Source organism: Erigeron canadensis, chromosome 3 (genome assembly GCF_010389155.1).
Source record: "Erigeron canadensis isolate Cc75 chromosome 3, C_canadensis_v1, whole genome shotgun sequence".
NCBI lineage: Eukaryota > Viridiplantae > Streptophyta > Magnoliopsida > Asterales > Asteraceae > Erigeron > Erigeron canadensis.
The window spans coordinates 43366018-43487311 of NC_057763.1; the positions used below are offsets into that span (position 1 = coordinate 43366018).

Sequence of the window (121294 nt, forward strand, 5' to 3'; positions counted from 1 at the left end):
GAACTTTTTTGTTTTTTTCTTTATGTAACTACCCAAAATCTCTAACAGACCGTCTTCCCCACTACTACCGCCGCATTACGCGGGTACCATGCTCGTATAACTCAAATCATCTTATATATTCCAAACTCAAATTTTTCTGAGTTTTCATAAAATATCCACAAAAATGCAACATCGCAAGGAAGATCTTGCATTTCAGAGCAAAATTACAAGTAGACCTTACGAGTCGTAAACACTCCTCGCGAATTGGGAAAAATCACAACACTATAAGGTGTCCTTGCACTTATGGACAAAATCGCAAACACTCCTTGCGAATCGGAAGGACTACTTGCGATTTACCCAAGAAATGCAAGACATTTCTTAAAATAGCTACACTACTCTTTTTATATTAATTACTTTTGCATTAATAACCAAATCACCATCGCCACTACCACTGCCTGAACCACTCGTCGCCATGTGTCATACCGTCGCATCGCACGAGCATTGTCTAGTTATAACAATAGTGTATGTGTATTTTGTTTTTATGTTTGAATGACTATAAATAATGAAAAATGGAGGATGAGATGATGATGAAATTGTGATAAGAAGTAGGTGATTTTTGGGTGTGTTTTGAAAAGAGAAAGTTGATAAGACATTCAAAACAAGATGATGACAACGTTAGGGTGAGAGGGAATATCTTATCAATCATTCCCCGCCCTTTTATACTCTTCTTCAACATTTCTTTAACTATACAAAATACTTCATAATCCTTGCTCGTTATTTTCCTACACAAATAAAAACATAAAAAGAAAAACTAGAAGTGAAAAGAGAGAGAAAGGGGGGGGGGGAGTGGTAAAAAATCCGGTACCCACCCTCCCCCTTGAAATGGTGTTCACATAAGTATCAGACGGTTTACTCGTTTGATTCATAGAATACATTATCCATTTTTATAGAGAACAACCTAAATAGTTTGGTTGATTAAAGGTAGGTGTAATAATTGATAAATTTATCACAATTATGCGTGATATATTTATACAATTTGTTACGAAATTTGTATATTATAGTAGATTTATTGTTTTATGGGTGTATTTATCATTTCTTTGATTAAGCATTTAAGTGATCCAAACAATAACTTTGGGAATACAATGAACGGTCACGTGATGAGCACGGGGCTTAGTTAGGTATGTGCTAATAATGAATGGTGCAGACTCCAGAAATATACGAAAATGCGATTCCCACGTGGCATGTACGGTCAAATGCCGGTGCCAACAGAAGGACACGTTGATCCGTAAATTGTTTATTTTGACCTTCTATTGGAAACCTTTGACTGCTGCTATCGTTGACGTATTCTACATACTACTAAAGTCAAACATGTGAATAACAAATGTATTTCATTGCCAAACGAATTACTGCTTTCTATATAACCAGTTTCAATTTCCTATATTTGTTTAAAATTGTTTGCTTATATTTGTTCTATCAGAATGTTTGTTCGTGCAAAATTATTGTTATTTGATGGCTTTGACGTACATAATATAACGTATTTAAAGTAATTAATGCGGGCCATTTAAAGTAGGTTAGATTTTTATCTTATCCTTGTTACTAATTATATGTTATACGTGATAAGAATAATAATAATAATGTTATACGTAATCATTATTATAAAAATGAAGAAAGCAGCTTTCAGGAGCTAATTACGGCATAACCTCGTCAACAACTAGAATTATACAGACATATATATAATAAAAGGAATCATGATCTATAATTGTACCTTTGATATTGTCAACGTGTTAATTGGCTTTAAAAAAAAGTTTATTAATTGATTTAGAATTTGATTAAAGATAATTATACTCGTATTTGTTGAGGGAAGTAAATAATGAACCCCTGGTGATGTATAATTTGTGGCTAACAAACATGTTAAGAATCATTCTCGATTAATTCAAAAGATTGAACTTTTGATTTCTACAATATATCGTCACTCAATATATCTTTTATAACTATTGGTCTCAATATTTCAACGGTGTACATAAGGAAAATTGGAATGTAGACGACCTTACCTTTAGCAAAGTATAAATACTGTTTGCAGGACCTATCTAAACGATAGAAAAGATACACAGTCTTACATGGAGTAAAAATTGAATCTTTGTCTTCTCCAAAAACCAAAAACAAAAGTGTTAATCATTTGATCTAATTATGCCACTTTACATTTCTATGTATAAAATATTATATCATAATTGTTCATGAATTCAAGATTCATTTATATGGTCTTCCCGAATGATCTACAGCAATTATAGTATTAGATATTTGTGATCTATATGGCAGTGTGCTAGTGTGGTAACATAATTTGAAAGTCTTATAAGAATGAACAACCTCACTTGATAAATATTATAAAAAATGGTCAGGAAATTTTTTTAAGAAATCGTCACACTAGGTATTTTAAAATCAAAATTCAAAAACTTAACTTTTGTAGATGGCCTGGCTGGTAAACATAGATTTACTGACCATTAAATAGATACTTACCGAACTCAACTATATATTTGAGTTGGATAATTTGTACATCATATGGGGAAAATTTAAATTTATTTTAAATATCATGTGTGATAAAACATACATAAATGCTAATGATCATTACATGATAATGAATTGGTTTCAAATATTTATTTTACTACCATTGTACATTTGAAGCACCTATAATCCTATATTAATAAATGGTTATAATTTATTTCAAAGACTATTTGATAATAAGAAAAATGACACAATAACAAAGCAAAGGAGGATTTGCTCAAAGCAGGAGCCTTTTCATTGCTCATTAGCGTGTGTGCTTAATATTTGTCAAATTTTGGGCCTCTATCATATATACTTGGGCCCTGGTCAGATAAGAGAGAAGCAAAATGTTAGCATTAGGAACTTGAGCACACGTCAAGTCGCTAGCTTGGAGTACTAAAAGGACAAAATTGTCAAGTTTGTACGAACTCAATTTGATAAACTTTGTCAACTTTCTACTAAACAATGTTTAAATTGCAATAGTCTCGCCAAATCATGTTGAATCAAATCGAGCTTTAATATGTCGAGTTAGGTCAAGTGGTGCTCAAAATTATCGAGTCCCTCAATACTGAATATAATTTACTCCATCACTGTATTTATAATCGAGACAAATTAACTAAATTTAGAAAGTACCCGTTCAAGCTTAAAAAAGAAGGCCTCTGTCGAGTAATAGAGTTTCAGGCTTCAAGTTTGATATCGAGTCAAGTGTGAGCTGTCATATTGATTTTATTCAAAAGAATTACCCTATTTATTCTATTACATTATTTATAATCGAGTCAAGTTAACCAAATTTAGAAACCCGGGTTCAGGCTTGAAAAAGAAGGCCTCTGTCGAGTAATAGAGTTTCAGGCTTCGAGTTTGATATTGAGTCGAGTGTGGACTGTTATATTGACTTTATTCAAAATAATTACTCTACTAATTCAATTCCTTTATTTCTAAGCTTGGCAACATACATTTATCCATGTGTATCATTTCTAATAGGTGGATCTTATACACTAGTTATTGACTTATTGATATATACCAAGTAAAAGATTTAAATAAATAAAATGTTATTATTACATTTCAACCTATAAAACAAATTAAACGTAGTTAAAGTTATATTTGATAAGGCTAGCTTAAAGAGGAAGAAAAATTATTTCTAGGCAGTCTAGCAATATAGTCCCAAAATGGGCGACACCAATAAAAGGTATGTATGTGATCTAAATGTCTAATATTTATATTAATTTGTTTATGCATAATCCAAACTGGACCGCAAAAATTAGGATTCAACTTCCATCCATTTGCTTGTGAGAAAGACAGTCTTGGCATCTTTTATGGTCCAATCTTGGAAAATTCAACTTTCAATGTAATAATAATATATATATTGAATAACAAAAAAACTACAATCGTAAAGTTAAATCAAAAAGCATCTTTTTTATTTTTATTTTTTTTTCTTTTACAAATGTACAATTTTTTTGGCTTAAAATAATGGACCAGTTTCTTTCCGGAGCTAAAATGAAATTAAAGTTCTATTATTAATGCTATATACATTTATTTTTTTAAAAATAAATTGATACTAATAATTATAACTATCTGTGTTTTGAATATTTAAGTTCAAACTTTCAAGCGAAAATACATATAAGACGGTCGATCTGAATTTGTCCAAAATACACTCACACGCTTACGATTTTGTAACTTGTCAATAATAAACTAATTCGATGCGCGCATGTTTATAATTATAACATGTCAAAACACAAATAGTGTTGAAATTTCACTCATTTCTTAATCTTGATTTCGATTTCACATGTCAACAATAAATCTATCAAATAAATCACATCTAGCAATTTTTCTAAACAATTTTAATCCATTGCACAAATGCCATGTTACAACCTATATGATTACCAAAATAGAAAAATGTAGAAAAATGAGTGTGTGATTGATGTGTGATCTACCTTTGTTAAATACGAGTATAAAACTTTATTACATACTAATATTTTAATATTTATTGTATTAATAAATAAATGAATGACCTTCATGTTTTTTATGAAAAAAATTAGCATGAGTTTTTATACCTAACCTAGGTACATGACACCTATATATTATCATCTCTCTTACCAAAGTGAAAAGTAAGTGTGTGTATGATTGTCATGTATCTTTTGTTAAGGTTATTTTAAAATTAATTGTATAATAAATAAGTGATTGACCCTCTATGTTTTTTATAAAATGAAAATTAAGATGTAAGAGATTGTATACCTAAACTAGGTACATAACAAATATATATTCTCATTCCTTTTATCAAAAAGAAAAAATGAATGTATGGTTGTCATGTTCCAGTACTGTATAAAACTCTCTCAAATATTCTCATCTTTTAATAAAAAGAAAAAACATATGTTTTAAAAATGGAAACCAAGAGTAAATAAAGTCATGGAGATCTAATAACAATTATCTTTGTCAAACATTTCTTTTAGATAGTGGGGTTAGCAACTCTCTCATTCAAATCTTGCCTTTTTCTCCAATAAAACATATATATATTGTCAAAGCATAAATAAAGACTCCTCACCCATATATAATTTGTCAAACTTTCCTAGCTTGTTCTCTTTGTTTGTCTCTATTTCTACTTGAAATTTATTTAATTAGCCATGTCTGAAGGCCAAAGAGATGTATACTACCATGATCCATTTCATGATGATCAAAGAACAAGTGATACACTTTTTTCATTCTTTGGCCCGAATTCCACAATTAGAGATGAGTCGTCTTCAATTATATCACAGCCTACTACTACTACTGCTAATCATCAAAGATTCCAAGACTACATGGGTTTAACTCACTTCTTCAATAATAATGGATCTAGTAATATCGATTACGACACTACACCAGCTGCCGTAACCACAAATAATTTTGGTTATTCACCTTCTGCTTGTTCAGCACAACAAGTTTTTATTGGACTTGATGATCATCAAGATGACCAAATCAAGCCGGTTATGGACCCAGCCGGACTCTTGGTTGGCGTTACTCAGGAGAGCTCTCCTGTTAAGCCAAACTCTCCTAATAATTCCCTCCTTTCGTCGTCTACGGAGGCTGCTGACGATGAAGATGAACTCAAAGAAGCCGTTGGTAAGAAGCCGCAGGAACCGAAAGGCGTATTGGAAGATGGAGGAGTAGATAGCTCTAAGAAAGTGTAAGTTCCTTTAATTAATTAATTAGTAATCTGATTGATTGTCTTAGGGTTAATTAGTTATCGGTTATTCTAATTACTTGCAATAACCAAATGAATAGGAATAAGCAGCAGAAGAAGAAAGAAGAAAAAAAGCAAAGGGAACCGCGGTTCGCGTTTATGACAAAGAGTGATATTGATCATCTTGAAGATGGATACCGATGGAGGAAATATGGACAGAAAGCCGTCAAGAATAGCCCCTATCCCAGGTACATACATACATATACGTATATATATACACAATCACACATCACAATTAAATACGTACGTGTATTAACTAATACTTTACATAGAGTGTGTACGAATAAATATAGTATATGTTTATATTGCTTTGATCACAAAAGTCTACTTAATTAGTTTCTTGGATTCTGAATATTATTCATATAATTTGGTATTAAATTAATTTGACGTACTGGTAAATCTTGAATACATATATATATATATGTATAATTTAAAATCATGAAAACCCTATATTCTCTGCAACTACTAACTTTGTATTCTATCTGCAAAGTCATTATTGGTTTAAGTTTGTTTCACATTCTTGATCAGCTGCGTATTTTATACAACTAACACATATTAATTAATGTGTCAAGTATTTTTTTTTTATATAATTTTATCTTAGATATATATATATAGTGTATCTATTAATCAATTAATAACTACTATTAATCAAAGTAGTTTAATTAATTAAATTTTGATATGAAATACGTACAGAAGTTACTACCGATGCACAACTCAAAAGTGCACGGTGAAGAAGCGGGTGGAAAGATCGTATCAAGATCCGTCGACGGTAATCACCACATATGAAGGACAGCATAACCATCACTTGCCTGCAACACTGAGAGGAAATGTTGGTGGCGGAATGTTGTATCCGCCATCATCTGCTATGACAATGATGGTGGCGGCACAAGGTGCCATGATGTCGGGTGTAGTTGCAGCAGCCGGTTCATCCAGCAGCTTCCAGCTCCCTCTGCATCGTGAGTTTCTAGCTCATCATCATAATGCTGGTTTCTACAATAATAATAATAATAATAATAATAATTCGGGAGGCGGAGCTGCTACTAGTGATCAACCGACCATGTACTACCAGCAGCAAACGCCATCATCCGTAGTAGTTCAGCATCAAATGCATTCAGCAGCAGCTGATTATGGCCTTTTACAAGATATGGTCCCATCCATGACGACTTTTTTTAAACAAGAACCCTAAATTATTATTACACTAGCTAGCTCCGTACGTACTACTCATCCCGACCCCTACCTACCTCGATCAGCTCTCCCGCAAAACCTCTGACCTTTTGTTGACTTACTTTCACCATGCATCTATTTTATATATATTTCTTGATATCCATTTGGTAGGGTGGTGTTGTTGTTTTTGCGCGCAGTATGTATATATACAGCCATGAATCTGATGAGCATGCATATATAGAGATCGAAACATGCATGATATATATATAGCTACTTTTAATTATGTAATTACACTTTCTAGAGGATATATTTTATATCCCTCTATAATTATTTCTTGGTTGATTATATTTTAATTTTTATATAGCACATTTAATCTTGCTGTAGACGTACCTATTAATTTGATTATGCTAACAAGTCCTGTCCTTATAGCTAAATAGTTTTCCCATTGTGTAAACGTATAGTACATAAATCATAGTGTCTATTCTTACATATATATATTCGATCTGCTTTTAGTTATGTTTCCACAAAAGTAGATATCCCTGGATTACACACACATATATATATATTCTCTCCCAATCAATTATCGCATCATATTTGACCTATATATATATATATATATATTTCTATAATGAAATATGAAAAAACGTACGATCCAACTAATATTAATTTTGCTTATGGGTAAACATGCATGCTTAATAATTGATTTTGCCACTGCCAAATTAGTTTTGGTATATACGGATGTTTTTATCAAAATCAAATATGCATCATTAAGTCATGTTTTAAGTGCATTAACTGCAAGAAGTATTTATGAGCAAATGATTGGTTTTGGTGTAAGAAACGTATGTAAAAAAATTAGTAATAACTCGTACATAATGTCTACAAGCACTCTAATTAATTTATTTGTTTGACAAAATAGTTGTTTAGAAAATTAAACTATAATGTTTGACACCGGCCTTATACATGTCATTCATCTGATTTTTTATGTTGCCATGAGTTTATTATGAAGCATAGTTTTAATAAATATATGTCATTCAAGTTTATCGATCATAAATTATATAAACATATACGTACGTACGAGATGACAAAACTGGATTTCAATCAAATTGTAGCTCCCTTTAATTCGAAAAGATAACATATATAAAGCCTCAGTAGTTTTGTGTAGTAAATAGAAATAAGTTGCCAACAACAGAAAGGTAACATATATTCCCAGGTTTACAAAATGTATATACAACTACAAGCTTTTATTGAAGATTCATCAACAGTGAAAATTTATTACCTTTTTATCAACTTTCATTACTAGCATATTTAGTTTATAGGATTTACGGTATAGAATTTTTATCTACTATTTCATTTACACTTTCTATCTGTCACAAAATGGGCGTCAGGACTATTCATCGGATGTAAAAAAATAATCATTAAAACTTTAAAAATATGTCATATTAGTCATTTATGTTACAAAAATGATGTTGTTTTGGTAATAAAACAAGAACCTTGGTAATAAAACAAGAACCTAATAGTAACATAATAATTTTAAACTTTTAATGGTCTAGATGAGACACTTAAAAAAATACGTTAATTAATTAGTTGGTGTATAAGATCCAAAAAGGCTTTCGATAACTTAAAAAAGGACAAATTAACCAAAAAGTACACAAGGTCGGAGAGAATGGTTATTGAATAAGTGATCTTCCCCAAATTGTCACATAATCTTTACCTAATAAAAACTTTTGAACTCAAAACTCCCAAATTCTTCCCAAACTTCATCGATCAATTTGGTGGCGACGGTGTTATTAATTTGGTGAACTTTGCCAATTTCTCCACCCAATAGAATAAAAGATTCACTAAATCCATATAACCGATCGAATTGAGGGTTGTACGTGGTGGTGTTACGAAGTACCCCGATTCGATGCCGACCGATACCACCCCCTCCACGACTTTTTAGTCATTTATCTGGATAAATGCAAAAATGTTTCTTAGACTAGCTTTTTTAATTGGCCACAATAATTTGACCTTTTACAATATATTAGCTAATGTCATTGAACGGCGTTTAGCATGTAATGTACGATTTTCATATTTTGAACTAGTTAGAATGAAACACAACCTATATATATATCTTTTAAATGCATTGTCGGTTCCATCTTAATTTTCCAAATGTCTTTATCTTGGTTTGTTTCAATCAGAGCTAGTTTCTATCTATTACATCCATATATACACACATCAACCATTACTACTAACAGATCTACTAAAGATTAGCCAATCGGTCTTATGCTTTTAGAGTTTTGGCAACCTTATCCTTAAAACTAGCTATAGCCTATAACAAACCCAAACAACTCCGTTAGTTTGTTATTAGTTCGTCAAGTAACGAAGAAACTCAACTCGACGAGTGGTTGTAACAGAACTTTAGTTATAGCTACATGTAACCAAAAAAACCGTTGATTTCTGTTTGAAGGTTGGGAAATGCCTAGCTTGTCAATTTATCTAGGAAATTACTAGGGGGGCTCATGTAGCCCATTCTTCTTTTTAAATCTATTTTGGATTAGAGCCAGGATTATATTTGAAGTGGCCCATTTGAAGCCAATGTACGAAAAATGATTAATTTTTTATTGCCCCACCTATAGCTACTTTAGTTTAGGATGGTCCTAGCTAATGGGGAAGTTATAGATACTTTTCCTATAACATCTTCATTTATATTATTGAGTTGTATAAAATTTTGGTGTATTTACTTTGAACTTTAATTAGGAACCGAGATATTTGAATTTGAATAATATATATTCTACTATAAGTAATATTTTCTACTTTAGAATATGCAATGGAAAAAATTAAATATAGAACTTCATAATTGTGCTAGCTTTACTTCCTGTATAGTAGTGTTAGATTTTTTTTCATGTGAGATGATCAAATGTGAAGTGAACCCAATAACCCGTCATGGTATTGTATAGATCTGTGATGACTACCAATCCACATATGAAGGCAGCTTGACCTACATGTGAAGTTAAAGTACGTAAGGTCGATCCTTATGATGCCCAAATCATGGTATTAAATGAAAGCATTTCATTCGTATCAAAACCCTTATGGGGAGGTCATGATGGGGATCCACCTGGTTCCAGGCAGAATGTCCTCTATTATTTTATTTACCTACCATTTGTGACGGATAAAAAGAGAAGACATAAAAACATTTTTAAAAATAATATTGGAAAAGAAGTGTTATGTGTACAAAGTATACAAACAGAAACTATATATATACATCGTTATCGATAGTCTAATCAATTAATATACTGTTTTATTGGTTGAATATATGTTTAAGTGTTTATAAACGGAAGGTAGCATTCCGGTAAAGAACGTCAGTCCTTTGAGATCATTTTGTGACACATTTGACGGCTTTGGCATAGGTTATCCCAGCAGAATCGCAAGATGCCATTTTATGAGAATAATAAGTGAAACTCCGAGTACATAAAAGTCCATAATAATATTTGCTACGAGACAAGTGAAACTCTGAAAAAGCAATAATATTACTAAGAGCATAACATGAATACGAGAACAAAAATAAGAACAGGCAACTTGAACATCCTATTCCAAGAAAGCCTTAATGTGAAAATAAAGATTTTAAATATTGACATCATTTTCATATCGTAATCGGAAGGTCCTGATCAAACTTTTCTAGTTGTTGTAGTTTTTATATCAAAGATTATATAATGTGAATATATACAAAATAGGTACAACGCAATAAAACTTTCATAAAACTTAATAAGCCGTTTTGTACAAAGGTTATACAGAAAAGAAAACGAGCAATGTCCTTTAAGATCCATTCCATTTTATTAAATGACTACCTAAATGGTAAAAACAGAAGAAAAAAGAAGATAACTACAAAAATAGGAAAACAAGTACTAATGATTTAGAATTTCAAGAGCTTAACCATGAATCTAGATCACACATGTTTTACATGTTTCAGTTTGGAACAGGGATGGGTTGACATTCTCAAAAGGTTAATTACAAAACTACAACAAATGGCTTTCATATCACGACGATCTTTTGGCAGAGCTAGAGAAACAGTGGTTCGTTATCCTTGTAAATTGGTAATGAAGATGTATACTTTAATTCTTTTTTTTTTTTAACTTGATCTATGTATGTATGTATGCTTCATGTATATCCCAGTCCAATAGGATGTATCATCTAAGAATCTTTGATGTATCTACAACTTCATCATGCCTGCAAACCCATATTAACAACAAAAACCTCATGTAATAAACCAATAATAGCTAACTTAACTTCAACAAATATTTCTATAAACGAGAGAACTTGGGAATCTAGAAGACGATTTTTACAAAACGACCTCATTCAAATGAGTATCTTTAGAAGGGGGAAAAAGAAATTTAATGAATTGGTAAAATAGATGAACATGCAATTTCATATTTGTCATTTCACCTTCATATCAAGTACATAATTTTTTAAAAAATTAAGCAACATAAAGTCATACATTCTTGATCAAATTAACAAAAATAAAATAAATTTGAAGAGCAAAAAAGAGCTTACCGGTCACTGAGGAATCTGAACAACAATGAAAGCAATTAAGTACAAACACATGGAGATTGCTGCTCCAGCAAGGAAATTATAAAGAAGTTGTCGGTCATTTTTAGTGGGTATAAAAACCGACTTGAGGGTGTTTGTTAGTTCAAAGAGCCGGCAAGATATCTGCACAAGGGGAAAACATAACAGATGTGAAAAACTAGATTTGTTATATCATTTCATTTAATAAAAGGCTCAAAGATATTCTCCTCACCAAAACATAAGCTGCGGTAGTAAGCATGAAATTCAGCATAGGATAATTTGGGATAAAAGACAGAAGCCACTTTGGCTGACCATTGGGAATATCTGATCTGCACCATTAACATTGGTTAGATCTGGTCATAGCAATTTTCTGCATTTCACTCTAGTTGCTCAGAGAACTTACTTAGAGGTGACTAATGGGGTTGAAAGAAGTTATTCTGGATATGGGTGGAAACAGGTCAGGTGGAACCACTAGCATTATCTTTTGCCAATTTTTCCGATTCTTACAATGAGTTAATGTGTTGAATATGATTGCACAAACTATGTTACTATATAAAAAAATTTATATAAAAAGAATTATAGAGGCTGCAAGCTTTAAAAAGACAATCTAACCATTTGACCCGCTCTGGACATTGGACCAGTTTCCCTTTAGCTAGACCTTTTAAGTTTTAACTGACCTATTTGACCCGTTCTTGATAAGCCACAGTCCAAATAGACCCATTATTTAGTAAATGGGATGAAATTGCCACCTCTACTTTCTCAGCCAAAATAGCCTAGCAGATGAAGTAATAGAGAAAACCAGATATGAAACTGAGAAAAGATTCATAACTCACCTTAACCAGATATGAAACTGGGAAATGTATGTCTCCAAGGTGATCTTACCAAGCCACCTATTAGATACAAATATATAGACGTTTGTGGTAACAGAGCAGATAGGCAATAAGAAAAAACCTGTATATTTATATCATGAATTAAAATGGTGTTTGGTGAGAAAAGCTTACGCAAAGAGGGTTAGCGAGAAATTCCGAAGATGTTGAGTGAAGTTCCGCAAGCAAATATACACACTGAAAGCAAAAGAACCATGTGTTTTAACATGCAGCATGATACACTAATGAAACACAAAAGAATATCAAAAGAAATCCATTACACACGTTATAGGTATCCACGATGTATAAGGATGATATTTGTTGTAAGTAACCTTGTCCAACTTGTATATATATTCATACCACAGATATCCAGCCTGAAAAGAAGTGTATATTAGCCCACATGACCATATATAAATTAGAAAAACTGTTGATAACATTAAACAGAAAATTGGTACAAACCAACACAGATACTGAAACAACAGTGGCTTTAACAGAACGTCTCCTCTTACTATCAGACTCCTCAAGTTTTTCCATCCACTTTTCAACCTGTAAAATGTAAAGCAATTTTCTCTCAGATATAGTATATTATTAGCACACAGATATTGAGAGAGCCATCGGACTTTCAAAAGCTTACATTGGGATGAAGATATGCATATATCATCCCAATTACCCATATATAACGATCAAGCCCAGATCTGAAATGCCACTCATGCAATCGGGGGAGATCAGGTTTGGCAGGATCTGTGTAACCTATGAAAGCAAGAAACCAATTTAATGACCTCGTACTTAAACAGTGATTATATTTAAATAGAAGCTTACAAAAACTTGTCAATGATGATGATTTAGATATAGCACTAATTAGAAGAAATATCCTACAATAACACTTGAGGAGACAAAGTGGGTATGTTTGGTAACTGATCAAAGCAAATAATCTTTAATGTGTTAGAGTTGATACAGAACAATTTCTGGTCTATAATTTTAAAACTTTTCATCAAAAAATAGTGTTGATTGGCAAATGTGATTGAAAAATGAAAAAAACTATATTATGGGTTAAAAATACACTTTGGTTGGCTTTCAACCCATTCAATATGGGACAAAATTACCACCTCTAGTCCTGCCTACAGGAATTTCATACGCACATGCACTCGGTCGTGGACTACACTAACCTAATAAGAACGTCAAAGGACTCCAAATGACTTCAAAAACTCCGGGAATTTCCCAAACCAAGATGACCACGAGGAAGCATGCAACAATTTTTGTTATCATCACTGATCTTATCTCATTATACTTGCTGCCTATCGCAAGTGCTCCATATACCATAAGGGTAAATAGCGTGTGCATGGGACAAATGTAGTAGAGCATATAATCATTGTCAAGAACAATACAACAAAAGGCAACAAAAAAGTTTAGCCTCCACATCATCTGCATTTAAAACAAAATAAAATAAAATTAGGTGCATGGCTAACACAAATCAACATTATAAGTAAACAATGTAGAATAGAGTTAGAAAGTTTCCACACAAGCCAACAGATGGTTCTAACTTAGTATTTGACTGTTTCTAGCAGTATTGCTATATTGTATTCTCTCTTTCTTGTCTTTCAAATAGACAAATGACCTTTTAATTTAGAGAGAGAAAAAGGAACCACTCTGACAGATACATGTAGATTGCTCATGACCCAAACCCAACAAACTGGCTAGATTTTTGAGAATTTAAGGTCCATGTAACCAACAATTAACCAATAACCACGATAAAAAAAAAATACATAAATTGAGCAATATTACTTCATATAAATGTTAACCTGAGCAAAGCGTGCAATACTGAAATCTTTACGGATGTAGTAGTACGAGAAATTTCCAAAGCCAGTCATCCAGACATACGCAGCAATAAACACACGAATAGCATTATATATCTCCGTAGCAGCAAAGTAGTGATACATCAAAAAGAGAACCTGTCAAATTCATAAAATGATAAGCAGTTTCCAGATATGAACTCAGACTTGCAAAGCAAAGTATGGAAATTGATTCTGCTATCCACAAATATGAATTCAGAGTATAGATAATGAGAAATCTCTAACCTGCATCCATCCTTTCCACTCTTCTGTTTGATGTCGATTGAGGTAGAGTATCGATTTTCCAGAGAAGGCTGACTTGTCACTATGTTTCTTTAGAGAAGTCATTGCTGAAACAATGATAAGAAGAGCATACAGGAACAGGAAAAGATCGCGATTGTAGCTCTGCTCAAGAAAAATAACTCAGCTATTAAACTTTTTTAAAAACACCATTGATTTCAACAAAGTGTTTATACAGCTACGAACACGCTTTTTGATAGTTTTTATGTCAAGAGATCATTAAATACCAGACCATGCATTCAACTTAGTTAACTCACAACATGTTGAAAAATACAACCTCAGTCTTATAGGGGAAAAAGGAAGGAGAACCTTGGTAGATTCTGCAATTAAACTGGTGCGGTCACATATGTAGAAATAGAACAATATTCCTCCAAATTCTGACCTGCATCAGGTTGTGAAATCAGTATATAATTTCCACATAAGCTAAATCGTTGAAAAGAAGCATCGATATTTATATATATCACCAGCAAAGCCCTACAACTTACATTGCCCTCAGGGTTGCCCGATTCTCAAGCAAAAAAGAATCTTCCATTGTCACAAATCTACAATCAAGGAGGCCAACAATGTAAGGAGTACTAGAACAACCAAATACAGAACAAGAAAAAGAAAAAGAAATCCATCAACTTGATTGATTACCTAATTAAGTTCGCTTTAATGGACGCAGTAGGCTGCTTCAATGATGCTGATTTTGTAAGGCCCCCTTCCAGTAAAAGAGCTCGGTCATCTTCCTCCTTTGTTTTGGTTTCCAATTCAACCAAATTGTTGTCTGAGTGACTGTTTCCAGAAATAAACATGTAAGTGCATTTATAAAGATCCTAGAAAACTCAGCAAGTCTGATTCGTTACTAACTGAATGATGTATACCTTTCCAAGTTTGGAAAAAATAACGAATAACATAAAAGCTAGAGTCTAGCTTCAATTTATTGGATAGATGGATACAACAACAGCAACAATACCAAATCTTGCCATGCAGGGAGGGAGAGGTGGTATCTAGATGAATATAGTTAGATAAAGGCTTGGAACCAAAACAAACTATACTATGATCCTTAAATGTAAGGGAATTAAATTTCCAATCACTCGCATTTGAGAATAGATATCAAGTACTGTACTTTGCATAAAGAATAGATGGAACTTTAAAAAGGTGTATATATATATATAGGCACAAGTGTAGGGAAATGTTTTAAACTTGTCCAGGATGTGCTAGTATTTGTATCAAATTTTCATAGTTTGGCATTGTATGTATCTGGTTACCACTTCATCAGTGTAACAATTACTTTCTTTTGCTTTATGGCAGTCGTATAAGTTGGCACATCGTTGAAACCATTGTTACGTCAAGATTTTACAATTTATAAGATGTAAGACACAGAATTGAAAGTTTAATACATCTGACAAAGGTTTTGAAAGTAGCAACACTTTACATAAACAAATCAAAACAAGCCGAGTTGAATACATTTCCACACACTTGTTCCAAAAGTATACTCAAAACAAAGAGTAAACTATGGCTACTATTCTACTAACAATGTTAAATAGAAAAAGCTCACAGTTTAGATGCGGATGACGATTTTTGGTATTCCAGCCACTCGGAGTATATCCAAGCAACAAAAATAGGAATGATTCCAAGCAAAAACGACACCTGCGATACAACGCGATATCGATAATTAAGATAAAATGACTTAATAACACAAAACTGTATATAATAACATTGAATCAATGCAGTTTGTACAATGTGAAGTAATTATCATTACAATGCTAATAAATAAATAAATACAACAGAACATGAATCATGAGTTATATTGAACTGAATGAATACATATATGTAGATATAGATATAGATTAATATTATAGTACAGATGTATAAATATAGATAGATAGATAGATATGGTTATGAAGTAGTAGTGTGGTTAAGTTAGTTAACCTGGCCAGGTGTTAAAGGTCCAGAAACCGCCATTTTTTGGATTCGTGGCAAAGGAATTCAAACTGAAATTGAAATTGAAATTTAAAGGAGATGAAAATGAAGAAGATTCATAACAGATTCAAGAACATATTGATGGATCAACCTATAGATACAGAGTATTATAAGTATAGGAATGTGTGTGAGAGAGAGAGTGAGAGTGGAAGTATATATTATTATTTGAAGAGGAATGGGGTAGTAAGAGAAGGAGAAGATGAAACCCTGACTCACTAACCAACGAGAAGGAGAGATCTGAAGCAACAATTTTTTATTTTTTTTTTATATTGAATTAAATTGTTGATGTCTTGATGATGATGATGATGTGATTGGAATTTATTATTATTATTTTTTCATTTTATTTTTTAATTGAAGTTGGTTGGTTTATTGCTTCACGAAATGAATAGGCACCAACACCATTGGAAGACGTGTCCCCGTCGGTGTACGGTTTGCCAATCCATAATTTTCTTTTTATGTTTTATATAGGAAAAAATGAGTATAGATTTGTTATGTACTTAATTTGAGTGAAAAATCTCTCACATAATAATATTTTAATATTTTAAATAAATAATTGGCCCCTCATAATTTTTATGGTTAAAAAAAAATATGTGAGGGGTTTTTCACCCAAATAATATACTAATTTAATTTTTTGTTTGTCTTTTTTTTTTAATCATTTTAAGATTGAGGGTATGTTTGGCCAGAAGCTTTTAAGAGTTTTTAGGAACTTCAAGCTTCAAGTTTTTAAGAAAAAACTCCAATTTAATGAAAAGTCTCATTTGGTTAGAAGAGCTACAAGCTTTTAGAGAGAAAAAAATCTACTTCTTGAAACACTACTATTGTTAGCGTTTAGCAAAGGCTGCAACTTTTGGGTAGTAGAATTACTTTCATATCCTCTAATATTTATTATAGAGTATAAAAGTGTTAGGCATAAGAGTAGTCATTGACTACGGAAATGTGAAGAGAAGGATATTGTGACACGAAATCATGTCACCGTATTCACTATATATACTATATACTTAAGGTAATAACTTTCTTTTATTTTAGATATTATACAGAGTATAAAATGTTATATAAAATGTAATGTATTGTGAAATATTTATATGATATAATTCTATAAAATAATAAGGATATAATATTACTAATTACTATTGCCTGCAACTTAGAATATATATATATAGTATTATTTATTATTATATATTTTTACCAATGTCTATTTTAGTCATTTTATAACTTTGTTAAAAGCTTTAGCTACTTATCCAAACATTAAAATATGTGTGAAAAGCTTTAGCTACCAGCTTCTAGTTACAACTACTAGCTACCAGCCACCAGCTTTCAGCTAGAAGTTAGTTTTACCAAACATATCCTGAATAAAAAACAAAATTCCCAAAAGATAATATTGAGAAAAACCCTTAATCTTTAAGACAAATTTGATTTTTCTATGAAGCTCACACACAAAAAAATACACCAAATATTCCCAAATGTGTAGGTCTGGTTTTGATTTCAAAGGGAAGATGATTTTAAAGATATTACATAGTTAAATTTTCAAATCTTAGAACTTTGTGGACAAAACTAATAGTTAGGTAGTTATCATGTGGTGTTTTTGTATATAACTAGATTCCTTTACAAGTATAAATATGTAACGACTACTTTAAACAAAAGCTTATAGGTGATACTTTGCTATCTTATTTGTTGGGGTCTAGTTTTAGTTCGTTGGTACATCCACCACAGGTATTAATTAAAATGTTGTCCTCAACGAACTCAATTGTTTTGCAATTAATTAATATTAAGTGATACTCGTATATGTTTTTGCTTTCTGATTTGTTTGGGGTTTATTTAAAACTGAATTTGTATTGAAGTCACATTTCTCATTTTAGCATGCATGCTTGAAATGGACAAAAAAAAAAAAAAATTATCACAGTTGGCAAACCCCTTAATTTTTCATATTTAGTCTCCAAAATCATTTACTTATATTTATTCAAAGTTTATTTTAAACTTCAAAATATGTTAAATTATACTCATTTGGTTAGTTCGAATTAGAACTTTGAAGACTCGCATTTAAAATACAACTTTTGATTACCAATGTCGCACAAAGATTAAAGAAATAAGATGCATTATTAATCATACATATCTATAATTCTATATGTATTTTTACTACTCGTAGATGTTTTTAAGTTTCAATACTTAATCATTTATCTAGATGTAACAGTTGTTTTGCACGTGTTTCCAAACATTTAGCTTCCATTAGGATAAAAAGCCTTGTTTAAGTCTCATACTTGTCTCAACATGTATATATCAAGTCAACATCTTAGAATTCTTGTACTTTATCCAGCTAAATGACCCAATAATTATTCCAGAAGTATCCCCGTTTCATTTCATATTTTCACAGTAAGTAAACCTCTACAAAACAGGCTTTCCGCGAATCTTGTTAATGCTGTTTAACTACCAAAAATTGGTTAGTTGGATATAAATTAAACGTGTCCCTCCAAACCGTTAGTCCTCTTCCAGTCCCATACAACTTTGTATGGCACGGCTGCAGAATCTTTGTCAGCTGGAAGCTCAGAACGACGCCTGAAAACTGCAATCTGTGAAGCAAACCCAGGTTCTACGCCGTCAACACCACCAACACCACTAAATTCAACATCATAGTTGTGTTTTTCAGAAAGCTCAGATGCCCAGATTCTGAACTGCTCCCGGGTCCACTCAAATTTGTGGTCAAAGTTGCGGAATTTGCAAGGTTTTGTTGGGTTTTTGTCATCCATGTCGTCCTCTGGGGTTTGAGGAGCTGATTTTTGAAGTATTACATTGTACTCGTAGTTTGGGGTGGATATGATAAGAAGTTTTGGACAAAAGGAGCTCAGCACAACGTTGCCAAATAAGGTTGCTTGGTCTTCTGACATGTGTTCAATCACCTAACATGAAGTCCAAGTCAAATGGTCAATGAAACAGTTGACCAGTTACCAACTGCCTAAAAAATTATGACTACTAATAGACAAAAAGTTAAATGTCATTCACTTACCTCTAAACATGTTCCAATATCACATCCGTATACCCGAGAATCAAAGGTTGTGATTGAACCATCTAACAACTGAGCATATTCGATACCGCTACATGGCGTTTGAGTATTACAACTGGTACTTAGCTTGGAATGTAGGGTCTGACATATAAAATAGAATATCAAACTATGCAGTATCGAAGAAAATTTGGATGTATGTTTTATCACAACACAAGTCTTATCTCAGAGATGGCAATTTCAGCCCATTTACTTACGAAAGGGTCCATTTTATTATCCGTAACAAAAAAATAATAAAATAATAACTAAAAGGAAAATGGGTCAAGCGGGTTGAGAGTTTCCAAAGTGTATTTCTAAAGCTTAGAGCCTGCTAAACCTATTTATTTTGATAAGTTATATTGTTGTTGCAACAATATAGTTTTTGGAATCATACTTGAAAGATCAATAATTTTTTAAAAACTGGACGACTAACTAATTCTGGATCCGTTACCCACCCAACCTATTTTGGAACCTCTAATAATTTACCTTTGCTGCACGAGCAAGGGCTTTAGTTGATATGTCAACACCAATAATTCTTTCCAGTGATGTTGGATAATCCAGTAATGAGTCCAACAAGCTTCCAGACCCACAACCAAAGTCAACCTGCCACAAAACAAAGATAGTATGGGACCACAAGTTGAATTTCACATAATCAAGATATACATTTGAATTTCTGAACATACCAGGAAAGTTGCTGAAGATTCCTTAATGTGTCCCACCGCATAGTTAACACGCTGCTTAGATAAAGAAGGGCTAAATTGAGCCTTTTCCATTCTGTCTTCCATGGGTTCCGTAACCCGCAACAAAGTTGTGGTGTATTCCAGGCCGCATCCACCTATTATTCATATATTATAAACCGAATAACAATATAAGACGAAAAAAACAATAAAAAGTAGCGATAGACTTCCAAATGATCCAAGTGTACTAGAGGGCACAAATTCAACCTATTTATGGAAATGAGATGACATAAGCCATATTTCATTGGTAAATGATGATGGATCAAAACGAGTAAGATAATTAAGTTAGCTTAAAGAAACTAATCAAATAGTTAAAAATTGCCTTTTCACCAAAACAGGCTCTTACATTGTTTTTATCGAGCAAAAATCACTAAAATCACAATTTCGTAAGCAAAATTGAAGGATTAATAAAAATCAAAATAAAAATGGACAAGAAAATGTTGACAAGTCATTGCAACTCATTACAGCCAGTTTGACCCATTAGACAATGTGTCAAACCTACCCATTACATCACATGTAATAGCATACTTGTAAGAAAAAAGCGAAAAAGGGAACAGGTTGAAAGCCATTCTAAGTGTATTCAAAATTCACATTTAAGAAAAAACCTCTTGGCGGTTTATTTCAAGAAATCATATTGCCAATGTAAGAAGTTAGTCCTTCAATTAAATTTAACACGTGATATATTGATAGAGCTTAAGAAAAGAGAAAAGTGTTTGTGGGTCATCCTCGCCCGACCCATTTTAATTTTACATGCCCGATTTGGCACCTCTAGCCTCATATACCAAGTATAAACTAATAATCAAGATCACCTGCGGAGAGTAAAGAAAGACTCCGTGAAAGATCAGCACTGGCTGCAAAAATCAACTCCCGAGGAGGCATCTCCACTCTAAAATGAGCAGATTGACCCACACCCGTCTGTGCCACAACTGCTTCAAGATCTGGAATAACAGCCTCACTCCCAAACTCAAACTCAAATTCTTCATTTTTCTCTAGAAGTTCTTTATCACCTTCAGTCACTAAAAACACACTGTAGCATACACATACTAGACACCCATTTGATGGAAAAATGTCAGAGTCTGGACCTTGTATGTTGTAAGAACATACGTTATCACTAAATGCTTGTACTTTTTTACTGTTAGCCTCAAAACCCGACCATGACTTGTGAACTAGCGAAAAAAAATGCAATTCCTTTGAGATATGTTCAGGATAGAAGTCAAGATCCAGACCATTTCCGTTGGTCAAATCCTCTCGTTGCATACTGAGTTTCTTTAAGTAATCACCTAGCCATGAGATCACCTTTGATGATGCATTTTGGACAGCATCACTTTGCTTCTTAAACAAATCTCGGGGGTAACAATGTAATATTAAATCTTGACCCTTTGAGAGTAATTTCACTTCACACCTATAAATTTCTTCAGGTCCCTCTATGTCTTTGGCAGGGACCAGGGAAAAAACAGGTTCAGGTAATTGATGCTGACGGGCAAATGTACAGAGGATATCCCTTGGAAGCAAGCCCCTCCAATTACTTCGAGCCCCAAATCTTGCAGGTAATTCAGCTACAAGTACTGCCTCCCGTGACAGCTTGTATATACCAGTAGGTACCTTGTTCATAAGTAACCTAATAAAACAATAACCGTTGAAAGAGAACTAACTTTTAGATTTGATGTAATGAGAGTAGAGGTGGCAAGATGGGCGAGTCATGCAGGTTGGATAACAGGTAAAACAGATTCAGGCCGAATGAGTAATTTTGCTACAAGTCAAAACGAGTTAGGTCGTCTCGGGCTAACCCAAAACCTTGTTCATATTCAAAACTTTTGTAAGAAAATTAATTTGTCTAATAAAAATACATAACTTTTTATACAATAATAATCTCTTTTTTTAAAAAAAAATTGCTTTTATGCACTAAAATACACAATAAACACATTTTCTTCAGAGCTACCTTTTGAATTTCACGAGTTTAGCCCATTAGAGATCAAACATACCCCGCATTGATGCATAAGTAGATAGGTCAAAACTGCCATCTATAAGTAAAAGAATGAGGAATAAAAACCTATAATATGTGCTGGAAGTTACATCTTCGTGGAAAAGATCACAAGATTTCCACGTGTAGCCTATGGTAGCCAAAATAGCATCTCCATATATGATCTGACCAGATAAATAACTGGCCCTTGCATTCATAAATGCTCCATCTTCGAGATCTTTTTTGGGAGCATGAAAATACAACCTTGTTTCAGAAGATGCTTTTCCAACAGATCTGAATAAGAAAAGGAAACACATGATGAAAGGAAGTAATTAGAGCCAATATATTGGTAAACACTAACGAGCTCTGAAGTACAAAAATAGTTTGCTTTTGAGAGGTAGAGGCCTCTTACCAAGATGATCACTTAAAATATCTACAATCTCTATGGAATGAAGTATGACCTACGTTATCTACTAAACTACTACATATATAGTTAATTAACTAAGATGATCATATAGTTGTTACATTTTAAAACTCTCAGCATCACTCACCACTTCCATAAGTAGTTCATATTTGAATGCTAACTACTAACTACTAACTCGTTCAAAAAAAAAAGTAGTTAATTGTTGAATTAAGGTGTACCTGAAGATAATTTTGTTCAACAAACTGCCAGAATGGTGAAATGAAACTAGGCATTTAGAAAAGTGACTGTATTGCCCTTAGAAAAAGTGACTATTGAATATATCACAGTACCAAACTTTTATTGACAGCGGTGATAGGTTTGCATAGTGTAAAGATTACACTCCATACACTTGGATGAACCAATTAGGCGTCCACTTACTAACCCGCATATGTGATTAAGATAACGACACCCAACTCTGAGTTATAAGGTATCTAGCTCACGGAATCATTAACATCTAAAAAATGTATACTAAAATGAAATACATATAACTAGAGATAGCAAGATGGGGAGGTTGGGTAATGGGCTAAGTAGTCAAGGACATAAATTCGGTGTTTCGGTCACGGACTGGCATACGAAATATCGTTTTTTTCGGTGGTATTTCGGTGATTCTAATATTATATATATATATACTTATATATATACATAAATAAGAGTAAAAGATAAAACCTGGAAGTGCTGAAACAGAATTCACTGAAATTTCGGAAATTTCGGTCAAATTTCGGAAATTTCGGTGGTATTTCGGTCAAAACCACCGAAATTTTCGGTAACGATATCAAAACCGAAATTCAATACCGAAATTATGTCCCACTACCGAAAACCGGTATACCACCGAAATTTCACCGAAATTGATAACATAGGTAATGGGTCGGAACACGTTGGGTTGACACACACTTTTTTGTCAACTCATATCACTATTTCGATAACCAGATAATGCATTGAATATAATAGTAGAACAATACTATTTATAATAATATTCCAAATCTTAGAACAAAATGATTGAAGGAGTTGTCTACGTTATAGATACACTCAGAGGCTACATGCAACCCATTTCACTAGTTCCTTTTTTATCTGATTAGTTTCATCTGACCCATTTAAAATTATTAAATGGGTCAAAATTGTACCTCTAGCTGAGATGAAAGCCATATAATATTTATGTGTTGTACACTTGTACCATACCTGGAAAGCATAACCATAGAAGCATCTGCAGCTCCAAGACCTCGGGCAATGACATCCATGTAATACTTATTTGAAGAAACATCCAGAGTTGAAGGCTTAACATTCTCCTCCACCAGATACGGAACTTGTATAACCTTAATATAAGTTTCTTGCTGGCATGAAGCCTCTACAGATTGTATAACTTCAGGGGGGTATGGGCTTATTCTTCTTAATGAGAAATTCTCTTTCGAAGTAAACACAGTTTCAGATAATCTTGTGGCAGCATCCATAACCATTGACATCACCTCCAACGGTTTTGACTCGATTTCAGGTTTTATGCTCTTACATAGATTAGATAGCTTAGAATCAAAGAAGCACATTACAGTAATGGGTACAAGACCATTGAGGTGACCCTCTCTCTGCAAAGCTGCTCGGAAGTGACCACTCAGTGGATGACATGTGGAATAGAACTGTTGAAAGAATCGAGAATTAAAAAGCACAGAAACAAATTATCCTGAAAAGTATAATGCATTGACATATAACTTAAAGATACAAATACATCAATAACATGCATAATGATTAAAGGAGCCAAGATGAGCGGGTCGACAAGTTGGGTAACTGAATAAAACCGTGTTCCAGGTTTGTATGCATTAAAAATAGACATTGGCCAACTTTCAACTCCTTCCATTTAAGTTAACCTTTTTTATTTGACTTATTTAAGAGAAAACACAAGCAAAATTGAACCAGTTATAAGTCAATGAGTCAAAATTGGCACCATTAATAATGATGTTTCATTATGCTTTCATAAGATAAAAGTAACCTACATCATTTGAGAATAGATAGGAAAGCCGAGAAATCAATTGATCTGCTGGATCTTCAACAGGAGGGTCAGTTAACTGCAAAAAAGAAGATATAGAGTTATATCAATCATCATATATTTTTCTATCTTGTCTTGAATCAGAGAAATGTGTTGCTTCAAACAGAATATCCCAGTAAACTTCCAATCAGTAAACACTTATATATGGAGTAAAATGGAACACAGATAGTATTCACTAAAGAAGCATACTTATAACAATCCTGAAACACAAAGAAATACTGTATGAAGTTTTAGTAGTAGAGAGTGGAATGACCAATGAAAAATGTAACCTTAGCCAAGCTGTGCAAATGAGCCCATTTAAACAACGTGATGGTCAAATACAAAACATATACGAATTCATGTGGTGTACTTGTATGAGTAGTTGATAACATACGGTACCATATCATGTGATTATGTGAATGAGGGAAGCTGATTATATTTGACAAATTGATAGGAACAAAAAGGGAAACAAACCTTCTCTAGGGCCTTTTCTGCAGCAGATTGCATTGCTTCCTTCTTTCTCTTGCAGATATCCGACACAACACTAAATTCAGGGAGTTCCAAGCAGCAACGGTATAGGCAAGGACCTTTCTGTGGAATAGCCAGTCCGGGGCATCCATTTGATGCAAACTCTTGAATTTCCTCCACATTATAACGCGCCTTATCTCCAAATCTCTTGTGTATAATTGCCTTAGGATTGACAACTTCCTTATTTGACGAACCTCCTGTCACCATTGTATGATTCTCTAATAGAAATTACCTCTTTGCAACGAATTTTGACAAGATGGATAAACAGCTGCATATATAACACATATGTATTAGACTTATATCAAAAGCTGTACTCTTACATTAGCAACTTAATTATAAATACACCCCTGCTTGGAGCTTTGAATTTTAAAAACTTCACTAAATTACTTCATTAAAACCCCTCACTGAGAAAACAACAGAGAGGGATCCCTGTTCAGCCTATCGGAGAAATTCGAAACCTTTGGCTATTATATATGCGGCCTAAACGGTATTCCCGTCGCCGTTTCCTAGACTTCTTCACTAACCATACCCATTTTCTGAATCACATAAAAAAGAATGTTACTGACTACTGTTAAAACTACATAAAATTTTCAAGAAACATAAAAAGATACAAACTTTACAACAACCATATACCGAAACCACATAAGATCAAATGGGTAGTAAAGCAACACAACATTGAGATAATATATTCACTTAAGAAAGCAAATGCATGGGTTTTTTTATTTTACAAATACAAAGTCAGTAAGAAAAAATGGCATAAAAATTCAAGAAATTGGAATCTTAAGCACATAGTAAAATAAAAACAAAAGTAATAAATGACAAATTCAGTGATCAAATTTATTTTACTATTATATAAAGAAATATAAAGGTACAAACTTTACCTATAACATTTGCAATGCAAACAAAAGGGGATAACAATGAAAAACAACTTAGGGTTTTGTAGGTTTTGTGAAAGATTATGAGAATTTGATGCTTTTTAAGAAGTGGGGTTTGGTTGGAATTCAAGAAAGAAAAGTATTTGTAGGGGTTTTAGAGAGGTACACGGAAAAAAGCATAGCAAGTACCTTTTTAACTTCTTTTGAAGTTTGTTTTGACTTATACAGTACACCACCAAGTTTTTGGAGTAACTTCGAACTTACAATGTAGAAAGTTAAAGAAGAAGCGACAAACACATAAGGCGTTGGATGTACGCACCTAAAATACCATATTGATACTCAAAATTTTTTGGAAGAACTATTTTGTAATAGGAGTTATATGTGACTGTGACGGCGGTGCCGACAGATGGTGGCGGTAACAGGTGATGGGAGTGGCAATGGTGCTGAATTTAAAATTAATTGATGTTAAAGAAAATAGTGTAGCGGCAATGATAGTGGTTGTGACGGCGGTGGCGACAGACAGTAGCGTGAATTTAAAATTAATTGATAGTTAAAAAAAAATAGTGTAGATATATTAAGATTTGAGGAATTTATGTTATAAATTATTTTATTAAGGGTATTATAGGTATATTAGGTGAAGATGTTTAAATTAATGAATAAATAAAAAGGGTGTTTTCGGTAGTTCAATTCCTTGATTGAGATTATTAAAAAGTGAAATGCTTTTTACAAGGTACTAGTCCTAATACCAATACGATGTACGATAGTTATATAACTTGTATTATAAAGAAATTTGAATATATCTCATACATGATTTGTGATTTCGTGAGTGTTAAATAAATTATAGTTAAAATAAACCAATGATCGAAGCTAAATTATAATAAACAATAATGATAAATATGGTATATTTTTACAATCACGTCAAAATCGAATCTTGTAAGCATAGTGGATGACGGCAAATACCTTTGTGATTTCGGATCTTAAATTCAAAATACTGAAGTCTTCATGTTAATAACTTAGTATAAGTAATATAAGTAATAGGAGTTGAAGAGTTTGGGGAAAAATAAATATAGACAATTTTATTAATAAGAAAACGATGAATCAAATGAGGTTATAATGTGTTTTGTATTTATAAGTGAGGAGTTATAGTTTAATTATACGTCTAATAAGGAATTTGAATCAATATACAATTAAAAAAGATAATTTAATTGAATAAATAAATTAAAATGACATGTGTCGATCAATGATTACGCCACGTGTCGTTTCAAGAACATCTCGATCATGTTTTAGTTTGTTGGTAGATTATAGATATAAATATAGATATAGATACAAATATAGATATTGATTATATATTATAGATGAATATACTGGTTTATAATTTTTTGATGAATACATTGTCATCTAGAATAATTCATCGGTTGATTTCACTGATTGTCGACATTGTATGATGGTTGCCTGGTCGGTGTTGAAAACGTTAATAGTAATATAATTAAGTGTTAATAGCTAACTTATAAAGTAGTAATTAGCTTATTTTTTAACAGTTAATCGGTATTCGACATCAGGGAACACTTCACCGTATAATGGTGAAATCCTGCACGTACTCTAGACTACGAGATGTAGACCATAAGCCGTTACAGGTGATTCAGGTAAAAAAAAACCTACAAAATTGGCACTCCTAAGAGTCGAACTAAAAACCCGTGACAAAAATCAGGGATGCATCTGCAAGTTGAACTAGCTTCATTTGCAGTAATTACCTTATATTTTTACAAAAGTTATGATTATTTAATTTAATTTGTATGCATGTTTAGAGGGGGGAAAATGTTTTACTTGAAATTTTAAAATCTATAACAATTTTTTTTAAAGGTGTGGATCATAATGTAACATAAATATATAAATTTAACTGGTATTATAAATTATACATTTTTTATAACATAAATATGGAAAAACCTCATAGTTTCTTTTTTTAAAGGGATAAGTATCTTGAAATGTAACAAATTTTGGACAAATGTCTATAGTGTGAAATAACTAAAGTTGTGTTCATTGTATGTAATCATCTATAAATTATGTGTATTGTATGTAAGAATGCATACGTAGCAACTATATATAGCTGTCACTTGTTAGTTTCTGATTTGTCGGATACATTTTCTTACATACAATACACATAATTTAAAGATAATAACATACATTGAACACAACTTTAGTTATTTCACATTATAGATATTCGTTCAAAGTTTATTACATTTACGATTACTAATCCCTTTTTTTAAATATTAATTACTCGTGAATATAAACATCTGACATATGTTGATTCCCCTTACATAATAGATATTCAATTTAAAACTCTCGAATAAACATTATTATTACCAAAAAAATCAAAGAAAAACTTATAGTTTGTTAAATTTCTTGTTTGTCATCTTGTGTATATTCCATTCACATGTTTCAGTCATTTGTCCATAATCTATACTTATATATATACTAGGTTTTTGCCCCGTGCGTTGCACGAGCTGACATAAATTTATAACAAATAATTTAAAAATTAGAAAAAAGATTTCCATTAAAGTACATATATATTGTTTTTGAAATTCTTGTAACCTAAAATATAACCCGCAAAGATTTTCAAGAAAGAATTGTTACTTCTATTAGTGAAAGACGTATATTAAGACACTTACACCTTCATATCATATGGTTAATTACAACAATACTCAAGTTAGCAATGAATAAATGTTTTATCTTAAGTATTTTCACTATTACCTTTACCCAATTACATGTATAATAACATACAACACTCGATGCCGCCACAACCACCAATAGTTGTCACAATCGCCACCAGTCTCTGTCCCTACCAAACCGTAGTTTTTGCTACCGCCGCTACAACACGCAGATACCGTGTTAATATTAATGAAGTTCTAATAGACACCATGTGTTGATACACAAGGGTTAAATGGCATCTTCTTTATCTTCTAATAGACACCATGTGTTGATATCGGTAAGAAACTATTATTATGCACGATGTGCAGCTATTTAAAACAATCATTTAATAAAGTTTTGACTATCGTTCTAAAATAAAAATAAAAAAAAAGTTTTGACTAATGTTATTAATTTTGTAATGTGAGGCTATTTAAAACAATCATTTATCAAAGTTTTGACTAACGTTATTAATTTTGTAATGTGTGGCTATTTAAAACAATCATTTATCAAAGTTTTGACTAATGTTTTTTATTTTGTAGCTATAAGATTAAAGATAAACATGTATTAAAATTTAATCACATAATTAAAAATAATCAATAATATGATATGAATCGTTTCTTTTCAAACTTATTCATGAACATATCTTATAATCACATACACTCAACCTAAGTCCTTACAAAAATTCGTAAAAAAATCATTAAAACTCAACATATTAGTTTGATATTACTAACAATATAATAAAGAACTGTAGTCTGTAACATTAATATAATATTTAATATTGAATTATAAAGCTGTAATTGTGATTATATATACATAAGATTTGATCATTTTGATGGAAGATTTTTTTCTTTTTTTAATCTAAAACTTTCTATAAATATAAAATAGGCTATAAAATATTGTTAAAAAAATATGGAGATGCCACATGGGATAAATCCTACGTGGTAATTTTTTAGAATGGCTTTTAGTTTGAAGAATGCTTTAGAAGACATGTTTAACTACTCTTTTAATAGATATATATCTACTACATTATAAAACATCTGTTCTCGCTATTTTTTTTTTTTTAACTTTTCAACTAAGTTTTTGAAAACTTTATAATGCACCTATTATTTGTTCACTAATTAAGATATGTTTACCCAAAATAACTATAATACTCTTAGAGAAAATACCAGTCACTCAATTTTATCTCTCTTCTCAAATCTCGACCATTCATTTTTTTTAATCTTCTACATAAATCATATTATTCATTTAGTTCATTCAAAATATTTTATCTCAAAAACCGTACATAAAAATTATATGGGTGTTCTTAAAACTTAATGCTCTTTCATTAGGGAGGTCATTCGATATACGTTCGACGAATTTTTAAATACGGTTAAGACATTTGGCTATCATGCTCTATGACCAAGCACCTCCTATAACCTATCACACTCTATGACCTATCACTCCCTCCATCTCACCGCCGCAACATACGGGTACTTTCTCTCGTATATATATATATGTTTATATAAAGATTTTACACTTTTGTTGAAATATTATAAGAAAAGAAAATATAAATGACAATCCTACCTTTAGGGGCTGTCTGGTTCATAAAATGTTTTTGAAAGAATTGGAATCTGTCAAGAGAATTGAAATTTGTATAAATTAGAATCTGAATCTTCAAAAATCTTATTTGCGTTTGGTTTACTAAACATCAAATCATATTATTTCACTTTGGTGTTTTAACTGTTAAAGGGTGTTTTGGTTTTCTTGAATGAATTCTTTGGAATCTTTAAACATTCCATCAAGTTTATGAAAAATTTGTAAATTTCATGTTTTAAGGAATCTGATGGAATTTTATAAATTTCAATTTCATGTTTTTCTCAATGAAACAAGTGAATGATTAGAATTTAGATTCCACTTGATATGAATTACAAACGATTCCAATGAACCAAACACCCCTTAATGAATTAACTACACCATTAATTTCTTATAAACGATCTTTACTACCCATTTTAGATCAATTATTTTTACATCAATTATCACCACTAGACGGTACCATCACCACCGTTCGCCGTATTTGGTGGATATCATTTTGTTTTCTAAAATATGTCCACCATTAACTCTAAATCAGTTACATTTACATTAATTTAAACCACTAAGCACTGTCGCCACCACCAACAATAGTAGTCGCAATCATCATGTGTCTTAGACCATTATCGTCGCATTGTGTTGATAGTGTTAAGTGATATCTCATTGAAATGCATTTTCACAAGTGAGAATTGAGAAAAACCATCAAATTAAAAAGAACCTCGTGACAAAATATTGATGCTTCGACCACGATGACGAAAAATTGATCCGACACAAAGTTCAACTCTCGTCACATTACTTTTGGCTATATTACAAAGTGGAAATTTGGGAGATGGTGAACAGCAAAAAAAAAAACACACAGTATATTCCATCAATCCATAACACAAAGTTGAATCGAAATTGATTTGAATTGAATGACGAGATTACTGTCGACATCCTTTTTCAGATCTTTGAAACCTCATAATAATAGGAATAATAATAAGACTCTCCATCTTCCAAAAAGATCATCGGCATCAACCGAACTTCCGATTTCATTATCGTCGGCCTCCCTCAAATCACCGGAATCACAAAATCTTAATGATAATAGCAAAAATAATTGGTGCGTGTATCTAATCCTGTCAACCAATTCCCCAATCAAAACTTACGTTGGCGCCACCAACAATTTTTGTCGCCGGTATTCCCCCTATTTCTGCTGTTTGTATCTATATATAATTATAAATAAGTGTGTGTGTGTTATCTTGCATCGAGCAAAAAAGTCACCTGTTCCCCACCCCCCACCTTATTCCTAGAATATAAACTTGGCCCAATGGCTCTCCTTATTTAAACATGCCGAAATCCATTTGTGTCTTACACTGGCCGTTCCGGATTGATGTAACGGTGGCTTAGCCACTCCTTTTGTGGCTTCCATATTGAATTCAGTAAAATGCCACTCTAAGTTGCAACCATTTGGCGGTTCAACTCTTTGGTCCGACCCGAAACTGAGTGATGTTATTGTTATCAACAGTTATACGCATTTAGTGCCAGTATCTGAGGAATTTGTACCTGTACATGTAAAATCTTGTTTACGGAATTTTTTTATGAACCTGGGATTGGTAACTTGCTAACTTATGGAAGTTATTGAGAAAACTGTTTGGAAAAAAGAACTTATAAACTTAATTTCCAAGTAGAAGAGTATTCAATATTTCATTCAATGTTAAAGAGTACTCTGTATTTGTCTTCCTTTTTGCAGCTTGAAACAACATAATGGTGAACTAAAGGGCGGTGCAAAAGCATCACAGGCCGGAAGACCATGGATTTGTGCTTGCATTATTCGAGGTTTCGAGACTAAAAGTGATGGTAAGCATCTAGTCTTTCTACAGTCATAATAACAATTATCAAATTTTCCAGACATCATCAATTCTATAACAAAAATAAATATTCACATTGGACTCCAAATTTTACCTTGCATAGTTGCATTTGCATGCGGGTTCAAGATTATAGTGTCATATGGAGTTGGTAGTTTCAGCTTAGTTCCTTAATTAGTTAGGAATGGGTAGCTTTGGGCCATATATTAACTATGACGGTCTAACGGTTATATTTATAATAGTTAAATAGGAAGCGAGCCAAATGGGTCAAATTTGCTGAAATTTACCTGGAAGCATTGGCGGATTCAACTTGCTAGAGGAGGGGGATATAGAACCCAACCTATTCAGCCCAACACCACTAGTTTTGGTACATTATTTGGTTAGATCTTAGCCCAAAAGTTAAAATGAACCCAACCCAAAAGTAATAATGAACCCCATGCTTTAGATAAACTTAAAAAAAAAAAAACTAAATTCATCTGCTACCTCTAGTCATCTCAAGTTTACTGATGTGGGTTCATGCTTTATGTTTTAGCTTTTGATGGAAGTTTTTATGAGAATACAACAACAAAGTTATCCCAAATTGAACGGCTATTCATCATCCTCAATTTTTACTTGATATTAAATCATAATTTTATAATTTTATCAATGTTATACTGATAATTTTTATTATAATTTATGAACTTTGTAATAGGAAAAAATTAACTATTTGTTTATTTTGAGATTTTTTTTTGGGTAATGGGATACCCCGATGATTTTATAACAACACGTAAGTAATGTTCGGTACAAGAAATGTGACAGAGTATCACATTCATTTATATATGGCATACCATATATATATTACAAGCATTAAGCAACAATAAACACTATTACTTCCAAGATGGTAAGTACGGTAACAATAACTAGGAATTAGGGCAAGGTAATCTCCAATTTGTGACAATGCCACCAGAACTAAGTAGCTACTACGATAACATCTTCCAATGCATTAGGGCTGATTAATCTGCTCCTCGGCATTTTCCAAGCTTCCAAGTGATTTATTTTGAGATTTTGTATAATTTTTCAAGTGATTTATTTATTGTTAATTTTTTTTGGAAACTTGCTACTTTATATTTCTTTAAGTTGTTTTTGTAAAAACTTTTATCATTATATTTGTTTTATTAGAAGACATGGAAAAATAGTTGAAAAGAAAATTACCATCACCCAAAGACGATGTTATTGGTAGCCACATGGCTATAAGTTCCCTAAAAGGGTAATGAGGAATCACAAGCGATCTTTTAGCTTGTTATAGGTAGTTTTTTTAGTATTGTTTTTAGGTGTTGTTTGTATGTTGATTTTGGGCTGTTTTTATTACTCTTATTTTAGGTTGTTTTTTAGCTGTTTTCAGTGTCGTTCATAGGTTAATTTTAGGTTGTTTTGTTGCAGATTTAGGGCTACCCAGAGCTACTGATTTTAAGTCTGGTTAATCGCTTATTTTGCTGTTATTAATGTTATTTTCAAATAAACTTTTTTTGCCCCACTATCCTAATATCCTGGATCCGTCACTGCCTGGAAGTCCAGGAAAAAAGGACAAAACATTGTTTGCTAGCCACTACTCAACCTGACCTGAACCAGTTCGACATGTACCTGTAGATGAACCATGTTTGACTCATTACCCTACTTTTCTGACCCACCTATTTTCCCATCTACAATTAGATAGATAACCATGCTTCTAATTTTAACCTAACTAGTCATTTGCTAACTATGAGACCATATGGTCATAACTAGAAGACAGCTGATTAAATGTAACTGTTTTGACTTAGGAGTTGCGTATGTGACATCTCTTGAAGAGCTATGTACTATGTTGCCATTACTACTAAATGTCATGTGTTCTATGTCGTGACCATTTTTTGATTGATCAACCTACACTTGGCATGTATTTTTAATCATCGATTACATCTATTGTAATGATTAATTTACTATTGTGATTTACTATTGATGGTTGATAACTCTTTGTTGTGTTGCAGCATGCAAGTTCGAGTTTAGATGGAAGAATATGTCACGTAAAATGACGCGTGAAAGGAATTCGAAGGATGAGGGAAGGCTTCGTTTGTTGCAGCATAGAAATAAAGCACTGCAGAAAGTAAAAGGTTCAATAAATTGCATTAATTTGGAATTTGACTGGAAATTAGAACTCATCTGATGTCTCTATCTGTGTCTCTTTATATCAGAATTTCATATACAAATTCCTGATTTTAGACCATGTAGGCATTCATCAATTTAATTGTAATTTGTATGCCCTGTTTTAGACTAAATGGCACAATATATGTAAATTTATCCAAACGTTTATGACATGAGGTAAACGTTATAAGATGACGATTACAATGTGCCTATCTTGGTGTGAGCTGATACTTTCTCAAAAGTCAAAATGTCAAGTGTCCTTCAAAATGACGAAAATGAAGCACTTTTGGCAAAGTTATAGCTGCAAAGAAAATAGCTAGTATATTTATCTATTGTTATGTATGTTTGTGATGAGTCAAAAACAATCCAAGTTTGTGGAAAGTGATTTTTACGTCTTCAGGTTGGTTTACACATCACATAATACTCCTTATGATATGGAGACTAGAGAGCAATGTTATATTTTGCCACAGTTAACACTTTATGCAAGTAAAAAGATTTTAGTAAACAAGAGTTTGATTTGTAGACGTATGGTATAAAAAAGAAATATTATAATACTACTTACAATCTATCCTTATCGTTACTACTTTATAAAAATTATCACACTCTCTCTTCTAACATTTTTCAATATTTTCTCTCATATAAATGTCCTATGCAAAATGACCATTTTACCCTTAATAAATTAATTAATTTTATTTTTTTATTCATTAATATAAACATCTTCACTTAAAACACCTATAATACTCTTGATGAAATAATTTACATAAACCCATCAACTTCTAAAATAACTATATTGTACTACCCCTTTTACATTAATTATTTTTACAATAATAACCACACCGCCACCACTCGTCACGCCACCACCTCTACCAACCACCACCGTCACAACCACACCGCCGCCGCAACCACACCGCCGCCGCATTGCGCAGGTAAAATGTTAGTATGATATTAACAAGTTGGTTGTAGCATCGAGATGACAACAAATATGCTAAAATCTGAACCTTATAAATCATAATGTCATCTATGCTCACATAATACTTGATAGGAAAAAAAACACGCTCGTTTTCCCCAACGTCAATGTATCCATGTCGAATTGACGATCCTAACTACAAGCACCGGCACCATATCGAGGACATAATGATTCACACAGTTGGCTAGTTTGGTTTGGTGACCATGAAAGAGTCATTACAAGCTTTCTAATACTGAAGGATTGATAACGACAATAACATAAGTTGATAAAGTTAAGAAAGTGATAGTATAATTTTGTGATGTAAATCAAAAATATGGAAAGAAATATGGAGTATGTTCATACACAACCTTCAATACTATAAACTTGTCAAATCTATAACGATGTTACATCAATTTTTTTTATAAAGTTACGGTATAAACTTAGTAAAATTAGTAAGACTAGAGGAGCCCAGCCATATATATATATATAAAGTTAAGAAAGTGATAATATAATTTGCACTTTTTGTGCCATGTAGGATGCCACCTTGGATCCTTCAAAACCATGGAGTATGGGGTTCTCAAGAACCCCCACTTTTTTTTTCTTTTCTAATATGATTTGCCACTTTTGTTTTTTATTTTTTAATTCTACTTTGACTTTTTTTTAATTAATAATTAAATTAAACTAAAACTTGTAGTATGGTTTTTATAAAAGTTGTGATATTTTATAAAAATTTAGAGAGAAAAAAGAGAGAAATTTGAAATAAGTAAAGAAAGAATGAAGTAAAAGAAAAAAGGAGGAGGTTAAAAAAGAAGAAAATAATAATTTTGGTTCAAATTTGGTCAATGTAGCCGTTGCCAACGTTCAAAATAGTCTTGAGACTCCCACTTTGTACCCCGTCTCTTCTCTGCCGGGGTCTCCACATTTTCCCTCAAGAACGTCGATTGGGGAGGTGTGGCCGTGTGGGTGACGTTCCTTAGGGGTTTTCAAATGTTCTTTGACCACTTTGTACAGTCTAAATGATGTTGCATAGTGTTTCCTGTGATAAAAACCTTTCGATTCCAATGAAGGATTATTTTATTACGTTATATAAACGCCACTGCAAACTTTAAAGGAGCTCATCTTACTCCATCCTCACGTTCCCAGTCAATTTTCATTTTAAAAAAAAGAAGCCTATCTTGAGATTAGAGAAGCATATAACACATAATCCAAATCACAAGATATCGCCACGTGCAAGCTAATTATTACGTCATCATCAAGTCGACGAGTTCCTAAATTACTTTATTCGTATTTGTTATGACCAACAGAAATGGAAATAAGATAAAATCAACACTTTTTTTTCTTTTTTTTTTTTTTTTTCCTTTCCTCGTTTTTTTTTCTCTCTCTCAATTTTGTATTTCTCCCTAAAAACACCCACACACACAGTGGATTGAATTTCATTTGCGTGTGAAGGAGCATAATAATAACTCCATTTGCGTGTGAAGGAGCATATATATGGCTGGGAAGCTATCAACGTGGTTTGTATTAAGCAGCGGCAGCAGCAGTCATGGATGGAATGATGATTGTAAGAAGCATTATTTCAGTTTGCGGCTGTTTCCTCGATCATTGGTTTCCTGCAAAATGCGTCCACAACGCTCCAGTAATAGGTATACTTCACTTTTTCCTGTTATCAATTAATTGATAGCATTACATTACAATTAACCATTAATTAATCAAGTAATTTAGGTGGTGCATTTGGGATTATGTTCCATGAAATGTGTGCTCGTGTCAATGTGACTTGGCATCATCCTCTAGACTAGTAGCAGATTCAACTTTTGATTTTTTATTTTATTTTTCGTGCTTATTGGATGACAATTACGGAGAATTCTAATTGATCTATGACATGTAAATAAGATGATTTTAGAGAGTGATATGTGATACTTAACCAAGCTGTAAACCACCACCAAGTGGGCAAGAGTCCTTAGGTTCGAAACGTTCCTGGTTGAACATCTTGGGGGTGGACTGCGAAATGGTTCAGAAACAGTCATAATGTAATTATTTACTATTGACAAGAATTTGCTTGTGTAGGTTTACGACTTAATGTTTCACTATATGTCGGTCAAAAACTTTTGATACATATATGTAGTGACCAATCCAACATACGGGCGCAAGTTTACATAAAAAAGTATTAAATAAATCCAACAATCAACTTACCTGCAAAATATACTTGTTCCATGGCCATGTCAATACGTTTTCACAACGAGGTTCAAACCCAGTTCTCTTCCGAGAGCTGCAGGAATCAGGACACCTTACTACTATAGTGGGGTTAACTCAATATTACTTGACATTATGCTTTCATAATTCAGATTAATTCGTTGGGTTAACATACCTCTTATAGTCTTATACCTCGTTCTCTGATATGAGATTGTGTCTTGGATTTCTGTTTTGTTGGTGATGTTGATTTCTCTCATGTCCAACACTGATGTAGCTTGCCACGACCCAGGAGGCCTCAAGCAAAGAAAATTTTCCCAGCACAACTTCCCCAAAGTGACAACCTCGTGCCAGATGGCAGCGGACATAGTGATTCAGAGAATACAGATGACATATCAGCTTTATCCAGCAACTCTATATCTAAGGATATAGTAGCAATTCAACGTTACGATGATAGAAATTCCAGCAATAAATTGAACCTGGTATGCCTCAGGAATTCTATATATGATGCTTTTAATCCAGGAACCTATTTTCGCCCATTTTCATCTTTTCACATCTAAATTCAAATGCATCATGTTGTTGACTATGACTTAGATTCACCATTTTTTTTATAATCTGAGCTTTTGGTAAAGAGGTATCCAGATTCCAAAGTGTTTTTTCTTCCCTAAGTATTTTTCTTTTAGTAATCCCTCTACTCGACAATCAACAATTAATTTCCTTAGTGGGTCTTGTTATCTATTTGCAAAGTTCATTAGACATCTTTGGATTTTATGTATCTAATGCCTTTAGGTGCCCATCTAGCATCATAATCTGTATAAGCAAGATCTGATTAAAACATATCCACATATAATAGGATTCTTTAATAGGTTGAATTCTTATGGTTGAATATGATAGACCTTTATTCCATTCAATGTACTAAATCTGGTATAGATGAGTACTTTACATTGTGATTTTTACAGTCTATTGGTGCAGATAAAGTGAATGAGGTCTCCATTATAAATATGATAAACCTTTATTCCATTCATTGAATCATTGTACTAAATCTGGTATAGATGAGTACCTAAAATTGTGATCTTTACAGTCTATTGGTGCAGATAAAGTGAATGAGCTCTCCACTGTAAATATTCAAGATGTAATTGGGATGATACGAAATGCAGAGAAAAGTAAAACCTTTTTGCTCTTAAATGTGAATTTTGTTTAGTGTTAGAATATATGGATCGGATCTTCTGTAAATGTTACGACCCATCATATATCTTTTTATATAATTGTTTTCTAGATATTCATATCCTAAACCAAGCTCGCATCCATGCAATTGAAGATTTAGAAAAGATACTTGGTGAAAAAGAGACCTTGCAAAGAGAGATTAACAGTTTGGAGATGAGGCTGGCTGAAACTGATGCACGGATCAGAGTTGCTGCACAAGATAAGATACACGTGGAGCTATTACAAGACCATTTAGAGAAGCTTCAAACAGAAATGTCCAACAGAAATGAAATTCAAGATATTGTTCTCCGGTCTCCAGATCGGCAAACCCGTGTTTTAAGTGAGGAGCTGAATATTTTAAGGAATGAGAACATGTCCCTGAAAAATGATTTAATGAGACTTCAGGAGGAGCTTAGTGAAGTCAAGAAAACAGATGAACGTGTTGAAATGCTGGAGAAAGAACGATCTATTTTGGAGTCTTCACTGAAGGAGTTGGAGTACAAGCTTACTTATTCCCAGGAGGACGACTCACAACTTTCAACTTTAAGATCAGAGTACGAGACCCTATGGGATAAGGTAGAGCATTTGCAAGGATTACTTGATAAGTCAACTAGCCAAGCAGATCAAGCTATATTGGTATTACAGCAAAACCAGGAGTTGAGAAAAAAGGTTGAAAGGCTGGAAGAGTCCCTTGAAGATGCTAGTATTTACAAGTTATCATCAGAAAAGTTGCAACAGTACAACGACCTAATGCAACAGAAAATAAAGCTACTTGATGAAAGATTAGAAAGGTCTGATGCAGAGATACATTCTTATGTACAGCTATATCAAGACTCTGTGAAGGAGTTTCAAGATACACTTGATAACTTAAAAGAGGAAAGTAAGAAAAAAGCATCAGGTAAACATGTCGACATGCCATGGGAATTCTGGAGTCGTTTATTGGTCATGTTTGATGCTTGGTCTCTTGAAAAGAAAATTGATGGCGATGAGGCTAAGCTGCTCAGGGATATGACATGGAAAAAGGATACACGTATCCATGATGTGTACATGGAATGCAAGGATAAGAATGAACGTGAAACTATCACTGCTTTTCGTAAATTGACATCTTTATCATCCAGGTGTGTATTATTTTATAGTAATTCGTTTGTCCAACATGCTACTGTATAAACTAATGCTTTTTCTTAAATGTAGTCCAGGATTGCATGTTATTCATATTGCTGCTGAGATGGCACCAGTTGCTAAGGTAGAAGATCTTGCTAAATGCAATTATCTTTTTACTCACAAGTAAATGGGATAAATTATTTATATATTTAGAAGAAATTAAGCCTTTATTGAAATAAAAACAATAACATGGCCATAAATGGGAGAAACTATATGTTCTTCAATCTGTTTTTTTCCCCTGCAAGCTTCGTCTTTATGATATGCTTCTATGACTGTCTAATTCAAGGCAAAACTATTCTAGGTTTGATTGAATAGCAAATCCTTGTCATATTTTTCAAATACTAGTTTGTGTGCGCATTTGCATATGGTCTCATGCCAAAAGGATCAAGTACAAGGCTTTTGGCAATAGACGACAGATGATGATTTTGGAAATTGGAATATAATTTGGAGACTTATATCATGTTTAATGGCGTGCTTGTACTCCAATGTTTTAACAGTTCTGTATTCATTTACTACAATAAATGGGGAACTTGTGAAACATTGGATTAGTTTAGAGCCTTGGTAAATTACTCAACGGTCAAAAACAGTCGGTATTATATTGTAAAGCTGATCGTTATTAGAGTTATGTGTTCAGTTACGTATGTTGTAACTATACCATGAATTTATGTGTGAGACTTTGAGCAGAGATTAGTGGGATACAAACATGTGTTATAGGTTCATGTAAAATTATAGTACGTATAATGTTCATGTACACTCAGGATTCCAAATTAAGAGAACACACTGTGTGGATGTAGAGATCTTGCCTTGCTAGAGAATAGGCTTGTACACTAACTTCTCTAGTAAAGACCCAGAACTATGCATTTTTTCTTCGTCACTTCAACATGCTCATTTTGTTCCCTTAACCGTAACTGTCCTTAAGTTTCATTACCTCTATAAGAACTTAAGAAGTGGCGAAAGTAAAAATTGGACTTAACCAAAGTTTTTTTTCTATATTTGCATTTATCCCTCAATTAAGTTAGAGCTAAACCGAACTATAAGTGACCTATCTCAAGTCCGAATAATTGTTAGTTTACCTAAACTAACACCACTACTGAATTTTGAGTGATCACAAGCTGTCCGGAGGCCTCAAGATGGCCAAAATAGGAGCTAAAATTAGGAAACAGGTTCTCCAAAATAGCCAGTATTTTTCCTGGTAACTACGTGAGATCAAATCCTGAATTTTGCCTAATTTTTCTTTGTAAATTTTAGGTTGGTGGTCTAGGGGATGTGTTGTCTGCTCTTAGTAAAGCACTACAGAAGAAAGGGCACCTCGTGGAAATAATTCTCCCAAAATATGATTGCATGCAGTATGAAAGTATTCAGGATTTGAGGGTATACTTTTCCCCCTTTTTGTGATTGGGTTGCCATACCAGCTGAATCCAAAGTTTTTTAAGACTGCTCATATATTACATCGGTTTTTGTACAGGTCTTAGATATAGTGGTAGAGTCATATTTTGATGGCCAATTGTTTAAGAATAAAATTTGGGTTGGTACTGTTGAAGGTTGTAATTCTCTTCCATCTTAAATATGCATTATCTTAAGTTTTTTTGTTTGTATAATGACATAAAATTTAACTATATTCTTATTGTGTATTAGGGCTTCCGGTGTACTTTATTGAGCCTCTTCATCCTGCTAAATTTTTCTGGAGAGGGAAAACCTATGGGGAACCTGATGATTTGAAGCGTTTCTCTTTCTTTAGCAGGGCAGCACTTGAACTGCTTTATCAAGCTGGCAAAAAACCAGATATTATTCACTGTCATGATTGGCAGACTGCTTTTGTTGTATGGATCTTATCTTCTTTTTAGTTTTTGTAGTTCTATCTATTGTTCAGAAGATGATCTTATCTTGTTATTTAGGCACCCCTCTACTGGGATATTTATGCACCTAAAGGACTAAATTCGGCTAGGATATGCTTCACATGTCACAATTTCGAGTATCAAGGTACTGCACCTGCTGCAGAAATAGCATCTTGTGGCCTTGACATTCACCACCTTAACCGACCAGATAGGATGCAGGACCATTCATCAACTGACAGAATAAATCCTGTAAAGGTATTGAGGGCTGTTTTCTTTTTTCTGTTAATGCATATCTTTGCTTGTATGAGTGTTTTACTTATTCATGTCTTTATCATGTTTTAGGGTGCTATCGTGTACTCCAACATTGTCACAACAGTATCACCAACCTATGCACAAGAGGTGCGAACTTCAAAGGTATGGGTTTTTCCTCAAAATGCTCTTATGTGTTCCTATGATATATTAGTGATCAATATCCCAAAGAATTTTTCCATTCTCATCACTGGCGTATTATGCTTAGTGAATAATACTAAAAATGTTGGCTATACTCGTCAGTGGCACACTCAGTATACTCTTTTGTAATATAGGGAGGACAAGGGCTACATGCAACCCTTAATGCTCATGCTAAAAAGTTTGTGGGGATTCTGAATGGAATTGATACTGATGCTTGGAATCCTGCCACTGATGGCTATCTCAGATTCCAGTATAATGCCAATGATCTCGATGGGAAGGCTGAGAATAAAAAAGCCCTAAGAAGACATCTTGGGCTTTCTATTGCAAACAGTAGGAGGCCATTGGTAACTTCCTTATCTTCTTAAATGCCATTTACAATTTTTTTTTTGTGAGCTTTGTCCTTTTATCAATATCTTTTCAATAAGAAGATAAGCTCTCCAACACTGCATTTACCAGGGGTTTAGTGACATCTTACAAATGAACTCCTTTGAAATAATGATTAGTTTAGTATCCAATAGAAATACAGTTTCACTCACATATTGAGTCCCGTTGTCTTGATCATATTGTGATATTATCTCACAGGTTGGCTGTATAACAAGATTGGTACCACAGAAGGGTGTGCATCTGATCAGGCATGCGATTTATCGAGCATTGGAATTGGGAGGACAGTTTGTATTGCTGGGTTCGAGCCCTGTGCCAAGTATTCATGTAAAGTTCTCACCTTTTAGTCCGAGGATGTTGTTTGTTTGCTTTTTAAACTATCATATCTAGATCTGATTATTTGGAACATCCTACATGCATACCAGGTTAAAAAGATACCCTTTTTTTTTATTTTTATTGTTTTTCAGTTTAATAGCATCACCTTTATATACATATTTTTCCATTTAATAGCATCAGCTTTGTTTTGTTTTACTTTAATTGCATCATATTTCTTCTTGCAAGTAGACCAATTTTAATTGCTAAGAGTTTTAAATTGTAATGATCATATAGAGAGAATTTGAGGAAATCGCGAACAAATTTCAAACTCATGAGCATGTTCGGCTGATTTTGAAATACGATGAAGCTCTTTCCCATACAATATACGCAGCATCGGACATGTTTATCATCCCATCTATATTTGAGCCTTGCGGCTTAACACAGGTGCATCATTTGTTAAATTTGATTGAATAAAAACATTATATAGCTGCCATTGGAAGCCAATTGGGTTAGCTCTATCTTATTTGTTATTTGGTTCCTATATTTTCAGATGATAGCCATGAGGTATGGTGCAATCCCCATTGTTAGAAAGACAGGGGGTCTAAATGACAGGTGAAGTTGTTATTTGTATACCCGTATTTGACATTTAAATCTCTACTTGAGGTAATAGTTTTTTGGTTCTAATCTGATGGATGTCATCTGTTTTTCAGTGTCTTTGATGTTGATGATGATACGATACCAGTTCAATTAAGAAATGGATTTACATTTGTAACACCGGATGAGCAGGTAAAATTTATTATTATTATCTTTGAACGGCGAGGGTAAAGTTATTTTTTCCTTCTTTCCTTGACATATTAACTTCCTTCTGTGTTGTATGCAAATTTTCTCTTTACTAGAACTTTTCGTCATCCTCTAGTATTTTAATTACCTTTAAGATGATCACTCTTTTCAAATGGAACGTTCTTGGTCAGCATTAGATGTGTTGTGTGAGTTATATGAGTGCTATCGTTCAAATTCCATGATTTATATACTCACAGCTCTTGAGATTTGGCTCTGCTAATACTTTTTCGACACTAAACATAATTACAGAACTCTATAATGACAAGTAAATGTTTTTCTGACTAAATGGATTTAGGAGGTCGTATGCATGAAAAAAAAAAATTGGGGCCACTTTCTACCCATTTGGACCTGTTTCTTTTAGCCAATTTTTTTTGCTTTGAACAATTTGATCTGTGTGATACGAGACAAAACTCGAGTCAACAATTGCTATCTAGAGGGTCGAAATTGTTACCTCTACTCATCATCTTCTGAACTACATTTAAACAAATTTTTAATTTTCTTTTTTTAAAATTTGGATGACTGCTTGATCATGATATAACAACGTTCATTGAATAAAAAACACAGGGATTCAATGGTGCTTACGACCGCGCCTTCAACCACTACAATAGTGACAGCGAAGGTTGGCAAGAGCTAATGCGCAAGGTCATGAGCATAGACTTCAGTTGGGATACATCAGCGGCACAATATGAAGAACTGTACCAACAATCAGTAGCTAAAGCGAGAGCAGTTAATCGTGCAGCTGGCTAATTTTAATAGACAAGACCAGTTTTCTCTCAAACTACATTACAAGTGAACTCAAATCAAAGGCTTCATGTACCGAAGAGTAATGCTAATGCTACACTCGCAATACTTGACCATGATCAGATGATTACTATCAGATAGAGAAACTTGAAGGCATTTGGTCCTTCCCGCCACAAATGGTTTATATGACATTTAGTATTTTTTTTTGTCCATATTAGTTATCTTCACGATTTCTTGACAATGTAAATCATGGTCCATATGTGGTTTTAAAGAAAATTTATTGGACAAATTGTACATTGAGAGGTTATCATTCACATACATGTAAAAAAGTATTTTGTCAATAAGATGTGACTATTAGCTATGTGGTGTGTTTTCTAAATTCTTTGGCTGCTATAACTAAAGCAGGCGTTTGCTTGAGTACTTGTTTCCAGATGTCGTGTGTGTAAGTTTTTCAATTGCTCGCTAAAAGCACTTTATCCATTGCAGTTGAAAGTGGCAAATGATGAGGTGAATGAAGTGGTTTAAAGCATTCAAATCACAGCCATAGGTGGCAACATGGGCAGATTGGTTGATCGAAGCACATTAGATCAGGCAGATATGTTCTCCTTCCTTTCTTTAATTTGCGAGTTAAATGTATCTCATATGACTTGGATAAAGTAACCATTAAAAGCATCATCTAATTCTGCATGTTTGACCATTGCTGTTAGCTCAAAATTCCGCAGGTTTAGTACAACTAGTAATTTGTGTTTTATGATATTATCCATTTTCCCGTGACCGCAAGTCCCTGAACACAAATAAATCCTCAAATACAATATATATTAATTCACATATCATTTTACATCAAATTAGATTACATTTACTTTCCGGGGACAAAGTTTGTGGCATAAGACCAGGCATTGTTGGCAACTGGGTCAGCAAGGTGGTCAGCCAGGTTCTCCAATGGTCCCTTTCCGGTCACAATGGCTTGAACGAAAAATCCAAACATAGAGAACATAGCTAGTCTTCCGTTTTTTAGCTCTTTCACCTTCAACTCAGCAAATGCCTCTGGATCATCAGCAAGACCCAATGGGTCAAAGCTACCACCAGGGTAAAGTGGGTCAACAACCTCTCCCAACGGCCCACCAGCAATTCTGTAACCCTCAACTGCACCCATCAAGATGACTTGAGTTGCCCAAATGGCCAAGATGCTCTGAGCATGAACCAAACTTGGGTTTCCCAAGTAATCAAGACCACCTTCACTAAAGATTTGGGCTCCGGCCTTGAACCATACAGCCTCACCAAACTTCACTCCATTACGGGCCAAAAGCTCTGGGAAGACACATCCAAGAGCCCCAAGCATGGCCCATCTAGAATGGATGACCTCAAGTTCACGGTTCTTGGCAAATGTTTCTGGATCTGCAGAAAGCCCAGCGGTGTCCCATCCGTAGTCACCTGGGAATTCACCAGTGAGGTATGATGGGGCCTCTCCGGAGAATGGGCCTAGGTATTTGACACGGTCAGGACCATACCATGGGCTTCCAGATGGTGCAACCTTTTTGGGTGCTGAGGTTTTCCTCATTGAAACCCGGCCATTTCCGAGAAGTTCAGAACCTGTCGGAGCTGTTTTCACGGCTTGTCCGACAAAAGGAGATGAAAGAGCCATGTTAGAAGATGCCATTGCTTGAGTAGGTTTGGTTAGAAAATGCTTTAATAGTTAGGGTTTTGAAGCTGTGTGGTTATTGGGAGTTAATTTATAGAATGAAAGAGCAAAGACATTGTTATCTTTAAATATCTTTATCTCCATTGTAATTGGTCACACAAGATACTAACCAAACTAAATAAAAAAATAGATGTTTTTATCCGTTTGTAGATGGCCATTTCCATGTGCCAGCTCTGTGCTCCACAAAACTTTGATATCCCCTATTCGATTGTAGCCATGGGAATATGAAATATCATTTGCTTTGGACCACCGTTTGTTTGTAACTCTGTATACGGTTAATAATTCTTACTGAAGTTTCCTGTCCTCAGGATCTTGAGACGTTGATTTCTAGTTTTCTACCAGAAACAAAATATATAGTTAAACCTTTAATTTGATGAATTTTTCTAGTGGGTAATCATTTATGATGCAATGCCTATTAACGATGCAAAAACAATAGGTATCAAATTGATGAATCATCTTTATCCTTTGGGGTTTGCTAAATACAGCCCTTAGGGCTGTGTTTAAGGTGCATAAATTGTTTGTACATTTACCATGAAAATCAGGGGGCATGCATTTAATATGGAATGTACAAGTTTTTTTATGCACGTTAAATACAGCCCTTAGAGCTGTATTTAGCATTTCCCTTATCCTTTTATCTCTTTCACTTATATTTTTTCCATCATCACTGTCAAATTTAATATCCTATTACACATTTACACCTTACAATATACCCAATAAAATTAATAGAAAACAAAAAAAAAGATAATAGAAAAAACCGCCCATTATACTATAGGTGAACACCTCTCCCAACCCCACCATCACACCATTACATATCCATCTTACACTCCTTAACCTTTTACCCACTTCACCTTTTCTTTTGGATGCTAGTTTTACACATACTTTGATTTCTTTGTGTAGGCAAACTCATTATGTTGTGACCGGCTACATGTCTCATTTTCTTCTATGTTAGTATAATGTCATTATACTTTATGGGCAACTGATCGGAACAAGAGCAGCAGCAGCTGCTGCTCCAACAGTCTTCTTCCCCTACATTATCTAATGAAAAAATTACCAGGATGTGAGGGAGCAGTACACATGATATGCACATCATCAATACATATAAATTCCCCTTACTTTGTAGTTTATACGGTAATATGGAGTATACATTTGTATAAGGCAATCGAGACCGGAACCAAATTACTAGATGCTGTTGTCTGTTTCTATAATCTGTTATTCATGTGCGTTAAGTACTATTGCTTTGTACGCTGATATGTGAGTAGTCCTATCTAATATGTTGTCGTGCAACCCATAACCACTATCCTTACCGAACTGTCGAAGTTGAAGAAGTTACAACCAGGGGTGTCAACGAGCCAAGTTGAATCTTAGTATCAGGAATTCCCGTCATCTTCACAAGAACATAGACAATCTCAAATCTCTCTGCAACCGAGGTTCTTAAATTACAGTCAAAACATGAATACAACAATACATATCCCAATGCACAATTCATGATATCTAGGCTGTATAGGATCGAATTGTTTCATTTGGAAAGTTTCTTTCGGAAAAAGATCAAACAAATGATATGTTTATCCGGTCATGGGAATACAAGCCTGATTTTGAACAATTTCTAATATTATAATGACACTTTCCGTAGTCTTCTAAATGAAGTTTTCATATAATGGTTTTGCAATGGAAACGCAAGCAGGTCGTGGCCTGCTAACCCAAATTAGAGTAGAATGTAATTGCTTTTTCTTTGCTCACACGTATCTTATTGTGTCACATTTCATCTTTATTGCTGTTAAGTAAAGTCCACATGATTTTTACAGCTATAAATTAATGTTTCGAGACTATGATTAATTTTCTGAGTGACCAAGTCATAAAACATGGACAAATATGATTAAAATTAATATTATATTAATTCACACTTCATTTTACATCAAACTCAATTACATTTACTTTCCGGGGACAAAGTTTGTGGCATAAGACCAGGCATTGTTGGCAACTGGGTCAGCAAGGTGGTCAGCTAGGTTCTCCAATGGTCCCTTTCCGGTCACGATGGCTTGAACAAAGAATCCAAACATAGAGAACATAGCTAGTCTTCCGTTCTTTAGCTCCTTCACCTTCAATTCAGCAAATGCCTCTGGGTCATCAGCAAGGCCCAATGGGTCAAAGCTACCACCTGGGTAAAGTGGGTCAACAACTTCACCCAAAGGTCCACCCGCAATTCTGTAACCTTCAACTGCACCCATTAAGATGACTTGAGTGGCCCAAATGGCCAAGATGCTTTGGGCATGGACCAAACTCGGGTTTCCCAAGTAATCAAGACCGCCTTCGCTGAAGATTTGGGCTCCAGCCTTGAACCACACTGCCTCGCCAAACTTCACTCCGTTACGGGCCAAAAGCTCTGGGAAGACACATCCAAGAGCCCCAAGCATGGCCCATCTAGAGTGGATGACCTCAAGCTCACGGTTCTTGGCAAATGTCTCGGGATCAGCAGAAAGCCCAGCAGTGTCCCAACCGTAGTCACCTGGGAATTCACCAGTGAGGTATGATGGGGCCTCACCGGAGAATGGGCCTAGGTATTTGACACGGTCGGGACCGTACCATGGGCTTCCTGATGGTGCAACCTTTTTGGGTGCTGCGGTTTTCCTCATTGAAACCCGTCCGTTTCCTAAAAGCTCGGAACCAGATGGGGCTGCTTTGACGGCTTGTCCGGTAAAAGGAGATGAAAGAGCCATGGTAGAAGAAGCCATTGCTTGAGTACGTTTTGTTAGTAGATGCTTTGATATTTAGAGTTGTTAAGATGTGTGAATTTTGGGAGTTTTATTTATAGAACCAAAAGGAAAAGACTTTGTTATCCTTACATATCTTTATCTCCATTGGGATTGGTCACCCAAGATACTATTTGTTTTGTTTTACAGAAATTATATAAAAATCGTTTTATCCATTTGTAGATGGCTATTTCCATGTGGCAGTTCTGTGCTCCACAAGTCTATGATATTCCACCACATTTAATTGTAACCATGGATATCAAATATCACTTGGTTGGACCCCACATTGTGTTTGTATGTCGTTAATATCACTCCCAATGACTTTGTCCCTTCGTTTATTAGTTTTGGAATATTATCGTGTTAGCATTTTTTTTCTTTAAAAAACAGCCATCTATCCTACTTTTTACCCGCACATCTGAGATAAAACGGTATAAAAAACCCTTATTAATTTATCTCACAAGGCCACAAATATAGAAAGTGAGACTTGAATTCAGATAAATCATCTTAAAATTAAAGATTTTAAACGAACAGTGAGCGTGGCATGGCAGCTGTTTGTTTAACCGACGAGCGTGTCAGTTTCAATGCTACTAAGCATATAATTTTCATCAAATAATTACTCATTTACTTGTACTTTGCACCTTTAGAGATTGTGCCTACTATGTGTTGTTCTACAAGTTCATGTATATAGCACAAAATTTAGCTTCCATTCATTTCTTTTTTATGGCTTTTTTTTTTGCCCTGTAATTTCTATACCGACAACCATAAGGGTTGTTATTAAGGTATTATTACATGCCTAATAACTTTATACGATATAATCAGAAATTCAAGTATCTGATAATTGAAGATTGATGCAATTTGTTAATCTTGTAATAATATCTTTCAAGGTTATCGATATTATAAAAATTTATTTATATATCTTTTTTTTGAAAAGCCAATGTTAATCAATTTATTTGCAAATAGTTCCTGTGACTATAATAAGTTTAGACAAAAGTAGTGCGTTCGCTATTAAAAGAAGTGCTATTCAATGACATATGTATTGTGCTTGGTATATGATGATGGCCCAGCCGATCAATCCGGCATCCGACTTCATATCACCAACGTTTTGTATGATATTTGATTTGATTTTGGTCTTGGTCACTACACGAAAAATTTGTTACAAAAGGTCAAGATCTACCCACATTTTTCTCGTGTCAACGTATTTAAGTTTTGCTGACACTTTTCTTCGTCTTTGGTAAAACTTGCGGACACTCTTGTGTTTAGTACTTGTAATCGACTGATTTCACTATAAGAAACGAAAGATTTTTTAGTAGCGATTATGTAAAAAAATCAAAAGAAAGTTGTGGTCTTTTAAACCAAATCTATACTATATTTATACTCCCTTTATAAAACAAACTCAACCCTCCTTCTTTAAGTTTAAGAACCTGATATGTCTAATTTACCCTCCATCTTAATACATTCTTATTTCTATTTTATAGATTGTGACTAAAATGCCCTTAACAAACATTCAACCTCTATTTTTCCCTCACGTAGAAACAAATAGAAAAAACCCTAATTCACAATTCGTCCTTCCTCCCCCTTTTCACATCCCACCGCAAAAATTTATCACATCGCCAACCGCAATGAAATTATTTTTATATTAATAACCATACCGCCGCTGCATTGCGCGGGCACCAATCTAGTTATATCTATATCTATTTTATCTATCTATTATTATAAAAAGGCAATTTGGGTTTTTGTGAATTTTAAGTTTCTAACTTTTCAACAATCACCGCCGCCACTCGTCACCGTCGCCGCCATTACACCGCCGCCACCTCCGCTACCGCCGCACACCACCACTATCCATCACCGCTACCACCATTGCCGTCGCCGCTATTACACTGCTGCATCACGGGTACCATTCTAGTAATGATAGAACGTACACAGTTACTGTTCTGCCAATCACATATATGGATCTTATTCGTAATAATCCAAGATATACTCAAGGAGTTTCAACTCAGCCAACTCATAACAATAACCAAAAATCTGCATACATATATATGTATACTACAAGTGTATTTTATAGCTGTAATTTAATAAATCTGTAAGTTTTATAGTTCTAATTTAGTTAGATAACACTTTAATCATTTATTAGGTTACAAAACATGCCATCAACTTTAGGCATTGCCTTTGGATGCTTTAATTAGCTATATATATATATATATATATTCTTGTACCACATAATTACTAGCTAGTCTTCTGGATAGAAAATCTTGGCAGGAATCAAATATACACATGTCATGTGCTGATTGGTCCTGGGAAATTATCGATCTTAGCCATCAAAGATACCAGCCACCAATCAAAATCAGCATAGAGATATTTGAGATAAGAAGCCTTAGACAATCCTTGCTATAGTAGTATATATACCGACCTAATGAAGTCATAAAACTCAAGCAGTCAACTTCCATTTACTACATATTTACTCAATCCTCTTGCCTTCCCGTTTGAGAAAAAATATATAATGGCTGCTTCCACCATGGCACTCTCATCTCCTTTCACCGGACAAGCGGTGAAAGCAACCCCATCCGGTTCCGAGCTTTTCGGAAACGGACGTGTTTCAATGAGGAAAACTGCAGCAGCCAAAAAGGTTGCACCCTCAGGAAGCCCATGGTACGGTCCCGACCGTGTCAAATACCTAGGCCCATTCTCCGGTGAGGCCCCATCATACCTCACTGGTGAATTCCCAGGTGACTACGGTTGGGACACTGCTGGGCTTTCTGCTGATCCCGAGACATTTGCCAAGAACCGTGAGCTTGAGGTCATCCACTCTAGATGGGCCATGCTTGGGGCTCTTGGATGTGTCTTCCCAGAGCTTTTGGCCCGTAACGGTGTGAAGTTTGGTGAGGCTGTATGGTTCAAGGCTGGAGCCCAAATCTTTAGCGAAGGTGGTCTTGACTACTTGGGAAACCCAAGTTTGGTCCATGCCCAAAGCATCTTGGCCATTTGGGCCACTCAAGTCATCCTAATGGGTGCTGTTGAGGGTTACAGAATTGCTGGTGGGCCTTTGGGTGAGGTTGTTGACCCACTTTACCCAGGTGGTAGCTTTGACCCATTGGGCCTTGCTGATGACCCAGAGGCATTTGCTGAATTGAAGGTGAAGGAGCTAAAGAACGGAAGACTAGCTATGTTCTCTATGTTTGGATTCTTTGTTCAAGCCATTGTGACCGGAAAGGGACCATTGGAGAACCTGGCTGACCACCTTGCTGACCCAGTTGCCAACAACGCCTGGTCTTACGCAACAAACTTTGTCCCCGGAAAATAAATAATTTGACATAGTTAATATGTCATTTTTAAAAATTCTGTTTTGATTAAGGCTTTGAGATCTTGTTTATTTCCCTGTAAATTATTGCATTTCACATTGTAACTCGATCATTTCTGAATGAAACAGTTTGCCATTTCGTTTGAGTTATGCTTAGATATTCATATCGTAGCTACTATATATATATATCGACTCTTTTTTTTTATATGAAAATAACCAAACACATCCACACATGTGAATGTTGCCAACAACTGCTGCTTCAAGAACCCAGCCTCGCAAGCTTACCTCGCCACTAAACATTTCTTCAGTGGGTTTCTTCCCTGTGAATGTTTCCAGTACTAGAATGCCAAAACTATAGACATCGCTCCCAGTTGATACTACTCCTTCCATCCCATATTCTACGAACAATGAGATTGAATTTTAATTGTTAAAACATCAGAATATGATAACAATGGAATTTAGTTCAGGTTTGGAGATATGATTCAGATACAATTTGACACATATTTTAATGAAATTAAATGAATGTTTATACTTCATTATGTATACTCTGTATTTTCAATGTATTGAATATGATAAAAACTAAACGGAAAGACCAAGAAAATGACTGAGCTTTACCTGGTGCCATGTATCCTATTGTTCCTAAAGTTGCAGTTCTTAGCATAACCTCATCTTCACCAAAAAGTTTGGCTATACCGAAACCACAAACATGGGCGTGCATATTTTCATCAAGGAGGATATTGCTAGGCTTCAAATCACAATGAAAAATAGGCGTAGACTGACCATGATGTAGATATTCTAAGGCCGATGCAACGTCTATCATTACTTGAAGTCGTTGTACAAGACTCATATGATTATTATGTGCATACAGCCACTGTTCAAGGCTTCCGTTCGGCATGTATTCTATAACTAAGCCTCTAAAATCCAAGTTAGTGCAACTGCTAATGATTCTAACAAGATTCCTATGACGAATATTACGTTGCACCTCACACTCAACATCAAAACTTTTTACTGCACATTCTGATGGCATATTAAAAACCTTCACAGCAACATCTACCCCATTTGAAAGCTTCCCTTTAAAAACTGAGCCATACGCGCCATTCCCAATCAAGTTGCTTTCGTCAAATGATTCTGTTGCCTTTACAAGTTCATAATATGACACTCTTGTCCATTCATGAAGTGACAATGGCTCCACATTTGTTTGGGTACGTTTTCTGCGTGTTTTCAATAAACATACAGCGACTGCTAACCCTATTGTTGAGGCAATGATGGGTAATATATACTTGAGAAAAGACAAATCTCTCGACTCATGAAGTTTTCTTCTGCATGATAAGACTTCCAGGTTTGGAGCGCCACATAAATCTTTATTATGCATAAATGATGAAGCAGAGAAGTTACTGAAGTTTCCCCCACTTGGGATTTCTCCTTGTAGACTATTGAACGACAAGTTTAAGTAAGTGAGATGCATAAGTGCCTCCAAGGATTTGGGAATTTCGCCAGATAGATTATTTTGTGACATATCCAAAAGCTAGATTGATTAATGTGCCAATCGACTTTGGAATTGAACCTTGGAAGTTGTTATCAGCAAAGGAGAGTTTGTTTAACATTTGGTACACACCAATGATACTTGGAATGTCACCTGACAATCTATTGGACGACAAGTATAAAACTGTAAGAGGTGAACGAGAGCTTCCAATACTTTCTGGTAGATTTCCGGTTAATAGATTTGAGGACAAGTTAAGAACCAAAAGTGATTTATGGTTCCAAAGTGATGATGGAATGGTGGAGGTAAGTGTATTAGCGTCCAAAAATAACCATGAAAGAGAATCGATTTCTCCCAAGCATGGTGGTATATTTCCTGATAGCTGGTTGTTGCTCAGATATAACTCCTCCAAGTTTCTCAGGAGGCAGAATTCTTGCGGAATCCCTCCTTGTAATTTGTTGTTTTCAAGATACAACTTGCCAATATTTTGTAGCTTACCAAGTGATGTTGGTATGTTTCCTTTTAACTCATTCATGTCCAAAGCTACTGCTCTCAAATTAGTCAAGTTGCCAATTCCACCTGGAATCTTGCCTCTGATTCCACATTCGAATGCTTCAAATAGTTGGAGAGAAGTAGAAAGGTTACCTATCGAATCTGGAAGGTATCCGTTCAATGGATTTCTTGCAAATGCCAGCGTTCTCAAATTTCGACAATTTGTCAAGGATGACAAAAAGCTTAATTCTGAACCTTCAGCAGTGAAACTATTCATTCCAAATAATAGTCGTTCCATCTGTTCTAACCCACCAAGTGTATCTGGTATGGACCCACTAAAAGAATTGTTACTTAACTCTATGATAGAAAGTTTGGATGCGTTGGCGATTGATCTAGGCAGAATTCCGTGAAGCTTGTTGCTGTATAAGTGTCGGTTTTCAAGATTGGGAAGCCAGAAGCCAAAGTCTGCAGGCAGAGCACCTGATAAGGAGTTCATACTCAGATCCAACTTCTTTATTGCCGAGAAGTTGAAAGGAATGTTTCCACTAAAGCCATTGTTTATTAAACTCAGCTCCTCAAGTTGATCAAGGTAACTGAGTTCCTTTGGAATAACACCTGTCACAATGTTAAATGGTTAACTGACCATTCTAAGTCAATAACGCGCTGATAATACAGATTTCTAAGTACATTAAGCATCTCTTAGACTTAGACCATGGATGGGATTTATTACATAAGTATCCAAATTTCTATAAATATATAGTATCATTTTAGCCAGCTTTTTTTAAAGAATTTCACAAAAAAAAAAACCCAACTAAATTGCAATAAGAAAGTGAAAATCACAATGAAAAATAAAACCGGAATAAGATAATCAAAATCGCAATAGGAAATCATAAAATCGCAATAAGATATCAAAATCGCAATATGCATGAAAGGAGAAAATCACAATGAGAAAGTCAAAATCACAACGGAAAAGTCAAAATTGCAGTGAGAAAGTAAAAAATGCAGGTATAAAAAGTCATAGTTGTAATTTTTTCAACTTTATTGTAGTTTTTTTTATAAAAAAAATATTATTGCGATTTTTGTTTCTCTTTTTTGTTGCAATTTCCATTCCTTCATTGCGAGTTTTAATATTTTTATAAAGGCATTACGATGGCTCATATTTTCTGCATTCTGTATTTCTCCATGTCAAGTTTTTATCGTGATTTTGTGTGATCTTATCGCGATTTTAACTTTTTTACTTTGATTTTGACATTTTTGTTACTCCTTTAGGTTTTTTCATTGCAACTTTGACTTTCAACGAGAACATCTCTAGCATTGTAATATTCTGTCTCCAGAGACAAGGGCTCCAACCACTAATCCAACCCAGTTGGTTTACTCTAACTGTTTAAAATGAGCTAAATATATGTTACAATACCTACCTATGAACTTGTTATCGCCAAGATACAGGCTTGTCAAGCTTGTTAAGTTCCCAACTTCTGGAGGAATGCTTCCTGTAAAGGATTATATGATAACCCAAGCCTCTGAATTCCTTTCAATTTCCATAAGTCGCATGGAAGTGGTCCCGTAAACAAATTTTGAGCTAGGTCAAGCTCTTCAAGATTGTGATGATGATTTGTGTAAATATTTGGAAACAAAATGGTTGATAAACTATTGGTAAGAAAAGAAACCAATCTGAGAGAGGATATATTGAATATGAATTGAGGAACAGGGCCTTCTAAATTTGAGGCATTAAATAATAATTCCTCCAACCTCTTCAAGTTCCCAATCTCGACAGGGATCCGACCTGCTAAAACAAAACAATCACAAACGGTGTCATCTTATATACTAGCATATATTAGATCACCTTCATTCATACATAAAACATAATAAAATTTTGGATTTCCCCTTTAAACAATTTGCCCAGTACTTTGATAGGATCACTTATTATTTTGAATATGCCCACTTATGGTCTCTAAACTTCTGAACATGAGCATATTCATGACATGAGCCACTAAGGCTTAACCATGCCTGAAAAGAAAAAAGCTTTATAGTGGAAATCGCATTTATAGTTGAAACCGATTTAGCTAGCATATTGAAAAGGTAATTCCAGCAGCTAGCTAGGTACGTAGTAGCAAAAGCATCATTCATACCTGGATGGAAGTCATTTTCACCAAGATATAGCTTCTCCAAAAGGGTCAAATTCCCAATTCCTCTGGGTATGCTACCGTCGAATTTATTTTTGAACATGGATAAATAGCGAAGCTGCTGACATCTGTGGATGCTTGATGGAATTGGTCCTGTGAATTGATTTCCAGATACAAAGAGCTGCCTGAGGTTGGACAGCTGAATGCACATGTCACTTGGCAGACTGCCAGATAGACTATTGAATGATAATGCAAGTCTTCGTAAAGAAGACAGATTGAAAAGTGTATGTGGCACCAAACCAGTTAACTGGTTATAATCCACATAAAAATCTTGCAGTCTAGATCGGTTACCAATATCGTCTGGGATATTTCCATGTAACGAATTATGCCTTAATACCAGAGTCTTGAGACTTGGCATGCTATCAAGAAAGAAGGGAGAGAGAGTGCCTGTGAGATCATTGTTATCCAGAAATAATATTTCAAGTTTTGGCAAGTTTTCAAAATATGATAGTGGTAAATTTCCCGTGAGATTGTTGTGTCCCATGTACACCTCTTCCAAATGGCGCAATTGCATGATCTCAGGAGGTATGGAGCCATGGAAACTGTTGTTGGTGAGATCAAGCAAGGTGAGGAATGAAAGATTACCAAGTTGTGGAGAGATCTTTCCTACAACACCCATGTTAGAAAGATCCAAAGCAATGACTCTTTGAGCTTCTAATCGAAAACCACAAGAGACGCCTGCCCAGTTACAAAATGGGGTGTCTGCAGTCCAGCTCTTAGATAACGCACCCGAATGGTTGGCAGTAACTTGAGCTTTGATTTCTTCAAGAGCTTGTTGATCGGTGCCCATTGACAAACCATCTTGGGATGTACTTATAACACACGAGTAATTGTTTAGAATCATGATCAAGGCTATTACAATATTAGAGATGAAGACACACTTCTTGTCCATAGTGTTATATTTGCTGTTTTATGTGACTTTTTTTTATTATAAATGGGTCAACATATATACTTAAACAAAGTATAGTAAAGCTCTAAATGTTATGACTTACAAGGCCAGCATTTTGGAATTATTGGAGATGGGTTTTGCATGTATAGTTGACACGGACAAGTAACACTAATTAAAATAGAATGGTCTCAATCAATGATATTAAAGTCCCACTTGCCATTACTCAAAGACCCACTTACTGTTAAGTTCTTAATCTCAGATTAATGATCTCATACACAGTGACAAAATCGCACAAATCGGTCTTCACTGTAATTGTACTTTTAGTTATGTGATTTTAATTTATAACACTAATTTATTCTGGTATCCAATATATTCTACATTTTCCTGCACACTTAATTAATTACTCGTAATAGTAATGATAATAATAATGAGAGTGGCTGTCTTTGTGTTGCACACCTGTGTACGCCTAATTCTGTAATATTTTTATACCATGAGTTTGGCATTTCAACAAGTTTTCCTACTTTTTCTCATATAAATACATTTCTAACACTTGTACACTTTAGTCCCTCTTTTAATGGCTTTTCTGCATTTAGCTGTCCTAATTCTGTTTTCATTGGGTAATCATCATTAGTTTTTTTTGATCTTTTATTCTCTTTTGTCTTGAGATCTTACTCTTTCATGTTTTTATTGCAGGCATTGATGCAATGATCTTTACATTGCAAAATAGATGTAATGATACCATTTGGCCTGGGATTCAAGCTTCGAGTGGGCAACGTCAGCTGATGAAAGGCGGTCTTGAGCTGGAACCTCTAGAATTAAGAAACTTGACAGCCCCAAAAGGATGGTCAGGCCGCTTTTGGGGACGCAGTGGGTGCACGTTCAATTTTTATGGTGAGGGAGCTTGTGCTACTGGAGACTGTGGAAATGGTCTGTTCTGCAATGGTGCAGCTGGTGAACCCCCTGCTTCTATAGCTGAATTCACCCTCGACAGCCCATTGGATTTTTATGACGTGAGTCTCTTCGAAGGCTTTAACATACCTATCTCGATAATCCCATATGGTGATTCGGGTGGTTGCCCCAGTGTTAGATGTGAGATGGACTTGAACCCACATTGCCCGAAGAATCTGTTAGTGAGAGGGGATCGTGGACAGATTGTGGCCTGCAAGAGTGCATGTACAGCTTTTCAAACACCAGAGTATTGTTGCACTGAGCAGTTTCAAAATCCTGACAGATGTAAGCCCACAAAATATTCGCAATATTTCAAGCGCGCTTGTCCTACTTCATATACCTATGCTAATGATGACCCATCAAGCACTTCAACCTGTCGAGATTCAAATTACATGATCATATTCTGTTAAGTTTGATACAAGCATGTAAACTCTGATTCTACATTCCATTCCAATTTTGCAGTTATAAAGCAAATGACTTATGTACTAAAAGGCACATTCGCCTAGCGGTATTCAAGATAACCTACAAACGAGAGGTTGTAGGATCAAGTCCCATTGTGGACAAATGTGTATATATTTATGCGTGGAATATTTTTCCTCTCAAAGGATAAAACGAAATCAGTTGACTTATGATCGATTTGCTATGTCTACGATACAACATTATCTCAAAGAAATACTAATAACCATTTTCACGACTCACCTCAATCAAAAGTCACATTAAACAAAATATCAATTGAAATTAGGAAAACAGTCAAGGATACTTTGGACGGATCATATATGTGTATTTGTAGTTCAAAGAAAGACAGCATCATAAAAGGATGCCCAGAAGAGCCCTATTCTGACTGTAAATCACAAATATTAAGGCATCTGAACACCTTGTAAACTAATGTAACCAAAACTTTTTTAATTTGGTTAGCAAAGCTTTTTTCAATTTCTCTAGAATCTAGATTATGATTTGTTTCAAAGTCACAAGAGCATGATTAGCTATTTTAAGGATAAAGAAATACACTATATATTAGCTGAACAATAAACCTTGTACAGTATGAGGAAAAATAGTTTGATTTCATGTCCCACCTCAAATATGTTCCTTAGACATATCAGAGAGTAAAAGAAGTTTTATCAGAAGAGGAGGAAAGATCATGACCAATATCTACGGTTCTATAAGATGTTTTATCTGCCTATAATTTATATAGCACAGCGATTTAGAAGAGTGTAACACAAAGGCAGTGAACGGTTTAGTTGTTCATGAAACACAAAAAACGTTATTTCTCTGTGGGTTGCAGTCTTTGTGTTGCAAACATCCTCACCCTTAATTCTTTATAAACATTTAATTCAATGAAGTATTATATAAACCTCTCTCCAACACTTGCAAACTTCATTCCCTAAATCTTTAATGGCTTTTTCACATGTCGCGTTGGTCCTTCTTCTGTCTTCTTTGGGTAATTAGTCATAGTTAAGTCTTTTGGTCTTCAATTCTGTTTTGTCCTAAGATATACTACCTTTTTGTATACTGCAGGTATTGATGCAGCTGTTTTTACATTGCAAAATAACTGTGAACAGACCATATGGCCAGGGATCCAACCTAATGCTGGGCAACCGCAACTCATGGATGGTGGTTTTGAGCTTAATGCATCAGAATCAGTAAATGTGACAGCCCCAAGAGGGTGGTCAGGCCGCATCTGGGGTAGAAGTGGATGCACATTCAATGCTGATGGAGAGGGATCCTGCTTAACTGGAGGCTGTTCAAATGGTCTCCACTGTAGAGGTGCTGGTGGGGAGCCACCAGCTTCCTTAGCTGAGATTTCCCTCAACGGCCCACTTGACTTTTATGATGTGAGCCTTGTGGATGGCTTCAATATGCCAATCTCCATATTCCCATATGATGACACGGGCGTTTGTGCAAGTATTAGGTGTGACACAGACTTGAACCTGCACTGCCCTTATGAGCTGCAAGTGAGAGGGGATATAGGAGAGACAGTGGCCTGCAAGAGTGGATGCACTGCTTTTCGGGCACCAGAATATTGTTGCACCGGGCAGTTTCAAGACCCTAACCTATGCAAGCCAACTACATACTCTCAGTATTTCAAGAGCAGTTGCCCTACTTCTTATACCTATGCTTTTGATGATGCAACAAGTACTCATACCTGCAGAGATGCCAATTACTTGATTAGATTTTGTTAATTTCAATTACAAGTACATCTTGTCACTAATTCCTCAGTACTCCATATCAAGATTACAACAATAAATGAAATTACTTTTGATTACTATGACTATAATGGTTCTATAAAACTCCTACTGATAGAACAATTAACTCAATCGGCTGGAAACTAGTAAACAATCAATGAATAATGATGCAGGATATATCTGCCGCTCAAAAAAAAAAATGGTTTGATATTTGAGTATTGCTAGAAAGAATAGAACTAGAATTCCAAAACTAAGCTTAATTATGATTGGTAAAAATTGGTCTTTCAACTAATATGATTGGGAGCTAGTCTAAGCAAGCATCTTTTGTTATTGAAATTTGATCTTGTGTGTTATTGAACTTATTTCCTTACTTGCCTTACTGGATGTTGTTTGCAAAACTGTGACGGAGTTCAAGACACTATTAGCAACATGGATGCTGTTATATCGTGGTATATTTTTATACATAATAATGTCGCGGATGATGTCTGTAGAGGTGTCAAATATCTACGGGGTCTTGGAATTTCGTTAAACGACAAAAAAACTGTTGGCTCTCCTGACCTAATTAACATCATTGTTAATTTCACTAATGCCCTAATTTCAAACTTCCCTGATCTTCCTATGCCTCTCTGCGACCATACAAATGGACATTGACATAGATCTGGCCTTGCACTAGCACTGACAGCTTCATTGCACAATACTAAAGATGAAAATTGACTGAAAGGGCCGGATATCGTTCTTGATAGACTCATTTTAACATTGACTCTTCATCACCTTTCAGGTAAAGTTCATGATGGTGGAATTTGAACAGTTTTTTTGGGTGACCAATTTGAATAGGTAACTCTTTCGATTATGCTATACAAGTACAGAATCAACACTAAATAGAGACATATTTTCATTTCTGTCCAATATTAGTAATGTATTCTGTAACTGAAACACTTTCGGAATAACTTCCTTGAAAATTTTCAGTATCCAAATATCTTTTGATTCGAATATACAAAATAGTAGCCAATTGTGTCACCAGATACTAGCTAGAATTGCCTTGGTTTCGGCATATATACTTCACGCACAGATCATAATCTAGCCTACACTTTCGAGACTTTAATCTGCAAAATCAAAGCATAATAAATTAAGTCCATCAGTTACCTTCTTTTACGATTATAAAGCGTACGTAATATAAATCATTTTGTCTCCTCACGTAAGCACTCACACAGACTCACTCATGAGAAAGATATCTACTAACCAATAATGCCCAGTGAGCAACCAGGTCATAAAGTGTGGCAAAACTAATATCAATACAAGTCGACATATCTGGAAGACCATGTGCTGTAAGATGTGATTTGTTAGTGATAACCAAATCCGAATTTCAGTACAAGATAAAAAAAAAAGTTTTTTTTTAAAGATCAGTATGGATAACTAACAGGCAGCCGAAGATTCCACACGTATACAAAAGGCTGGTAATGACTAAGCGATTTTGATGCCATACGAGTCACTACATGCACAATCTTTGTCCTTAAGATCCTTTTCTGCTCGTATCTGTTAGATTAAACTTTATTTGTGCTTAAAATATCATTGGACATAGTTAGATACACTTACAAAAAAAAATAAAAAATAAAAAAAGATCAGGTGATTAAAAAACAAATCACCTCTTGAGTGCAGAAGTGATTTCATTGGATTTGGTTGCATCGGACCCATGTTTCTTGATGCTATCCAGTTCAAGAATGAGTTGGTGACAATCCTGTGATTTCAATGAAAAATAATTAAAAGCTGTTGGCATATCTGCCATTAAGTTATCTGTGAAATCCAACTTCATAAGTGCAAAAATATAAAACTCTGACTTCTATGGAATCAAGAATATAGATACCTCAATAGCCAAGCAACCACCTTGTCCAAGATTAGGCTGCATCGGATGAGCAGCATCTCCTAAAAGTGTAACACGCCCTATCCCCCATGAGTATATCATGTCCCTATCATATATATCTCTGTGAAAAATCATTTCTTCTCTTGTTTTAGCTATCAATGTAGTCACATCTTTACACCAGCACCCAAACAGTTCCAAAAGCCTGTCTTTTTTGCCTGCACGCTCTGATTTAAAGCCAACGAGCTTAACCTTCACCAAATAATCTACGTCTTACACCAGATGTATTTTAAAGTGTTGTATTATCTACTTTATAACATGTGCATTATGGTGTTAGAACCAAATTATATGAGGTAAACATCTAATTTATATATTACCTGTAGAAGCATCAATGCTTCTTGGAGCCTCCTTGTGGAAGGCGTACCATTGCATTCTTCCATTGCCTACATCACAAGCAACAAAGTACCGCTTTGATCCCAGAAACACCCGATAACTGGAAAAACACATGAAAACACTTGAAGCTTGTTCAAATTTACTTCACATATCAATCTTAAGTATATAAATGTATGTACCCAATAGAATTTACGTATGTGGGGTTATATTCTGCTAGTCCACTATAACACGTATAGCCTGAATAGTTTGCCTCTTGTGCTCCGAATAACCTTTTACGCACCTACCCAATACATGCATGAAACAAGCAAAAATAGGAGTTAATATAACCAGCTGGTATATGTACTTCTCATTCAAGAATCTAGCATTACCTCAGACCAAATTCCATCAGCTCCAACTAAGATATCACCTTCAAATAGTCGGCCATCGTCCAGGGTTACCACAACCTACTACAAATGTTCATTATTTGGAGTAAGATATCCCCCTTTCATATGTACCGGACAAAAATTTAGTCATTTACTCTGGCCAAAAACAGAAAATCCAATTTTAACATAACATTATTACATGCTTGAAAAGGGGATATATATCGACCTTATGACCGTCTTGTGAGAAATCAACAACTTTGGAATTGTTAAACACTAAGTGATCTCCAACAGCATTCACTAAAATTTCTTGTAAAGCCATTCTGCAAATTACTAGAGTCACTGGAAGTCCTCTCTTAGTTGCAGGGGACAGGATATCATATTTGGCAAGCCTGAGGAATGAACATTTCAATAATCAAATTTTTCGGGTTGTTTATTAATCTAAAGACTAATAAATACGAGTATATTTTTATAACAATAACACACCAAATGAGTAAATGTTTTGAGTTGATACTGGAAATCAAATGATATTTATCTGTCACTTGCCCGATTACAACATTTTAGCCCAATGAAGACTACTGTGATTATTTAATGGCCACAATTTTTGCTTGTAATAAAAATAAAAAGTTGAGTCTTTTTTAGTGATATCTAGCAAATATATGGGTCACTAAGTTCGCGATATATAGATCATGATCATGAGAAGTATATATATAGAGAGTTAAATGATATACAGTATACCAGTTGCCAGAAAGGCCATCAACAAGGCCATTGATCCTATTCCCGGTAACACAACCAGCCTCCATAATTTTGTTAGCCACGCCTTTATCAATATCTACCAAAATACCCAACGCACTGCTCAGCAGCTGAATTGGTCCCCGGTGCATTCCTTCGCCTCTCACTGTACTCAAATCTTTTTCAAACACCGCCACCTCGAACCCCCTTTTTTTCGCAGCAAGAGCCAACACAAGACCACCAACCCCACCACCCGCGATCAGTATGCGTAACTTTTTAACTTCCGTCTCTTTGTCACCTGTTTTTTTCAAAACTTTTTTAGAACTGTTTCTTGTGACACTACTTGCACAGATTATGGACTTTTTCTTGGCCTTAAAGTTACTATTTAAATATAGTTTAGGAGTAAAATATTTTTGCTGGTTGAGATGGTGGTAATAAGGCCTGATGAAGCACTGAGAAGTACTCGTAGTTGCCATTGACCAATATGGGAAAAATAAAGTGAACAACCTTAAAATTGGATCAGAAATATATATACCGCAATTTGCTGCTCAAAGAAAGACATGTGACCACTGAACGTCTTTTTTTTATTAATTGTGTTGGGACTTGGATTTTCACTAGTGACCAACTTTCGGTTAATATGGGGACCATTTAAACGTAGTTGTTATTTATATTTTATATTATGGTCAATCATTGAGTTTTATTTTTTTCGGTGACAAAATAATGTGGTCTAGCTAGGCCTGAGTTGAGATAAATTATAGACTATATGTTATTTTGTCTAATTATATCTCTAATTAGTGCAAAGTATGAACACATTGGATGAGTTAATGGAAGAGAAAGTGTGGTCACTACTTTACCAAAAACATGATTAACCTTGAAAGTGTTGGATAGATGGTACAAATTTATCATAACGTTGAAAAAGACAATTGCAATAGGCACATGTAAATTCGTAAATTTTATCAATTTGTTGTACTTGAGAATATTAACTTTATCAAATTGATCATGATTAACCTTCTTTTTGTGGCTATAAAATGTTATTTTGTGCCACATTGTAGGTACAGTTATATTAGTAAATATACTTTAACGAAAATATATACCCCATATACTAATCTACTCGATCTTATTTTTTACAGGTGTAAAAATACTCTACATTTTTTTTGTTTTACCATCACAATGGTTTCAAATATGATACTTGTATTTGTTTCGCGTCAGTCGTGAAGCGGGCCGCAAAATCTATCTTATTCAATTTAATAGTGCAATCATCTCACTCCGGGTTGTATCTGGGCAAAACTTTAATTTGGGGGATTAAATTTTACCAGTGTAGGCCCATCAACAACATCATTTAGGGCCATCGTTTTCTAGCCCAACGCAACAATTAGCCGAATTGTTCCATAATTTGATGGCCAGTTTTTTTTTTAAAAATAATATCATTGGAGTTTGGGAAATTTGGCAGTCAACTATAACTGCGGGGTGATTGTATGACTTTTAAGTTTTAACCATATCATTGGTATAAAAGTCATAAGATCACCCCACGGTTGTAATATTTACTTGTAATCACTACTATACTATCTACATGTATATCGTTGGAATAATAGTCATGAGAGGTATCCACGAAATTAATTCCATCTAGCTAGTTCAGAAGATGATCAAAATCTTATACTCCTAGCCAATCCCAATATAACCAATTTCATTCAAAACTAATTAATTAATTTACCACGGATTAGGAATCCAAAGAAACAAAGTGATAATCATAAGTTTCAATCGAAATTCACCTTTCAAAAAGAAAAAAAAAATATTCCAATCAATCTTATTTTTGTCGACGAATAATAAGGATTAATCCAACGAGTTTCTCTCGGATTTCCCTTAGCTAGTTACAACTTTCCCATCAGTCAGAAACTCTTCATGTGGATTTACTTATGTATATTCATCCAAAAATAAAAAAAAAAAAAAATTCATAAAAAATTAAAACAGGCGCAATTACACTACTATTACATTGCATAGTACTTAATTAATTACTACTAGTATAAATGTATCTAGAGTAGTATGAATTGAAGTGGAGCAGAAATGATGATCACAAACGCGAGACATTTGAGCCAACAGGAAAGTAGGATACTGGAATCGGAGCTCCACGTGACTTATTTGATCGAGACACTTGTTTCGCCTTCTTCATGCACTCATCATTTTCTTCAGAAACTCGTGGAGAGGCGAGACAGCAAAAAACCATAGAGAAGAAGCTAGCCATTATATTATGTTATTATATTATAAGTGTCTTTTTGTGAAAGCCTATTGAAAAAATAAATGAAAGACCAATTGAGAGAGAGAGAAGTGATAGCTAGCTAGCTAGCTTGCGTTGTTTTTTAAATATCAAGACCAAAAAATTGCTCCTGATCGAATTCACCTGGCCAGTGAGCTAGCTTTTATAGTTTTATACATACAAGGTAGATAGGTAGGAGGGATCATGGATGACGTATACAATGACTATTTAGTCTTTGAGTGATTTTAATTAAATAATTTGAGATTGAGCGTGCTGAGCAAGTAGGGTTTTATTTGAGAAAAATCAATGTTATATATACTATATACTATAAATACTATAAGACAGTTGAACTAATGACTTATTAACCAATCAAATCGTTCAGTTTTATTAAATTGGTTCTCGCTTATGTCATCATTTAGATTTACTACAAATTAAAAATCCTAATAATCATTATCCAAAATATTATTATATTAGTATCTATATTAATCTTTAGGAAAAGTCTCATTAATTTACACTTTTTTGTTTTCCATCAATAATTTACGCTTTTTAACCTTGAATACTTAATTTATATTTATTTTTAATCATCAACTTGAGTAGTTTTTTTAAAATTTTTTAAAGAAGTTACAAAAAGTATTTATATTTAATTTTTTAAAAATAGAATTGTCACACAAGTCAAGAGTCCTAATTGTTATCAAATAATGACCGTGCTCAGCGTCTGCGGTATTTTCGTCTTGGCGTTCAACTTTCTGGGAGTACAGCTGCAGATCACAGGCGACCGTGCTCGCGGTTTCTAAAACAGAATTTTTCCGAGCTTCAATCTAACTTTTTCAAGGTCTGAAACTTATAGGATATGTCTAATATAACATATTAAGGTGTTCTAATTCGTTAGATTTTAAATTAGTGCGTTTTGAGTTTTTCACATTATTTTAGTTTAAAATTTTTCCAAGTATGGAAGTGGTCAAACAAAATCAACAAAAAAAAAATGGTCAAGGCGATCCCGGTCCTTTCAAGTCTTAAAAAGACTCGACTCGACCAAAAGATTGGGATTTTTTTTTGTTCTGACCGTAAATTTACGGCTTAGTTACAATTGACCGTAAAAACCTAGTCATAAAATGAAAACAGTCCTAATTGTTATATAATTATCATATGATAGGTGATTGAAAATAAACCTATTCGTTAATGGGTCTGTATCATGACCAAATACATATAATTGAATGTCAAGTACATGATCACAATTATGTTTATATTTTAATTCTTAATTATCTTTCATTAAAATATTACATTATGAGTACAATTGGTTTCGAAAAACTATATAATATGAAAATTATTGTAGCATGTGCCTTGTGTAATGACTACGACAAATGATTTCATCAATATATCTCAGTTAATAATAACAGTAATGAACCTGTTATTAGTGTACTACAACTGGCAAATTATAACACTTAGAAAACCTATGATTATTGTACTACAACTTGCAAAGTATAACACTTAGGACCGTATATCTTCAAATTTATAAGATTTCATGAATTAAATGTATGAAGATCTAATATTGATAATATCGTAAACCCCGTGTCCAATGTTGGACACGGGTCTAAAATCTAGTTAATTCGATAGAGCTACATATTTTGGATCACTCAACTTCTATACTTTATTTAAAAAAGGTTTTACCTAATTCATTTAAAAAATTTTACTTCGATCAACAGCAATAAACAGAAAAAAAAAAGTCTTAAAATAAAGATACGATGCGATATACTTTTGACTAGTAATTAGCTAGTTGGATTATTAGCAAAACTACTTCTCATTAGCGTATTCTACATGTCATCAAGTGTTACAGTTTTTTCAGATTACTTATTAAAATTGTACATATTTAGATGGGGAGATAAATTAAATTAAACAACGTTGAATTATTTAGCAAGTATAAAGTATTAAGTATTTGAGTTTCATGTGTTCTATTTTTGACTTTCGAAAAGATAGTGAATATATATAGCACTAGATAATAACATGTTACGTATTAATACAAATAACTTTTCCAACGGGGGGGGTGATACATGCATTTTTTATTGAAATAATGTAGTTAATAGGCTACATTGTAATGTAGCTAACATTTCCCCTTTCAACTATTCCACAAAGAAGAGTCTTCATGAATGAGCTTGCTCTGCAAGGAATCATATATTTATCGTGGGAGAAAAATAAATCTTTTATTATATTAAAGTACAAGTGCTCTAATAATTTATCGACCAATCATAATTCTCAATTTCTTAATGTTGACTTTTGTTTTCAATTTTGACTTTAATTTACACTTTTTAATTTTTTATTACAAATTTATATTATTTACCCAATAATTTTAACATAATGAATAAATAATAATAAATAATATATATCCGCTAGAATGCTAGCTAATATTTATCCAATAAAATAATAATTAATATATATCCAATGGTTTTAAGTAAATTAAAACAAGTATTAAAGTAAAACAAATAAAACAATAAGTTTTTCTTTACTGAAAATCACCGTGCATCAATTGATTCGTGACTGTTCGTGCATCAATTTAACCATGATCTAAGAGTCAAGATTTTGTCATATTTGTTTTACTTTAATATTTGTTTTACAATAACCAACTCCTATATCCAATAATATATATATATATATGTATATAAAGATAAATTAAACTTCGAGTTAAGTTGAAAAAATATGTGATAAAGATGAGAAGAAAAAAAACACTATAACAAATTTCGTCTATAAAGAAGTTTTTTAAATGATGAAGAAAGGTACGTGCATGCTTCCAATATTCTTTTATTACATTAGTTGTCTTTCTATTAGCTTAACATTTTTGGCATTTGAATTGAACACTTAGTATCTACTTATATCTTCAATTTCGAACTTATAAGCTTTTATAAGTTACATGCATTAATATCTAATATTAATAATGTCGTAAGTCTCGTGTCCAGTGCTGGACACGGGTCTAAAATCTAATATATTACTGTTAGGTATTTAAGCTTAGATATATAATTCTTTATATATTAATTTTTTAATTAAATTTTAATATATAATGAATATATAATTGGACCTTTATGCTTTTTATGAATTAAAAAAATCAAGATATGAAAAAATCCAAGCTTAAGTATATAACAGTCACATAATTTCATTCTTTTATATATATTATAAGGTTGGGGGTACACTTGTCACCCATTAAAACTTTTTTAAACCTAAAACTCTATCCAAATTACTCTAGCTAGCTTTCTCTTCCTTTTTTTTTATATGTTTATTAAATATGTAATTATATTTAAAACTCTATCATAAATCTTTTATATCAAAACAAATATTTTTAAATGTTAAAGATATATAACATTCTTAAAACTCTCCCAGCAAATATATATACAATTTCCATCTAATTACCCTTTTTTAAAAATTATCATATATACAACCTAAATATTTATTAATGATTTGCAATTTTTTATTATTACCCCCTTCTTATCTTTAATAAATATATCAAGTTTAGTAAATTTCTCAAAAAAAAAAAAAAATCTTTAATTTTATTTTTGGTTTTTTGTTCGTATTTGTTTATTATTTGATATTGAATTGTTATGTTATTGTTATTTTTCATCTATTTTAATTTTGTTTGTTGTCAAATATAGTTTGATTATGCCTTATTCTTCTACTACAAAAGAAAAAAAAACATACGGTTTTTTTTATATCACATAAATTTTATTTTTGATATTTTGTTCGTATTTGTTTATTACTCATATTTGATACTGAATTTTTATGTTATTGTTATTTTTCATCTCTTTTAATTTAGTTTGTTCAATTATAGTTTGATTATGTCTTCTTCTTTTACTACAAATGGGTTTATTCTTTTAAATTTGTTTTATTTTATGCTTTGTTATTTTCACCTGTTTTGTTATATATTATTTTGATATTTATTTTTGATATATATATATATATATATATATAGAGGGGGGTTAGGGTTTATGTGGTTGTTAGACACCCAATCTTGGGTGTAGAACTCCTCACATTTTATTTTTTTAATTCATAAAAAGCATAAGGGGCCAAATATCTATAGATCTATTAAAAAATTAGTATGTAAGAGGTTCTACACCCAAACTTGGGTGTCTAACAACCACATACTTCATTTTCTCATATATATATATATACATATATATTGAGACTATTTGTTCAAATGACGAGGCTGAAGACTAGTTTGTATGTATATTGTGTGGATCCCAACTAGATGCGAAATGCCAAAAGTTTTACATGCAATTTTAAGGTAGCAAAAAGAAAAAAATAGAAAAGAGAAAAGCAAAAAAGAATTTGATGACAAGTTCTTTCATTGATAGATGATAATTAATTGTTGTTTACAAATAAAAGAAAAAAAACCAATATATAGAATCTTAGTTAGTACTGGTAGTTTATTTTCCAGAGGTGCCTAGCTTGCAGTCTTGCAACGGAAGGATGTGCACTAGTGATTGGTCAATGTTATCTCATACAAAACAAAATAATCAATAGATAACTAGATTGATGTGAGAGAGGGAGGAGGGAGACGAATTGTGAATTAGAGTTTTTTGCTGTATGTTTTTGCGTGAGGGAGAGATAGATGTTGAATTTGTTTTAAGGACATTTTAGTTACAGTTTATAAAATAAGAATAAACATGTATTAAGATGGAAATTAAATTAGACATATTAAGTTTTTAAATTTAAAGGAAAGAGTTATGTTTCTTTTGGGTATAGAAATACTATAAATATATGTAAATGTGCATTTGTAGTATAAAATATGCCAATTGTAAGTTGGGACTCGGGACCCATACCCATTGTCAAGATTCCATTCTTTCACGGCAAGCTTAACTAGAGTTTTTAGCCGATATATGTCTCGTACTGTTGTAGTGCTTTACAAATTTATATACCAAAAAGAAAATGTACATGTGGGAACATTTTGGTTCAATATACCATTTTGATTTGCAGCCTTTATATGTGGCTCATATGATATGGTCACATAGTGACAATCAATTGGTAATCTAATACTTTTATATATATATATATATATATACACTATTATATAAAAATTATATACTCATTTTAAAAAGTTACACTTTTAAGATGTATAGAGTAATCGGTACACCCATCTCACACCTATTTACATTAATTCTTAAAATTATACTACCTCAATTACAGATTACTTGCATCGCCACCGGTCCACCACCACCACCCATCTCTATTTCATTCTTTTAACGTAATGATTGTTTATCTATTCGATTAATGTCTTTTCAACCGTCTAAAGTTAATTAAAATAGCCGTTAAAATGAAAAAAATACTAGTAGCAAAGATCAAAATGACACAAACCCAATAAAAGATGTGAATTTAATTGTGTGAGTAATTGTGAGTGGTTGTTCATTACGTCTTCAATGCCAGGTGTATGCATCATAATTGTCCACATTTTCACCATTCTAACAAGTTCTCTTCTTTATATGTCATCAACCAACCTTCTGTTTAATTTTCATTTTCTAAAACACACACAATTAGCTAGGGAAAAAAAAATAAAGAAAAGAAAATGGAGAATGGTGAAGGCTTCCATGGCTACCAAACACCCCCTCCCCGACCTACAAATGGTATCACTTCTTCAAACACTATTTAGCTTACTTAATATATACTATAGCAATTGCATTGGCTTGTGTCCTGAAGTTTTTGGTTTGTTTTAAGGAAAAAAGGTAATTGTCTTTGTCAATTAATTTAGATTTTAAATCAAACTTTAATGTAGCCCACGTTTTGGTGTTTCTTTAAAGGAAATTTTTGGGTAATTGTCTGAGTTTTGTAAATAACCATTCCACATGCAATAGAAGGTAAATGTGCTTTTTTCGTCTAAAGTAGCAACTAACCTTTTTCTAGTAGCTTCATTGGGTATTAGAGTTAGAGTATATACTACTCGTAGTTAATTATTACAAGGATAATGGTATTGTTTCATATGTTTTTTTTCTTCTTTTATTAAAGAACTATAATCGATGTTATATAAAGTGGAGTGTGTTTTCCATGATAAGCTTTCGATTGGGAGAAAGAGACACAAATGTAAGGAAACAAGTGTCGTTCATGCATGCTCTCTTTTTGACCCCACACACCTCTTTACTCTCGGCTCTCACTCTTCCAATTCTATTTTTAGAAAAAGGGTAAATACTCATAAAAGATTATATATTTCCATATTAAAAACCCACATCTGAATTTTATGATAAATGTACAACTAATTAATGTAATTTAACGAAAGTCTTTAAGGCTTTATTTAGCAAAATCCTTCCTATTTCTATTTTCGTCAATTCGTTCCTAACATTTTCTATCATTTTATGAGACAAAGCCAATACATCTTCGTCAAAAGGTTGCTCCATTTTCGAAATAAGTATGTATATATGTATCTTATTATGTCTGTTTTTTCAAAAATAAGGATTCGTAAATTTTGGACTTTTAGTTGATCCAAATATTATAAAATATAAATATAACATCTATTTTATTGAAAGTAAAATCTTTAAAATTGTGTCAATCAATTTTGCAGGATTAATTGAAAAAAAAACATATATATATATATATATATATATGATGGGACTAAAGAAATAATGCAATATACCATTTACTATTACTAGAAAATTTGAATAACTGATTTAATTTGGTGATGAGAATTTGAATAACACAAAAAAATTAAACTATATACTAATTAATTTGTATCATGATTATTTACTAAACACCATTTTTTTAGATGACTAACTAGTGATATTGGTCATGACCAGGGGCAATGATACAACGACCACCATTGCCCAACAATAATAGCCCAATCATTACACGTGATAATGAATGCCTTGTTCGAGAACAAGACCGCTTGATGCCAATAGCAAATGTGATTCGTATCATGCGAAGAATCCTCCCTCCTCACGCCAAGATCTCAGATGATGCCAAAGAGACAGTCCAAGAATGTGTTTCCGAGTACATTAGTTTTGTTACAGGCGAAGCCAACGACAGATGCCAACGCGAGCAAAGGAAGACCATCACGGCTGAAGACATCCTTTGGGCAATGAGCAAATTGGGATTTGATGATTATATTGAACCCTTGACCATTTACCTTCATCGTTATAGGGAGATCTATGGTGGTGAGCGTGGGTCGTTGTCTGTAAAGGGCACTGAGCCACAAGCCAACCTATTTGGAATTGATGTTTTTCAAATGGGTCATCGTCTCTTTGACCATACTACCCTTGCTGGCCTTGTAAAAGATCCACCTAATTAAGGGTTAAGTATCTGGAAGTGTAAGTAACTTTTACATTTTTTTCTATTGTGTGAATGTAACTTTCATTTGGTTCATTGTATGTAACTAACCCGCTAAATTTGAATGATTAATGTAAAATTTTTATGTTGACCAATCAAAAACTTCTACGTGGCAGCTCATATGGTGTGCCATGTATACACTTTTACATTAATCGTTCAATTTAGCTAGTTAGTTACATACAATGAACCAAATTAAAGTTACATTCACACAATAAAAAAAGTATAAAAGTTACATACACCCCTAAATACTAACCCTCTAATTAATGTTGGTCCTTCTAGGCTCATTGCTGGATATGATCAGCCATACACTGAGTGTAAAAAATAGGATTATATATAATGATGTTTGTTTCCATTTGTCTCTTAAACTATTGTTAGACATAATTCCAAATTGTCATCTTATCTTAATAAGAAATATAATTGAAATATTATTTATTTCTTTTAAATATATGTGCAAAATGGAGAATGGATACAGGATAGTTCATGATTCATTAAATTCGTAAACAAGATTTATTATAGCTATTTTTCAATTTTTTATTTTTATTTTTTGTTTTCAACTTACACTCCATATTTTGTTCACGATTTTGACCTAATATATATTTTTTTAAACTTTGGTAATTATGGAAAATACTTCTCATACATAATTTAATTTTATTCTATAAATAAAGAGTTGTAATCATATAAGAAGATATCGGATAAAATACATATTTTTTTTCTTTGTTTCATTGTTTTTTAGTTTGGGAGTCATGTCATAAATTCGTAATGGCATTTGGACAAAAATATTCATTAGCCCGTTAGCCCAACCATATGATCACGTTTACCTCCATCTTATTTTTCGATCCCCAACCCCGGCCCATGTAACTTCGCAATATTATATAGGTCTTCACTTATAATTCAAAACAAAGATTGCGCTTTTGTTAAAAGAATATTGCTAAAACTTAACATATATTGGATCCCAAAACTCCAAAAGTTATTCCACGTAAAGAAAAGGAAGCATTTGTTAGTTTATGTGAGATCGAAGGTGATTATATTTTGTTTGCAACTGATTATCTCTTCATGCAAAAATAACAAAACTTATCAACATGTCAATTTGTAAATTAACATCGGATTAAATTTACATGCTGTTAAATCTTATATTCTAGATATAATAGGGTGGTCAAGAAAATGACTGGAGTTAATTATAGACAAAACCAAATTTATCAATTACAATGAATTGAAAATGTATCTTTATTTCGGATATTCTTCTTTTTTGTTTTTTTAACAACTTGTATTATACCCCTCATCTATTTTAAAACCCCCCAAAATACTATTTTTAGGATTTGAACTTGATTTTTTCTTTAAGACAAAGGCCTCTATATCAAAGTGGGTTACTTTTTATGTTGGCTCTCGTAACTTAGTTAAGGTAAAATAAACAAAAAGGAAATCAAAATAAAATTTTTATTAGCGGACAAAAGAAAACAAAATGTATGTGTTTTTTTTCAGCGACAAAAATAAAACAAACCATTAGTAAAAGGTGTTAATATAAAAAAAAAAAAAAAATAATAATAATAATAAAATATTTGATAGAAGAAAAATAAAGAAAGGAAATAAAAAAGCAAATATTTTCATTCTAAGGGGGCTCAACGACCTTTCCCTGGATTAGTAGGCCAAAAACCTTCACAGATTGAAGGGGTTTTTCTAGGGTTTATCAAATCTTTCAAAACCCACAAATTTTAATGGTTCGTTCCAACGCAACTAAACTTGTCTTATGGGTCGCTCGCCATTCCGTCTCTCACAACCCTGTATGTATCTATATCTATATTGTATATATTTCTATTATTTTTATCATTTTATAGAATATAATCATTTTTTTAATTTTATTTTGCAGTTATTTGAATCTTTGGTTAAAGGGGGTTATCGAAAGTTTGGATCTTCATGTCACAATAGTGTTTTTAACACATCCAATTATAGATATGGTAATTTTTTGAATATAAATGTTAAAATTTGTTCCTTTTGTTTTTATTGTTTTTGTTTTGTTATTTGACTATGTGGGGTGCTATTTTTTTAAAATTTTTTTGTAAATGTAAAGCAGGTGTTGGCGCAAGATTTTTGGCGAATCTTGGAACGGTTAAGGCGAATTGCGGCTTGACAAGATCCATTCATGGCACTGGTAAATTTATTGTATTTAGTTTGGCTTAGGGTGAATGTCTTACTAAAAGTTTAGAAATTTTGTGACTTTGACAAGTTTAGGTGATCTGGTTTGGATCTTATTTGAAGTTTAAAATGTTGTTTATACGATTTGTAAGTGGCACATACAAATTGTTCTTAGATGGTACACTGCCCGTAGCCCGATATCCATATTTGACGTTTACTTGTCGTATGAACTAAAATGAAACCGTGACACTTCATTTTCATTAGTTGAATTTCATAGGTAATAAGGGAGTTTACAAATTCTAGCACTGATATATGTTGTTATTTTTACCAGCTTATATGGCTTCAAAAGATTATTATGATACTCTTGGAGTTAGTAAGAGTGCATCTTCTTCAGAAATCAAGAAAGCCTATTACGGGGTTTGTATTTTTTTTAGAAATTACGTTTCTTTCTATCATTAATTTTTCTTATTTCTTGCAAGTTGTTTTAATTAAGTGCAAATGTTCATTGCATTGTCTTTTCTTTTAGTATTTTTATTTGTTACTAACATTTACCGATTATTTTTGGATATTTGACATGTCTAGCTAGCAAAGAAATGGCATCCAGATGCAAATAAAGATGACCCAGAAGCCGAAGTAAGATTTCAAGAACTTTCGAAGGCATATGAGGTCTTAGTTTTTCTCCTTTCAAACATTACTGTTGCTGTAATGCTGTGTTATGAAAATGTTCTTATTTTTAAACGACGTAGTATTCTACTCCTACTCCTACATTACATGAATGTCTGGGATGGAACCCAAGACTCTCGAAACCCCACCCCCACATTAATCTACCCCCATAGTTGTGGGTAGTGAGAGTCGAACGCAGGTGGATCCTCCCTAGGTCAAAGACCTTATTAATGGGTCACCAACCTCATTGGCGTTATGTAAATTTTATTGGTTGTATTTTATGTTTTCAGTTTCTCTTGTTATTAAAGCTTTTTACTGTAATATCATTCTTCACATTAAAAATATGGAGATTTTAATTGCTAGTTTCGAATGATTTTTTGTCATTATATTTTCTAAATATTCGATGGTCCCTTGAAGATTGTATATTTTGCCATCTTGGAATGTCCATGAAAAGTGCAATGATTACCCTCAATTTCGGTTTTCAGGTTGAATATTCTATCTACCCATCTCATGAATCTATTATTGATGCTATGGATTTCAGTATGCAAGATTCCCCTGTTTTGTTTGCCATTCAAGGGCATTCTAAATAAAATGAAAATGTTGCTTTATATTATTAAGGGTTGTCAAAGTCTAACCACACAATTTTTAAGACTCTACAAAGAACGATTTTAGAATGTAAAGTCAAAAAGTCTATTGAATAGTGTGTCTATTACCTTTGCAGGTTCTGAAAGATGAGGATAAAAGAGCAGATTATGACCAGGTTCACATTTGCACTTTGTTATATAAGATGCTATCCTCTACTTTAGGCTGTTGACTGGTTGCATGTTATTTTATTACAATTTTTTTTGTTGGATTCATAATTATATAGCTTGGGCATGAACAATATGAAGCAAGTGTCAGTGGTGGAGGTGGTCCAGGTGATGCTCCGTGGGGCAATTCTTCTTTCAATGGCTTCCCTGATGTAAGTTTTCAATACTAAAAAGCAAGTCAACTTCTTTGGCTTATTAATATATCTTCTATTTTCTTGTCTGAGTTGACGTTTCTTATTCCTAATCTAAAGTTAATTATTTGTTTCATGGTTAATTTTACAACTCTCACAACTTGACATGTTTTTGGTTGGCATTTTGACTCCCTTGGTGGATCAGATATTTGGCTCCTGGACTAACCCATTCCGGAACTTCAGTGGCGAGGATGCTAAGGTTATGATCTATTTTATGTTTGCTGGTGGTATTTGTATATTTTACTTGCCATCTAAGTTATCTTTATGTACAGGCGTCTGTTGAGATTTCTTTTATGGAAGCTGTGCAAGGATGTACCAGAAGTGTGGATTTCTATACCGAGTTGACTTGTGACACTTGCGGTACAAAAAATCCTCTGTATAGTCAAATTTTCTAACATTTTTGGTCCACCTCATTTTCATAAATTACTTGAAAAGAGAAACATTTGTTTGCATTATATTTACCATGTGGTTAATTGCAGGCGGATCTGGTGTTCCTCCTGGAACAAGGCCTGAAACCTGTAGGCGTTGCAAAGGAGCAGGCATGGTTGGTATTAGTAAATCTTTAAAACCTAATTATTGTGATCAGAAAATAAATGCTTTTGGGTTTTTGGCTAAAATGTGTCTTCGCACTATGCACATGGACAGACAATGTTTCAACAAGGTAATATGAGAATGCAGGCCACTTGCCAACATTGTGGTGGAAGTGGAAAATTTGTCAAGGTATGTTGCCAATCTCTGCTAGAATAATCTAAATACATTTTTCTGCTTGCAATAAGATTTTTGTGTATTAAAGTGTACGAAAATGCTATTTATACCAAAATTATAATATTCTGGTGATGAATTAGGAAAAGGAAAGTGAAGATAGTCTTCTTTGTGAAATGAAGTATTCTGTTGGAATTGATTACGTCCACCTGTTTATTTGAATAAAGACTAAGCTCAATGTTTACTTAACTAATACTAACTTCGTGTTTTACTTATTTATTTATTTATTTTTATCATAAAGGGTTATGCATATTTTGTTTTAGACAGTACAACTAACTGTGTAAGTATATAACTTGTCACCATAAATTGACACTAGTTATTTAAAGTAACAGAGGTCTATGTGTTTAACAACTTAAGCAAGGAAATGTTTGTATTTCTCAATTTATATTGAATACAAACTTAATAAGGGAGCTAGATGAAGGAACCCTAACACAGTAAATAATAATAAGCTATAAATACATGTTGTAAGTATTAGTTAAATTTGCATCGAATTTGTTTTAATGTAATTTGCCGAGTTGATTTTGTAAACAACGGAGTGCAAAAAGTTTTAAATTTAGAAGAAAGAAATCAGTGTGCTTATATGTGATGAAGTAAACCACTGGGTATTATCCCAGTGGCCACCAACCGCCACTTCCCAGGGGGATCCTGGTTCCGAGTCTTGCCAAAGGCAAACTTGAGATAATCAGGGGATTATTAAGTGGTTGAGATTCACCTGGACACTAGCCTGGCTGGGGGATCAGTGGGTACCCAATGGTACATGGGATCAGGGGGTTCCCATCCAATTACCCTTTTTTTTATGTGATGAAGTAAGGAGAAACCATAGATTGGCCTTGGTAAGACTGTCAGAGCAGATTGAAAACAGAAGAAATTAAAAGATCTATCTTTCCTTTTTTTTCTTCTTCTGATGTTCACCTTTCGTATTTCCGCGTTTTGACATACATTATTTATAATGGAGGTTTGACTTACAAGTCTGATTGTTTTACAGAGCTTATGCAAGTCGTGTAATGGTCAGCGGGTGGTGAGAGGACCAAAAACTGTAAAAGTAAACATCATGCCAGGTATATTATGATGATCTTTTATCTTTTTTTGAGTAACTTGACTTGAAACCTTTTGTATCCATTGTAAAGATGGTACGATGCTTGATGTTTTTGGGCTTTGAAATGTTCAGGAGTGGATACAGATGATGTAATAAAGATGTCTAGACAAGGTGGAGCAGATCCTGATGGAGATCAGCCTGGCGATCTTCATATTTTTATCAAGGTAGCTTCAAGTAACATGACTACAGATTCAAAGACTGTTGCCTATTTTGCATACATAAGATTAAACTGATTTACGATATCCCTCTTGTGTGGTTAATCTTTTTCATGACAACCATGGCAGGTTCGCGACGACCCTATTTTCCGACGTAAAGGGGCCCACATATATGTGGATGCTACGCTGAATATCACTCAGGTAATCTACATGCATAGAAATGAAGAAAAAAGTACTTTGTGGAACACATTGCAGTTTAAGTTGTACATTTGTTGATGCGTTATATAAAACTTTTTTGTGCAATTAAGCTATTTTGCATGTTATACTTTTTAAGTTTAAGATTATTTGCCTTGTTTATGCACGTTTAAGTTCAATATCTGATACTTGCTCGAGTTCATTTTTCGGCAGGCAATTTTGGGAGGAGTCGTTAACGTCCCGACTCTAACAGGAGATGTAAATATTAAGGTTCGTTTTGACAACTTCCATTACAGTGGTTGTTTAGATCTGGTTTTGTTTTTAAGTTATCATCATCTATCTTCTTGTTTGCAGGTTCGTCCAGGAACTCAACCAGGTGATCAAGTAGTCCTAAAGGGAAAAGGTAAGATTTTATTCTGATTATTCTTTTTAATGGATCTTCGTCTGTTATTATTGTGTTCCTGGTTAGATTTGTTTCACTTGCTGTTTTTATTAAGAATTAAAAGGGGTGCTTTAGGTAGCTAATTAAGGGCTTTATTAGCTTGTTGTATATTATAAGAGCTTTCAAGTGTTTGAATAGAGGTTATGTGAAAGGCTTTAACAGCTTCTGAAAGGGCAGAAAATGTGTATCATAAATTTGGTTGGATTAGGCTTTTTGAAATGCCTAAGCTAGCTGTTCCAAATAAGCTTACTCATGCGCTTCTAATTATAAAATTATCCTAGGTTTTAATTATATTTCATAACAATCTTTTGCTGTTTTTATATCAGGAATTAAAACAAGAACCTCTTATTTGTACGGAAATCAATATGTACATTTCCTTGTCAGCATCCCGAAGTAAGTTTTTATACTCCCTCTATCTTTGTATATGGCTTAAGTTATGTTGCACTATGTTTCAGCCTGCTTGTGAGGTCAAAGATGCAAGGCATCAAATAAATGCATATCTTGAAGCAAACTAGGTTTGTTAATAAGAGAGTTATCTATTCATTTCCCTGGACAAGTGTGTCAAAATTTTGTTGGAGTATTAAATATAAGATTGAAATGGTAAGTACTTAAAACTTTTAACATTTGTAACACACCATAAAACTCTTGCAACTACCAAATGATTTCTTTACCTGTAACCTATATTAATGTGGGTTAAAACATTTTGGGTTATCAGAGTAACTTTTTGTTTTTTTGTTTTTAATTAGGCAATTATAAATTAATGTGTTAAATATGATTAAAAACTTATAATAGTAGGAATCTTAGACCTTGATGAACAAAACACTTTGGTAGACTTGTTAGAGATAAAATGTAACTCAGAACAGACCCATCTATAGGAGTAATGGTTAACGGGTAGACGTGGCCACTAATTTTTTCTCTAGATGGTTTACCTTTTTTTTTTTTAAATGATATGCTATACAGGAACATAACACAGCGACAACGTGAGCTAATCGAGGAGTTTGGCAAAGCAGACAAAGGTGAAGACAAGAAGCAAGTTGCTGCTGTTGCTGGAGGGTCTTCTTAGCCCGCAACTTGCTAGGGGTGTTTGGTGATGGTCTATAGAAGGCACGGGCATTTTTTTTTTTATAATATTCCTATGGGTTTCTCTCATTATTACATAGGTGATAAGTGATAACCCTTTCCTGGAGCGTCAGGAATTTTGATGGGATAATATCTCCAATTAGCATTTTGCTACTGGGTATAATATTAGAAAGTATTCGTTGTATAAACCATTATGGTCAAAGGCTAGGTGTGGTTTTGAAACCATCTTTGCTTGATGTTATATTGAATAACTAACCAAACATTTATTAGCCGAGTTTGGGAGATTTAATCATCATAATCCAAATGTCATATGGCAGCAACATCAAATATCAGTTTTATTAAACCCATTATCATCTAGAATCTGATAGTCGACGCATTTGCCGTGGTTATTATCCATGTTGCATATAATTTGTTTACGATTTTTCCTTTTCTAGCCATTTTGTTGTAATTTATATCTTCATGCTGATAATAGAGAAATTCTGTTCGTGGTTTTAAATGGTAGAAATTTTTTATATCTTGTATAGGTTACTTAATTTATGCATCTTTCTGATCTTCAAATCATTTTTAATAATGCTAATAAAATCTGATTTTAATTTTGATTTTGCTTCAATGAAGTTAGGACCCGTCTGTCATACTTACATGGCCCATATCAATTTCACCTACCACGAAATTTTGAGAAGTTAATTGCTGATGGAGACGGAAAAAGATAAAGTCGATGATGATTGATAAAAAAAAGAAAACACAAAATTATCAAATTTAATTTGTGGTATCGAGAATATAGTTTGTATTGCACCCTTGGAGGCAATATCCTTGGATGGAGACTCGAAATGAAGAGAATCCCGACAGCTGATCTTACAAATGAATGTCCAACTCGCTATGACAACTTGTACACTTTGCAACCATCGTAGTGAAACAATTGACCACCTCTTTCTTCATTGCACCTTTGCCAACTTCCTCTGGGATTTCATTCGCATATGGTGTAATTTCCCGACAATCAAACCCTCCAACATCAAAGGGCTATTTGAGATACATAAAAATCTTTATCTCAACCCGACAAATTGAAACTTCTTTAATCTGATAATCATCACATGTTGTTGGGTAATCTGGAGGTGTCAAAACGATCGATATTTTTTAACAAACAACCTTCAATCAGCTTCTCAATAAACTAAATCAAAATCCAAAGCTTTTGATGGATATCAAACCGAGCAACAGAACACCGGATTGATTGGCCAAGCTGGATCACTTTCAATTTTTAATTTGCTGCATGTTTATTCGTTATAGCCCTATTTATGATTTCCTTTTGAACTTTTATCTTATGGATGTAATACTTGTAACTTGCTAGTTCTTTCATATCAATAAAATATATTGATTTTTTTTTTGAAAGGTGAATTTCGTTGGAAACTTTGTGTCGCGATTCGACAGCGATAGGTCAAATAATTTTTTGCATACAATATTTCATATGTTGAATTTGTTTTAATGTAAACCTTAACAATTCTTTCAAGTTGATGACTAAAAATAAATATAAATTAAGTATTCAGGGCTAAAAAGTATAAATTATTAATTAAAAAAAATGTAAATTAATAAGACTTTTTTTACAAATTAATATAACTAATAAAATAATAATATATTTGGATGATCATTAGGATTTTTAATTTATAGCTAATATAAATGATAACATAAGTGATAGTCAATTTGATGAAATTAAATAATTTGATTGGTTAATAAGTAATTAGTTCAAATATCTTATATTATAAATTAAGATTAAGATAAGATTAGATTAAGATAAAATATAATGTTTAAACGAATATTACTCTTAAATGTTTATTTTAAAAAAATGAAACTACCAGAATGATCGACCCGGGTACCCGACATATTTCCGATCGGGTAAAATCTGGATCCAAATTATAACCGTTCCTTACCTCGCCCCCAACACACACAAACACATACAACCCTATCAGATCATCCCCTCCATCGGTCACTCTCTGGATCTCTAGGTTACTTTTGATTTCCAAACAAACAACCGGATCCTTCACCCCCGTCGCACCACCGGTCCACCACAGCCAGATCTACTTCGAGATCTCGTCATCACTGCTACCAATCCCGGTTTTTCTCGGTGAGTTTTGATTATGTTTTGTGGCTTTTGAATATGTGTAAGATCGAGGCTTTAATGTACAACTATTTCTTCTACTACTCACTTTCTTATTTTTATTGTTCTTTTGATAACAAAATAAATATAGGTTGGATCATCCCGAGCTATTAATCTAAAAAGAAGCAGAAAGAAACTAATTGATGGCATTTGATTTCTTAATCATCGATCAATCTGTCATATTTTCGACCATGATTTTTCCGTTTAATAAAGTAAGTTATATTTCTGATATTTTACTTTTGAATCCAGTTTTGTTGGTAATGTGGTTTATAACTTTGAAAGGGTCTGTGAAGGAATTTTAGTTTGAAAAAAGTACTTTGGGTGCGTTTAGTTCAAGAAAACTCCATTGTTTTCCATTTTCATTTTCCAAGAAAACATGGAAAACAGGAAACGCGTTCAAATAGTAATTTTTTAGAAAAGTTTTTCTAGAAAATGAAAATTTCCTTTTCCAACTTTTGTATTAAAATTAGAAAACTGTTTTTTTTAGTTTTTGTTTTCACTTTTCTATTTTCTAAACCTAAAATTAGAAAACAAGTGAATTTGAACATGTTTTCTAGTTTTCTAAAATGAAAAAAATGAAAACTCCATCTTTTATTTTGAACACGTTTTCAAAATTTTCAAAAAAAAACCTTTTCATTTTCTAGAAAACTAAAAATGGAAAACTTAAAAACATTTTTTCTAACTAAACGCGCCCTTAGAGTTTTATGAGGTTTTTGTTTCTCCCTTTCCTGTGTTTGTTTTATGATTGACATGTCACTCGCTACAAATTGAAATGAAACATAGTTAGGTACTCGAAATTATACAAATTGATTATAAACATAGATTGAAACAAAATATCATAGCAAACATCATAAACGTATTTTTTTTACTCTTTGTATTTTGATCGAATGATCGGTGAATAAGATTGAAATTTCGGTAGAGAACACCGAGAAGGTATGGATAAGATTGAAAATTCACCCACGGAGTATCAAATAACTATAACTGTAACAATTTAAGGCATAGATGATCAAACAAGATTACGAAAAGGAACAAACTTATACTAGTTACTTATCAGAACTTTATACAGCCTTGGCATACACATACTCATTTGGAGTCCTAACATACCAATGCATAAGAACAGTTTCCAGCTAAAATTTCACACTCAAATAATTACTAACTAATTTTATGAACATATGTAAGTAAAATGTACAAAGTTCTGAACCTACAATAGTGTGTGTATTATTACCTCATTATCAACAAAGTGTCAAAGTCATTAGTTCTATATAACTCCCTTTTTAAATTATGTGATCGGGTGTGGTTTCCTCGGGATTTATATACCAACGTCCGTGAAACCAAAAACTACCACCAACCTCTTTCCACAAAGTATATAACCAACAACAAATCAAAATTAGCCAAAAACACTATCACAAATCATAGCTCTATTTATAACAACACTAAAACGGCTTAAGTTACACATTTATTAGAAATAATGAACCTGGTGCTCATGTATCTCCCATTAATGCTATTGACATCCCACTTCTGGCCGACCATTACAATTATGGACCCGACATAGCCTTGTTGGAGTTAGTAAGAGCAAAGGCAGACTGGTGTTACAAAATGGTTGGTACTTCATTTGAAAAACTGTATTAGACAAATTTGAACCAATTACTTATGAAATGGTTAACATGGGCTATATTTCTTATGTCAAATTTCAAACATGTATAATGATAAACAATAGCTAAGAGAAAAACAGGTCGAATAGTTTACATGGGTCGAAAGATGCCCAAAGTATATTCTTTAAGACATAGAACCTCAAAAATTAGATTACACGGGTCAAATAGTTTAGATGGGTCAAAAGATGCCCAAAGTATATTCTTAAATCTAAAGACATAGAACCTTTAAAAAAATATATTATTATTGAAATAATATGATGCTTGTTATATCTAGACACGGTAATTATGTTTAAAAAGGTTGAAAGATTTGGGGAAAAAATTGTTTTTAGAAACCAATGCGTTTAGACTCACAAGAAAAAGATGGTTTTGAATTGACCCACCCACCTTTGCCACCTTTAAATTATACATACATACTTTTGATTGAAATCGTAATGTATCCACTTTTTAGAACAGAGGTGTAACTTAGAAGTTGATCTTTTATAAGTGTGACAACAGGCTAAAAATAGTGTTTGATTCCGCCTTCCGAGCAATCTTTTTGCACTAAACCCCTCTCAAAAGATCATGATGACGATATCGTCATCTACTTGGATTTAAACAATCTTCTATGACTTATGCCTTTAGAGACAGAGCCGGAGCCGGGATTTAACGTTGAGGAGGCTCGAGCCTCAAAAAGCGCATACAATATCTAGCGAACCTACGCGTGGATTTATTTTATGATACTACTAGCTTATGCTTGAACGTTAATTTATTATGTTAAAAACTCTATTTCATTGGTAAGTAACTGGTTATTTCACTTTTAATTAATATATGTATCAAAATCAAATATTATTAATGGCTTCTTTTAATTAAAAACATACGAGTATTACCTAAAAAATTCATAATAGTTATAATAGAATTCATACAAGTAACAATTTAAAATTGAATAAACTTTACGAGTACAAGGTTTAGAAAAACAATGTATAATAGTTAAGGGGGTTAAATGAAAATGGTAAAATATCTATGACTCAAAAGTCATCTCATCTTCATTTTATCATCTGTAACTTTGAGTTTGCAACGCAATCGGATCGGAAAACAACAAAAAAAAGAGCTTTTACTTTTGGGTGGTTTCATTTGCATACAAGAAGACATAAAAGTATATATGTTAAAAAGGTGGGTTGCAAGTTGAGGGTGGCTTGACACATGCGAAATCCCCAATCTCTTCGGTATTACTTGTAACTTCCGGCGATTATATGGTTGTTAGGGGGCTAAGCACCCGCTAGTCCCCCCATTGGCTCCGCTGCTGTTTAGAGAAATTTAAAAAGCCCATAACCTTCCTTTTTAAAAGGTTTTAAGTTCATCAACATAAGGACTGCGATAAGGCCAACGCAAGCCCATAAGCACTAAACAATCTTTATTAGCCTTTTGAAATTTCAGTAAGTCGATAAATTAAGTAGTAAACTGTTAATCAAAAAGCTTATCGGATGTTTTAAGTAAGTAGATGAATAAACTAAATCAATATTAACAGTTCAATTGTTAAAGCTAATGTCAATCTTGCCTTGCAACATCACAAAGTTAAATTTTCTATAAAAGATGATCTTAATTATTCCATTCAAATATGATTGCTGGGCATCTTTGTTGTCACACCCTTAAAAATAGGGGCTAACACATGGGTGTGACTCCAATAATATCATAACACAAGATATAATGAACGACTACTAAACGTTGTCGTTTTAGAAATTTATTAAAAGAAACATTGCTTTCCAGGGGCGGATGTAGTGTTGTGTGAGCGGGGGGTAATGCCCCTTGTAGAGCCCAAATAATTATTAATTGCTAGTGTAAGATTTTGTAAAACTTTTCGTGATAGCCCAAATTCACTAAGAGTACCCTCAGCCCAACTAAGTAACTCAAATAATGACAACAAAATGTTACGTGCGTCGTAAAGTGCGAAGGAAAAGGAAAAAAGAAAAAGAAAATCAATAGTAAAACTAACAAAGGCCGATCGTAATATACTTCCTTAACCTCTTCACTCTTCTACATCCTTCTTTCATGTACTCGAAGTAGTTAATCTTGCTTCTGATTTTCTGAATAAGGTTAAGGTATGTGGAAATTCTAACTTAATTCATAACCTAGAAATCTAATTGTTGATTTATATCTATTAGTTAGTGGCAAACTCGGAATAGATTAACAAAATTATTGATTTATTAAAGGCTTTATTTGTTGTTTCTAATTTGTTCATTTGTTTCATATTAGCTAATAAAATAATAGCTAATAGAATAATAGCAACAGTTTGTGTATTTGTATAATTCATAGATGATTTTTTTATTTGCTAGCCAAATGGAAAGATATGTTAAAAGAAAAGAACCGTCTTTTTATTTGGAAGTTAAATTGTGTTATTGCTTTTTTTTCTACAGGTTTTTTTTTGTTATCTTTTATGCTAGTGTATTGCCGTGAATTGTTTGTTTGGAAGCTGCATTATAGCTATCTTTTGTTGTTGTCTTTTGTAGATTTTTTGGGGGCTGTTTAGAAGCTTTATTATAGCTGTTTTTTTTTTTTTTTTTGCTGTTTTAGATGATGTTTAGGGGCTGTTTGCAGGCTGCTTAGAAGTTGTATTATGGCTTTTTTTTTTAGCCTAAGTAGTTAAGGACCAAAATTTTGGTGTTTCGATCAAGGACCGGTATGCGAGATATCGGTTTTTTCGGTTAATATTTTATATATTTTATATTTAAATTTTTAGACTTTACATAATATATAAAAAAATTTTTAGTATATATAAAAAAATATGTAGTTAATGAGATATTAAATTATAATTTTTTAAGAAATTTTAAGTGTTTATAAAATGTTAAGTTGACAAAAATATATAAAAAGGGTGTTAAAAATAGTGATTATTATTTTTATAATTCTTTATTTTTTTACCATTATTTTAAGTATTATATATTATATACATATATAAAGTTTAATAGTGGATTTTTAGTAGTGTAGTTTTTTTGCAAAAATATGTTTAGTTAACTATGAAAGTATATAAAAATTTAAAGAGTCGCGCTCTTTCACTTCAAAGGCCTAAACTATGAAAGAGGCTTAAGTCACAGCTTATAGTTTTGGAATGTTCATTATGATAAGTAATCAATTAGGAGAACAATATGTCACTACAAGGTATAACCTCATGTTTCATTATTTGTATTTTATGTGCTAGCACATAAATATTATGCCTATTATGATATGAATCGGCAAAGTCTTAAAGACTATGGAGATATTGAACTCTATTCAATAATCTATATATGTTGGTGACAATTTATATATTTTTTTTTCTTTCAATCTTCCATTTCCAACTTATACTTTTTAACGTCACATAAATTTATAACTATAGATTTTTAACTATATCCTGTTACTTTGATCGACTTACATTCAAATGAAGATAAAGAAGATTCAATTAGATAACTAAATAAATGTAAGAAAGTTTCTTATAATATAAATGATTATATAATTAATTATCTTATTGAGTGAATGATATAAAAGAAAAAAAAGTTTTTGTTAGGTAATTTATATACATAAAAATTTCGATGGTAGCAAATTTATGTTTGAATTATATTGCTTTTAGAGATATTACGAGATTTTAGACCCGTGTCCAACACCGGACACGAGATTTACGATATTAATCGATATCAGTTTTTCATATATGTAAGTCATAAAAGTTTATAGTTTTGAAAATACACTGTTCCAAGTGTTATACTTTGTAAGTTGTAGTAACATAATTACAATTTCATCACTTTCATTATTAGCTGATACATATTGATGGAATTGTTTGCCGTAGTCATTCCACAAGGCATATGGTATAATAAAATCTCTATCATGATATTTTTTAAAACCAGTTTTACTCATAATGTGATATTATTATGAAAAATAATTAAAAATTTAAATATAAACACACTTGTAATTTTGTAGTTGACATTCAAGTATATATGTATTTAATCATGATGCAAGTCTATAACACGAATAGGCTTAATTCCAATTATCTGTTTATGTTAATTATATAACAATTATGATTGTTTATATATTATTTGATAACAATTAAGACTCTTGATTTGAGTGACAATTGTAACTTTAAAAATTAATACACAAAGCTACTATATAGAAAAAGATAAAATTATGTATATTGAGAGATTATGTTGAAATTTCTTTAACTAATTAAATGATTGTAACTTTTAAAAAATTCTCTCAAGTTGATGGTTAAAAATAAATATAATTAAAGTATTCAGGGTTAAAAAGTGTAAATTATTGATGAAAAACAAAAAAGTATAAATTAATGAAACTTGATCTACAAATTAATATAAATATTAATATAATGATATATTTGTATAATGATTATTAGGATTTTTAATTTATAATTTATCTACATGATGACATAAGCGAGAGTCAATTTGATAAAATCAAACGATTTGATTGGTTAATAAGTCATTACTTTAACTGTCTTATAGTATATATAGATTAAGATTAAGATTAAGATTTATTTTAAGTATGTTTTATTAGTTATTATTTTATAGATATAAATTGTAAAAATAAATAAAAGAGAATCTCTAATTTACGTATAACCTTAAATATTAATACTTTGTATCAATAATAAATTTAGTTATGTAAAGTAAAGAAATATGGCACGATGATTTAAAAATAATAAGTCTAAATATGATGATATATTATTTAACAATTTCCTATTTAATTGATTTAGAATTTTATTTATCAAATACGCTCTTTGTCTAAATACATAAAGTAGATGGACTAATATTGTGTATATGTAATTATAGATTTGGTAACATTATTATTAATCTGATCAAAGGGTTGTGATTAAAAGTTTGAACTCATCTAACGGTCTTTACTTCTCCATAAAAGAATTTAGGACCTTGTTATATATATATTGGTAGATTTAGTGATTTGTTAGGAGCCCACTAATTTGTTTTGTTAGTGATTTGTTAGAATATTTAGTCATTAGTGTAAAGTGTTTTAGTGTTTGGTTAGAATATATTGTTATATGAAAAATTACGTAGATTAAAATTTGTTAAAAAATTGATTAAAATAAATAGCCAAGATTATGTTAAAAATATATGTATCAAACTAAATACTCAAGATTATGTAAAAAAATTGATTAAAAAAAAAACTACTTAAAACGTATAAAAAATTAGTTTAACAAAAATATAGTTAAAACTATATATAAAAATTAAGTTAAAAAATATGACGTGTAAAAAATTTAGTTAGTTAAAAATATATTATAGAACTAAATAGCCAAGATTATGTAAAAATATTGATTAAATAAACTACTTAAGACGTACAAAAATTAGTTCAACAAAAATATAGATAAACTATTTATAAAAATTAAGTTAAAAAATATGACGTGTAAAAAATTTAGTTAAAAAGTTTACATAAAAACATAGATATAAGTAAAGTATACTAGTATAAAAAGAATATTAGACATTGCGTACAAAAAAAAATATAAGTAAACTATATTAGTATACAACAAAAGTAAATGTATAAGTAAAAAGAATAAGAATAAAACTAAAAGTATAAAAGTAAATATATATTGTATAAACGGAGTTCTAAAAATTATTATAAAGTTAAAAAGAAATATATAAAAGTAATAAAAAAAATAAGTTATAAAGTTAACTAAACGTTTGCATAAAAAGTATATACAAAAAATATAATTGAAAAGATATATATAAAAGTAATAAAAGAAATAAGTTACATTGAATAAAATATTTAATAATTTTGGATTTTTCTTAACCTTGATCATTTTGTTATATGTATATGTGATAATTTTGGTTTTTTTCTTAAACCTTCGTTTGTGATGGTGGTAATGAAGACCCGCGTAAACCATGGTGGAGGATAACATGGGGCTGCAAAGCGGCGGTAAGGAAAATGGTTGTTTATAGTTCATATTTTAAGTTAATATATTTTTACTAATTTGTCTTTTTAATTTTTGGTAGCCCTAAGCAAGGGAAAGGGGAAGGGGCCCTGCCGGAACTTAAATCTCGAGGCCGAGTTCGCCAAAAGAGGTCGTTTGTCGATAGACTTTGACACCCGCAATTTAAAAACGTGGCAGGCGATGGGCCTAAACTATAGCATGTACAAGAGCCTCATTGGCACACTGGTCCGCCACATCCCTCAGACCTACGACTGCTGGGACCATGTGCCTGTATACATTTTTAATTTCTTCTTTGATGTTTGTATACATTTTTAATTTCGCTAACTTTTACTTTTATAAATTGCAGACTCGGTTCAAATTGGACCACTTCATTCATATTCCTAACCCCGAGGATCCTATCAAACAGGGATTCAAGCTGTGTGTCGATAGGGACTGCTCAGTATCGGCTCTGAAAGAGCCAGTTCAAGAGTTCCCCAGTTGGAACAAGCTGTTCCCCAGAGGGTATGTCGCAGGAGGACTGGAGAGCTTTGTTGGGGTATTACCAGAGGGAGGACTGGGTCAAGAAGTCGGAGACAAACAGCACGAACAGGGGCAAGCACGTTCTTGCGGGGACCCATGGTCGTAAGTCTTACTCTGAGTACGTTACCAGGAGAAGGTTAGTTATGAAATATATAAGTATTAAATATATATATACTTGTGTTTAAAAGTATAAGTTAAAGAATGTATATTCTTATGATAAATTGATGTGTTTACAGGTTGAAAATAACAAGGACGTGGACTTGGTGGATTTGTTCGACATTGAACATTTGGTTAGCTTGTAAACCTGAGTCAATTTAACATTTGGTTAGCTTGTGTGGATATATGTGATTTACCAAAAATTAAAAAATAAAAAACTTCATGTGCACTTCACTTACTGTCTAAACGGGGACCCATCTTCTCTTTTAGTGTGGGTATATCTTTTTCGTTCTTGGTGTACTCTTCTAGTGTGCGGGACTCGCAAAGTTTTTTCCACCATCCATAAAAATGCCCCCATTTCCCTCCCCCTTTTAACGATGGCATGCTAAATTTGTCTATGTTCCTCCATATGTGAACTCTATACAGTAAATGGTATGCTTCCGGCATAACGGTTTTGCATGCTTTCATTAGCGCCGGATCCCTGTCCGTCAGTACCACGCGCACAGCAAACCCTTCACCTAACGTTGACTTCAAACACCCCTACACCCATCTATTATTATGCTTTTGTTCGCTTATGATAAACGCATATGATATGCTAAAGATCCTGTTTGTTGGAGTGACTCCAACGATCTCGACCAACGACATGTTGTACAAATTGGTTTTTTACGTGGCGTCTATTTGGATAACATAAGGAAATGCACGCCACAACTTAAACGATGTCGGATGTATAAAAAACAGATTTTCCAACCGACCAGATACACTGTTTGTTGTATGATAATACAAGTAATTATGTTCCTTAAGCAAGCTGAACATAACCTGTGTCGGTTGAACAATATGGCGTACGTATGTCGCTTCAGATACTCTATCATAGTAAATAAATAAAAAGATATGTAAATTTATTATATAATAAACCTGCATTGGAGTGTTTCCATGCTTTTCGGCCGCCTTCTTCCGCATAACTTTTTGGAAGTTGTAAATGTCTTCGCTGCGGGTCAAGTTTCCTGGAAATCTTTCTTTCAATAGCTTTAACATCTTACGGGGCGTAGTACCGCGATGATATTCATCTTCCAGAAATGATCTCTCATTTCAGTCAACCTTCTTGCGTACGCGTAACCCTCTAGATTCTCAGCTGGATAGTGATTATGTGTGTCGTCTATAACAGTTACCCTCCAACCATCATTAGTTAAACGGCCGATTAATCTAAAAGAGGCACTGACATTTAAGTGTTATTTTAACGAGTCCGCTTATCCTATCATCCATTTTTCCCAGAAAGATTACAGATTATCGTTACTTTATTTTTTACACCAACTAAGTTGGAATTTGTTCGTCGTTTGATTAACACATAACCAAGCTGCAATGCTGTACTTTTGGCCCAGTTGATCAATTCTTCGTGTGAATCGAACACCTAAATTAGTTTTTTTTTAAAAATTATCATTAAATTGTATACTGAACAACGAAATATGCAATAAATTTAACAACGAAACACAAATTAAATAGTACTAAAATATAAATTGTTTGATGATATTTGGTATAAAAAGTAAAGTGATTTCTTTTAATGCAAGTATTCTTTATATTAAGTGGGAAAGTAAGTGATTATCTATACCTATATATAAAAAGAATAACCCTCTTTATTTATGGAAATGTTGAAATTACTCTATGCAATATGACTATAATACCCTTAATCTTTTTTCTACCCATCTTCTTTATTTTATTCACTAATTTAATTATCTCCACTAATATACCTAAGATACCCTTAATGAAATAAATTACACCACCAGTCCCTCAAGTCTTAAAATAATTACATTAACCTAATAGACTACATTATTTGTCGTCACCACCATCCACTCACTGTCACCCGTCACCACCACATTGTCGTCACCGCCGCCGCGTTTGCGCGGGCACCATGCTATAAATGTTAACAAGGATACTTGATCGGTGTGGAAAACCCTAGTGTCGTAGTCAAAATGAGGGGCCGCATCTGGTATCTCAAATTCTTCATCAGGTTCTTCTAAGTGAAGCTCAAAGCCTTCCGCACCCATTTCGCCCCATATACTTTCAAAATCCATCTGAAATATATATACATATACGTAAACAGTATGAAAAAATCAATGCTTAAATTTTTTTAAAGATTACCAACGAACCTTTATAACTAGTATATATATATATATTTAGGTCGCGTTTGGTTCGCAGAATATTTTTGAAAAGAATGGAATTTGATGGAATGGAATTAGATTCAATCAATGTGTTTGGTTGGTAAAATATAAAAGGAATATTTTTAACACAATGGCTAAAATGACGTGTATATCCTTCCTTGATATAAAACAAATTTATCAAAAAAAAAAGATTAGAAACATACCAGATCTCCTTTTTGTTCTTTCCTTCCCCAACCTTTTTCTTCTTTTCCGGCCATCACACACCGTCGGCCACCACCACCAGATGGCGTCGCTGCCGCACAACATCCACTGGTGTAAGATCTTTCTCTCAGTTTCCATCGTACCCACATAGCCACATCATGAACAACCTCAAACGATTGCCAATGGAGGTTGGCCGGAGAATATATATTACTCCAAGAGTGGTTACATATGGCTGCCAGAATCACATTAGTTACATATGGTGGTGGTTGTTGATGAAGGTTGGTCGGAATATCAGTCGATGGAGGCTGGGCGCACAACTATTTTGTTTCTCTTTTTTCTCGCTGGAGTAACAATTATTACATATGGTGGTTGTAGATTGAAGTTAACCATAATAATTGGTGATGGGTATAAGTTGTGTATGTTTTGTGTTTAAGTTACAGATTAACAAGAAGTCTAGAAAATTCATGATGGGTATGTGTTTTGTTTAGATAAAAGATGGGCATTATTGTCTTTTGGAGATAAAGGGTCTAACGGAATCAAATTCAATCAATATCCCATAAGGAATGTCAATTCTGTATCTGAAGGAATCTTCACATTCTATGGAATTTGATTCAGCTCAAATTTGTCTTCCAAACATTCCTACGGAATGGAATGAAATTCCAATTCCATCAAATTTCTCCAAAATCCACGAACCAAACGTGCCCTTACTATATTTAAACATATATATATATATATATGGTAACTACCTGGTGTAAACAAGATTAAAATAAGAACGGTAAGAACAGGGGGCAAAAGAGGAATTTTAACTTGGATGGATTTTTTATTAAACTTTTATTTTTCTATTAAATTGAAAATGTAACCACCTATTTTAATTCCTTGTACGTAAGAAAGAAACTACCATCCCTCCTCTTCAGTTTTAACTCGGATGCACATTTCGTTTGATATTAATTAACTAATACGGATGCAAAAAAAATGTCTTTCAAACAATTTAGGATACACAAATTTACAAAAACAAGAGGATGTATAAATGGCACAGATACAAAAACTTAAGAGAGGGTGTCATGTGTCCATGTGCATCAATCGACTTTGACAGAATTTAATAAATGATAAACTATAATAATAATACTAAAGATCTACAATTTATAGTATAGAGTCTGCCATTTCCAACTATGCCATTTTTGACAAAATTTTAAAAATAAAAATCCATTAAATTTGGTAACCGTAGGATCTAAAATTAGAAGGCCTAGATTTGTTCTCATTTGTTCTCATTTTAATTTGATTCTTATTTGAATGCCACTATATATATATATATATATATGTATATATATGTAACACCCCAATAATTTTAAGATAAATAAACTAACCCCTTTTTATAGTTTTGACTTTAAATTAGTTTCCTAGTATTTTATTTTTGGATATGGGGTTAATTTAGTTGGAACTTTAACGGATAGCGGGTAAAAATACCCACAAAAGTTAGTCAAGGGCGTGGCACTCATAGGAAGTGCCAGCCATTTCCTTTTTCCACTTCTCACATTTTCACTCTTGTTCATCATCATTCCTCCATGCAACTTCATCTCAATTCTTCCAAAATCAAAGACTAATTCTTTCAATCCAAGAATAAATATCATAATAATAATTATCACCATCAAATAATCTCCATTCAAAAATTGAAAAGCTAGGGCTTGCGGGTTTTGTGGTGGTGGCCAAAATTGCTAGAGAAAAGAAAGGAAGAAGAATTTTCCAACTTAAGTCTAAGCATTAACCTATTGTTTGTTGAGGTATTGAATTCCCCTAATTTAGTTTTTATCTTTCTTTTTGAATTTAGGGTTCATGGATGAACCAAATTGGGGGGTTTTGCTAGAAAATGAAGTATGGTTAATTTCTCCCAATTCCTTAGTTAACCTAGTTGTCATTGGGTTATATGATGTGTTTGATTATGAAATTGATAAGTTCTAAGTAATATTTTGAGTTTGCAAGAAAAGATGAAATTTTTGCTAGTTATTGAAATGTGGTTGAAAAAGGTAAGATGAACTACCTAATTTTGTTGTTAAAGGTGGAAATAACTCAATGACAAATGGGTTGAGTTTTGGGTTTGGAAAAGGCTAGTGAATGAGAATTTGGTAATTTTGAGCAACTAGATGAAATGGCCACATGTTGGTGGTAAAATGAGATTTTTAGCAAAATGATAGATTATTGAGATTGATGAGTTAGAAAGACTGAGCTTTGTTAAGTGAAACTTGATTTTAAGCCAACTCAAGGAAATTGAGTTTGGGTGAATAAGAACGCTAGTGAATCGTTAGTTTGGCTAAGTGAGTTAGCCAAGATTGTGAATAAAGTCTTATGTGCATATTGTATTGAATTGATAAGTTGAAAGCTTTGCACTTGTTGTTGCATTGTTGATTGTTGATAGTCGCGGAGGAGGTGAGTACTCTTGCATACCTTTATGTATACGTTGGGTCAATCGACCACATCATGTTGAAGCCTTTTGTCCATGTGTGGTGTTGACCACATCATGTTGAAGTTTATTTATCCATGTGTGGTGATTGATTCGGCGTAAGCCCATATGGGGCATAGTGTTTATGAGGCCTAAGAACCTCCGGGGCCTAAGAATCCCGATAGTTAATCATGTTGATGATTGTTTAGCATATGTGGATCCATGTATGTTTTGTTAGCGCAAAAGTGAGTATGCAAGTGATGATATGACGGTTTCATTGGCTACATGCGATAGTCTTTTGTGTTTTTGTCCTCCTTCGTATGTATAATTGTATGCAAGTATATTCATTAAGCCTTTGGTTATATTTTAGTTGTTTACCATTTTATAGGTGGTTCCGAAAGAAGGAACTAGGTATTGTTGATTTGAAGTGTTGATTTTTGGAGTGCTAGTTGACTCGAAGGTATTTTTGGTCATTCACGGAAGAATGGTATTCTTTGGTTAGAGACTTAGTGCATCCCACTTCATATGGCTCTTGGTACAATCTTGGCATTTTGATTCTTATGGATATGTAAATTGTACATTGTGGTGTTTGTAACTAGTCTTGATAAATTGAAGTCAAAATGGTGTTTTGGATAATGTGGCAAATTGGGTAAAGTACCCATGAGTTGTTATCTTTGTACATTCTGTTGAATGAAGTTTGTAAGGATAATACTTTACCTTTTAAGTTCAAATTGTGTCCATAATCAGTGTTTGAAAGCTTGGAAATGAGTCTTAAAGATTGCAAGTTGAGTCAAGTGTTATAAAGGGTCATCTTGTTGTTCAGCGAAAATATGTGGCACGTACAGAAAAGGTATGTGGCACAGTTTTGGTTCTGTTCGGATTTTGGTCATTTGTGTGGCACATACAATTTGGATGTGGCACATGGAAAACTTGAAGTCAGGATATGTGACACATGAAATACAACATGTGGTACATATTTGCCTCTGTTCAGATTTTAACTCAAAAATGTGACACATGCATGTAGCATGTGGCACACCTGGGCGTAAAAAAAAAAAAAAAATTTTCTTAGTTTTTCTTTAATCGAGTCGTGTTGTTACAATATACTTGAAAAACATACATATATACACCTATATATATTGAAAATCTAATGTATATCTATATATCTATGTATATAAAGGAAAACAAGAACATATACATATATATATATATATTGAAAGCCTTAGAGCACATACCTGAAACGAAACCGATTGTGGTTTGAAAATGATGTTACGGGTTTACATATATATAACTGTTCGTACACTGTGGACTCAGTAGACTTTTGTTTTTATTAACTTTTTGCAGCGAGGGTCGCTGCAATAAGTGAATAAAAACAAAAGTCTACTGTGGACCATCAAGTCCATAGTGTACGGGTATGTACGTTGGACTTCTTGCAGTGACCCTCGCTGCAAAAAGTGTGATCATTTTACTAAAATACTGGTTGGATCACCAGGCGCCATTAAATATAAGGATTTAATAGATCCTTGTTCCCAAAAGAATGCTATGATTAAAACTTTCTGATTGTACAGAACCATTGAGATACCCAACAAAAATATTCTGGACTCATTATGTTATTTGTTTCAAAACTCTTCGGCTTTATACATCATCACAAAATTAATAATATATAATACATATATATAAAATATAAATATTTATAGATGTAAAACTAATGACGGTTACAGTAATAAAATAATATCACTTTGAACAAACAAAAATATGATTTATCCATTTTATCTTTATAATGATTAATGCTAGTTTAAAAAAAAAATATACACTAACGAAAACTATCAGTATGGACCTTTACATAACCCTTTTTATAACCATTTTGAAGATTCCATTTCCATTCTCATCTATAAGTCACGAGTGAGCAAAAAATATATATATAGACATACCAAGTCAACAAAATTTGATCTATTATAAATCTATTTTTACCATTAGTTGACTTGAGGAAAACTCATGATTAATCAGTAGAGAAAAAGGGGAAACTATTAATTTATATTTCTTCATGAACCATACTTTCATTTTTATAGAAATCATTAGACAACATTACAAAGTAGTACACTTGAGTCAAGAATTAAAAATAAACAAATTAAATAAAGGTATATATACATATGTGTATGCATATAAGTAGGAAAGTAAGTAACATGACTCTTGTACCTTCATTTACATCATCATTCAAGTCTATAAAACTAATATAGTATATAACTAATTATTATTATTTAAGTGTTTAACAACATATTGGCCTATCAAAATCGAGAAAATAATGTTTTGTTTTGTGCATCCATCTTGGATGCATATTCTTCAAAATGATGCATCCACCAAAAAACGTGATTTTTTGGATTTTGACGGATCAATGTGTTGTTAAACACTTAAATAATGATAATTAGTTATGCACTATGTTAGTTTTATGGACTTTTAATGCATAAAAATGATGTTTTTTAAGTGTTCACACCGTTCTTATTTTAAGACTATTATCACCAGAGTATTACCCGTTACCCTATAGATCGCTACTAACAATGAACTGGAGCGAGAGTTTCAGAATACTGGACGACATATATCTCTTAGAATTGATACCACTGAAAGCAGGTGGCAGACTATGGGTAACACCTCCACATGGTACAAGAGTTATTTGGTGACATATGTCGCTACCGTCTCGCATACTGCCCCCACCCATCAAGGATGGACTTATACCCTGGCTTCAGGTATAAAACATTTTATTTTACAATTTAAATACGTCATTAAAATAATAGGGTAGATGCTAACTATTAATACAAAATTGCAGAGACGGTTCTACTTGGACCCGTATCTAAATCACGAAGACGGTCACCCCTTACGAGAGGCTTTTGAAAACATGATTCGTCATGATGTCCTCAAGAACTACAGGGATAAAAATCAAAATTCAAGGGGAAATGGTTGACCGAAAGGGGTGGCTTAGAGAGACTCGGCGAATTGGAAGGTCATCCGCCTTATGAAATGCCTGGAAAAATCTGGAGGGGTCTACTGCATTACTGGATCAGGGAGCACCGGATGCTTGTTGCCCAAAGAAACGTGAATAACAGGCATGGACTTGTCAGTACTCACGGTCAGCAGTCATACGCTCAACGTGAATTTGAATACGCTGTAAGTTATATGTACATATTTATATCCGCATATGTATGTATGTATGTATATATATATATAGAGAGAGAGAGATACACATACATATATATAACTTTGATTAATGTATATACAACGTACTAATCATGGGCAACATGAGCCCCCGCCTGAGTTCTTTTTGTGGGCCCACACAAGACACGATGGGACTGAGCAGACAAGAACTAGGCCCATTTATGTAAGTTCTCGCACAACACTTAAATTCGTATTTTTTTGTAAATTTCTATTAAGTATAACTAATTTATTTGTTTATGATTTAATGTGGTACAAGAGCGGCTTGTGACTTTCCCAACTGCCCCACCCCGCCAACACAGACATTTTTGGACGTTTTAAGGCCCCGATTGGGACATACCCATGCGGTTGGGCGTGTGGTTAGGGGAACACGAGGACCGAATGTCGAGCTCCCAGTGGATATAGATGAACCTCCCTTGGAGGGCCCAGCCAAACAGCACCAAGACCAGGCCGGCCCATCTAGATCACAGTTGCCGGCCTTTAACGTGGATCAATTCTTCTCCCCGTTGAGCCCTTAAGACCAGGCCGGGTCTAGCACGTCATCATTCCCCACACAACGTTTGGGTAGTGATAGTGATAATGATTAGTCTTTATTTTTTACGAACTTCTTGGTTTAACTGAAGTTTGATTCTCTTTCATAATCTTTTTTTATTCTTTCATTGTTATATACCTATAAAATCTGTAATACATAATTAAAAGTAGAATATTATTCAATTCACTAGATAATATACATAAAAAATGGTTTCATTTAAATACACCTTTCTACATTGAGAAAATGGTTTTGAATGTCATTTGGTTCTTCACTTTTTGATGAAAACAAACCATTTTTTTGTTAATTGGAGGTTTTGTGAAAGTTTACTAAGGTTTTGTCTTGTATGTGGAAGTATAAAAAAGGAAGTTTGGAGGTTTTCTTTGCGTAGAAATGAATGACCACCTTTGACGTCGGTGCTACTACTCCAACAAGGACAAAATATGATCCGATACACCATATCAAGTGATTGGGATTCCGATCCCCGAGGTGCCACGTGACAAGCATTAACGGCGACGTCGCCGCTAATACTTGACACGTGGCACCTCGGGGATCGGGCTCCGTGTCAGTCCACAGATTGCACAACTTGCATTGTAATTAAACTAGACAAGAAAGTAAATAAGAAAGTATTCAACAAGAACAATAACAAGTTCAAATGTAAAGAATCTATGCAAACATAATCATATGTATCATTGATTAAACGATGAATACATGGTCGATATTACAAACTTGACTTACAAAAATACAAATGAACAAAGTAATTGTTAAGTCTAGACGCACTACAAACTTTGTTATATACAAGATATAACTAACATCATCGAATACAATCAACGAACAACTATTTTTTCGAACTAGCAGAAATATATTAGAAATAGCTAGCTACTAGCAATGCGCTAGAAGTCAAAGTATATCCAATTACAAATCTAGAAATATAACAAAAGTAGGCATTTTGGATTCACTCAAGACTTTAACTGCAAAATGGACAAAAATACTTGTTCCAATTATAGAGAACACAAGAGAAAAACTACCACCTGTTGATCACTTCATATGTGTTTTTGATGCAGTCCCATAAACGCTCCAACACGAAGAACCATAGCAGCTCAAATAATATTTTCTAACGGCAACTCAAAATATTATCCCTCACCCGGCCAATTCCTCATATATTCGATAACTTGGAATGTTGAAGTCGCCGGAGGATCAGTTGAATTTGGAGTCATCTTCATCATCGATCATGTAATTATTAATCTCCATGATCATCAATCAGTGGTTGTGAACTAGGAGTGGGTGGTGTGTAAAAGGGATTGAAGCAATATTATTATGGTATGGAACAACGTTGCAGCAGGTTAATTGATGAAGTTGGAGGCGGCATCATCATGTAATTATTATTACCATCATCAGTTGATGAAAAGTCGCTGCCAGTAACTGAATGTTGAAGTTCCTCGTCACTACTTGTAAACGCTTGATCAAGAGTAGCCAGCCTTTCTTGGCAGTGGGTGATCTGCGGTCCTTGATATGCAGCTTGAACGACTACTGTCGTTGTTGTTGTTGCGGGGATTGAAGTTAATCTTGCTGGATCTTGAATAGACTGCTGCTCATCATCATTCAATTCTCTCATGATAGAACACATGTCTTCAAAGGATAGACATGGTTGGTTTTCATCATCGAACATCATCCATTTTGGAAACTGATCATCATCGTGTTTGTAAGAGTGATTATTATTATTACTATTATTATTATTTGCTTCAAGTGATGATAATTGTTCATCTGTTGCGCTCGTTGAAGTTAATAATGGATCTTGAATTTCTTTAGCATGATGAATAGGCACCGTTGGAAGATTCGATTCTCCCATGATTGAAGCTATGTCTTCAACTGATAAACATAGTTGATCTGAATCCAATAACATCGAGTAGTGATTAGTATTTGCTGCTCCTCTTCATGATGATGAGTAGGGTGTTCAAGTTCTTGAGTACTACTACTGCTGCCGTGAGATAGTCTTTGTCGTTTAGGTGAAGGCGGTTGATCCTCATCATCATCTGCAGTAGGTGGCTGATTTTGATTTTGTTCTTCATTAATCTCCCCTTGTTGATCATTTTGCTTGGTACTACTAGTGTTTGAAACTGCTAGAGTCTTATTACAATAATTGTTGGATTTGCTCCCAGGCTTCTTGTATATCTTAGCTATCACCCAATCAGTTAACTGCACATATACACAAAAATAATTAGTACTCACCCAATCAGTTAACTGCACATATACACATATTAATTAATTAATTGTATGTAATACGTACGTACCTTGGTGCCATCTTTGTCGCTTCCAGTAGGGAGATCAGGATCATTGGTGGTATACTCATGCATTAGCCATGAGGTCTTGTTATTGTTTCTGTCAAAGTATGCCAAACTTAGTTTCCTTCCAACATCCACTACTTGTCCATTCACCACCCCCGGATCTTTAACCTTTGCATAACTCTGACTCGCGTGCCAATATCCACGCCCTTTCGTGGTCCTACTAGGGCGTTTCCCATTCGCATATCTTCGCGTTCTTGGTGTCAGAAAGTACCAATTTGCATCACATGGCTTATGTGCTGTTATCAATCAAGACACACCAATTAATATATAGTTTAATTAGATATAAAACTTGCAATCAACTAACATTCATAATTATTATCAAAAACACGTGCAAGAAATTAAACAACAATCCATCATGCATGCAAGAAAACGTACGATCAATCAATATATGTTAATAAGTTGTACGCTAATTACTAACCTGCAGCAAGTTCTTCAGGAGTGTGGTCGTAAATATTGACCTTGTGTAGCCGGCACGGAGGGTGTGTTCCTTTTTCAATCTGCGGGATCAAGTAGTAAAGGATGATCTCTGCGTCCGTGGGACAAAAGCGGTATCCGGGTGGTAGACTATCGGCATAATCTCGGTTATTGCATGAAACTGCTACTGGACGTAGTTGTCCGTCCATTATTAATTAATTAGCAGTGCTATAAAGTTGATCAAATCGAATTAAAAGTTGACGCTATGCAAGAAGAAGGTTTTAGGTTTTTTGGTTTAGTTGATATGAGAGCTATATATCAGGATCGAATTGTGGCATATTATTGGCCTGTATATATATGATTTGATTTGATGTAAATGCATATATGCATGCATGTTAAATCATTTAGTTAGTTTAATTTCATGTATTTTACTCGAATTCAACTTTCCTTTATTTTAATACAATGACGTAATTTTTACTCAATTTGTTAGAGAAAAATGTATCAATAAATGACTGTAATACGAAAGACTGTAATAACTAACTTATCATAACAAACAATATCCTACATAGACGAGCAAGTAATTTTGATTAGATACGTGATCAATTAAATTACATTTGTAAGAGACATAAAGAAATATGACACTTCTACAATTCAATTTAGGTATATTACTCCGTACATTATTTATTGAGAATAACTAATATATATTCTTCTAGTAGCATAATATCATATACACGTTTCCCCTCTCACAAATCATTTAAAAATTATTAAACATTCAGCCATGTGATTGAAATCAATGTTTAAATTTTTAAAAGATTGTGAGAGTGAAGTATGTATGATACATGCTAATAAAAGCATATTAGTTATTCCCTTATTTATTACCATAAAATAAGTGGTCACACGCGTGCTTTCTTTTTTCTTTCTAATCTATGAAAATTGAAAATAATGACCATATCAATTATGACTTTGTGAGTACATCACTAGGTTGTATATTATGTAAAAGTAAGGGGGAGGGAGTGGTCACGGGGAATGGGTTTCCCGCTAGCAGGGTCGTGCGGGTACATCGTTGCCGGCGGTTACTCGAAGGAGAGAGGCTGAGTTTTTCGGTGAAGAACCCCGATGGGGGAAGAAGGAGAGAGAGAGAGGGAAGGAAGATAGAGAGAGGAGAGAAGTGAGGAATTGTGTGATTGGTTAAGAAATTTAGTGGGGGACCCATGCTCTTTTTATTTTTTAAAAAAATATATTAAAAATAATTTATTTCTTAACATCTCTACCTTTTCACTATAAAAAAGCAACTTTTTAACACAACTACTACAATTTCTTCAGCAAATTTATAAAAAATGGATCCAAAAAATAAATAAAAGAAGTCCCTTCTTCAAAATTACTGGAGATCGTTTGTTTAATTAATTTCGGTTTCTTTTTTCTTTTATCTATTTCGGATTTTTTTTCTTTTTAGGAAATGTGTGTTTTTTTAAGTATTGTAATGTTATTTGTTTAATTTTTAATGAATGTTTTATATAGTTTTTGAAATTATATAGGATTAAAAATAAATGATGAGGTGGAGAGTGGGAGAAAGTGACGCCAGTGATTTGGAGAAGATGGGAGGAGATTGAGAAAAATTCAGGTGTAAAGTTTTTATTAGTTAGTGTCGGGGGGGGGGGGGGATGGTTGACCACTTCCTCTCCCCTAAAATCGAGAAAGTTGGTTGCTAGTTTATTATTGTTATTTTACATTATCTCTAGGAACGTCTTTATACATCAATAAATTGTTATATCATATATTTATAAATCTTTAAAATGCTTACATATTTTTTTAAAAATTTTGTTTTACCCCCAACTATACAAACATCTTTAAATATTCTTGCATCTATATACAAACAAAATAATAGTATTAGAGATAGCCTAAGGACATACGTCAAAAAATCTTTAATTTTAGACAAACTTCAATTGCAAAAAATATTCATAGACAGCTAAAGACACCTAAAAACACCTCATTGAAGATAGTTTATAAGCAGATTGCATTATATTAGTTGCTACATATGGAGAGTATATATCACTACCATACTGGTCAAGGCGAACAACTTTATATCCATACAAAGGATTCAATTTCCAGTTCAAATTTCTAATTTAAATCTATATAAATATTTCATTGAAAAGATATAGTAATTTGAATAGATGTAGAAGGTAAACAGGCAACAAGCTGCGTCTTCATACCTTTTTTATATAGCAAACTAAAACATTTAAAATTTAAAAACTACATTTATAGATCGTGCTATCATAATAGTACTATGAAAAATGGTTTCTTGTCTACTGCAACTACCAAATGCTTTCTTTATATGTAACATATTTAAATTTGGGTTAAAAAGTATTATTGGGTTAACAGAGTTTTTGTTTTTCCATAAATTTGTTAACTATCAGTTAATTGTGTAAAATGTAGATAGACAAATGCCCATTTTTGTACTAGTGTGTATTAGTAGGAATATTATATCTTTAATTATGAAAACATAACTAGGAACTGACCTATTAATATTTATTTAGCTGGCACCCTTTCATTAATATATGCTAAATATTTTCCCCACATCACCAACTACAGCTATGTCTGAGTCAGTAAAGATATAATGCCACGGTTCTCTTGACTGCTCTTCAAGCTTTTCCTCTAAAAAGCTTGCAAAAATTAAAAGGCAGTTGCTAAAGTAAAAACAAGATGATATTATAGGAATTTGTCTAATCAAAGCATAAGTAAAAAGGCAAATTGGTTGAGTAATGAGATTGAATCAAAACCGAACTTCTTTTTGCAGTAACTCTTTTATGATCATAAATATTGTGTGTTTATGATTATAAATATTACATTATGTTAATACTTAATATAACAATAATATCATCTCTTATATAGAATTAGTGTGACTTTCAACCCGTTTGGCCTGTTTCCTTTTAAGCTTCTCTTTACACATTTGACATCTAAGTATCACAAGTGATCAATTCATACTAAGAATATCGATATAAAGGTGCCACTTATATCGACATATCATTAAGTATGTTCTATATACATGAAACCTGATATATTTATAGCATGGTGTGGTGATATTCAGGTCTTCTAAGAAATCAGACAGATTGAATTTAGAAGAGGGGCCGATATGAACTAATAGTATGTGCCCTTACAATGTAAGACCTGATTCTTAATTAGTAGCATCAACTTTCGAGTAAATAATTACCATAAATAGGATATACCGCCACGGCGCCACCCTATTTCTCTTTAGAGGAAGCATCATGAATACACCTGAGTGACTTTTGACCCATTACATTTTTAGCTAAATTTGCAATTTGATCCTTTTGATCTGGTAGAGATAATAGATAACCAAAACTGAGTCATATTATCAAATTGGTCCACATTGTGCCCATAAACAAGGATAGATAAAAGGCGACCCAAATGCACCAAGGCATATTACTTCCTCTATCGAATGCTCTGGGATTTGGCCGGTCTCAACCGCTAATATTGGTCTGCTTTTGACAAATAATTTGTAGCATGGAATTGCAACTTCCGATCATTTACAAAATAGAACTTTGATTTGGAAAGCCTTGACCAGCTGCAGGTCCAAAAACAAGGTGATCGAACATTTGTTTTCTATATAACGTAATATAATTATTTTTGTTAAAATTTTCAGGTGTTAGACCATCCACAACAAGGATATCCATAGGAAATTTGTGGTGACATTAAGGGTGTTTGTAAAAAGACTATTGATGTGGTGGTGACATGAAGGATGTCCATCCATGGTTATTTGTAGATAAGAATTGTGAAGGATGAAGAGAAATAAAGGTAAAAGACAAAAGTTACTTTGGAATTTATATAGTTGTTTGTAAGAAGGATGAATATATTATTGTTGTGAGTAAAAAGTGTTTGTGGTAAGGATGGATGAAAAGCTGATGTAACATGTTGATTAAGATGTTTGTTAGAAGAATAACCTAAACTGATGCGGATAGCCTTACACTTACTTTCTGGTATTTGTAGATAGAGACGAACAAAATCAAACCAGAAAATCAACAAATGAAAAGACAAATAAAATCAAATTGTCATAAATAGAAACCAAACTGATTACAAATAAAAAGTTCATTTTTAAATTTTATGATAAAAATACAACAATTTCATACATACTAAAATAATTCATAAGTATGTTATTAGTAAAACTTTTAATTTAATGGCACAAAATAAATCGACCAAAAGGTACATAGACGTTAAAAAGGGTAGAATGGGTATTCAACTTTGAGAATGTTTACCAAACAATGTCACAATGACCGTCATCGTCCATATTTCTTGCATAAGTCAGTCATGTGTTTCGCTTGTGTTCTCGAGTTTATATGTAAAGGAAGAGGAAAGAAGAGAAGAGAGATGAATGGAAGAGAATGAGTGCATTTTCCTTTCATTCAAATCATCCCAAAAGTGGGAAAAAAATATCTTATACAAATTCTATAGAATTTTCCTTCCAAATCCTTTCCCTTCTTTTCTCTTCTTCTCTTAAATAAAACTCAAGAACCTAAATTTTTTTTAAAATCTTTCACAATTTTTTCTTTTCCGTTCAAAACAAAACTAAGAACATACCTAAATGATACGGATTAAAATATAAACTCATACCAAGAATAATAAAGTTATCAATCAAGATGAAACAGCAGAGTCAGAGCCAAACAATGATGCCAAATCAGATGTTGATGACACCTTCTGCTTTCCCCCCTTCAAATATTACTACTGACCAGATTCAAAAGGTTATTATTTTCTTTTCCTTTTTGCTCTCTTTTTTTATAATAAAAAAAAAATTGTTAATTCGGTGAAATATTGATTTGGGTATTTAGGGGTTTTGTTATTTGTGATGAAAGTTGTATGCTTTTTGATTTTTTAGACTGAAAGTTGTTTACTTTATGATTTATTGGATCAAAGTTAATTACTTAATTAGGGTTTTATTTTTAATCAATTAACTTGCTATTCTAATATATGTTTTTGTGACCTGAATTGTATTATGATTTTATATTTATCTTTTTGGGATAGTTTTATCAATTTCAAAAATGTAAGAACACTGCTGTTTGGTTTTGGACATGGAAATGTATGTTATTCTAACCTAGTTTGATATTCGTGATTAAAAGAAACATCGAATGATCAGATATCGATCTTATGAATGAATAATGATGCTGAATAAGTTGGGACATTGCTTATTGGACCCGAAATAGAAGATTCTTACTTATGTTATTCTCTGCTAAACAGTTTAAAATCATACCTTGTTCTAAGTAATATTGACTTTGTTTATTTGTTGATTCTGCTTGTTGTTTTGAATTTGAATTTACAGTTCCTTGATGAGAACAAGCAATTAATTTTAGCAATAATGAACAACCAAAACGTTGGAAAGCTTGCTGAATGTGCACAGTGAGCAACTAACTCTGTTATCATGTTATCAGTATATTTATCTTTATACCGAACTTGATTTTAATAATTTTGGTTGTATGTTATAGATATCAGGCTCTGCTCCAAAAGAATTTGATGTATTTAGCTGCCATTGCCGATGCTCAGCCACCAACACCTACGGGAGGACCTGCCATCTCATCTCAGGTCTTTTTTTATAATCTAAACAGTTATATAAAGTAGTATTTGGGTTTGTCTTCTGAACATACTAATTGGATGTGAGGTTGCAATTCTTTGATGAATTTCATTTCTGAGTTTTATAGCAGCTGCAACAAAGAACAAACCTGCTTTGCTAGACTTATATTTTATCTTCAAAAAATGTTCTCAAAATTTTGGGTTTTTTTTTTCTTTTTTCAGAAATGGATTTTCTTAAGGGTCATTCACGTAGTAAGAATCCGTCAATTACTGAAACGTCTATTTCTCTTTAATATCTGATTGTTTCAACTTCAAATGGTAAAAACACATAAACGATTGTTTTTCTCGACTTATGGACTGTTTATTTACAACCAATGAGTATATATATTTTTTACTCTATATCACATAATCACTCGCCAAACGCTCAAACCATGTTCTTACAAATGATCGCTTATGAATTTGGTTTTACGAGTATCTTCTCATAACAGCAGATGAGCCCACTTCAACATCCGGGAATTGCTCAGCAAGGAGGATTTTTCATGCAACAGCATCCTCAGGCAGCTGTCATGGCTCAACAACCTTCGGGCTTTCCACAACAAATGCCCGCTATGCAGTTCAATAATAGCCCACAAGTTATCCAACCTCAGATGGGCGTTAGGTCTGGTGTGCCAAGTGGGGTGCCACCAAGCTCAGCCGCTAGTGATATCTGGAGAGGAAGTATGCCCGATAGTGGTGCTGCAGATGGTGCTGGTAAGGATAGTCATGGTGGTGCGACTGGTGGGTCTGAAGAAGGGAAGTAATAAAAACAGTTGAATTGTATGCATGGATGTGGATTAGTAGGTCTCTATTATGGTAGAACTAGACTAGAAGCTTAATCTGTGACCTTTAGCCAAGCTCATGAGCATTGAACTTATGTAGTGTGTGTGTGTGTGTGTACTATGTGTATTTTAGGAAAGACCATTCTTTCTGTTGTAGAGAATGTATGAAAGTATGCGTGCTGCTTTCATAAATAATTTTGGTGTATTGATTTAGGTAAAACATTAAGAGATGTTAAACTACAGTTTAGCTGTGCAGAGTTGTAAGGGTCTTTTCCAAATGGGAAATGATAAATCTTCATACCAAGTTAGGCTAATAATTAACCTAAAACTAGATTTCAGTGGTCAGGAAGATTTATGGGCTATTATTAGAATTTTATCATTTTCTTTTCCAAATTTCACCAATAATTTCAATTACCCTTTAGTTGTACTTCATTATCGTATTTCTTATAAAATTTAGAGTTAATTACTGAAATGGTACCTAACATTTGGGTCATATTACTAGCTTCATATCTTTCCTTTCGAAATTATGCTGATCATACCCAACGTATGCAAATCTCCACTCGGACCATACTGGAGGCCAACGCCGTCCAATGGCCGTTAAAACCTCCCCGCGTGACTTGCACGTGAGGGGTAAAGATGTAATATCGTGTTTTAATGTTTCATAATTATTGAAATGGTACCTAACGTTTGCACGATATTGCTGGTTTCATACCTAATGTTTCTTAATTATTTAAATAGTACCTAATATTTAGTTATTAATGTTTTTTTTTTTACTTTTTTGTATTTTTTTAATTTGTTTTATTTTTCTTTTATAAAAATTATCTAAAACTTATTACAATTTAATGAAAATAGTCAAAATGCATTTATAATCTACTAAAAAAAATACCAAATAGATATTTCATAGCAAAATATAAGTTTTAAAGTTCACGAATAACCAAAAATAGCAACAGAGTATCAAAAAAATAATTTTAAATAAATTTAAAATTCTCTCTTTTTTTTTAAATATCGAAAATACTGCAACGGTAATACCAGAATTATCTACGAATACCAGAAATATCGGCTGGTATTTACAGAATTTAAAATATTGCTTTAAGCTTCTTGTTGCAGATACTGACTTGTATTTCTGGTGGTATATTCCATTGTATTACCATTGCGGTATTTCCGGTATTTTAAAAATAAAAAAAAAATTCCTCGCAAATTTTTTTTAAATTGTTTTTATAATACTTTATTGCTATTTTTGGTTATTCGTGAACTTTAAAACTTATATTTTGTTATGAAATACCTATTTGGAAATTCTTTTTTGTTAGTGGATTATAAGTGCATTTTGACTATTTTCTTTAAATTGTAATAAGTTTTGGATAATTTTTATAAAAGAAAAATAAAACAAATTTATTTGGCCATTGAAGTAATTAATGACTCATTAGTAAAGTTTTTGATTTTAGAGTTACATTTGTTTGGCCAAATGAAGTTGCCAATAAGGTTTTTGATTTTGGAGTTTACTACGCTAAGGAATGACATAGTTTGTTTTGTTTTGTTTTTTTTTTTAATGATTTGTACGTTAATTTGTACAGCTTTATTTTAAAGATTTATATTAATTACTATTATACTATATTATTATTATTATATTATAATATAATATTGTAATGTACAAATCATATAACAATAAATTAAAGATATACCATAGTTTGGAAATGAATCCAAACCTTATTAGATGAAAACCAAAAGATCAAGAAGTACAAGCAAATGAACACCGTACGATATATGATAACACAAACATTAATCTTAGCTAGATATTTTTGTTCATATATATATATATAAGTATACAATGACCAATATTATTGCTAGTAATGATAGCAATGATAATGATTGCACCCGCTGATGGTATCAAGAATCGTTTGGTTCGACCTCATCTGAATCTGTGTCTTAATCATTTCGAGCTGCAACTTCATTGCATCCGTCATCTCGGGTTTTTCTGTGACTGTGGCAGAAACACACTTAACGTGCATACCATAATCACACCCCGACTTACAAACGTACATACAATTCTTCTGTGAGATGGCACGTCTACAAACATCACATTCAAACCTTTCATATTTATTCACGTGAAGTAAAGAAAGCTCGTGTTGATGATCTTCTCGTTTAGCTACTTGTGGCAAACTAACGCAGCACTCCACATGTGCGTCATAGCCACAAGTATCACAACGATACAAGGGACTTTTGGAGTCGCAGCGTGTACCACACACGTCACACCAACATTCAAGACTAGAGTCGTAAGGTGGCTTGGAAAGATATCGCAACAAGTGGTTCGGGTGTGCTTTGTGGGTGATTTGTTTTGGGGGTGGAGTAGAGCTGCTGGTTTTGGACTTTACCTTATGTGCATTATTATTATTATTATTATTATTGAAACATTGTTGGTGAAGGAAAAATTTGCAAGGGCGACATGAGAATATAGGGGTGTTACTACAAGGAAAGTTGCAGCTTGAACAAATAATCAGTTGTGAACCTGATTCCAAGCTTTTATGAAAAGAAAGTGAGTGTTTGTGACTCAAGTGATCATACCTTTCCATATATACGTATCTTTTGTTAGTTAATTAATTTGCAATTGGTTGATCAGGCCCTTCAAATTCACTGAAAGAATGCTTAATTTGTATATATATACTACTTAATAAAAAAAAGGGGTACAAATGAAGGAAGGAAAACTAAGCTATTTATACATATTAAGTATTGCTAGCTATTGCTATGCTATAAGTCAATAACTAAACAAATGGACACAAACATATGCAGCAAAGTCCACGTTATCCTCCATGATACTCCTCCAATAAACCGGCCGTTAATCTTGAACAAATCAACCAACTATGAACTACAGTATATATATATATGTCTATATATATGATGTGCTCCACATTGCTTGTTAATATATTCCAACCTCCATATTTCAACATTCATGCACATACTATTGACTTTCGAGTTTGTTTTTTACACATTAAATATGTTTGAAAAAAGTGAATGTCCGTTAATAAATATGTATAAACTAAATTAAATAGCAACGTTGTTTGTTTCATGTAGGGAATAAGCAGTTTGGAAAAGAAAAACATTCATAAGTGACCACTTTATTTAATAAATCACCATATAAAACAAAATTACCTTTTATAACATTTTTTGGTAATAAGACAATTAGTTATCAAGTTTATAAAGTTAAAATTATGTCAATTTAAATTAAAAAAAAAAAAAAACGAGTTGCAGAACCAACCTATGATTTAAATTAACCTTCAAGGTTACCACGTGAGACCATGACCAACCGTGACCCGTGAACAAAACTCGATTATCAACATTGTAATTGCAATATTATGATTTATGAGGCGTATCTATCAAATTACAAGCTAAAAAAATTAAATTAACTAATTAAGGAAAGAATGTTAAGTGCATAGTCGTCGGAGACTTTGTATGATATGATGTGAACTAAACACACTTCATGTGTCCCCCCTTACATGTCAAAATCAGATTAATCTACTAGTATAATTATGAGACGAGTATTATATTTATCTTTATTTTTTGTATGGACTTAAACTTTTCATATACTTATAACAGAAAGCTTACACTTATTTTATATAAAGAATATAAGAAAAAGTGTATAATAAAAAAATGTTCATTTTGAAAAGAAAAAAAAAAGTAGTAATTTTATGGTTTCTGGATGGTGAACCATAAACCATATGTACATATAGTCTGTATTACTCGTAGCATGAGTTATGAAGTCTTAGACATTGGGATTGGGCTGGATTAATATGGTCAAACTCTTTTGGTCATATTCGGTGTATGTTCAAGCCCATATATTATCCAACTGTAATCTTGGTTTCTGCCACATGTAGTTAGCCACTAGCCCACTAGTAATATTATCTATATCTATATTTATACTATCTATATAAACAAACTACCCCCTCCAAAATTTAACACTCTACCTTTAAAATCTCCAATTTACCCTTTTAATCTATACTCCTATCAAACACTTTATCCCTAAAATTCAAAAAAATCCTTAAAAGAAAAACCTTAGGCATGTCCCTTCCTTTCCCTGAAACAACAACGGTTTGCACTTTCAGCCGGACTAAGAAACACTCGAGTTGAATCATACATTCATATAATAACACGGTACCGCTACTTAACCAGCGTTTTTTTCCTATGTCCCATCGCATCGCGCGGGTACAAGGCTAGTATTCATTAAATTTGTTTGAGAAAACTGAAGGTCCGAATATAAATATGTATAAGTTAAATAGCAGTGTTGTTTGTTTTATGTACGGAATATGAGCACCGTGTAAAAGAAAAACGTCAATATTAAACTACTTAATTATTAATCAACATATGTGTGACTTTTTAGTTAACTTTTGCGGTATAGATTAAGTTAAATACATATTTTAATTTCTATAACTCTTGGTATTAAGATTTTTTTTTTTTAACGTTCGTGTCACGGGACGACTGTCCGTTACATCCATACGGGCAGACAGTCACTAGCGACCGATCCACGAAGGCAGGGACCATAGGGGAGGAAAAACACACCAATTTAACCGATACAGAAGCCACGGCGTTAAGTTGAAGGTAAAACCTCGCCTACTCAGATTCGAACCCTGGTCTCTTAGGATCCAAGTATAATTGCAGGACTTCGGAATGCCACTGGGGTTTTAAAATTAAATATATTTCAATTAAATAAAAATGCGTTAAAAAACGAACCTATAACTTATTTTTGATTTGACAGAATAAATTATTAAAAATATTAACCTCCAGCAAGACGCTATAATGCATTTACGAAAAACTCTAGAATTATAACCAATATAGACGACAAACTAGACGAAACTCATGAATTTAGCTGCTAGGTGCTCAAAAAACCCGGTTGCGTCATCAGTTTTTACTTCGTGAATGTTTCTATTGCACTCCGAAACAATACATACCATTCTCTAGCTAGGACACCACCACGAGCGCATCAACCCACATAAAGGTTTGACACCCAAGCAACATGTAAGTTTCTTGTCACGATTTACAGCCCACAAAAAGGAAGAGGCAACCATGCATAGAAGAACCTATGATTTAAATTAACCTTCAAAGTTACCCATAACCAACCGTGACCGGTGAACAAAACTCGATTATCGAACATTGTAGTTGTCATATCATGGGATGTATCTATTAAACTGAATTTAACATTAATTGGTTTTGATTTCGACTTCGTATCGCCACTTCTTTTGTATTTTTACATATTTGTTGCTTACTATAATGTTTGTTACTTCATTTTACAAAAATCGATCGTTCAAAAAAAGTTGATTCTAACTAGCGCATACACATAATTTTGTACCGTAATAAAACTTTGAATGACCATAAAATTAGTTCTTCAATAGTATTTGTCTTCGGTACAAGTTCATCTTACAAATTTAATCAATATGGTTAATTGAAGGTAAATAATATTCACTGTATATATCATATATCTTCTAAAAACCAACTTGAAATTTACAAGTTTTATCGCCTAAAGTATAATACTTCTTTACTTTTAATAATATTCACTTTTACCCCTTAAATTTTAATCTTTTCATTACATAATTTTTTGAATTTGCTTCTATTCAATATTCCCCATTAAAGTTTCTATATAGTATCTTTTGCCACCATAAAAGTTTTAATTTTCAAATTTTTACACCAAAGTTTTGGGTTCCCATATTTCTATTAAACCATATTTACACAATTTATGGTTTTACCTTTAAACAGTTGGTTTTATTATATTCTTCAAATTCGGTATAAAACGTTTTTTACTGTTCGTGTAGTGTTTCCGCTACAACTAAATGACCATCAATTTTAAATACTTTCTTACATTCGTTTATATCGTTTGTGTAGTACCTTTTATTATGTTTTATGTATTATTATTATGTCTCCCGGGCAACGTCGGGTTAAAATACAATATGCTATGTACAAGACTTTATGCATGATATACAATCCTTTTTCACTTTTGGTTTTGTCACTTTTACCCCCTATATTTTATATCTTTTATTTTTAGCTAAGTACAACAATATATACTTTTTGGTTTTTATCACTTTTACCCCTATATTTTATATGTTTTACTTTTGGTTATGTACAAGACTATATGTATGATGTACAACCCTTTTAACTTTTGATTTTTGTCACTTTTACCCCCTATACTTTATATGCTTTACTTTTGACTTTTTTTCAAATTTTTTATCCGTTAAACTGCCTATCTTTTAACTTTTGTTTTTCGTTTACGTTTTTGTTTTCATTATTTTGAAATCAAACTTTTGGGTTCTAATGTTTCTATCAAAGATTTTTTATTCTTTACAATATTATCGCTAAAAAAATTTAATATATCTTTTTTTGTTTCTTCGTATAACGTTTTAAGATATAATAAATTTTATCATAGTTACGTCTTAACTTCATTTAACATTTAAAAAAAGACATTATGCTATATCACCATCGTCAAAATGTCATCTCTTTATTTGCATTTATATAGTTTTTTTGTTACATATTTTTATATATTTATTAATGTTATTATTTTTACGCGACATTTTTACTACTGTTACATGTTTTGTTGTATATACCTTTTAGATTTGATTTCGAGTATTCGACATAAATGTATTTATATTACACTAAAACTATTTGTTTACATCCATACATTTGTCATGTAAATAGCATTATTCATAGCAATATTCGTGCACATGTGATCAAGAATTTAAATCTCCACATAATTGTATAACGGATGATAATTCATGCTCCACACAATTATAAACTTTAAAATTACACATAAGTTATTCAGAAAACAATCAAAAAATAATTTTCATGTAAAGAACAATCATCAATTGGGCTTGATTCGAAAAGTTCTTAAAGGTTCTCGCAAAAAAAAGGGTTCTCAAAATAACTTTACCCTACACATAATATATGGTCAAGTTATTGTGAAGCCGCAAATATAGTGTATATATATATGCAAAGTGATATTTAACCAGCACATACAAAATAAGTTGGTACAAGTGTTTCAACATATTCAATCCAGCCTACCCCAGGTTAGATGCTACCTGTAATGACTTGAACCTATATTCGCCCATTACACGACACATCCATTTTCTCCACCTCTACTATTGTATCAAATACCTTTCAGATTGAAGCATTTATAATCGTACAAACACCAAGCTTGTTTGCAAGTGGACTACGAACAAAATACTCGTGTATATCCTACAATCCAACATATAAAAACAAAACAATGTAATTTAAACATATAGAAAACCACCAGGCTTTTGGCCTGGCAAGTTGTGCTGCTAGAAAGTCACCCATTAGCTAGAACCCTGGTCGTTGCCTGCTGCGAAATCAGGCAGCAAGGAACAAAGGCTGCCTCACAATAATAACTTGCAAACATTAAGAAACCATCAATACCAGTAGATTTCATACTAAATTTATCCAATATTGACTAATATTGACTGGACCATCTAAAAAACAGATTTGATTCACTTTCTTCATTAGCAAGACCAGTAATGTATATAAGATATAAATTAAGACCTCATTTGCCATAAAAACTTCTTGAAATCTTTATTAAAGATACAAAAACTAATTAATCCTTAATTATTCTTTTTCCAAAAGTATTACAAACCAAACACCAATTCACATTGTAAATCAGTCTTTACCCTTTTTTTTTAAAAAAATATTAAAAACCAAACATCCCTATCAATATTTCTACATTGACTCAAATAAGTCAAATATGTAAAAACCTGAATACTAACCTCGACAGTCATATTTTGTTGCCCATAAATTTACCAAGAAGCTGACAAGCTGTTTTTCAGAAAAAGCATCAAGACTCCAAGGTCCTAAATCACCCGTGTTGGCCCATGCTCTCCTGGTCATGAAGATTAAAGACTAATACATGTTAGACGGACAGTCAATAAAGTCTCATTACCATATCCGATACAAACACAATCAATTTCTCTAGTTAGATATTAGTATAAATTAGTATAATCAAAAGTATTATACCAATTTCTTACGGTTGAGCAGATTTGCAGTCTCCAACTTGAAAATAAGTCCATCTTAGCCTGATAGTACCACCCATATGCGTTTTGGATCCCTACACAAATGTAAAGTTTCTATTCCATATAGTCTGCCCGTGTCCCGGGTTTTAAAATTATATTCAAATTGGGAATCTGTACCTGTTCTTCACATTCCTGTCATCAAGAGTATCATCATAAACATTCTCATAATCATGAGCTAATGTAACACACTGGCTGCAGCATTAAAACTGTACGCGACATTAAAATTCCCGTGTATAACTTTGGATTTTTTGATATGTATACAACTATTTAATGTATTTTAACTAAAGTCCCGAGGAAGCGTGTTTAACAAAACCTTGATTAGAATTAAGGATACCATTAGAAATTACGAAAAGTGGACATATATTAAATGTGACGCACTAAAAGTCTGACTGTCTGAGTGTAAGAATGTAATTATGCAATACAATTTCATATATTCACATGAATGGTTTAAAAGTCAAGTAAAACCATGTTGCACTACTGACCTTTATAGATATATAAAAAGTTTCATGACACTATTTTTGATATTTGAACACCATTGGCAAAAAGGACCGCAAACAATTCAAACACCCCAGTAATTTTCTTACTCCGTGAGTAGAAGATCACTTGACGGCATATCTCTGCAAGATTTTACACAAACAAAGGACTTGTAATAACATACAAAACTTACAAGGTTCATCATAGTGCATTCATATAAAATGCAGGTTATCCTGATCTCATATATATTCAACACAACTCTATAATTATTTCTTTTAATTGATCGAGATTGAGATATTATCTACAAAGTGGCACATAAAACATATAAAATGTATCTTATAGGCCTGCAGTAAACTGAAAATATAACCTAAGCTTTTTTTTTAATATATAATGTGTAACTTGCCGGTTGTTACTGAAGATTACAAGGGAAACTGTTTGCTGAGGTGAGAGGTAGAACAACTGTCACAACATGTAGACACATGTAGACCCTTGTTTGGATTTTTAGATCCGCCACTAGGCAAAAAACATATATTTTTATTTAAAAGGTGTGAATTACACACTACTAGTTGATAAATAAAGAGTATATGAAAAGATTGAATTTTTTTTTTATAATAATAATAAAAAAAAAGAACATATCACTGTTTTTTTTTTTTTTTAAATGATGATTAGAGAATAATATTGTATGAGGTTGTAAATAGTAGAGTTATATAAATATGTAAATGATTTACCTAGCTTGTAAGTTGAAACAAGAAGTAATTAAGGCCATGTATGGAGATAACATAAGCAAATGCAGCTATCATAATACATGTCAGTACAATTATCAACAACTTCACTACTCCTCCAATGCTTGTTTGCTTCACTGCCATTATTCAATATGTGTGCGCGTTTAATACGGAGCTTCTAATTTAATCTCGACTTTTTAGGGTGGGGGGAGGGTTTCCCCACTCCTCCCCTCCCCTCCCTGATTTTTCTTTTCCTCCCCTCCCCTTCCCGAAACCTAGGAGCACTTCACCACCTCTCCCCTCCCCTCCCAACTCTTTTCTATTTAATTTCATTTCTATTTATTTTTAAAACTAAAACATTTTAATTAATAAACTAAAACTAATACAACTTAAAAACACAAATAAAACACATAATCTTATTCAAACATACGAAAACAAGTAAATCATAAAACTTAATCAACATAAACATACAACTAAGGCGCCGGCCATCCGTACTGCTCACAAAGGGCGCGTTTCTGCGCCAAAACCATCTCCAACATCGGCCCGCTGAGGTGATCGTGTGGCCTGATCACGAAGTCCATATCATTCTGTCGCTGCTGACTCTGGACCATCCGTGTCATCTCCTCCTCCCGTTTCCTCCTAGCCTCCTCCGCCGCCATATAGCTATCCATCATCGCCCTCTGCATCTGCATCTTCTCCTCCCGAGCTCGTTTTTTATCCTCATTGTCGCATTTCAACTCCGCGACCATCTTCAAGAACTCCTCAGATGTAGTAGAGGCGGAAGGAGTAGCCTGCATACCCTTAGCTTTACGGCGGGGTGGCACGGGTCTAGCCTGATGTACTGGTGCATCATCCATGTCGTTCCCTCCCTCCTCTTCTTGCTCCAAGTGGTCCTCATTCAAGTCAATATGGACCGACGGCTCCCCTGATGAACGTACATGGACAGACCCTTCTGTTTTTGCCCTTTTGTTACCCGACTCCTCACAAATCCCCTCCAAAGTAAGAACCTCCGACCATTTCGGTCCTCTCCTCAAAACCTGCCACGCCTCTACATGCGGAAACCCGGACTTGTTATTGTATTTCCGCATATACAATGCTACGGCCGCCTTAAACACATCCTCGTCACTTTGGCCACTCGACATCTTACTTTTCTTCACATTGTAAATACCACAAAAACCCGACACATTATGCTTCAAATCCTTCCATTTTGACCGACACATTTCAGGGGTACGTCCCGACTCACGGTTCAAGTGCGAGTCCAACTGAAACTTCACCTTCTTCCAAAACGAACCCGCCGTTTGGGCGTTTCCGACGTACGGATCCTCAGAAACGTTTAACCAAGCTTTTGCCAAACACGCCTCTTCATCCTTCCCCCAATTTCGACACTCTCTTTTACCTTTAACCGAGACTTGGGTCTCGGGTATTGCTTCCACCTCTTCCTCCTCCACGTCTTCTTCTTCTTCTTCTTCTTCTTCTTCTTCTTCTTCTTCTTCTTCTTCTTCTTCATCTTGAACCTGCTGAGTCGCGAAGTGTGATGATGAACCACCCGTGAAACCCAAAAACCCGGTTTGAGTTTCATTCGCAAAACCCAAAAACCCGGTATTCGGTTGCACACTTGACGGGACAGAATCAAAAAACAATGGATCCATACTATTCAAGAAATCTTCAACACGTTGTCGCCTATACACATCTTCAGCCGTATTTTTTTGCGAAGGAGGAGGTGACATAATATCGCGATTGTTTAGCGGTGGCGCGTTTCTACGTTTTTTGGGTAGATTTGAGTAAGTGGGTTCTTTTGGTTTCTTCCCCCTATTCATTTTTGAGGGTTTTTAGATGGATTAATTGTTTGAAAAAAAAAATAAAGAAGAAAGAATGGAGGAGGATGTACTGCGGCAGAAAGAAAAGAAGAAAAAAAATGAGGAAGAAGTAGGGGGCCCACCTTTTTTTTTTGTAACGGTCAAATACCCCGGCACCCGAACCGACACCACGGTGCCCAGGCCGCTCCCCACCCAACCGGTACCGGGGGGTCGGGGCGGTGTACCATCCCGTACCGGCCCGGTACCGGTCGGTGCCTATTCCCACTCCGTCCACTCTTAAGGATACTTAGAGCCCATCCACAATGGTTTTAAGTCATTAAAAGTTTTTTTCTTTTGTCACTTCACAACGTCATTAACTTTAACTTATTAAAAAGTCTTTATTGCAATGGAAAAGCTTTTTTATAGCTTTTTTTTTTATTAAATTGATATTTAATACAAATAATATACAACCTCTCCTCACATATTAGAAAAAAGTTTTTGGTCAATAGTTTGAGATTTCTCCCTCTATGGATCAAATAAGTCTTTGTACCCAATGGTACTAACCTTTTGCAAAAGCTTTTTTTTTTTTATAAAATAAGTCATTTCTTTTTGCTCATTGGAGATGCCCTTACTATAATATCTCAAATACCGGCGCGATGCGGTGGTTAGACAATAGGGTGATAGGTCATGGAGTGTGATAGGTTATATGGGTGATGCGGTGATCTATCTGACTGGCTCCGTCTTCAGATTTTAAAATTCGTCGAAAGTATATCGAATAACCTTTCTAATGAAAGAGTATAAAATTTTAAAAATATTGATAATTTTTATAATTTATCGATGTACGGTTTTTAAAATAAAAGATTTTGAATGAATTAGATAAATAAAATTATTTATGAAGAAAAGAAAAAAAAAATTATTAGTTGAGATTTGAGTAGAGATGAAAAAATGAGTGGATGAGATTTCCTTTAAGGGTATTATAGTTATTTTTGGTACACTAGGTGAAGATATTTAAATTATGACTAAGTGACATGGGTATTTTGGGTTATCAAACTACTTAAAATTGAAAAAATGAAAGGAGTATATGTTTTGTAATGTAGTTTATATATTGTATAGATATAGACTAGCAAAGTGGGGAACCAGATTGCGAGTAACCCGTAGTACAAAGTTTTTAACAATTGTCTCATATTCGTACAAAGCAGGGACGGAGCCAGAAACTTTTCAGTATGGGAGAAAACTAATTTTTTTAAGTGTATCAGGTTTCTAGCAAATAATCTAGTTAAACTAAATTTATCTAAAATAGAACTTGATGTGTTATACCAAGATGTTAAAATACAAAATTCACATCTATATATGAGAAGGAAACAAATAAACTATTAAAATGATGAAAACTTATAATCGTATGTTTATTAGAAATACATTTGTGAAAGAAAAATACTTCCGTGAAAAAAAATACTTTTTATTTAAAAGAAAACAACAAAACTAAAACTATATATATTTTTGTGATGTATTTACTTACATTGTCATGCAATTTCTTGATTTATTTAAAAAAAAAAGGAGGGTAGTAAACTATATTTGAACACACAATCTTCTATT

At 33.2% G+C, this 121294-nt stretch overlaps 16 protein-coding genes and 1 pseudogene across 21 annotated transcripts; 10 read left to right on the plus strand and 7 right to left on the minus strand.

Annotated features, from left to right (window-relative positions):
* Positions 1-5070: 5070 nt before the first annotated feature.
* Positions 5071-7225, plus strand: LOC122593907 (WRKY transcription factor 71-like). The gene is made up of 3 exons (XM_043766362.1): positions 5071-5674; positions 5773-5919; positions 6425-7225. The coding sequence occupies exons 1-3, from the start codon at positions 5136-5138 to the stop codon at positions 6915-6917; spliced, it is 1179 nt and encodes a 392-aa protein (XP_043622297.1). The 5' UTR covers positions 5071-5135; the 3' UTR covers positions 6918-7225.
* A 3456-nt stretch (positions 7226-10681) lies between these two features.
* LOC122590533 (protein REDUCED WALL ACETYLATION 3-like) lies at positions 10682-16692 on the minus strand. Its single transcript, XM_043762730.1, has 16 exons — positions 16347-16692; positions 15973-16064; positions 15069-15206; positions 14918-14974; positions 14742-14814; positions 14379-14537; positions 14103-14252; positions 13470-13725; positions 12938-13053; positions 12763-12849; positions 12589-12677; positions 12439-12501; positions 12271-12327; positions 11670-11766; positions 11423-11581; positions 10682-11098 (listed from the first exon to the last, which is right to left on the minus strand). Exons 1-15 carry the CDS (start codon positions 16377-16379, stop codon positions 11426-11428), a joined length of 1623 nt encoding a protein of 540 aa, XP_043618665.1. The 5' UTR covers positions 16380-16692; the 3' UTR covers positions 10682-11098; positions 11423-11425.
* Positions 16693-18620: 1928 nt separating this feature from the next.
* LOC122590532 (small RNA 2'-O-methyltransferase) lies at positions 18621-26148 on the minus strand. Its single transcript, XM_043762729.1, has 10 exons — positions 26009-26148; positions 25074-25395; positions 24568-24639; positions 23765-24213; positions 22216-22419; positions 20975-21783; positions 20112-20263; positions 19915-20031; positions 19396-19533; positions 18621-19288 (listed from the first exon to the last, which is right to left on the minus strand). The coding sequence occupies exons 2-10, from the start codon at positions 25332-25334 to the stop codon at positions 18848-18850; spliced, it is 2643 nt and encodes an 880-aa protein (XP_043618664.1). The 5' UTR covers positions 25335-25395; positions 26009-26148; the 3' UTR covers positions 18621-18847.
* A 4877-nt stretch (positions 26149-31025) lies between these two features.
* LOC122593673 (structure-specific endonuclease subunit SLX1) lies at positions 31026-34446 on the plus strand. The gene is made up of 3 exons (XM_043766111.1): positions 31026-31424; positions 31980-32086; positions 34095-34446. Exons 1-3 carry the CDS (start codon positions 31165-31167, stop codon positions 34268-34270), a joined length of 543 nt encoding a protein of 180 aa, XP_043622046.1. The 5' UTR covers positions 31026-31164; the 3' UTR covers positions 34271-34446.
* Positions 34447-36541: 2095 nt separating this feature from the next.
* LOC122591374 (probable starch synthase 4, chloroplastic/amyloplastic) lies at positions 36542-44668 on the plus strand. Of its 3 annotated transcripts, XM_043763645.1 has the most exons (17): positions 36542-36643; positions 36676-36837; positions 37659-37863; positions 38463-38544; positions 38658-39702; positions 39776-39827; positions 40994-41116; positions 41211-41286; positions 41381-41565; positions 41641-41835; positions 41923-41994; positions 42165-42374; positions 42613-42738; positions 43021-43170; positions 43277-43338; positions 43437-43512; positions 44131-44668. In XM_043763645.1, the coding sequence occupies exons 2-17, from the start codon at positions 36686-36688 to the stop codon at positions 44311-44313; spliced, it is 2994 nt and encodes a 997-aa protein (XP_043619580.1). In that variant the 5' UTR covers positions 36542-36643; positions 36676-36685; the 3' UTR covers positions 44314-44668. The 3 variants fall into 3 exon arrangements, with proteins under 3 accessions (XP_043619580.1, XP_043619579.1, XP_043619581.1); XM_043763644.1 differs by having other exon boundaries at positions 36542-36837; XM_043763646.1 differs by having other exon boundaries at positions 36542-36837; positions 37677-37863.
* A 434-nt stretch (positions 44669-45102) lies between these two features.
* On the minus strand, positions 45103-48788 carry LOC122591375 (annotated as a pseudogene).
* Positions 48789-51170: 2382 nt separating this feature from the next.
* LOC122591030 (chlorophyll a-b binding protein of LHCII type 1-like) lies at positions 51171-52198 on the plus strand. The gene has a single exon (XM_043763217.1). It carries the CDS (start codon positions 51251-51253, stop codon positions 52049-52051), a length of 801 nt encoding a protein of 266 aa, XP_043619152.1. The 5' UTR covers positions 51171-51250; the 3' UTR covers positions 52052-52198.
* LOC122591029 (receptor kinase-like protein Xa21) lies at positions 52092-53582 on the minus strand. The gene is made up of 2 exons (XM_043763216.1): positions 52664-53582; positions 52092-52446 (listed from the first exon to the last, which is right to left on the minus strand). Exons 1-2 carry the CDS (start codon positions 53562-53564, stop codon positions 52202-52204), a joined length of 1146 nt encoding a protein of 381 aa, XP_043619151.1. The 5' UTR covers positions 53565-53582; the 3' UTR covers positions 52092-52201.
* A 2361-nt stretch (positions 53583-55943) lies between these two features.
* LOC122592186 (LRR receptor-like serine/threonine-protein kinase EFR) lies at positions 55944-57095 on the minus strand. The gene has a single exon (XM_043764387.1). The coding sequence runs from the start codon at positions 57093-57095 to the stop codon at positions 55944-55946; it is 1152 nt and encodes a 383-aa protein (XP_043620322.1).
* Positions 57096-57666: 571 nt separating this feature from the next.
* On the plus strand, positions 57667-58476 carry LOC122590658 (thaumatin-like protein). The gene is made up of 2 exons (XM_043762835.1): positions 57667-57709; positions 57786-58476. Exons 1-2 carry the CDS (start codon positions 57667-57669, stop codon positions 58448-58450), a joined length of 708 nt encoding a protein of 235 aa, XP_043618770.1. The 3' UTR covers positions 58451-58476.
* A 956-nt stretch (positions 58477-59432) lies between these two features.
* On the plus strand, positions 59433-60220 carry LOC122590510 (thaumatin-like protein). The gene is made up of 2 exons (XM_043762710.1): positions 59433-59478; positions 59556-60220. The coding sequence occupies exons 1-2, from the start codon at positions 59433-59435 to the stop codon at positions 60218-60220; spliced, it is 711 nt and encodes a 236-aa protein (XP_043618645.1).
* Positions 60221-61037: 817 nt separating this feature from the next.
* LOC122593863 (zeaxanthin epoxidase, chloroplastic-like) lies at positions 61038-64038 on the minus strand. Its single transcript, XM_043766316.1, has 10 exons — positions 63569-64038; positions 63060-63222; positions 62840-62914; positions 62651-62751; positions 62456-62571; positions 62085-62305; positions 61867-61958; positions 61642-61756; positions 61464-61546; positions 61038-61326 (listed from the first exon to the last, which is right to left on the minus strand). Coding segments are annotated over exons 1-10 (1437 nt in total). The 3' UTR covers positions 61038-61325.
* Positions 64039-72579: 8541 nt separating this feature from the next.
* Positions 72580-73065, plus strand: LOC122592187 (nuclear transcription factor Y subunit B-6-like). Its single transcript, XM_043764388.1, has one exon. It carries the CDS (start codon positions 72580-72582, stop codon positions 73063-73065), a length of 486 nt encoding a protein of 161 aa, XP_043620323.1.
* Positions 73066-74708: 1643 nt separating this feature from the next.
* Positions 74709-80895, plus strand: LOC122592799 (chaperone protein dnaJ GFA2, mitochondrial-like). 2 transcript variants are annotated; one of them, XM_043765112.1, is made up of 18 exons: positions 74709-74881; positions 74968-75055; positions 75169-75249; positions 75565-75650; positions 75816-75899; positions 76618-76656; positions 76765-76857; positions 77042-77095; positions 77169-77256; positions 77376-77440; positions 77542-77616; positions 78644-78716; positions 78827-78918; positions 79039-79110; positions 79318-79374; positions 79459-79507; positions 79873-79939; positions 80507-80895. In XM_043765112.1, exons 1-18 carry the CDS (start codon positions 74816-74818, stop codon positions 80607-80609), a joined length of 1332 nt encoding a protein of 443 aa, XP_043621047.1. In that variant the 5' UTR covers positions 74709-74815; the 3' UTR covers positions 80610-80895. The 2 variants fall into 2 exon arrangements, with proteins under 2 accessions (XP_043621047.1, XP_043621048.1); XM_043765113.1 differs by having other exon boundaries at positions 75172-75249.
* Positions 80896-82536: 1641 nt separating this feature from the next.
* On the plus strand, positions 82537-91220 carry LOC122593030. 2 transcript variants are annotated; one of them, XM_043765371.1, is made up of 6 exons: positions 82537-82739; positions 82864-82984; positions 90249-90295; positions 90373-90581; positions 90658-90966; positions 91067-91220. In XM_043765371.1, exons 3-5 carry the CDS (start codon positions 90262-90264, stop codon positions 90934-90936), a joined length of 522 nt encoding a protein of 173 aa, XP_043621306.1. In that variant the 5' UTR covers positions 82537-82739; positions 82864-82984; positions 90249-90261; the 3' UTR covers positions 90937-90966; positions 91067-91220. The 2 variants fall into 2 exon arrangements, with proteins under 2 accessions (XP_043621306.1, XP_043621305.1); XM_043765370.1 differs by having other exon boundaries at positions 82542-82739; positions 90658-90932.
* Positions 91221-101361: 10141 nt separating this feature from the next.
* LOC122592189 (NAC transcription factor 32-like) lies at positions 101362-102472 on the minus strand. The gene is made up of 3 exons (XM_043764389.1): positions 102268-102472; positions 101796-102085; positions 101362-101700 (listed from the first exon to the last, which is right to left on the minus strand). The coding sequence occupies exons 1-3, from the start codon at positions 102470-102472 to the stop codon at positions 101362-101364; spliced, it is 834 nt and encodes a 277-aa protein (XP_043620324.1).
* Positions 102473-106818: 4346 nt separating this feature from the next.
* Positions 106819-108850, plus strand: LOC122593092 (GRF1-interacting factor 2-like). 2 transcript variants are annotated; one of them, XM_043765443.1, is made up of 4 exons: positions 106819-107014; positions 107590-107666; positions 107753-107849; positions 108326-108850. In XM_043765443.1, the coding sequence occupies exons 1-4, from the start codon at positions 106913-106915 to the stop codon at positions 108635-108637; spliced, it is 588 nt and encodes a 195-aa protein (XP_043621378.1). In that variant the 5' UTR covers positions 106819-106912; the 3' UTR covers positions 108638-108850. The 2 variants fall into 2 exon arrangements, with proteins under 2 accessions (XP_043621378.1, XP_043621379.1); XM_043765444.1 differs by having other exon boundaries at positions 108329-108850.
* The last annotated feature ends 12444 nt before the right edge of the window (positions 108851-121294 follow it).

What these genes read in the sequence shown, in the direction of transcription:
- LOC122593673 (XM_043766111.1), top strand. Translation starts at nt 31,165, where the DNA reads ATGACGAGATTACTGTCGACATCCTTTTTCAGATCTTTGAAACCTCAT. An exon ending in ACCAACAATTTTTGTCGCCG is followed by an intron (nt 31,425 to 31,979) that starts GTATTCCCCCTA and finishes TCCTTTTTGCAG; the next exon opens with CTTGAAACAACATAATGGTG. An exon ending in TTTCGAGACTAAAAGTGATG is followed by an intron (nt 32,087 to 34,094) that starts GTAAGCATCTAG and finishes GTTGTGTTGCAG; the next exon opens with CATGCAAGTTCGAGTTTAGA.
- LOC122593030 (XM_043765370.1), top strand. Translation starts at nt 90,262, where the DNA reads ATGGTGGAGGATAACATGGGGCTGCAAAGCGGCG. An exon ending in CATGGGGCTGCAAAGCGGCG is followed by an intron (nt 90,296 to 90,372) that starts GTAAGGAAAATG and finishes AATTTTTGGTAG; the next exon opens with CCCTAAGCAAGGGAAAGGGG. An exon ending in ACTGCTGGGACCATGTGCCT is followed by an intron (nt 90,582 to 90,657) that starts GTATACATTTTT and finishes TATAAATTGCAG; the next exon opens with ACTCGGTTCAAATTGGACCA.
- LOC122592186 (XM_043764387.1), bottom strand. Translation starts at nt 57,095, where the DNA reads ATGGACAAGAAGTGTGTCTTCATCTCTAATATTGTAATAGCCTTGATC.
- LOC122591030 (XM_043763217.1), top strand. Translation starts at nt 51,251, where the DNA reads ATGGCTGCTTCCACCATGGCACTCTCATCTCCTTTCACCGGACAAGCG.
- LOC122591029 (XM_043763216.1), bottom strand. Translation starts at nt 53,564, where the DNA reads ATGTCACAAAATAATCTATCTGGCGAAATTCCCAAATCCTTGGAGGCA. An exon ending in AATAGGATACATGGCACCAG is followed by an intron (nt 52,447 to 52,663) that starts GTAAAGCTCAGT and finishes CATTGTTCGTAG; the next exon opens with AATATGGGATGGAAGGAGTA.
- LOC122590532 (XM_043762729.1), bottom strand. Translation starts at nt 25,334, where the DNA reads ATGGTGACAGGAGGTTCGTCAAATAAGGAAGTTGTCAATCCTAAGGCA. An exon ending in ACTTCCAGCACATATTATAG is followed by an intron (nt 21,784 to 22,215) that starts GTTTTTATTCCT and finishes TTGTTTTATTAG; the next exon opens with GTTACTTATGAACAAGGTAC. An exon ending in AATCTTCAGCAACTTTCCTG is followed by an intron (nt 20,032 to 20,111) that starts GTATGTTCAGAA and finishes GTTTTGTGGCAG; the next exon opens with GTTGACTTTGGTTGTGGGTC.
- LOC122590510 (XM_043762710.1), top strand. Translation starts at nt 59,433, where the DNA reads ATGGCTTTTTCACATGTCGCGTTGGTCCTTCTTCTGTCTTCTTTGG. An exon ending in CCTTCTTCTGTCTTCTTTGG is followed by an intron (nt 59,479 to 59,555) that starts GTAATTAGTCAT and finishes TGTATACTGCAG; the next exon opens with GTATTGATGCAGCTGTTTTT.
- LOC122593092 (XM_043765443.1), top strand. Translation starts at nt 106,913, where the DNA reads ATGAAACAGCAGAGTCAGAGCCAAACAATGATGCCAAATCAGATGTTG. An exon ending in CTACTGACCAGATTCAAAAG is followed by an intron (nt 107,015 to 107,589) that starts GTTATTATTTTC and finishes TTGAATTTACAG; the next exon opens with TTCCTTGATGAGAACAAGCA. An exon ending in AAGCTTGCTGAATGTGCACA is followed by an intron (nt 107,667 to 107,752) that starts GTGAGCAACTAA and finishes TGTATGTTATAG; the next exon opens with ATATCAGGCTCTGCTCCAAA.
- LOC122592187 (XM_043764388.1), top strand. Translation starts at nt 72,580, where the DNA reads ATGATACAACGACCACCATTGCCCAACAATAATAGCCCAATCATTACA.
- LOC122593907 (XM_043766362.1), top strand. Translation starts at nt 5,136, where the DNA reads ATGTCTGAAGGCCAAAGAGATGTATACTACCATGATCCATTTCATGAT. An exon ending in GTAGATAGCTCTAAGAAAGT is followed by an intron (nt 5,675 to 5,772) that starts GTAAGTTCCTTT and finishes CCAAATGAATAG; the next exon opens with GAATAAGCAGCAGAAGAAGA. An exon ending in AAGAATAGCCCCTATCCCAG is followed by an intron (nt 5,920 to 6,424) that starts GTACATACATAC and finishes AAATACGTACAG; the next exon opens with AAGTTACTACCGATGCACAA.
- LOC122590658 (XM_043762835.1), top strand. Translation starts at nt 57,667, where the DNA reads ATGGCTTTTCTGCATTTAGCTGTCCTAATTCTGTTTTCATTGG. An exon ending in CCTAATTCTGTTTTCATTGG is followed by an intron (nt 57,710 to 57,785) that starts GTAATCATCATT and finishes TTTTTATTGCAG; the next exon opens with GCATTGATGCAATGATCTTT.
- LOC122592189 (XM_043764389.1), bottom strand. Translation starts at nt 102,472, where the DNA reads ATGGACGGACAACTACGTCCAGTAGCAGTTTCATGCAATAACCGAGAT. An exon ending in TCCTGAAGAACTTGCTGCAG is followed by an intron (nt 102,086 to 102,267) that starts GTTAGTAATTAG and finishes GATTGATAACAG; the next exon opens with CACATAAGCCATGTGATGCA. An exon ending in GCGACAAAGATGGCACCAAG is followed by an intron (nt 101,701 to 101,795) that starts GTACGTACGTAT and finishes GTATATGTGCAG; the next exon opens with TTAACTGATTGGGTGATAGC.
- LOC122593863 (XM_043766316.1), bottom strand. Translation starts at nt 64,038, where the DNA reads ATGGCAACTACGAGTACTTCTCAGTGCTTCATCAGGCCTTATTACCAC. An exon ending in TCTCACAAGACGGTCATAAG is followed by an intron (nt 62,915 to 63,059) that starts GTCGATATATAT and finishes CATTTGTAGTAG; the next exon opens with GTTGTGGTAACCCTGGACGA. An exon ending in AAGCATTGATGCTTCTACAG is followed by an intron (nt 62,306 to 62,455) that starts GTAATATATAAA and finishes GCTTTAAATCAG; the next exon opens with AGCGTGCAGGCAAAAAAGAC.
- LOC122591374 (XM_043763644.1), top strand. Translation starts at nt 36,686, where the DNA reads ATGGCTGGGAAGCTATCAACGTGGTTTGTATTAAGCAGCGGCAGCAGC. An exon ending in GCCCTGTGCCAAGTATTCAT is followed by an intron (nt 42,739 to 43,020) that starts GTAAAGTTCTCA and finishes ATGATCATATAG; the next exon opens with AGAGAATTTGAGGAAATCGC. An exon ending in ACAGGGGGTCTAAATGACAG is followed by an intron (nt 43,339 to 43,436) that starts GTGAAGTTGTTA and finishes TCTGTTTTTCAG; the next exon opens with TGTCTTTGATGTTGATGATG.
- LOC122592799 (XM_043765112.1), top strand. Translation starts at nt 74,816, where the DNA reads ATGGTTCGTTCCAACGCAACTAAACTTGTCTTATGGGTCGCTCGCCAT. An exon ending in CACATCCAATTATAGATATG is followed by an intron (nt 75,056 to 75,168) that starts GTAATTTTTTGA and finishes GTAAATGTAAAG; the next exon opens with CAGGTGTTGGCGCAAGATTT. An exon ending in AAAAGTAAACATCATGCCAG is followed by an intron (nt 78,717 to 78,826) that starts GTATATTATGAT and finishes TGAAATGTTCAG; the next exon opens with GAGTGGATACAGATGATGTA.
- LOC122590533 (XM_043762730.1), bottom strand. Translation starts at nt 16,379, where the DNA reads ATGGCGGTTTCTGGACCTTTAACACCTGGCCAG. An exon ending in CGGGCAACCCTGAGGGCAAT is followed by an intron (nt 14,815 to 14,917) that starts GTAAGTTGTAGG and finishes AACCTGATGCAG; the next exon opens with GTCAGAATTTGGAGGAATAT. An exon ending in TTGTTTCAGTATCTGTGTTG is followed by an intron (nt 12,678 to 12,762) that starts GTTTGTACCAAT and finishes ACTTCTTTTCAG; the next exon opens with GCTGGATATCTGTGGTATGA.